At 41.0% G+C, this 142,742-nt stretch overlaps 8 protein-coding genes and 1 long non-coding RNA gene across 22 annotated transcripts in view; 3 read left to right on the top strand and 6 right to left on the bottom strand.

Annotated features, from left to right (window-relative positions):
- Positions 1 to 562, bottom strand: part of LOC134865271 (cdc42-interacting protein 4 homolog) — an 18,423-nt gene extending 17,861 nt beyond the window's left edge. Inside the window, exon 1 of one of the 2 annotated variants that reach the window (XM_063884761.1) lies at positions 262 to 562. In XM_063884761.1, the coding sequence (XP_063740831.1) occupies positions 262 to 285 (24 nt within the window). In that variant the 5' untranslated portion in view covers positions 286 to 562. The remainder of the gene's footprint in view (positions 1 to 261) is intronic. The other variant, XM_063884762.1, reaches the window with a different exon arrangement.
- A 2,590-nt stretch (positions 563 to 3,152) lies between these two features.
- On the bottom strand, positions 3,153 to 5,509 carry LOC134864853 (microfibril-associated glycoprotein 4-like). The gene is made up of 5 exons (XM_063884149.1): positions 5,448 to 5,509; positions 5,048 to 5,245; positions 4,830 to 4,926; positions 4,109 to 4,276; positions 3,153 to 3,727 (listed from the first exon to the last, which is right to left on the bottom strand). Exons 1-5 carry the CDS (start codon positions 5,454 to 5,456, stop codon positions 3,450 to 3,452), a joined length of 750 nt encoding a protein of 249 aa, XP_063740219.1. The 5' UTR covers positions 5,457 to 5,509; the 3' UTR covers positions 3,153 to 3,449.
- Positions 5,510 to 22,589: 17,080 nt separating this feature from the next.
- On the bottom strand, positions 22,590 to 48,570 carry LOC134864184 (noelin-2-like). Its single transcript, XM_063882982.1, has 8 exons — positions 48,026 to 48,570; positions 42,656 to 42,805; positions 40,048 to 40,203; positions 32,894 to 33,113; positions 31,718 to 31,824; positions 26,720 to 26,896; positions 25,219 to 25,392; positions 22,590 to 23,385 (listed from the first exon to the last, which is right to left on the bottom strand). The coding sequence occupies exons 1-8, from the start codon at positions 48,167 to 48,169 to the stop codon at positions 23,065 to 23,067; spliced, it is 1,449 nt and encodes a 482-aa protein (XP_063739052.1). The 5' UTR covers positions 48,170 to 48,570; the 3' UTR covers positions 22,590 to 23,064.
- A 7,346-nt stretch (positions 48,571 to 55,916) lies between these two features.
- LOC134863979 (collagen alpha-1(XI) chain-like) lies at positions 55,917 to 99,433 on the bottom strand. Of its 2 annotated transcripts, none has more exons than XM_063882681.1 (66): positions 99,083 to 99,433; positions 86,054 to 86,221; positions 85,863 to 85,954; positions 84,830 to 84,951; positions 84,542 to 84,704; positions 82,642 to 82,764; positions 80,894 to 81,013; positions 80,674 to 80,802; positions 80,502 to 80,549; positions 79,986 to 80,027; positions 79,468 to 79,530; positions 79,294 to 79,368; positions 78,566 to 78,649; positions 78,324 to 78,380; positions 77,705 to 77,758; positions 77,539 to 77,592; positions 76,462 to 76,515; positions 76,329 to 76,382; positions 76,125 to 76,178; positions 75,995 to 76,039; positions 75,136 to 75,189; positions 74,359 to 74,403; positions 74,219 to 74,272; positions 73,336 to 73,380; positions 73,210 to 73,263; positions 73,035 to 73,079; positions 72,750 to 72,803; positions 72,166 to 72,210; positions 71,871 to 72,032; positions 71,731 to 71,784; positions 71,588 to 71,641; positions 71,455 to 71,499; positions 69,226 to 69,279; positions 69,073 to 69,117; positions 68,941 to 68,994; positions 67,872 to 67,925; positions 67,326 to 67,379; positions 67,127 to 67,234; positions 66,657 to 66,746; positions 66,521 to 66,574; positions 66,184 to 66,291; positions 65,959 to 66,066; positions 65,812 to 65,865; positions 65,613 to 65,666; positions 65,144 to 65,251; positions 64,980 to 65,033; positions 64,830 to 64,883; positions 64,684 to 64,737; positions 64,547 to 64,600; positions 64,327 to 64,434; positions 63,426 to 63,479; positions 62,801 to 62,854; positions 62,629 to 62,682; positions 62,014 to 62,067; positions 61,822 to 61,929; positions 61,676 to 61,729; positions 61,203 to 61,256; positions 61,002 to 61,109; positions 60,181 to 60,234; positions 60,061 to 60,096; positions 59,926 to 59,979; positions 59,249 to 59,573; positions 58,670 to 58,782; positions 58,454 to 58,522; positions 57,829 to 58,062; positions 55,917 to 56,858 (listed from the first exon to the last, which is right to left on the bottom strand). In XM_063882681.1, the coding sequence occupies exons 2-66, from the start codon at positions 86,175 to 86,177 to the stop codon at positions 56,712 to 56,714; spliced, it is 5,109 nt and encodes a 1,702-aa protein (XP_063738751.1). In that variant the 5' UTR covers positions 86,178 to 86,221; positions 99,083 to 99,433; the 3' UTR covers positions 55,917 to 56,711. The 2 variants fall into 2 exon arrangements, with proteins under 2 accessions (XP_063738751.1, XP_063738753.1); XM_063882683.1 differs by lacking the exon at positions 99,083 to 99,433 and adding an exon at positions 90,132 to 90,158.
- A 2,741-nt stretch (positions 99,434 to 102,174) lies between these two features.
- On the top strand, positions 102,175 to 107,720 carry LOC134865193 (retinol dehydrogenase 8-like). The gene is made up of 6 exons (XM_063884654.1): positions 102,175 to 102,513; positions 105,917 to 106,078; positions 106,173 to 106,352; positions 106,569 to 106,662; positions 107,183 to 107,366; positions 107,458 to 107,720. The coding sequence occupies exons 1-6, from the start codon at positions 102,408 to 102,410 to the stop codon at positions 107,683 to 107,685; spliced, it is 954 nt and encodes a 317-aa protein (XP_063740724.1). The 5' UTR covers positions 102,175 to 102,407; the 3' UTR covers positions 107,686 to 107,720.
- LOC134865194 (uncharacterized) lies at positions 103,003 to 108,909 on the bottom strand. 3 transcript variants are annotated; one of them, XR_010165911.1, is made up of 5 exons: positions 108,849 to 108,907; positions 107,646 to 107,681; positions 106,170 to 106,289; positions 104,320 to 104,390; positions 103,003 to 103,428 (listed from the first exon to the last, which is right to left on the bottom strand). It is a non-coding gene; the product is annotated as an uncharacterized LOC134865194 (long non-coding RNA). The 3 variants fall into 3 exon arrangements; XR_010165910.1 differs by having other exon boundaries at positions 107,508 to 107,681; positions 108,849 to 108,894; XR_010165909.1 differs by lacking the exon at positions 107,646 to 107,681 and having other exon boundaries at positions 106,170 to 106,345; positions 108,849 to 108,909.
- A 36-nt stretch (positions 108,910 to 108,945) lies between these two features.
- On the top strand, positions 108,946 to 117,668 carry palb2 (partner and localizer of BRCA2). Of its 4 annotated transcripts, none has more exons than XM_063884651.1 (13): positions 108,946 to 108,993; positions 109,262 to 109,352; positions 109,902 to 109,961; positions 110,040 to 110,211; positions 110,382 to 111,845; positions 112,712 to 114,015; positions 114,118 to 114,270; positions 114,641 to 114,723; positions 114,896 to 115,045; positions 115,348 to 115,473; positions 116,220 to 116,307; positions 116,391 to 116,566; positions 116,837 to 117,668. In XM_063884651.1, the coding sequence occupies exons 1-13, from the start codon at positions 108,971 to 108,973 to the stop codon at positions 117,051 to 117,053; spliced, it is 4,107 nt and encodes a 1,368-aa protein (XP_063740721.1). In that variant the 5' UTR covers positions 108,946 to 108,970; the 3' UTR covers positions 117,054 to 117,668. The 4 variants fall into 4 exon arrangements, with proteins under 4 accessions (XP_063740721.1, XP_063740722.1, XP_063740719.1 ...); XM_063884652.1 differs by lacking the exon at positions 108,946 to 108,993 and adding an exon at positions 109,014 to 109,057 and having other exon boundaries at positions 110,391 to 111,845; XM_063884649.1 differs by lacking the exon at positions 108,946 to 108,993 and adding an exon at positions 109,014 to 109,057.
- A 1,107-nt stretch (positions 117,669 to 118,775) lies between these two features.
- On the bottom strand, positions 118,776 to 124,823 carry plk1 (polo-like kinase 1 (Drosophila)). The gene is given in 11 exon segments (XM_063882924.1): positions 118,776 to 119,621; positions 120,407 to 120,589; positions 121,029 to 121,183; positions 121,879 to 121,956; positions 122,079 to 122,176; positions 122,486 to 122,528; positions 122,626 to 122,851; positions 122,960 to 123,053; positions 123,145 to 123,289; positions 123,497 to 123,665; positions 124,074 to 124,823. Coding segments are annotated over 11 exon segments (1,752 nt in total). The 5' UTR covers positions 124,440 to 124,823; the 3' UTR covers positions 118,776 to 119,426.
- A 2,577-nt stretch (positions 124,824 to 127,400) lies between these two features.
- LOC134864073 (NLR family CARD domain-containing protein 3-like) lies at positions 127,401 to 141,622 on the top strand. 7 transcript variants are annotated; one of them, XM_063882836.1, is made up of 13 exons: positions 127,401 to 127,521; positions 128,885 to 129,019; positions 130,223 to 130,297; positions 130,628 to 130,732; positions 131,150 to 131,224; positions 132,905 to 133,089; positions 133,218 to 135,030; positions 135,842 to 136,009; positions 136,347 to 136,520; positions 136,917 to 137,090; positions 137,865 to 138,038; positions 138,249 to 138,275; positions 138,786 to 141,622. In XM_063882836.1, the coding sequence occupies exons 2-12, from the start codon at positions 128,895 to 128,897 to the stop codon at positions 138,262 to 138,264; spliced, it is 3,084 nt and encodes a 1,027-aa protein (XP_063738906.1). In that variant the 5' UTR covers positions 127,401 to 127,521; positions 128,885 to 128,894; the 3' UTR covers positions 138,265 to 138,275; positions 138,786 to 141,622. The 7 variants fall into 7 exon arrangements, with proteins under 7 accessions (XP_063738906.1, XP_063738904.1, XP_063738907.1 ...); XM_063882834.1 differs by having other exon boundaries at positions 133,215 to 135,030; XM_063882837.1 differs by lacking the exon at positions 130,223 to 130,297 and having other exon boundaries at positions 133,215 to 135,030.
- Positions 141,623 to 142,742: the final 1,120 nt, after the last annotated feature.

Raw genomic sequence — 142,742 nt, 5'->3', positions numbered from 1 at the left:
GTAGATAAGGTGGGCAGAAAGAGTAATAAAACACACTTCTTTCCCCTCTGTTTATGATAAGGTATGCAGGGAGCTAGGAGTTGCGAAATCATCTGGCTGAAGCCTTTTTTACACAGCAAGATCACTTAACCCAGGCCCGCCGTGGAAAAGTACATATTGTGTCGACGAAAGCAAACGCAGTAGTACTCTTAAGGGATGGTTTTTGTTTTAGTAGCGACTTCTCCCAGAGGGCTCTTATTCTTGTGTCAGCTGTCAACTTACCCAGAGATCTGTTCCCCAGTCCATGTCCGCACAATTCAAATGTTTGAGGAGAGGAAGCAGGAATCCGTGTAAGAAGAGAAACAACCAGGTGCTGTCGGAGGTGGAAAAACCAGACCATAAAAAAAACTCCTCTCGTTACAAACGATTCCACAAAAAGTCTCGAAAGCGGAGATGGCGAAGGAAATGTTTGGAGGAAGTTTACGCCTTCTCCTTTGGCACGGACACCGCCGTCCTGTTTCTTCAGAGAGAAAATATGTTCAGGCGCTTTTTCCTGAAACAAGTTTGGGTCCCAGAGAGAGAGAGAGAGAGAGAGAGAGAAAACCAGAGCGACAGAGAGGGGGAGGGAGGAGCGGTGGGAAAACCTACCAACAGCGCCTCTGTTTGCTCTAATCTTAAAGAAGCAGCTTGGTTGTATTTTCTGTTTCAAATATCGTTATAAAAAAGGCACATATATACAGCCATAGTGCAGATTTCTGTGGGGTGGTCATAGACAAAAAATAATAATACAAAATAACTGAAACATAGGTTAAGAGAAGAAAAGAAAACCCCTCATAATTATTTTTAAAAGTGTATAAACATATATAATAAAACAATTAACAAACTAAAACCTAAAGGTTGATGTTATATTCTATCATAAATGCTACTGAGATCATTTCAATAAACACACATTTTTATTGTCCTGCAGTAAAACACGAACACAAGATTGAACCTGGGATAATAAACTAATCTTTATATACTGGATAAATCAAACGCCTTGTAAAAAAATTACAGGCACTATAGTCTGTGTGTGTGTGTGTGTGTGTGTGTGTGTGTGTGTGTGTGTGTGTGTGTGTGTGTGTGTGTGTGTGTGTGTGTGTGTGTGTGTGTGTGTGTCTGTGTGTGTGTTGTGTCTGTGTGTTGTGTGTGTGCAGTGGTGGAAGAAGTATAGTACAGAAGTTGTACTTTAGTAAAAAATAATAATAGCATTAAACTATCAAAGTAAGAATTAAGCTAAATGGCCATTTTAAGCACGACATATTTCTTAATTATTTTTATGAAAATGATTGGTGCATTAATGTGTTCATCACTTCATTACTGCACTTAGTGAAGGTGGTGTTTAGTTAAATTATTTTATACACCACTAGCTTAAACTATCACAATATATAATAATAGGTGTTGATTTATGTTTCAGCAAAGAAACAAGTTACTTAATCTGTCAATTAAATGTAGTGGAGAAAAAAATGACAACCTTTGCCTACAAAATGTAGAGAAGTAAAAGTATAAAGTTGCAGGATATAAAAATACTAATTTACTTGAGTAAATGTACTTCAATACATTATACCACCTCATAAATGCTACTGAGGTCATTAAAACAAACACACATTTATTGTTCTGCAATAAAACACGAACACACTGGAGTAATGAGATATATTGAACCTGAGATAATAACGTCAAATGAATCATTATACACTGGATAAATGTGTGTTGTGTGTTGTGTGTGTGTGTGTGTGTGTGTGTGTGTGTGTGTGTGTGTGTGTGTGTGTGTGTGTGTGTGTGTGTGTGTGTGTGGCTCATATATTCCAATAAATACTGCCATACATTTTAATTGTTGACATTCATGGATACATCAAGTTTGTCAGCTAGCGCCACCAGCAGGTTAACCATCTCCTCTCATTAAGTGAAGTATCTTAATATACACAATATACATTTATAAATAACTATGAATTAAAACAAAGTGCAGCACCACCTGATGGTCACTCCCTGTAGGTGAGATGACGTCATCCTACCTGTGGAGACACACCTTTCCTCCCATGAAGTCTAATCAGATTGTGCAACACAAGGGCGCCACCGTGTGTTGAGTTGACGTGCATTCTGTTTGACATTTACCAGAACGCCCGAGAATTGCTTTTCTAGCCAAAAAATGAAAGCCGATTTTTTTTTTTTTTACTCACTTCAAATGTATTGGTTGCTCTACAAGTTAAGATTTCTAAACAAAATCATACAAAACAGAAAGACTAATCAAATAAGATGCTTTATCATAAATTGAATTGAAATTGAATGCATGAATGACTTCAGTGACAGGAAATCTAGTAACTGCAGGAAATACACCTACACAATTCATGTAATACTGCTAAATGAAACATTTGGTGACTCATAGCAGCTCATTTTATGCATCATACTCTTTGTGAAAGATGTCATGTTACACTCACACACATGCGCGCGCGTGCACACACACACACACACACACACACACACACACACACACACACACACACACACATTGTTAATTTGTGCTGTACTGTTCATTCAATTTCAATTCAATTTATGATAAAGCATCTTATTTGATTAGTCTTTCTGTTTTGTATGATTTTCTTTAGCAATCTTAACTTAGAGCAACCAATAAATGTCAAGTGAGTAAAAAAAAATCGTCTTCCATTTTTTGCTGTATTTGAGAAAAGCGATTCTCGGGCGTTCTGGTAAATGTCAAACAGGATGCACGTCAACTCAACACACGGTGGCGCCCTTGTGTTGCACAATCTGATTAGACTTCATGGGAGGAAAGGTGTGTCTCCCCAGGTAGGATGACGTCATCTCACCTACAGGGAGCGACCATCAGGTGGTGCTGCAGTTTGTTGTGTAAATGTATATTGTGTATATTAAGAAACTTCACTTAATGAGAGGAGATGGTTAACCTGCTGGTGGCGCTAGCTGACAAACTTGATGTATCCATCAATGTCAAACATTCAAATGTATGGCAGTAGTTATTGGAATATGAGCTACACACACACACACACACACACACACACACACACACACACACACACACACACACACACACACACATGTGTCTATATATATATATATATATATATACAGCCGCGGACGAAATTAAGGGACCACTCCAATTTCTTCTTAAATATTTATCTCTTCGTGTATGGCAGCCATTCCCATGTGTGTTGAATTCCAAAACAGAGAAAAATTCCCAGTAGTTAACAGAATTTAAAAAAAAAAAACCTTTTAAAAAACATTTAACTCAAAAGACGTACCTATAAAAAATATAACATATATATATATATATACATGTTGCATTGAAACAGTAATTTCATTGTTAGCCACAAAGGAAAATTATAGTTAGGTAAACAAGAATGATCAAGTTGTCAGACATTTTGTATAAACTTGTCAACAATAACAGCGTACAGCTAATCAGGTTATTGAATGCTTGCACATGCAGTGACTGATCTGATCTTCAAGGCAAGGGTCTTCAGGCATAACTTCCAGCCCTTCCACGTACTCCAGAGAGCTTGAACGTGTTCATATTCGTCGACAAGCCCTTGAGGTGCGGTGTACAAACCGGTGGGGTTAGCATGGTGGCATTGGTTGTACCAGAATCCACCGAGATAACTCTGAGCGCAGTTTTTCTCCCACTGGTCCTGATCGTTGTCAAATGTTGTGAACTTCATGTTGTTGTGTGATGTCAAACTATCCCCTTGAAGCAAAGAGAAAAACAATGAAGTTGATTCTTGAAACCCAGAAACCCTTATTTTAATGCTAATGTGTGTCAGTAGATAGTATCTTATTGTTTTTGTGCAATAAATACAGAAAGGAACAATAGGCACAGCACATGTGTGCCCCTTGAATAGTGGATAAAAAAAAGTTGTCTAGGATTACATTTGTCACATGTCCAAATTGCAACACGTAGTCCTCAGAAACACCCATCAAGTTTTAACCAACTACTCTCCTTTCCTCACGCAATTTTTTATAATATTTTTATCACACACATAACGAAGAGGGAAACCACCCGAAAAATAGAAATGTAGCCCCTTTAAACTTATATTTCCAAAAGTAATATCCACACTGTAATCCTTACCTGCGTCTCCACCAGTGAAGCTGCCCAGGTGAAGCTGACAACCGTCAGTCTCAGAATCAATGGATAAGAAGGAGTACTTGGCGTACGCCTTCCCGCCCTCCCAGTCCTCCATGTCGACCCTCAGCTCGTTTTCCTTCCTCTGAGTCAGCAGGAGGATGTTTTCCAGGCCTGAGAAGATGCAAAAAATCCATTTCACATAGGCTTTAACAATTCACTGGCTATAGCCCTTACTTTTGTGACCAGAGGCTGTTCCCTTTTTACTTCAGGTAAAATTCCAGCCTAGACGTTGGGAAACTAAAAATCACAGAAACTGCAGGATATTGTTGCTGTAATGTGAAAGAAGAGAAAACTTCACCTAGGATGTAGAGACCCAGTCAAGATAAAACGGTTCAGTGCCTTAAATTCAGTGTTGCAGCAAATACTGTTTATGTAATTTCATTTAATTTTAACTTAGTTACTAAAACAAGTACTGAAAAGGACAAAAACAAAACCTACTGAAACAAAGAACTGTAACTTACAGTTACTGAAATAATTACCTGTGCAGAATCACTTTTTTTAAACGTGTTAATTTTGCCCCTCTTATAAAATAACTGGCCCCAGCCTGGCCCCCCCAGTAAAATTAGTCTAGAAGCTCCGCTGCCAGCATTCAGCTGTGGATACCAATCATTATAATTTTCCATCCTCTGACAGCATTAACATTTATTTTTCCTTCAACACTCACCAAGCCAATATTCTCCTGACTGGTTCCCAAATCCGGCCATATAGTTACTCCAGTCCCTGTAGAAGTTTACACTCCCATCCATCCTCTTGAGGAATACCTGAGAGGAAGATTATGAAGAAGAGTGATAGAGGATAATGGGTTACCAATATGTTGTACTACAGAGAGCAGGTTTACAAGGTCTAAAAAATTAAAGAGACAGTAAAGTCTGATGTACAGACCGTCCATCTTCCCCCATCAGTGTTCATGTCACTGTAGACTTTAAGGGGAGTGTTGGGACCCCCGGGGAAGATGTCGTACACCCCACTGGGGCTCTTGTTATCATGGCAATAGATGTCATTGCAGTCGACGGGCAGAAAAGACTGCGAGCCAGAGGCCGCTGAGGCTGCAAACCCCAGCAGAGCCACGAATAATGTCAGCTGGATGCAAAAGAGAAGAGATTTTGAATATCTGCAGCACCTTTTGAAATGATATCCAACACAGTTTTTATTATTAGTTTATTCATGAATGTTCATTTGCTCAGACTACATCAACTTTGAGACAGCTCCAAGTACTGATTCTAGTATTGATCATCAGCATAGGACAGAGAAAATAAAAATACAAATATTTGTGTTTTCTTACCTGCATCATCTTGATCACGGAGAGGAAGGTCTACGCTGAGTTGGACTGTGTTGTTTGAGGTGTCTCTGGATCTGATCCACTATATTTAAACAGTCTGTGCATCACGTGGTTTTGGAAGTGCGTGACGAGGTGTGTTGTTAGTTATCTTTATATAATGATTATCTGTTGGCGTATCTCATAAACACATAGCAATGTTTTAAACAAACATAGAAAAGACAAAAACGAACTTGGCATTCATTACTGGTGAACTGGTTTGATAGGTTGATACAGGACAAAGGACAGAAACAATGTAATCAGGAAAATAAAGGGGGGCACACCTGGTTTGGCAAGGGTTGGAAGTCATTGGAAGTCTTAGGTTGGTGATTCCCATCCCTGGCCAGTGCACCGGATGTGCAAACACATTTTCATAATGGGCAAGCGGTGGTACTACGACTTCTCAGGGCCCAAATTAACTTTTTCCCATTGACTTACATTGGGAAAGAGACATCTGCAAATCAGCAGATAATTTATTGAATCTCAATATCCCAGTATCAATACTTTTATAGCCCTTATTTGAATCATTATGTCTTAAAAGTTGTGAAATGGGTTAGGGTTAGGACTGGGAACTCAGATATTCCCACCCCTCCTGATGGCTATTATCTCTCAATTACCCACATCCTAGTTCCTCTCAGTAGGAGGAAGCTTCCGGCAGAGGAAAACACACAATAAAAGCCTCACATAGCTAGGAGAGTATGGCACTAACCAGGAACAGTCACCAGAACCTTTAGTAAACATCTTTGGTCTGGAGCGTGTGGAGACAAGAAGGGAGCCTGAGATGACACTGGAGCAGTGATTGAGCCACTGTTGGACCTTAACCTTGTTGTTGTTGTTCCCTAATTTCACTTTGAAGTTCAATCATCTGAATTAAAATAATCCTCAGAATGAAACCTTGAAGTTTTGATCATTTCAATCAGATAAGTTTCAAGGGGGTTGAATATTTTTGAAAGTCATTTTATGTATTACAACTAATTACAAAAACAAAGCATCTCAATCCGTGGATCCAAGGACCACAAGCTGCTGTTCAATATGAATACAGTTTAAATGAACACAGAAATAACAATGGGAACTATCTGAGACGCTACTGTGAACAGAAAGAACTAAATTAAAAGCCTCACACAGGTGACTCTGAAACGGGCGGGGCAGGTTATCACAAAGAAGGGGAAACACACCAGGAAATAAAATGAAAGGATTGGACAAGGGCCCAGAATGTGAGAAAAAAAGCTTTCCTTACTCTGTCTTTGGAAGAAATGTTGTTACAATGCAGAAGCTTGTGTAAACGATGCCACAGCGCAGTGTGTGTGTGTATATATATATATAGACAGTGGAGGAAACAAGTATTTGACCCCCTGCCAATTTAGTTAGTTCCCCCACTGATAAAGACATGAACAGTCTGTAATTTGTATGGGAAGCTTATTTTACCAATGAGGGACATCATATCAACAAAATAAAATCCAGAAATGTACATAAAAAAAAAAAGATATTTATTAATTTGCATTTAATTGGGGGAAATAAGTATTTGATCCCCTTGCAAAACATGCCTTAGTTCTTGGTGGAGAAAGCCTTGTTGGACAGCACAGAGGTCAGATGTTTCTTGTAGCTGGTCACCAGGCTTGCTCACATCTCTGGAGGGATTTTGGTCCACTCCTCTCTGCAGATGCTCTTATAATCCTTAAGGTTTGGAGGCTGATGTGTCAGGGTTGGGGAAACAGAACCCAAGTGCAAACAAAAAGCAAACTTTATTTAAAAGCTGTTGATGAAAACACGAAGCAAGGGGAATACAGGACAACCAAAACACAACAGGCAGGTATCATGGACAAGATCAGGTGAGAAATGACGACCGAACAAGAGACAGAAGGGAAACAGGGACTAAATACACAAGGGTAATCACAAGACAAAACACAGCTGGAAGGGGGAGGAGAAACACAGGGACCACAGGTGAACACAATGACACAATCAGGCACAGGAGGGAAACGCAGACAGGAAGTGAAGCTAAACGTGACACAAGAGGGGAAAACATTTCAAAATAAAGCACAAAACAAGGACATGATATGATGTTTGGCAACTGGAAGCTTCAGCCCCCTCCACAGATTTTCTATGGGATGAAGTTCCGGAGGCTGGCTAGACCCCTCCATCACATTAATGGGCTTGTTCTGTAGCCACTCCTTAGTTGCCTTGGCCGTATGTTTTGGGTCATTGTCGTACCGGAAGACTTATCTCCTCCATCCTCCCCTCGATGCGGTGAATCGCCCTGTCCCCTTAGCAAAGAAACACCCACAAAGCATAATGTTTCAACCTCCGTGCTTGACGCTGGGGATGGTGTTCTTGGGGTCATAGCCAGCATTTCTCTTCCTCTAAACACGACATGTCGAATTGATGCCAAAGATCTTGATTTTGGTCTCATCAGACCACATCACCTTCTCATAAGCCTTCTCTGAATCATTCAGAGGTTCATTGGCAGATTTCAGAAGGCCTGTACATGTGCCTTCTTGAGCAGGGGACCTTGCGGGCACTGCAGGATTTTAATCTATTACAGCATAGTGTGTTACTAATAGTTTTCTTGGTGACTGTGGTCCCAGCTGCCTTCAGATCATTAACAAGTCCCTCCTGTGTAGTTATTAGCTGACCCCTCACTTTTCTCATGATCATTGATGCCCCAAGAGGCGAGATGTTAGATGGTGGAGACCCAGACCGGGGGCAGTTTTGTCTTTGTTTAATTGGAGGAAATTCTGACTCATCCAGTCATTGATTTGTTTAATGCACTTACTCAGTGTTTGAATTGGAGCAAGTCTCCTGGTGAAATGGTAATGTAAATGTGTCTATCATCTGCATAGCTATGGTAACTTGTTTTGTTGCTTTTCATTATCTGAGCCAGTGGAAGCATGTAGATATGAAAGAGAAGGGGCCCCAAGATGGAGCCTTGAGGAACCCCAGATGTCACATTTCTGAATTGAAATTCAGAGGCTACTGACACTGGGGGGTTTGTTAGTCTCTCAACCGTAGCAAAGGCACGTGAGGTGTTTTTGGCAATGATGTCAGAGAAGAAAGACTGGTGCATTTTTCAAGTCTTTCTTCATAGATTTCAAAGTGAACCTGGAGATTTGTTTTTCTCCACCCGCGGTCAGCTTTTCTAGACTCTCTTTTTTCTGTTCTCCCGCTCATGGCCTTTCTCCATGGAGATATTTTCTTGCCACACGCCTCCTTTACCTTAGTGGGAGCAATGGCATCTATAACATTTTTAATTTTTGAATTAAAATAATCGACTAGCTTATTTACTGAGATGTTAGCGAGGGGTAGTGTGGGAGAAAACTTCTGAATAAACGTTTCCCTTGTGTTTTCAGATAAATACCCTTTTGTGGTAATCTCTTTTTGAACATTTTTGTGAACAGAAATAGAGCTCTCAAAGAAAACACAGCAATGATCAGAGAGTGCAACATCAGTCCCTGCAACCTCAGAGATGTTCAGACCCTTTGAGTTGATTAAGCCTAGAGTGTGCCCCTGTTGTGCGTCAGAACCGTTACATGTTGAGTCAGTCCATAGTTATCAAGAACACAGAACGGTTCTTTAGCCCCCTCTGTCCTCGGGGTTGTCAACATGGATGTTAAAATCACCAACGATGACTAGATGGTCAAAGTCAATACACATTATAGATAGCAGTTCAGCAAAGTCATCAAAAAAGCTTGCAAAGTATTTGGGGGGTCTATAGATGTTTAGGAACATAGCTCGAGAGGAGCATTTCAGCTGAAGGGCCACATATTCAAAAGATGGGAAGGTTCCATAAGATGTCTGCTTGCATTGAAGGGAATCATTAAACAAAATAGCAACTCCACCCCCTTTCTTATGCATTCTTGTCTAACTCATAAAACTAAAGTTGGGAGGGGTTGATTGGATAAGAATAGCTGTGCTGTTTTGGTTTTTTGGTATATCCATTTATTGTCAAAAACATCAAATCCAGATTGTACTTGGTGATAAAATCATTGATTAAAAATGTCTTTCCTGCTATCGACCTGGCATTTAATAAAGCTAGTTTAAGCTCGTTGAATACACTCTCAGTCTGATTTTGTGTGACGAGCTGTGACTGACATGGAATCACAGCTAAATGTGATAAATGCACACTAACGGTTGATCGCTGTCTGTTTCCAAGCTGATTTACCGTTCTTAATCTATAACCTATCAACACAGATATCGGCAAAGCTATTGCAGGCCGGGTCCCGGCTTGTCCTGGACAGATTTGAGAGTGCCATAAGCCCTTGAGCCTGAACCCGGCATATATTTGTTAGAGCTTGTTGCATTTTCTACACACACATCCTTATCAGGCTCCGGAGACAGCGGATGCGGTCTCGAAGGGGGAGGAGGTGGTGCACGTTTTGGTTTGGATGATTGTGGTAGGCATTGTGATGAATATGGGGGAACTGGTGCAGGTGTCTGCTTCGGTGATTGTAGTAGGCACCGTTGATGGACGGGTGTCAGCTTGTGAATCTCCTGAATCACCTTCAGGCAGCAGAATAGGCGGTCACTGATCTGCTGGTTGGGGGAGTCTCGGCCCAGAGAGCTGGATGGCGGTTTGGGTGTTGAAGGGAGAATATCTTCAAAGGCGTTGATAAGGGGGATGGGTGGCAGTGGAGACTCATCCTTTTGTCTCATAGGTCTCCCATAATCACGACTCTCCTCAGGCAGGTGCAGTGATAGGTTTTCAGACAAAGTCCATCTGCCTTAAAAAGATGCCTGCGGTCCCAGAAAAAGTTAAAATTGTCAATAAAATGGACAGAATGTTCATTACAGGCAGTTGAGAGCCACGTGTTCAGCGCAAACAATCTGCTGAATCTCTCCACTCCTCTTCTGACTGGCGGCAGAGGGCCACTGATGAACACCTCAGCATTTAGAGAGCTGACAGTTTTCAACAGACATTTAAAATCTTCTTTCAGCAATTCTGACTGTTGTTTCACGACATCATTTGTTCCTATGTGCAGTACCACATTTTTCACAGTCGGGTGTTTAGCCCCAATAAGCAGGATCCTGTTAGCCAAGTCAGGGACCATATCTTTGGGAAAACGGAGTACTTTGGTGGTGTGTAGACTTTTTAAATCTCTTACAGCAGAGTCGCCCACAATCAGAGTTTCAGGCCTAGTCGTTAGCTTTCCCTGTAGCCTTTTACTTTCCGAGTAACTTTGGTCCTTACCCTTCTGTGTGAAGAACACAGGTTATCCAGGTCATCAGAAAAAGATCTTCGGTTCTGTGTCAGTGGAGCATATCTGTTCAGAAGTGGCACGCTTGGTTGATTAGGAGGATTGTTTGTAGTCCTCCCTTTAGCAGCAGTCCACGGCTGTTTCCTAGAAATGAACTGGGGTTGAGGAGACGCTTTGCCTGGGTGATATCAATGCAGGCCAGCCGGTCGCATCACAGACTTCAGAGCGCTGGGCTCTGCCGGTTATTCGTCCTTCCAAATCCCATGGAGATGATTTACTCTTAGGCTTTGCACCCAGAGAGTTCCAGGGAGGACTACCACTTGTAGATTTATCAACCAGCACAAAGCCCTCCTGTTCCTTGGAATCCTTATAGCTGCTAACTCGCTGTGAGTTAGCATGCCCTTGTCGATTCTTTTGGAAAACTAGTAGAGTGGTGTCGTTCCCACATAGTCCATTTACTTCCACGTTAACTTCCAACCGTTGAATTTTAGTTTCCAATACGGCGATCTTCTGTAGAAGTTTCTGGAAGTCATCTGTAGCGAGAGGAGGCATTTTGCTGCTAACTAGCTTAAGCTAAATAGCACGCAGAACCAGCAGTCTAGGCTTTAGCTGTTGCTAGGCCACGCTTCTATCAGCTGAGGTCGTCGTAAAACTATTGAAATATGGCCAAAGCCATCCGTCTATTTACGAAGAATAACTGTCCCAGTGACAACTCAATGTCCACGAGAAGCTGCTCGAAGTTTTCAGAAAAGAAAAATAGGAAAATCAGCATTAAAAAAAGTAAGCAAAAGCAGGAGCAAGCAGAAAAGCATCTGCACTGTACAGATATAAGGTGAATCTGACCAGGGCCCAGAATGTCACAAACAAGCTTTCATTATTCTTTCTTTGGAAGTTGAAAAAACTTAAAACCTTTTAAAAAGGTAGCATAAAAAAAAATATATATATATATATATATATATATATATATATATATATATATATATATATATATATATATATATATATTGGGGAGTTGCAATCTCGACCTCAGGACGTGAACTATAGAGGTCTTATATTTTCCAGTTATTATGATTTTATATCAAATGTTTTTGTCACACTGGACAACCACCGACATCTTCAAAAGCAGCCAACATAAATTACATTTTGTCCCTCCTTTGTTAGTCTATTGTGTGGCATCCTCTGTCTGTGCCAGTCTGTTCTCGAATTAGAACATACTGGCCATAAAGTGACTCTGAATCTGATATAATCATGAATTATAGAGCTAATCCCTTTCATGTTTCAGATCATAAAGGTGGAGCCAATTTTAACTACTTTTTCTATTTAACAATTGTAGACTACTTAACCATTGTATGGTGTTCGGGTCTGTGGGACCCGTTTTCATTTTTTAATCAAGCAAAAAATGATACGATTCATTATTTTTTCAAACTCAGACTCAATGACCTTGGCTCATTTACTATGAAGAACATATATCAGAACACATTTTCAATGACCACACACTGTACAGCCCCCTACACATTTACATTACATACAGGATGTCCGGGTCTAAAGTGGACCCGGGGCTAAAACAAATGTGGAAATTGTAGTGTTGTCCTGTGTACTTCACTCTGTCCTCCTCGTGTGTGTGTGTGTGTGTGTGTGTGTGTGTGTGTGTGTGTGTGTGTGTGTGTGTGTGTGTGTGTGTGTGTGTGTGTGTGTGTGTGTGTGTGTGTGTGTGTGTGTGTGTGTGTGTGTGTGTGTGGTTGTGTGCGCTCGTGCACCCTTGCTTTTCCAGCACAAGGTTGCAGCATTGTTGCAAAATTCAAGCACCGACACCCGTCTGCTCCCGCACATTTTATCCTGTCTTGCGGGAACCAATGTTTATTTTTTCATATTCTATCACAGTCACAAATTGGAGGACAGGACACAATAAATACACCTTTGCCAGTGTGGTTATATAAATGCCATGCAAGGCAGATTATATCCTTTCAAAGAACTAAAGTATACTTTTTTAAAAAGTTTGAACTGGTGATGGTCCTTGGTCCGTTTTCTAGAATCAGAATTGAACTTTATGAAATAAAAAAGGCACATATTTTTTACGTGAAAAATGTAACAAGTTAAAAACCCAACCACTGAGATTTTTTGAAATACTAACACTACACATTTGGGTACAAAAAAATAAATACATCTATTATTACCCGACATATTTAATAATATTTAATGCCATTTATCTTTTGTTACTTTGTACTGACAGCTGAAGCTGCTGCTCCTCACAGAGAGAAGGGGAAAGCTGTGTGAATTAATTTAAATTGTGGATAAGGGTAGATAGCCCCCATTGTAGTGTGGGTCAAAATGAAAGCCTACACATTTTTTTGTTATTATAAAAAAAAGAAACGTTAAATCACATGGATGTATAAAGAGTAGTTCTACTGCAAAATTATTCTCCATGGGGACTTGCAACAACATGCCGTAATCTTGGTCAAAACGGTTTGTGTTCTCCAACATTTCCAGTCAAATATGCTATTGCACGACCACCATTAGAAATTTCGGCCTTCAAAATAATGATTTTTTTCTCAACTTTTTTTTTTTCACTTGCGTATCCGCAACCCACTCTAAATGGGTCTCGACCCACCAGTTGAGACCCACTGGCCTAGAGGGCACTGACGGCTTGCCACTGGGTTTCCCCAATTTTGCACTGTGATTAGCAAACTAGTTCTGCTGTTTTAAAGTGGCCCTATTACGCTTCTCTCTGGTTTTCCCTTTCCTGTAGTGTGTTATATAGTTGTTTGTATGTAAATGGTCTGCAGAGGCAAAAATCCCAAAGTTCCCTCACTATCTGACACTAGCGCTTCTATTGGCTAGTGCTCAAAAACATTGTACATGATAGGCTAGGGGGCGGGACATCTGTAAGATTTTGACCAATCACAACAGAGCTGGTTTCAGACAGGGTGAAAAGAGGTGCTGCAGCACAGGCAATATGAGAACAATAAAGAGCTTTCTGAACATGAAAGCATGGAAACATGTCACAGTAGAGGAAGAAAATACAAATATGACCCTGAAAATGAGCTTAACATGTCCCAAAATAGTAAACTCAAGGTCAGAGTGTGTCACAGGGACCATATGTCCAATGTTTTCAGCTCTGATTCTTCTGCCTAAAAGCCTAAACAGGGCTGAAAGGACCTGATGGTTGTGCATTTGGCTCAATGTTTACAAATGAACAACTCATTTTGTTAACACACAACAAAGATGAGCACATGTGCACAGATGTTTATCAATAAAATACTAAGAGTGCTGCAGCATCTCTCTGCACCACAGGATGGCACTGCTCCTCCTCTCCCGCCTCTCACTCCAACACTCCCTCTCCTTTTTGCTATTCCTCGCCTTTTTTCCCTGCGTCTCCTCATCTCATGTAGGAGGAAGATTAAAATCGCAAGAGAGCACATTGAGGATTAACAGATCAATATCAGAGACAATCTCTTTCTCCCATGTCTTTTACATGGTGTATCCCTCCATTTCCCTCTCCTCTCTGCCTCTCTCTCTCTCTCTGTGGTTAATTTCTTTTCACCCTCATGCCCTTCAAGTCATTCATTGCTTCTGGGTATATCAGGGGAAAGCAGAGATAGAGGAAAGGGTGGATGGTGGATGTAGGAGAGAACAGATAAGCACATGCTGAAATATTGGTGGGAAAAAAGACAGATTCAGCTATGACTCGGAGACGGAGATTACAGATTTTGTTTCCTTTCACTCCACAGATACTATTGATTCAGCATGACCTGCTTGCACACACAGTCATAATAGGCAATGCTGTTAATTCATTACACAACGCCAAACAGGCTGAGTCGGGGCGGAGAGACGGCGTGACAAATTTCATACACGGACACAGATTTATAGCTGAGTGGCTGATCATAAAAACACCTCGAGATATTTTCAGTCCTCTCAGACAGACTGAGGCCTGAGGGGGGAGGAGAGGGGAAGATGGGAAGAGCATGGGAAAGATGGGAGGAGAGAAAAGGAGATGATAGGGGGGAAAGAGTGTAAGAGAGGAGATGAAATGAAAGGAAAGGGAGGGAGGGGAAAGGAGGAGAGGAGAGAAGAAAAAATGTGAGAGGAGAGGAGAGGAAAAGAGAGGGAACAACAGTAGATGCAAAAGGAAAATGAGAGGGGAGGAGAGAAGAGGTAACGAGAGGTGAAAAAGAGGAGGAGAATGAGAAAATATAAAGAGGAAAAGGGAGAAAAGGAAAGGGTAGGAGGGATGAGGGAATGAGAAAGGAAAGAGCAGAAGAGAGGAAAGGAAGGAAAAGGAGAGGGGAGAAAATGAAATGAAAGTAAAGAGAAGAGATAAGTAAAGGAATGAAGAGGGGAGTAGAGGAGGAATGGAAAGAAAAGGGGTGGAGGTAAAGACCAAAATAAACACAGATCCATTCAGCTTTAAAATAAGTGGAACCTTGTTTATCCAGGTCGCAGGTACAGAGAGAGGTGGTAAATAAAATCCTTCAAAAAGAAGATTAGTCAATAAACTCAGGTAAACACTTATATTATGATGGTGTGTGTGTGTGTGTGTGTGTGTGTGTGTGTGTGTGTGTGTGTGTGTGTGTGTGTGTGTGTGTGTGTGTGTGTGTGTGTGTGTGTGTGTGTGTGTGTGTAGGAACTCATCTTTAATGTATGAGTGTTTGTTTAGCTGCACTTGCAGCTGTGCCCGGGTTACTTCCCATCTCAGTCACACACAGCGGCCTAATAAACCCTCTCATCACATTTGAACACACCATTCCTTGCACACCCCACTAAAAACTGTCTGAATGTGACTTTGGTCACTACATAATGTGTCCATACGATTCAGAAACGTGAAGAAAACACGACATTTGTCAGTTTACACTTACAAAAACATTCAATGTTTTTTGAGTTATTCATATGAATTGCAATTTATTTGTTTGTACATGTTATTTGCAAGTGACTTTCAGTGTGTGTGTGTGTGTGTGTGTGTACCGGCCACCTCCTGTTACAGAGTTCTGCCTGGGATAGCGGTCCTCATAATCATCTGTTCCCGACCAATCACCTCCTTTCCTGTGTCCAACTGAGATCCAAGCTGGCGACACCACACACACACACACACCACGCCATGATTCCCAGCTCTGACAGCAGGGTAGGTCCTCAGTGTGTGTGTGTGTGTGTGTGTGTGTGTGTGTGTGTGTGTGTGTGAGTGTGTGTGTGTGTGTGTGTGTGTGTGTGTGTGCGCTTGATTCACCACGAGGAAAGCAGGTGTCCTGTGTGTGGTTATTAAGCTCTTTATCTTTCTTACTCTGCTTTACCTCCAACATGACTCCTGTGTGCACTTTGTCTTCACTCACTACAAGCTTCACCCATCTCTCCCCACACACACACACACACACACACACACACACACACACACACACACACACACACACACACACACACACACACACACACACACACACACACACACACACACACACACACACACACACACACACACACACACACACACACACACTCGCCCAAAGTAAAGTCTGCCAAAACTTGTGGTTGTATCAGCAAATGCAAATATCAAAAAGACTAATGTGAGGGACACAGGCACAGAAATGAAACATGGAGGTTCAGATGTGTGTGTGTGTGTGTGGGAACCTCATTGATATGCATGAGCGAAGGCGTGTTATTGGTTCCTACGGGCTCGTTTGGGGCTAATTAAGGAGAGTAATGAGATAAGAGGAGTGTGAGAGGGAGGCGATGCTCTGATGGATGTTGGGTAAGGGGACGGCATCTGAATGAAGAGAGACTCCGAGGGAGGAAGGGAGTGAGGTAGGGAGGGAGGGAGATCAAATTAAGAGGATGAAAGGGAACAAGAGTGAAGGTAGCGAGGATGGTGTAATGCAGAGAATCCATAATGTTTGTCAAAAGGGAACCTCTGGCTAAATGTTTCCAACAAAGTGGATGATCTGGACTCTGCAGCAGACATGTTTCTGCCCACTTAAACTTCAGTCGGGTGCATTATCACAATCAATTATTCATTTTCATGTTTGTCCCCGGTACTTAACACCTGGATCCATAAAGTGTGCTCTTCCCAGTCCGTCTGTGTCAGGGTTTGCTTTAGCAGATCAATAACAGTAACATTTATGTGAGGAAAACATTAAGGGAGTCAATTCAGGGGCAGCAGAGTGACATTTTCTGGCATCTAAAAAAAACACATTACAGCCAAAAATTGAAGGATTGGGATGTTTGAGAAATACACTTCTAATATTTTTGTTTTCTACCTGAAAGTTGGATGAGATTTTATGTCCGACGACTAAACATGAAGCTACATTTAGCAGCTTAGCTTAGCATCAACACTGATAAATGCCAGAGTAGAGCTACATCATTTAAAATAACACAGGCACTCTAACTCATACACGTGTGTCCGTGCATTTCTGTACAGGGGGTCCACTTACTGTTCATACTCTACATTTACAGCACACCTGGTGCAAGTGTCAAAATGTGCAGGATTAATTGAAGCTCAGTAAAAAAAAATGTGCCTCAACGGATCCTTAAGTGTTGGCCTTGACACATTAAATAACTAAGATGTAACATATTCAATTCAGAATGAATGATGTAGTTATGTGAGGCTAGGGATCTCTCAACCATTGCAATTAAATGACTGAGTTATGAAGTATTGGGATCATGGGAGTTGTTTTCTTCCTGCGTTAAAGGGGCCCTATTATGCTGTAATTGGTGGGATCTGCAGGCTATTTGTGTGCGAGACACAATTACAAACCGTCGTCATCATCAGTCATCTAAGTGGAGAATGACGCTGTCAGCTTTAAGTTTATGTTCCCCTGTGAATCTGCAATGCATTCTGGGAGAAGCATTTAGATCGTCATTCAAGGTTTTACTGCTTCTGAATTGCTGATGTAGCTCTTAGCTTTCATCCCAGGAAAACCAGTTATTTTTTTGTTGGGTTTATTTATTGCAATAAAATAAAGACACAAAATTACATAACTGGAGAAAACCTTGCGAAACTAAAACAATGTGTTTATATTTTATGTTAATTTGATGTAACCCAGGCAGCTTTAAGCATATAAGCTCAATTGTTCTAACGTCTATACTGAGTAATAATAAACTATATATGTATAGCGCTTTTCTGGGACTCAAGGTCGCCTTAAAATATAAGGGAGGGTTGGGGTGGGTGGAGTACATATAAATGAGAATAAACAAAGACTTTTACCGGGCATGGATGGGAGTGAGGCTTTAGAGAACAGATGAGGTTTGAGGCGGGACTGAAATACTGTGAGGGACTCAAAATTGTCAATCTGGCAAAAACAGATTGAGAAACACGTGAGCTGGACGCTATCAACATGAGGGAAATTCACTTGCACTGTCTTTAGCTGACAGCAAAAACTAGTAGCCTCAATGCTATGGTTAGTTTCCCGCCACAAAAGGCCTGCCTTCCTTTAATGTATGTCACTATAATGTTATTCTCATGCTCTTGTATAACTCCTAAGTGCATGAATGGAAAAAAAAAAGATCTGAAAGCAAAAAACATAGATGAATAGAATCGGAGGATGAAACCCTCTTTATTTGTCACATACATGCACACAGCAGAGCACACACAGTGAAATTGGTCCGCATTTAACCCATCCTAGTACTAGGAGCAGTGGGCAGCTATTGTGCAGCGCCTGGGGAGCAATTGGAGGGGGGGGGATTGGAGGTGTCCGGTGCCTTGCTCAAGGGCACCACAGCAGGGCTTAGGAGGTGAACTGGGACCTCTCCAAGTAGCAGTCCACTTTCAATATTTCATGTCTGTTCGGGGACTTGAACCGGTGACCCTACGATTCCCAGTCCAAGCCCCTACTGACTGAGCCACTGCTGGAAAACAATCTGAAAGCGAAAAAAAGTTAAACCTGACAAAACGAGATTTGAAACTGAAAAAAATTGTTTGGAATCTGAAACCGTAAAATCTGCAACTGAAAAAAATAAGGATTCAAATTTCAAAATATGTATAAAAGTGAAGTATGAAAATAAATATGTAATAAAATACTATTCAACCTAAACACATATTTAAATACTTATTTTTAGTTTGAATACATTATTGTATTCCTCAAAATTCAGGATAAAAATCTTCAAATAAATTGTATTTTTTTGAATGAACAAAACTTATGACCCTGATATAGCTCCATAATCTTTGGGGAGGGAATTTCAGAGCCTGGGAGCTGCAAAAGAGAAGGCTCTTAAAGAATAATGTCTATGGAGAGAATTTAAATGGACTTAGATCTCTTTTTGAATGTCCATTAAAAGTTTCCGTGGGTAGATGTCGGATGTTAGCAGGACGTCCAGATATTGAATCAACTTTGGCATGACGTGTGTTTGGACTTATCGGCAGGACGCAAACAGATTCTGCAACTTTGATCCAATGCCAGGTTTCTGCTGATTAAAGAACGCTGTCCCTTCACTGCAACAGCGGTAACTCAGAAAAAAAGCCATTTGTTTCTTAACTGCTGCAACACTGCTGATTTACATCACAGCTACCACACAACATTCCCCAACTGCATCATCACAGCCAGTCAGGCCCAGGTGAGAGGATTTCCACTTCTGCAGCACAGGTTCCTGCACACAACATGGCCGACCGAACGAACAAACATCGGCGAGGGTCTCCATTATCAGTGTGGTTGAATAATAACACCCACATACCCCAACAGAGGACCCTGTTAGGTTCCAACAGCAAGTGTGACAGGTTTGTGAGTGCATGTGTGACTGAGTGAGGCTTTACTGTCGCTGGTGCAGCTTTATTCTAATTGGCTGGTTTCCATTCCCCAATGTGCTCTGAAATCTATTTATAGAAACAGCAGCCCTGTTGGAACCTGATGCCTCTCTTTTCTCCCTCAGACCCCCACATCTTCTCTGTTTCTCGTTTACACACCTCTTTATTTCCCCCTACTTTCCACTCACTATGTGCCCTACCCTGACCTCCTCCCTGTCGTCCGTGTTTCCCTCCTCGTCTTTCAGCCGGTGTCCTCTTTTTTAATAGGCTGATCCCTCCATCATTAATTAAACATGATCACAGACCGTGTGTCTCTCCCTGCGCTCGGCTCTGCTTTTGGCTACGCTCCTTTCCCTCTCTTCCATATCCGGATTTTATTTCTCCACTAAAGGTCCTCCTCTCCCTCCCCATGCCCCCCCCCCCATCCCACCTCAGGTGGTCTCTTTTAACAGCAGTAAATTATTCATCAGGCTGATATCTGCCTGGGAGACCTATGCCAAAAGGATGGATGGAAAGATTGAGATGAATAAATGAAAAGGCAAAAATGATATATCAGGCAAGGTTTTGTTTCGTGTGTGTGTGTGTGTGTGTGTGTGTGTGTGTGTGTGTGGGCCTGCATATCCCTGTGTGGAATTCCGGTGGGTCTTTCCGGAGCAGCCCTCTCACTATGCAGAAAATCGGAGCCAATGACGGTGATGGATGGTTGAGCGAAGGAAGCCTTGCAGCAGGGACCGTGCCAAAGCGACTGGGGCTTTTGCCAAAGACAGCAGGAAGGTGGGCTAATAAAAAAAGAGAGGGATAAATAAAGCGGGAGAAGCACAAAACCATGCAGGGAAATCAAACCCTCAGTCTGTCAGGGCAAAATGAATCCAATAATGTGTTCAGAAAGCAGAGCTAAAATGTGCATTATGTAACATGTCCGCAAGGACGACATCACAAACTGGACTACTAGACAAGGACCGGTTGTTTAATGTGTGCATTAGGCTCCAATTAGACAATTAGAGGTGAGTAAGATGGACTAATATTGTGTAAAAACGCAGAGGTAAGCTGCAAATTGGGGCTAATTTGGTTAGTGGACTTTAAGATAATTTCCTAATGATTTCCTGTGAGGTTTCCTGGAAAGAGCGATGTGATTTTGTAATAATTACAGGGAAAATGGAGACAGTGTTTAATGTGTGCATTTAAGTGAGTGCACACCAGGTCTACTGAAAATGCTAAAATCTCCCTAAAAGCCAAGCGTACAATGGTAAATGATAATAATGTTATCTTGAATTTAAAAGGAGCGATGCCTGAAAGGAAACATTTATTGAACTAAACAAATAAAATGTCTCCATTTGTTCCCATAGTCATTACTAAATTATGTTTTCTCAAGCAAACTTTCTATAAAATCCATGCTAAAGTTTGGGGATAAAGAAGTCAGTAGTTTAGCAGTGCATCATCATGTATTTCCTGACATAAAGATAATATCACAACCATAGTTTAAACCTCAATACAACCTAAACATTTTTCTGTTATCTGATACCTGAGCTTGATGCAGTAACTCAGCTCTGTAAAATCCTTACAATATGACCTTGGTGCACCGAACAAACCTTAAGACGTTTATATAGGCGCTGTGATTATGTAAGCATCGCCTCGCTCTGGTTATAATCAACTCATTATTGTTGTTGAAGGGAAAATGAACAGGTGCTGCAGGCGCACACCTGTTCTCTCTCAGGGCTGTGCAGAAAATCACAGTCTGAAGAAGAAGTCAACGAAACAGGCTGAGAAAAGACGGGACACTAAAAAGGGGCCATATTAAGCACATTTCCAGGCTCATATTAATATTTAGTGTTTCTACTGGGACATGTCTCCGTGCTGCAGCACCTCTTTTCACCCTCTGTCTGAAACTAGAGGCCAGTCTGCTCTGATAGGTTAGCTGGCCGGCTCTGTTGTGATTGATCAACCGCTTAGAGACGTCCCGCCCCATAGCCTATCACTTACTATGTGTTGGAGCGCTAGCCAATAGAAGAGCCAGTGTATCATTGGGATGTCATTATGTTACAGAGGTAAACAAAGGAGACACATGGAGGAGTTTCAGGCAGTGGGGGGAGAGTGTGTCGGAGAGAAAATCCCTCTGGAGGGAATTTAGGGATTTCAGCCTTTGGAGACCATTTACATGCACACACACCTATATACCATGCTACAGGAAAGGGGAAACTTCACAGTGTCATAATAGATTGGATTTTTTTCCCTTTGGTGAACGTCCTGTATTACTGACGGTACTATGATGACTTTGATTCATTTGTGTGTGTAAATAAAATGTAAAAAGATCTTAAATAAAAAATTGAGTTGGAGGGAAAAGCCAGTGAAGGATGTGGAGTGTCTGAAGCAGTGACCCGAACAGTCACTATGGCAACAAAATGGCCGTTTGTGATGTTTCCACGGAAAGATCCAAATATAGCTGACCTGCGGGATCCACCATCTCTGTATCGATCCGGTGTTTTGTATTTCACAGAGGGATGTATGTATCTGTGACCATTTATGCTATCATACAGTATCATTGTGTTTGTGTGTGTGTGTGTGTGTGTGTGCGTGTGTGTGTGTGTGTGTTGGTCTCAGGCAACAGTATTGACTTATTTCAAGGGATGTTAAATTCCATTTTCAGCTTATAATAGCCACTCAGATAATAATGAGCAGGTTAACCTTTGCATCAGCACTTCAAGTTTAAAAGTCAAGTTCTCCTTAAAATCTTTCCAAACACAATTACTTATTACCCGTTTATAAAACGAGTCAGTAATGCAAGTCACACAATATCAAGTTATCATTATTTACTTTCTGACAAAAAGAAAAGCAGAAATTGTTTTGTATTTAAAGCAGAAAAGGAGACTCAGTGCAGTGCAAGCCCAGGACGAAATAAACCAATATAAATCAAATTGACCTAGTTGCAAATGTCCCGGTTTGTATTCTTTTTTTGCTGGAAACAAGGAGGGGTTCTCTCACTTCCTAAGAATAGTCTTGGTAGTTTTTGTGTTTTTCTGCAGTGTGTTGGCAATATTTGTGTTGCACGCTTCAGAATGTTGATCCTCGCTCGTGATCCGGCACGTAAATGTTGCACAGAAACCTCCCAAACACAGCAAGATACACTTCTAGAGGTTCATTCGTAATGGTTTGTTTCCCCCTTTAAGTGTTCCTGCTTTAAAATAAAGAGAAGACCACCGCTTTTAAAGTTTGACAGTAATGTTTATTGAATAAACAACCATGCTGACTGAACATGTCCACGATCACATCACAAACCCAGAATATCTCCATCCGGTCCGTCGTCAGATCTCAAGGTCTTGATTTTTTTTTTTCTCTCGACAACTTGACCTCAACGTCGCTTCTTGAGACACAAGTGGAATAAAACGCAACAGAATATGGATGAGTTTAACAGTCCTCTTCTCTTCAGCGTCCTCTGTAGCAGAAGCAGTTCATTTTCTCCTGATGAATAATCCCGGCTGTGACCTTTGGGCGTGTGTCTGAAACTGTGTTTTGTGTCTCGTTATTAGCTCAGTGAGCTCTCGCAGTCCAAGAGTCCTTCAAATTCAAACACGGATGGTACTCTTTTTCCTGTTGACATGAATGTGTGTGTGTGTGTGTGTGTCTGTGTGTCTGTGTGTGTGTTGAGAGTACCCTCTTTTTTCTCCACCATGCCGGTCTACCCGTCGCTCCTGATGACGTGAAACAGCGTGACGTTGTACAGCACCTGGTGTCCGTTGTTCCAGGTGTACAGCGCTCTCTCCCGGGGGTTGTAGTCCATCATGCTGATGTGGGAGTACTGGTTGTGGAACGGGATGTCGGTGTACTCGTACGAGGAGGTGTTGGTGTGGTAGGCGAAGTGAACCTTGGCCCCGGCCAGGTGGGAGTTGGTGACGTACAGCGTACCACATATCATGAAGGCCTCCCCTGCGCTGCGCTTAGGGAACCCCGTGTCCCAGCTCCGGAGGACTTCCAGGGAGTTAGAGTCCAGACGACTCACCTGCACACAGAGAGGAGGGTCAGATAAAGGATCATAAAACTGTGTTAAATTGTCAACATCCTATTGCAGACATGAGCTCTGAAACGTTTTCTGTCTTCACATTGAATTGAATGAGAAATGGCCCTTTGTGTGTCCAGCTATGTTTTGACTTCATCGATGGATGATAAGGTCCTTACCAGGGTGACATATACGCAACAAATATCTCATGTTGTATACCTCTTTTTGCACAAAAAGGCTATATGGTTGGTGATTGTGGTGCATAAATGCTAAGGATATGTTCAAAAAAAGTGGTATCATTTCACATTTTGTCAACCAGAGAGTACAAACAAACATAGTTATGTCAAATAAAAAGGCCTTATCATTTGCCTACCAAGGTTTGTGAGTGATGGTACTTTTTCCCCAGATGTCAACTTATTAGGGAGAAACCAGTTCCCAACAACGTTCAGTTAATTATTTGTATTTGATCAATATTAAACAAAAGAAGAAATCCTGCAAGCATTAGGCTAACGTTTGGAAGCATAAAAAGACACAAATCTGACTAAATCCTGTCTTGATGCAGGTAATTTTCACCCCAGCAAGGTTTCTGAAAGCTTAATATCTCCCTCACAAGTGCAGAAAGCAAAGACGTCTAAAAATACCCGAGTCTCTGGCTGACAATGTTTGCTGAAATGAAGTGTTGCATTAAATCGAGGAAGCATCCGAACCGCCTGGGTGTGCTCCTCTCCTCCTCCGCTAAGCTGTGAAGGTGCCTCGTCACTGCCTGATTGGTCGAGAGGGGAAATGCACCCAGCTGTTTTAATTGCTAATTAGAAGCCATCCCCCACACCCCGCACAACAGGTGATCTGAATAACCTCCAATTAGCTCCAGATAATTGAATTTGAAAAAGGGAGACATCCACAATGGATTAACAACGTGCTGTTTTCAAGCACATCTTGGAATTTCATCATAAAAAACAAGTAAAATAAAAACAATCGTCAAAAATATTGATTTAAATATTATAAAATTCAGCTAGGATGCAAAAGTTAGTGCGTTGGTAAATGTCAAAAAAACATAATGTGACTTAAATTTCCACTGATTTGCGTTTCCTATTGCTAAATTCTGAATTCTGGATGAAAGCTGATGACTGAGCAATGGGTGTTTAGAAGAGGAAGGCTTTAACGAGTGTCGGTCAGGTAATATAGCACCTGTAGATAGAAGTTCCATAGAGGTGGGCTGCATTTTTTACATTTAGGTGATGCTTTTATTCAAAGCGACTTAGTATAATCAACCAAGAGGATACAAATAAGCCAAACCTTCGCTGGCGCATCAGCTTCAAAGGGGGTTGGGTTTAGGGGGGTTCATCCCTCATGTTCCTCCTTCAGTTCATTATTTTTCTTTGGGGTGTGATTTGTTATTTGAAATGGATGAGTTGCATTTTGTTTATCATGCTGGTGAAACCAAGACGTTTCACTTCCTAGATTAATTGTTTGCATTTTTTATTTAAACCTTTCCATCAATCTTTTAGATTAAATCACTCACACACACGCACACGCACACGCACACGCACACACACACACACACACACACACACACACACACACACACACACACACACACACACACAAACATACCCTGGGTTTGTATCAAGTGCTCATTTATCGAGGAAAATAGCTGTATCATGTATATCCAAACCATGTCAGGCATAACTATAATACTCTTGAAAAGTAAAGCAAACCTGACGACACATCATGAGGTTTAGATTGTTTTTCAAATACGCTAATTATCCCTTTTTCCAAACAGAGTGAAAACATATCTTAATATTATCTGCTTGTGTGTGCACTGAGAGACCGTACCATGATGTTGCCGGCATTGGGGATGGAGGTGTAGACGGCCCACAGCCCCATCTCGTCGGCCATGAGGTCGATGTCGGAGGATCCCCCCCAGCTGTAGGGGAAGGTGTTGTTGTATCCCGCTCCACTTAGGCTGCGCTGGAGCAACACGCTGCGGGAACGGAAATGGTACTGAACCTGGGGAGAGAGACGCATCACTTTCGGTCATCCCATTATCAAACTGTCACTCCTTCTTTAAGATTCAGATTCAGATTTCCCCCTTTTTTTAAGTCTGACTTTATGATTCTGCTTTTCTTTCTTTCAAAACACCAGGAGGATCAAACAGAAAGTCTCATTGGTTGGACAGTTTTGGTTCTGCACCATCAGCACTGCTTGTATGAATCAGGATAACCTACAGCAGGACATGCAGACCATTCAGAAATCATATGCGTTCACCATTTCCCTGGGTTCACGAAGAAACTAAACAAGAGTTTAATTAGTTAAGACTGCAAAGACTTAAGACTTCCTAATGAGTATTTAATTGTACTGCATGTTTACAATAAAACATTACGTAACTTACATTCTCTCCTTAACTGCAACAGGACGTTCTCTGACTCAAACACATCTTAAAAACCTTAGGACAAATGAAAACGGACTGAAAATGAAATCGTTATCTAACATGTTGAACTTTGCCAGAAGAAAACAGCTGCAACATATGTGTTAAACAACACGTGATGTCATTTACTAACTGGGACATCACTGTCTCTGCTGCAGTATGTGTGGCAATTAACAACCATTGGGCACATGGTTTGTAAATTCAACCGGTACAAAAAAATCGTATTGAGGTCACTGATTGACTTGTGGCCAACTGATATCAAACCGACATTTACACCCCACCACTCCATTTGCACGTTCGCTTGGAGGGTCTGCCACAGTAAGTGTACAAAACCAACATACAGGGAGTGAAGGGTTATCGAGCCCTTCAACAGCAAGTCTATATCGTTCCTGACTTCACCACCTGACCGCCAGGAAACACGTTTTTACAAACTTATCCGTGCAAACATTAACTAGTAAAATCCACAGAACAAGATTGAATGTCATTTAAAATCGTCATACATATGTTAACAACTTCCCACTTCAACTCTTATATTTGTTTTTTGGATCATGTACCCGTGACTCGTCTCGAAAACAGAAAACGTGGGAAAATGTTGCATATTTACTGCAAAAACAGCTTATAAACATCAGATTTTAAAGCAAAAAGAGGTTTAGAATAAAAGAAACGCCACTAAAGATCTTATTGAATTTTATTTCAGTTATTAAATATTATTTTTTGTCCAAGAGATGCTGATTTGAAACTGCATTTCCCGTTTCTGCCGGGGAGAGGGGACTTCTTCCCAAAGCTAGTTGCTGTATTTACCCTCTCCACCTGAAAGGAGGGAGCCTCGTTGAGCTGTGAGTATGATTACAGCCGAAGATTGAAATTGGAACTACTTCTCCCATGTTTTTATTCCAGCCCCTCACGTACCAGGATGTTGCTCTGGTGTTTGTTGTAGTAGAGGGACCCGTTGTACACCACGTGTCCAGTTCCTGCCCAGGGGTGAGGCAACAGATGCTGCACAAAGTTCTGCCCCTTTGTGAAATCCCCCATGGTTCTGTACTCCAACACACGCCGGCCCTTATAGTAGCCGTCCATCGACCACACCTGATGGAGGAAGGAGGAGACGGTTTACTTCTGAGTGCAGGAAGCAAAACCAAGGTCTGTTAAATTTACGAATAGATCCATAATGTTCACCTGCCATTCTCTCAGAAAATGACTGCTGTTAGGCTGCTCCTTTAAGCACACACTTTAAAAATGACGGCAAAGGAAGGACATTTAAACGGCTGAACTTTTCACCTGAACAGCAGTTGTCTCATCATAGCTTAGAAACTGTTGCTAGGCACATCACGTATGTCAGGCTTTTGATTTCTACACACCCTGTGTACACACATGTGCATGGGACTGTAGTGAGGTGAGGTACGTTTAGATTTACATCACATTTTAAGCTTGAATGCATTTCAAAGTGCTTCACGTAAGCATTTACACAGAAAACAAGACGATTCATAAAGAACATCAACATTGGAAATACAGTAGATTTTATAAGAGGTGCAAAAGTGATGCTCAATTTCTGAACAGTTTAGAGCTCTGTGCTTTCTCAAATTGCTTTCTGTAAGCCAAAAATACGAAGAAAAGTGAGCTGCAAATGTTTTCATGTCCAGCTAACCAGCTCACGCCTATTCAGAGAAGTCATTTCACCGGCAGTGTTACTTCCAAAACTAAGAAACGCAGCATATTCATGTGATATTACGGACTGAATCAGAAGTACACACAACACATCCACTGTGTAGTGTTTCTAGGCCTGGACCTGAATATTTAACTACTTGTTTGTTGGGTAGCTATTCGGTTTTCAAATTAAATGTAAATTGATAACATTTGGTGAGTTTGTGGCATCGTAATGAACACTGCCTTCAGTTCTGTATGATTGTATATTTATATTGTGTATTCAGTAGATTTACTCTACTCTATAAGGACTGCAGATGGAAATGAGCTATTAGCTCAAATGTGGCATAAATCATCTCTTCTCTTTTCTGAGATTAATGTAATGTATGCATGGTCCCTGTTCAAATAAATACATCAGAAAAAAAGGAATATGTGTATATTTCCTTCACTTCCTTCACTGATTTGTTTATATTTAATCTAATCTTAATGACTTTGATATTCAGGGAGGGCAAAATGTAGGTAGGAGCCATATCACAGGTCTTTTTTTATTTATTATGGGGTATTCTTCACGTAGTATTGGTGTTGGGCGTGCACTGGAGCTCTGGGGTGGACCTGCTCACTTGTGGTTTTGTATGAACAGAGAGAGGGGAAGGGACATTTTCTGTTGAACGCTATTCCACTGCAACTTTTAACCACATTTTCTGACACATTTTCACCGTAATCACCATCACAAACGCCGTCTCACTTCAACTGCTGGTACTCTTTTTGTCCTTGTTTGTATTAAATACTCAAATTAACGGAAGGAGCGGAGCGGTTCTGTTTTTTTTGGACTTCATACATCAGCAACACTGCTTAACAAATGTTGTTAGCACATGCTTGTGTACTAAATTTAGATTTTCAACAGTGTTAAATGTGGAAATACTGTCTAAACTATCGTATCTTTAGCTCCAGACTCACTCAGAGCAGTGAACGTCCTATTTTAGCTTGGCCGTAGCAAATAAAAATCCTGGGACAAGCAGATATAGCCACAGTCTTGTAGCATATTATGTTAGCAGCCATCAAGTCAATAGTTCCTTTAAATGAGACAGTTATCAATAATATGGAGTCAACATTCACTAGCTAACACTTGTTTGCAAGAGCTTTTAAAATCTGCAATATGGAACTCGTTATTACCCTCCATAACCAACAAACTGGAAGACTGGAGGGGGAGTAGGGGGGGAGAAACAAGATGGGAGGGAAATTCGACAGCACGCTGGATTAATTACGCAAGACGGACAAGAGGTGAAAGAGATGAAAGGAAAGATCAGAGAGCGCTGTCAGGAGAGCATTGTGGGTAGTAAAAGCGCTCGTTATTTCCTCTGCAAACAGAGAAAAGTACATAGGTGGAAAACAGGGAGCAGATGAAAAGGATCTTTCTTTTTATTTCCTCATGTGTCAAAGAAGATCAAATCTGTCCTGCAGTGGCACTGGCACCATCATGTTTTGAATTACACTTAATTCGTAGCTGCAATATTTAAAATTCTCACCGAATGGGAGACGTTCAGACAAAGGCGACTGATTGCAGCGATTCTGAGAGCTTCGTGGACTCGGTGTTTAAGTGAGAGTTAGCTTGAGGTTTGACAATGAAGCACACTGATTGCTCTCTCTACTCTCTAAATTATTTTTTGTTCCATCCAATTCCCCCCCCTGTGCTTCACCAGCTCCTCTGATGAAGCGTTCTCTGGTTTTATTTCCTTTTTAAAATAATGTTTTCAAAGGAACTGGAGCCCTTTTGTTTCGTCTGGCAGCTGTAATCATCTCGCATTTGAATGCACCATTTGCTTTATATAAACAAACCCCAGACGATGATTATACAACGAACGATGCATGCTAAAAAGTGAGAAGATTTCCCGTTTCTTGAACTCACAGCTTAGTTTAAGAAATTGTCACACTTTTATCCCCCCCCCCCTTCCTCCACTTTGCATGCTCTCGTTAAGTACGCATATTTAGTCTCACACTCATCACGTAAAACAAAAGAGTGTATCATCGTCTGTTTCAGATATATACAGTGTTTTTCCCGTACAACAGGTCCATTTTAGCCGTGATCTTGTTTGTGTCCCAGCCTTTCCCCGAAAAAACAAAGTTGAAGTATCATTGCTTTGACACTTTTGGATCTGCAAGATCAGAACGATTTAGGATAAGATACTGTAGGATAACAGAAGGGCATGCAGCACATTTGTAAACCTTTGGTGTTTAACAATATATGATGAATACAAAAGGAAAATGTTTCTTCATTTGCATGTGTTTTGGCACATTTGTATTTTTGTGTGTATTTGCATCATTTCCAAAGATGCAGCACGTCTCTCCTGATGGAAATGTTGTGGGCCGCTGTAGCACCTTTTCCCAGTTTTCTTATTTCAAAATGGAAATGAGAACTTTGAATTGCCTTCATTTCTTCTGGTAATGTTAAGATAGGAAGGGATTGATTCACATCCATTAATGGAAGAAGAAAAAATGACTAGAGCAACCGAAGACCATAAAAAAACAAGCCGATCTTTAACGCCTACTGTGACCTCTTCTTCCCCTCTGTAGACTTGCTTTCTCTCCCCTGCGTCTCTCACAACATCTTGTCTGTCTTTACTCTTGCTCTTTTGATCAAGCCTCCCCCTCTTCCCCGCTCTCTGTTTATTCTTCTTTCTGTCTACCCCCTCTCTCATTTTCCTGTCTGCCGCCCCGGCTCCACACCTCCAGCAGGCCCTGATCTCTCACGCTTTCCAGCGCCTCTCTCTCTTCATCTTCCTCCCTCCCCAGCAGAGACATCCTGACAGATGAGTGGATATCCACACCTCAGCAGCTGTTCTCCAATACAGCGACAGGTGTGTGCATGTGTGAGTGTGAAGTACAACGCGCACACGCACACACACTCGCACACGTTCACACACTGATGAACTAATGAAGAATTCATAAATGCCAAACTGGGACCCAGTGCAGACACTGTAGTCATGGATACCAAAGGATGTATGAGAATGACTTTACTTACAGCGTGTGTGTGTGTGTGTGTGTGTGTGGCTCTAGTTTTACACAGCTTTAACCAATAAGATGAAGGTTTTCACACCTAGATCAATTAAAAGTTCAATTACTTTATCGTTTATTTAAAACAATCGTCTTTTCCCGTCCAATTCTTTTTTTGTCTCACCCCGATGCCCAATACCTTACAATCATGACCTTATGCAATATCAAAGGTCACCTGCTGGTATGAGCTAGAAGTGCTCACAGACATCACTGTTTGGATTCCTGTCTGTATTTCGTGAGGAAGAAAATCTGTTATAGTCGGGAAAATAAACGTGACGCTCGTAGAGACCTTTCAGTGTGCATTGAGCAACTTTCACACATAGACAAATGTTTGAAACAATGCAGGTTTGAAAATGAATTTCAAAGAACTGCTCATCAAAAGTTTTACGAGGAAGATGAAGAATCAAACAGATCTGCTCGGCCTTAAGGAGACACATTTTGGCCACGAACAGTATATGTAAAATAACAAGTCTGTTTACAGGAAAACTCCACAGGGGTCCTTAAAGCTTGAAGAAAATCAAGATGAAAGAGATTCCAGCAGCTTTTTTACCCTTTCACCGGCTCATTTGCAAGAAAGATCCAGGAAGAAAATGCACTGGTGTTTAAAAGGTTCCTGTTACGCTCGTTTTCAGGTTCATGTCTGTGTCTCTATTGTGTTTGCATACTTTAATGTTCAAAAAGAGCTTTACTTTTCTCATGCTACCTGTGCACCTCTTTTCAGGGACCAATATGCAAAGTGACACTGGGCCCAGGAACAAGCCCATTACAGTAACAGTGTCATGAGTAACTGGGAAACAGAAGGCAGTAACTGGGAAGCTACTGCTGTGTAGAGCTCCATCTCATCACAAGGGAGAAGCTCTAATAGGGAACAGGCAAGGGTCACCATGGCGATATAAATCACACCTGGCAACTGGGAGACAGTCGCCTTGACAACTAGCTTAATACGCGCCGGCTGAACTGAATGTGTGTGTGTGTGTGTGTGTGTGTGTGTGTGTGTGTGTGTGTGTGTGTGTGTGTGTGTGTGTGTGTGTGTGTGGGGAGAAGATGGGTGAAGCTTGTAGTGAGTGAAGACAAAGTGCACACAGGAGTCATGTTGGCGGTAAAGCAGAGTAAGAAAGATAAAGAGTTTAATAACCACACACAGGACACCTGCTTTCCTCGTGGTGAATCAAGCGCACACACACACACACACACACACACGCACTGAGGACCTACCCTGCTGTCAGAGCTGGGAATCATGGCATCAGTCATCCAGGAGCCAAAGCGGGACCCCGAGGCTCTCACGGTGATTGGGATACTAACTGCAGTCAGTCGACCACAACCTGTTAATGAAGGATCCACAGAACAGACAATAAGCTCCAAAAACATTTAATTCATTCACTAAAACACATGCAGAATATTAGTTCATTCTTTTTGGGGTTTTCCCTTTCCTGAAGTGTGTCATATAGGTTTTTAGTGCATGTAAACGGTGTGCAGATGCTAAAATCCACCAAGAATTTCTCTCCCACACACTCCCTGCCTGAAAAGCCTCCATCCGACTCATTGGATAGTCTAAGAGGTGGGACATCTCTTAGCAGTTGACCAATCACAACAGAGCCGGCCAGCTAACCAATCAGAGCAGACTGGGCTCTGGTTTCAGACAGAGGGTGAAAAGAGGTGCTGCAGCACAGGCAGTATGAGAACAATAAAGAGCTTTTTGATCATTAAAGTGTGGAGACATGTCCCAGTTGTTGTTAAATGCAGGGAAATGATCTAAAAGGTTAGGTAAAAATAAATGCTCAGATTATTAAAGTGCAGAACATTCCTGTGTTCATATTTTCTGAGAGTGATTTTGCTTTTTAAAGCCTCCTTGCCAGCTTGTTTAGAAGGCAGCCATCACCTGCCACCATTCTTAACTCAATTTACTTATAAAAGTCGGGTCTATTCAAATAAAATATGTATGCGCCGCAACTATAAACCGTGGAAGGAAATGTGTTCCCTTGCCCAAAAATCCCGAGAGGAAAAACATGACTGTAGAGAGGTAAAAGTTTGATGAAGAATGCGGCCTCTCGGAAAGAAAAAAAGGAACGGTAACAAGCATAGGCCGAGCTCTCCTGCCTGTTAACACATTTCAAACTTCACTGCCCTATTTCCGAACGCTGTTTTTCTGCCCTTTTTTTTTATTTTTAAAAAGCTCCAGAGCCCTGAGATGGATTATATAACTATTTGAACAGGCTGAGTACCACTTGGAAAAATAAGCTCATCGTCCAGCGTATTATCCATGGCGTGCCCCATTTAAATACCAGACATTTCACGTACCTGATTTAACAATCAGCCCTAATTTTGAAGGCAGAATAGGTGATACTTCTCTGTGCGCTATGGAGTATTCCCCACCCTTGTTACGGCACGTACCGAGTTTGTTCATGCAGCTGTGTAGCCTGGTCTCCAGCAGTAAAACCCTCTGCTGAAGCTCCTCGTAGTCGTACGCTCCGATCTCTTCCTGGATGGATGTCAGGATGATTGACAGGTTGAAAAGCTCCATCCGCAGGGTGACCAGCGTCTGCAGGTCCAGTCTGTACTGCTCCACCACAGACAGGAGGGGTCGTAGCTGAGACATCTGGCCCTTTAACTCCTGTGGGTGCATCGAACACAGCAAGAAAAATAAGTGAGGGGGATGATTGAGTCCATCCTAATGTGGTCAGATTTAATACAGGATCTATTCTTTTCACAAGATGGAAATCTATTTATTAAATCAATGGATATCTTCCTTTGAAGAGCATTAAAAAACTCTCATTTTCAGGTTCATATTTGTATTTTGTGCCTCTAATGGGACAAATTCACATGCTTTATGTTCAAAAAGCTCTTTATGTTTCTCATACTGTCTCTTAGAGAGGTCCCGCCCCTTAGCCGATCACGTACAATGAGTTGGAGCGCTAGCCAATAGAAGCGCTAGTGTTAAATAGTGACATCAGTATGTCACATATTATTCCATTTTACATATGTGAACAAAGAAGTCCAATGGAGGCGTTTCAGGCAGGGAACTTTGGGATGTTAACCTTTGCTGACCATTAACATGCACAAAAACCTATATATACACACAAAAGCATGCAAAAAGCATAATAGGGTCTGTTTAATAATGCATAGATCATAAGACTTTGCTAAAATAGGAACACTAGTCATTGTAAAGAGCTGTTTACCTGCTTATATCCTTCTTGTAAAATATGATCGTAGACTTTATGCAAGCCTTGATAGGTGGAAACATGACTAGGAGAATCATTGCATGTTAAAACGTGTGTGAATAGATTAACGTGTGAAACAGTATCTATAACTGTGTGTAAAGGCAAACGCTGTGGGATGGGGGAAGTTGAAGGGTGCGTCTTGATCTTATTTATTTTCCTGTATTTACATCTGTATGTGTATTTTTATTTCCTTTTGAGAAGAAAGCTTGAAAAAGGAATAAAAAGTTGGCACAAAACAGTCTTTTTCTCTCTCTTGGGTGCAGTGGCTCAGAGTAAAGCCACCGCTCCTTCACAGATAACACGCTTAGAGCGAGGACGCCCCCCCGATTGCCACTGCCTCTGTGTGGAAGAAAAGACTAATTATACTTTTTACTGTCTGCACTCCTGCAGTCACCTGGGGATCATCAGCGAGGAGAGAGGAGGCGTTTCATCTGGGAACACTGATGAAGGGAAACCTCTTCAATGACAATCTGTTTGTATGAATCAGCCGGTCTGAGGGACATTTGGACTGTTGTTGAATCAGCATTACTCTAAAATGAATGTGATATAAACATTGGAAACAGGACCGAAAAGCACCAAATGCAGCTCTACTGTTATGCATCATTCATCAGATGATTAGTCGTGTGATACATCTGAATGATGGATGAATCATAATATTCGATATTGCATCAATTAATATTTTGAATTCAATGTTTTATATGCTTCTTGTAAATTTAACTTTGGTTTTATTTTTTGGTGACGTAATGCTTGTATTTTACTGTGTCCCTCCCAGGGATCATATAAGCCATATTTCTACAAATCTGGCTCAATGGTTGTTTTGTGAAGGAACATGTTGAATAAACTAATCATCTTAACAAAAAAATCTCTTGCAACTTAATTTCCTTTTTCTACATCTGCCAATTTAATTTTTCCAGAGTGCATTTTTTGATGATTCAGGTCTGCCTTATAGAAGATAGATAGAATCGATAGAATCGGAGGATGAAACCCTCTTTATTAGTCACATGCATGCACACAGCAGAGCACACACAGTGAAATTGGTCCTCTGCATTTAACCCATCCTAGTACTAGGAGCAGTGGGCAGCTATTGTGCAGCGCCCGGGGAGCAATGGGGAGGGGGGATTGGAGGTGTCCGGTGCCTTGCTCAAGGGCACCACAGCAAGGCCTAGGAGGTGAACTGGGACCTCTCCAAGTAGCAGTCCACTTTCCATATTTCAAGTCTGTTCGGGGACTTGAACCGGCGACCCTACGATTCCCAGTCCAAGCCCCTACTGACTGAGCCACTGCTGGACAAATATATAAAGCAAATGCACTTTTCTTGATGTTCTGAGTTTGAATCTTGATGGTTTATGCACTTATTGTAAGTCACTTTGGATAAAATTGTCACTTAGTTACTGAATGTAATTCAGGAAAAATATACTGTCATAAATCTGCATTATGACAGTTATTCAGACTGGGATCTTCTACAGAAAGTCTACAGTTTTTTTTTCCTTTGCTGATACTCCATCACACATTGAGTTTGCAAGAGAATATAATCATGATTGAAGCTGCAGTCAAAGGTTTCTTTCTCAAAGATGTTCATGTAATGCCAGCTCAGCTTTCTTCAACGTGCTTCAGCCACATGTAGCACGGGTTTGTGATATGTTAATTGACACTTACTGTCTTAAAAAAAGACATGAAACAGAAGAACGATGGCACACAGAATAAAGCATCTGTGCATTTTCTTCCCTCTAAAGAACCCGTCGAATGATTTGGCTGTGCAAACCCTTTTTGCACCTTTTTTTTTCTTAACGTTTATAGCCTCGCCTCTCTCCCAGCACTATTTGTTATTCAAACAGAACGGAAGGAGGCTTTCACATTTTATATTGCTTTTAGACTTGATGTTGTGCTTTAATCTTGTAAATATTTGGTCCTTGGTTCGAGCCATACATTGTACCTGAGGCGTGGCAGAAAATGTAATTACTTTTAAACAACAAACTTTTTAATTGGCTTTTAATTGAATTGCATTGATTCTTGTTTGTTTCAGTCATGTCTTAATTGATTTCTGTTGGTTTTAAATGTTTTTTTTATTAATCACAAGGTTATTTGTTGCTACGTTCAGGAACTGGCTGGGAGGGTTGTTATTGTTTTAACTTTTGATAATTGTTTTTCAGTTTGAGAAGCAATGTGTGACCTTTTGTGTGTGAGAGGTGCTATATAAACACAGTCTAACTGAATTGATAAGGTACCTTTCTCCCATTTTTTTAAAAGCCGAGTAGCTTTCCATTTCTCTGGCTCTTTCCTTCCCTTATGTTATTATTATTCTGTACGCAGCTCATTTGATCAAAATCGTTAGGGGTTTTGTTTTGTTGTTTTGGGTAAAAAAAATCCAATAAAATCCATTTGAAAGAAGCTGGTGCTGGCTGTCATGAGTAATTGCCGTTGTCCTGGTGCCTCTTCCACACATTTCTCTCTCCAATATCCGCTGGAAGGAGCTAGCGTGAGGAAGGGATGTGAGTGCGGGAAGCGAGGAGGCATGTAAACTAAATGGAAAGCGCCCCCAGAAAATGCTGGAGGGGTGACATATCCCATCTGGCATGGGAAAGCCTGGCATTCCCACAGGAGGAGATGAAAGATGTGGCTGGAGGAAAAGTACATGTGGGCTACCCTGCGATGATAAGCAGCATAAAGTGGAGGGATGAGTCATTTTTGCATCTCATTTAAACCGCTCTTTTTCCCCTATTACTGACAATGCAGTCTTTTTAATTTCTCCTGTTAAATTAGGGCGAGTGTGGATGGAGAGAGGAGAACTGCAATCAGCCTGAACGAAGATCAATATTAGGCGTATGCAGCCTATGATTGACACAGGACTCTGTGGCAGCACACAGCTTTTTATTATCTCTGTCTTTTCACTTACAAATCCACCCCCATAAAACACAGTTTGCTGTGTATCCAAAGTAGTTGGATTTGATGCGAGGAAGAGAAGGATTAAAGGAAGTGTCAGAAGCGAAGAAAAAAACGCCACACCCCCGCACACAAACACAACCAGGAAACGAGGTTGGCAGTCAGTCAAACATATTCCCTGCTATCTTCAAATCAGGAACTAAATACTTTTCCAACATCCCTTATATAACAGCTTTTTTACAGGCCACAAGAGAATAGTGTGTTTATCTGTGGGTTAACCTTAAATGTGGCCACTTAATCCTCCCTGACTGCTGTTCGCGGCTTCATTATTTGCAACCTGTTGAGAGTACATTAATATGCATTACGATCTCTCGTGACAAAATGCTGCGAATGTCATGGCCTGGTAGATACAGTAGTTAGCGCTCTAGCTGGCTGATGCCTTCCCTGCCATGTGTCCTCTTTCATCTTAATCTCTCTAATCTCTCCTCTCCTGTTCCCCTCTTTTATCTCCCCTCTCTCTCTGTGTAACCTTTACCTCGCCTCTTACTTTACTTCCTCTCATCCCTCCCTCCCACAGGGGGGAAATGGTAATGTGCAATAAGCTATCTTTTACCCTCCACTTCCTCGTCCATTTTCCTGACGCCCTCCATCTATCAATCCGTCCTAATCTCTCTGTTTGACCTCCACTCCTCCGTCTCCCTCACTCCGTTCCTCCCGAGGGATAAAAATACTCTTAAGTTATTGATAAACTTACTGAAGCTAGCTGCACATAAATATTCACCAGTTCTGCCTCTCAGTGCGAAGGCAAAAGCTTATGACTGTAAAAAACCCCAAGGAGCAGCACACGCACACACACACACACACACACCCACACACACAAAACATAAACGCACACATAAGATAACTGCATGAAAACTTTAAAAACAGACCCCAGAGCCCCGTGATGTTGTTAAGGAGATGCTCGGGTAAAGATGAAAGGCAGAATGGATTATGGGAAGACGGAAATGCTCTCGATTTGAGGAGGTAAGGCGAAAGGCATGAGTGTGTGTGTGTGTGTGTGTGTGTGTGTGTGTGTGTGTGTGTGTGTGTGTGTGGGTGTGTGTGTGTGTGGGTGTGTGTGTGTGTGTATTTCCTGACCTCCTATGGAGCCTCTGCCAGTTATTTATGGCTCCTCGTGTTTTTTTTAAATGTTAGATATATTATTCTACAATGTTGGATTAATGAGCTTCTAATGACTTTAATAATAATAATGTTATGTGTGTTGTTTGGTATTTACAAAACAATAGTTTGACGTTTCATAAAGTACGCACATGTTGCAGAAAAGGCAGGAAGCGCCTGCATGGTAAATATTTAGCTAGTTTCTACGCAAAAAAACTGAGATTTCAGGAAGGCAGTGCTCCCAACCAATAAGCAATCTCACGCATCACCCCCCATGATAAAGTGAATTGGGTACCACTTTACAATACGACTACCCTCACAAAGCGTTTACAAATAGTTTGTAATTCATTTATTACTTAGGTTGTGCACACTTTATAAATCATAAGCTTTTATAAGACAAGAGATAAACAGGGCGACTGTGACTGGTTGCTTGCCAAATAGTGAGCCCACATTTATCTGTACTGCTAAGCCTTATATTGGCTACTTAGCTTACAGATGCCAAGAAACATCAAGATGGATGGGGGGAGAATCAACTCAGGGAACAACAGATACCAAGGATGCTGTCTGATGAGGAAGACGAAGTAAGCTAGGTCGCCAATACAACACTTAGTCATCTTGCCAAATAGTGAGCCTGGGTTGATGCATGAAAACTATGTTAGAACTGATTATAAATGGTTCTTAATGATTAATAAAGTGTTTACCACTGAATTAATGACCTAATTATAAACCATTTATGAATCCTTTATTAGGAATCCTTCCTTTTAGTCTTATTGTAAAGTGGTACTGTGAATTATAGATAATACACAAATCAAAGAGCTTTAGACCGTGCTTCAGGGATTTTGCACATCAAAAGACATACGTAGTTCGAATGCAGTCTGAATTTGGTTGAAAATGACTGCTTATATGTGTGGTGGAAACTTCTGAAGCAATGGAGAGGAAACTCAGAGAGACACTGGAGAGCAGGAACTTGATGGCAAAACACTGTTGGGTTTATTCGGAGTTACGGCCGGAGAATTGACAAGACATTTACTGTAGACACGAGTTGCCACAGCGGTTGCCAAACCAATTCTGAAGATCTCGACAATAGGAAGAGTTTTTAACTAGTTCCAAATGGATAATCAACATTCTTCAAACGCCAGACTAAACAAGCTCAGACAATACGTTTGACTTAAACTGTCATAGGTCTCAAATAAGGTGTTTACCGGAGCATCTGTGTCCAGATAAACTGGCGCTAGCTGTGCCTAAACAATAAAGCCAATCTTAGGTCAGCATGAGCTTGTACCCACTGTGGGAACAACAAGGCTTCGGAAGCCCAGGCTGCTCCTCCTTAATGAAGATAACAGCACCTGCAAGGCCGTAGAGCCAGGTCAGAGGAGGACAGAGAGGAAGGACACAACTGGCTAACTTGAAAACAGTCAGTACAAAAGCAGCTGTGAGGAGACCAATGGTCATGTGTGTGAAGAGGTCACAGGCCTGAGCGAAAGGTTACAAGCTTACACAAAATATTCCCTAACAATATGTCCTTACTAAGATTGAAATTTAGCCCACTTTCTACATTCAAAAGCAACAAGATGCCAAATCAATCCTTACTGCCAAACTTAGATGCAGGCGTAGACAGTTTACAGCATCAACGTCACAGCTAATTTAACTGTTTGGATCATTCGCTGCTCAGATCCACCCTTCTCTATAACTCTTGAGATAATCTTCCACTTGCCTGCTGGTTTGTTGTTGGCCCAGATGCCTGCCAGCGGCATCATGGGAGAAAACACACGCTGATGAGATAAGCACTCTTAATTTAGGAGGTGCAATAAATATCCCCTGTTTAAAGGCAAAACTTATCCAGCCAGGTAATCTCATCTACTCTCCTGAAAATGTAAAGCCGACATCAAGCTGAATGTCGAACATGAGATCATTTTGCTCTTGGGTGTGTAAATATTATGTAAATGTCATCATCAATAATTAAATGTGAGATTCAGTCCAGACAGATTGTCTTTTTTCTTTCATGTGTGCAGTGACGCTGCAGTTTTGCTGGCACCTTCTGCACAAAGCTGTGTGACTCTTTTACACAGCGAACAGGAAGCCAGCGGACTGACGGCTTCGAGACACACTTTGTGCCCTTCATGAAAGACGCTCGCGTGTCTGAGAGCGGGCAAGAAATTCCAGCCTGGCATGCGTGAAATCAATGTTTTCACACCAAAGGTTATGTGTTCCCCACAGCGCCCGTCTTACACTGTTTGTGTCTGGGTGTCTTTCTGTGTGTGTGTGTGTGTGTGTGTGTGTGTGTTTTACCTGCAGGCCCTTAGTCGTCAGAGTGCGTGGGTTGCCGACATATGTGTGTAAACGTCCGTCCACTCCTCTCAGCAGCGGCTCGGAGTCGCGGACATACTGCAGGTCTCGGGATGTCCGCAGGTCTACCACCTCCATGGACTGACTCACATTCTGAACCTAAAACACACACACACACACACACACACACACACACACACACACACACACACACACACACACACACACACACACACACACACACACACACACACACACACACACACACACACACACACACACACACACACAGGAGATGATTAATGATTGTTGGTATCCTGCATATTGCCAAAAGGGCTTCTGATCGCTTTTGGCAGTTGCTTGATTACTGCAACCTGCTTTTTGTTCCCAAACACCTGTTGTTAAATATGGCTGTGATGGGATATTTAAAGGGCTGTTCCACCAGAAAATGCACATGCTTTTTGGGGTTTCCCCTCTGCTGTAGTGTGTTGTATATATTTTTCTTGCATGTAAATGGTCTGCAACGATTGACACTCCTCCCCTGCCTGAAACAGCCTCTATTGGACTCCTTTGTTTACTTCCGTAACATGGTGACATCACTATGTCACAGGCTTGTATTGGCTAGTGCTCAAACACATTAGACACAAACACGTGAGGCTAAGGGGCGGGACATCCCTAAGCAGTTGACCAATCACAACAGAGCCGGCAAGCTTACCAATCAGAGCCGACTGGATCATTTCTACTAGGCTTTGTGTGTGCATGTAAGAAGAGAAGTATATTAAAGTGAGTTTGATTATGTTTTATGTGACAATATTGAAATATTATTTTAATAAACAAGATTAAGAGTCTTCAAGACACTATCTAGCACCTGTGTGGCAGTATTTTAAAACAGCAGTGAAGCTGAGTGCTAACAAGATGTTATTGCAAATGTGTGCATGCTCACATTTGACAGCTGAGGATGATGTCAATGTTATCAGTTTATCAGGTTTTTTTTGTCATAAAACAAAGTATTGTGCATTAAAATGGTAACCTGACGTTAGAGCTAGATGAAACTTGAAAAGATCATTGACGTTTTAACATTTTTCCACTATGTGCGGCAAGTATTTCACTTTGAACTGGAAATGTCAACCTCAAGAAGAAAGCAGAAAGGCACACATGTCTGTTTAAAATTTCATGGTAATCTGATTCTAGAGAGACACGCTGCTTCTGAATTTTGATGAAAGTTTGTGGAGCTGCACCACGGGCAAAATTCTTTCCATCTCAATTTCAGCGTGAAGGCAGCAGAAATCTGAGGGACAGATGGCTCAAAAATGAACAAATCAAACCAAGCTGATTCTTTAATATTCCGACCACCTTCACTCCACAACATGATGCAAAGTCACACGGATCATGTTTCTCTTTGAAGAAGCTGGATCCATTTGAACACCTCAAGTCTGTTCTGCTCTAGAGACAAACACACTCCCACGCCTTTTCTCATTAACCACCCTGAAAAGCTACCAGAGACTTCAACTCTCTTTTGGTACAGGATGGGGAAAAACAAACGTGAAAAAAAACCATTATCAGACTGACCCAGATATCCAGAAGTGATATGAAAACAAACAAACACTCAGGCAAAAAAAAAACACCCACACATGTCCCACTGTAACACATGCTAGGGAGGCCAGAGATACACAAACACACACATGCATACACACACACACATTAACACCCTCAACAGGATCTAGGTGTCACTTCCAGAGACACGCTGAGCTAATTAAGATTCATAAATACAGAAGCCTCCCAACAGGAACAGAGCGAGGGGAAATTAGTGTTCATCTTTTTTCATACTGAAAAGCAGCAGCAGTGAAGGAAAATAACCTGCTTTGAGTTATGGTTAGCGTGTTAGGAACGTTTTCACTTGCAAGAAAACAGGATGTATATATATCCTGATGTTCAAAGTAAGTGCATGCTTTAGAAAATGTTTGCTGGCCTGACGGTGTTCAATAATTCATCAACTTCTGTCACAAATCATTTTTATTTCTCTCTCAGGAAGCACATATACATTTAAAGGAATGTGCTTACGCAGCAGAATGCCTATCCTCACATAAACATGCCCTGTGTGAACACATTAACATTCATGCAAACCAATACAGAGCTGCAGCCTGCAAGACAGAACAAACTGTTTCTCTCCCACCCATCTGTCTGTATTTCCTTTGAGCTTAAACTCTTTTGGCATGTTGAATGACTGGGAGTCTTTAGAGGATACAGCTACTGATGTATCAGGGATACATCTGTCAGTGAAACTCAATTGTGAGTGTATGTGTGTGTGTGTGTGTGTGTGTGTGTGTGTGTGTGTGTGGGTGTTCATGTGTGTTTCTGCAAGTGTCAAAACAAAGAGACAGGCCAGTGAATATTTTATTCCGGTATGCTGACTTTCCCCTGTGCTGCATCGCAATGCTGACCACTGAAACATGCAGGGATGTGAGTGGGGAGACAAACACATACACACACACACACAACACACACACACACACACACACACACACACACACACACACACACACACACACACACACACACACACACACACACACACACACACACACACACACACACACACACACACACACACCTGTTCAGTCAGAAGGCGTAGTTGTCGACTCCGAGGGTCTCGTTTGCAGAGGTTTCGTGCCGGAGCGACCACCGTGCAAACACACCTGCCGTCAGGATCAGACGCCGTGCTGTACACCTGCCAGCCGTCCTCCGAGCCCGGGTACAAACCCTGCACACAAACAAGCTCCGTGTTAGCAGAGGCGCTGCAGGAAGAACAGCGGGGACCTTACAGAGGAAAAACTCAGCGAAACTCCATTTAAATACGGGATTTAATGGTTTGTTTACAATCAATAATAAACAACTTTCATTTTTCAGTGTGGCTTGATTCACCCTGACTTCAGTTTTCAGACTTTATAAACTCTACAATTCCTTCAGCATTTTCCTGTCAGATTGCGTACGGTCTTATGGTGGTAAAGCAATACATGGACATATCTGTAACCATTGTTAACAGTGTCAAAGTGAGCGTTTTAAAAAGCCAAACAGCTACCTCTGCTTATTCAAATACAAACAAATGACATGTCTAACGTGGCTCTACAGTATGCATACAGAACAATCTCCATCAACATTGCTAAGGATGTTATGGAATATTTCTCCTTTAACCAAATCCCTTATGGATGGCTTCCCTAGAGGCTGAATAAAACTCATACACGTGTTCATACATAGGATTACAGTAGGATTCATTAAAGAAATGTCTGCAGTTTCATAGGAAAATGACAATAAAGAGACAGAAATATAATGATAAAAAGGCAGTGAGTCATGCAGTGCTTCTTTAAAGCAAAACATAATCACTGCTCAAACTACGTGTCACAGACTTGAAGTGTTTTCATGTTTTTTTCATTTTTAATTTGTTTTGGTATAAAAATGTTTTTCAAAAACACAGTACGAGTCACACAACTGAATCAGTATCTTTTGTTCAAACACCCATTTGCTCAGCATGTTATTCACGTCGTTGTTAGAAAGTGGACAGATATTTTTATATTCAAAATGTCTCTGTCCTACCTTAGGTAAATCTCAGCAGGATTTCAGGAGCTCCTGACTGGACACATCTGTCCATTAATGTAAAAAAGAAAGGTGCTTTCTCTTTGCTCTTTATTCTACTTGACTCTACAGCTGTGTCTAGATTAGATATTTCTTGTGTGCAGCTAAAATCGTCTGTGACATCTCCCACATGCCCGTGTCCAGCAGAGCTAGCAGCAGAACTGGAGGGTTTCCACGCTCTGCTTCCACAGACGGAGCTGCTGTTCTCTCTGGCAAAAAGTCACCGGCTCCCCTGAGCTCCCACAAAAATTTGAAGATTTCTACCCCACTCACAGTCCAGACTGATGTCCGACATGGCTTTTACTTTTTCTTTTTAACGACACGACTTAAGCATATCATTTTGTCCCTTGAAAATACTTCAGTCATTACCAGATATGAAAGACAATTATAAAGATAGAAGGGCAGCAACTGAACATCTGATTGATTTGTTACATCATTATTATCTTATATTATTGACAATACAACCTTACGTTTGATTTATGTGCTGTGATTTACGCTGTTTCCCCTTGAATTATTATTTAAATGATACAGTTGGTCATTTAAAGTGGTGCGATTTATAACATTTGAGATTTAGTTGTGTTCTTGGGGTTCAGGTATTCATCTAAGAAACATTGACACTTTTTTATGAATTTATGAACCAAAACACCACCACACGCTGGTATAATGCTTATTTCAATACATCTAACATCACGTGACTACTTGTTTGTGAAAGAAGGGACCAAATCTTAAGACATTTACCACCTGACTTTGTTTATATAGCTTTGTTTTCTGCCTCAGGAGGCTCTAGAAATGGCAACACTAACAGGAAACAGAATCAGTAAGAGACTAACGATTGAACACGGGGGAGCATTTAGCCGCTGAATAGCCAAATAACCAAAACAGAGCTTAACAGAGTCTTTACAAATATTCATTCAGAATTCTTTCTCAATGTTCCTCTGCATCTCCTGTGTATCAAATGGGGCAAAGCCTGCGAGCTAGTTCAAGCAGTCAACTCGAGCACCAATGTTACATTCGCACATAACGCCCCTCGCACCTCTTGCAACCAACCAAACATAGTCTCCTAAATCTGGCGCTCTATTTAATCTGCCAGATCTGCCTTCCTAATGCTGCTGCGTTCACGTTGCCGATGCTCGCCTGCCCCACCACCACCCCAGCTTCCACTTGTAGGCTCGGGGGGTTAGTTATCTCATCATCACTCAATGTTCTGTGTTAATATGTGGAGTGATGAGGCCCGAGACTAGACACCAAACTCAAACTATATACTGCTTCTAATAAACATATTAATGAAACACGTGAGTTGTCTGACTGAACTTAGCCTACTTCTGTTTTTGCAGCTTTTAATTTGCTCCAGATTAGATAAAGTGCAGATTTATAATCACAAGTTTGAAAGTGCACCACTTTTTCACTGATAAAGACATGAATGCAATCCATTTAATTCTAGATATGTTGAATATAATATTTCAATGCATTAGAACAGTATTTTAATTGCACTATGAGGCATTCAGTAGCGCTGCCATTTCCCAATTAGGTTCACAGTATTTTAATGAGAGCAACGTAAATGTTTTAATGTGAGGTTCAAAGCTGCACTTCTTATCAATAGTTCAAACAACTCAGTCCCCAACTCAGGTAGTTATATAATGATGCATGCTTTATAAAATAAATGTGAGTTATTTCGGGACATCATTAGGTAGTGCTGAGGTGACAGCAAAGCTTCCCCTGCGGTCTGAAGCGTTGGACTCATTTCACAACAAACAAGTGGAATGATGAGCTCATTTAGGCGAGCTTTTACTGGGTCTCCAGTCTGACCTACTTACAGGAGAAGAGCTAATATTGAGGAACAATGTAAAAGCTGAGCTCAACCTGACACACACCAGCCTGTCGCACTGTTCTGGCTGAGAGGCTGCCCTACAAACCCTGAAGAAGAATAATGACAGAGGAGAGGAGGCTGGGTGCATGGAGACACCAGAAGTGTTTTTTTTTGGGGGGGGGGGAGGCCTGGAGGGAAACATCTGATAAATCAATCAGCAGGGTTTGCTGTGGTAACCTTGAAGTCCTATTTACAATAAAGCGGACAGGGGTAGGAGGGGTTTTAAACAGGAGGACGTGGCCGGGATGAGAATATAAGCACCGTTTGTGCCGACTGCTGGATGTAATTAAACAGAGGACGACATAAGGCAGCTAAGGGTTCATTTCACACGAGGGGAAAATGATAAAAATCTACTCAGGCAGCTAAGCTGATTGTGATCAGTGCAAAGAGAGAGAGAGTGTGTTGAGAGCTTAAATCCTGCGAGAATTAAAAAGATAAAGAGAGATGAGGTGCAGATACTGTAGTGTTATTCACACACAACACATCGACATGTTGTCCTCCACCTTTATTTGTACCCTAAGGTTGTTTACTGTCATAGGGGGTCTGTGTCAAGATTGTGGAATATTTCAAGTAATTTGAAAAGCAATTATAATTAAAAATGTTTCGGATCTGCGACTTTACACAACTCAACACTACGCATTGCAAATGTTAAAACCAGTAAGCAAACAGGCAAGACTTAACAGTTTGCTAGAATGAATGGATAAAGTTGAAAATACATAGATGAATGGTTCTATAAGATAAAGGTTCTGTAATAGATACATGGTTTCAATAAGAGAAAGTAAAGATACATGTTTATTATAGTTAAAGGGGATGTATAAATGGGTCAATTAGATTGCTTCAAGTAATAGATACATGGTTATATAAGCTAAAAGCAAATGGTTTTAATAGGTAAAGTAGAAGATAAATGTTTACAGTAGGTAAGTGGATGGATAGATGGTTTATATACAGCCTTGAGAAATGGATGAATAAAATAAATCCCCTAGTTAGCCAGTATAAATGCTTAACTACTGAGATATCTAAAAGTAATGGATACCTTTGACCAAACCAACCTAAACCAACAGTTGAACTGGATATAAACGGATGTCAATGAAGAAGTATTTGATCTCCTTTGACAGGACTGTTAGGTTGGGAAGAACGGAAATAGCTCACAATGCATTTTGAATGTAGATATTCTGTAGTTCACACACCGTCACACTGATTTACAGTCACACAAAAGCTGAAAATCTCAGAGATTTCTGTTTGTCGTCTGCTGACATGGCATGAAGTAGAAGCACTGTACATCTCCATCTGGTCCCAGCCACTTCTTGTGTGTGTGTGTGTGTGTGTGTGTGTGTGTGTGTGTGTGTGTGTGTGTGTGTGTGTGTGTGTGTGTGTGTGTGTGTGTGTGTATGTGTGTGTGTGTGTGTGTGTGTGTGTGTGTGTGTGTGTGTGTGTGTGTGTGTGTGTGTGTGTGTGTGTGGGCGTATAGTTGCATGAGACTGCGTGCACTTTGCTGAACTTGCAAAGTACCACCACACAGCAGCTGTGAGGTGCCTCTCCAGCCAGAAAGCTAAATCATGCAAAGCCAAGCCATGCACATAAACACACACACACACACACACACAGTTTATATACCGAATTAAAAGACCTGTATGTGCAGCGGTCCAGCATATACAAGGGTTGCCAGGTTGTTGCTAGGGCAACAAATCGCATGCTGTCCCATGGGTGAGTCAGCCTTCCCCAGGAGAAATATCACCCCAGTAAGTCAGAGAGAGAGCAATCCTATTACCCCTGTGTTTGTGTTTGTGTGTGTGTGTGTGTGTGTGTGTGTGTGTGTGTGTGTGTGTGTGTGTGTGTGTGTGTGTGTGTGTGTGTGTGTGTGTGTGTGTGTGTGTGTGTGTGGCACTGGATGCATACTGTACACGTGTGCTTTATGAGTCATATAAACTGAAAACATTATTTATTCAGTGCTATTTATTTTTCACAACGGCAACACACTGCTCTTTTTTTTCTTTCACAAATGCTGCTCTAAATCTGTTCCTCTGTTTTTCAATTATTTTGCTCCTTTGTTCTATTTTCTGCACCACTGAACAGATCAAAGCAGCATGAGGGCTAAATATTGCTGCATGTGTTGATCCCTTAACCTGACTCATTATCCCTGTCATTTAGAAAATTGTCCGGGTGTTTTGCGGCAATTAAAAGCAGCAATTGCTCTAATCAAATTTAGAGGATTTCATTTTAGAGAGCTAATGCAATCATTTGTACAGAGTGGGTGTTGATGTGTACAACTGATTGAAGTATGTGCTTGTACACTGAATGATCACAAGATAAACTTCAGCAGCTTTTCAATGAACACATCTGACTCCTACGTATTTTAGAAAATGTTAGAGAAAGCTGGATGTCTGGTGACAAAAGCAATTTCATACAGCGTGTGTGTGTGTGTGTGTGTGTGTGTGTGTGTGTGTGTGTGTGTGTGTACAAAGTGTGTTTTTACAGAATACATACACTGACGATCCGCTCATGTGTGCCCTCGGGGGAAATGATGGTTCCATTGAGTCCCACCAGCGACGGCAGAGTCTGGGACATCCAGTTAGTTACCATCGCCATGGTGCTGAGCACAGCGCCAATCTTCAACATGGGAACACTCATCCTGACACACACACATTAACACACAAACTAACAGGAACTCTGGCAGGCTCTCACACACAGTCCAAACTGTTGACAGGATTCATGTTAAAAACAGCCGGAGCACAACATGATGCTACAGGTAACACGAGGAATAAGCCCCCCGAAAAAGAAAAGAAACAGCCAGGATCGTCCCGCGGCTAAAGTCTCCTACACTGCCACAGGTTAGAGAATAAATCCTGGGGCACAAGCCTCTCCAGATGCCTCCATGTGAAGAAGAATCAAGAGGAAAAATCCAACGCTCCTCTGAGGCTGCAGGAGAAGCTCCTGAAAACAGCTGGTTAGGTCCTACTGATCTCTGTGTGTGTGTTTCCTGGACTCCTTCCTCCGCCTGGCAGAAAGATGCTGTGGCTGAGCCAGCGCTGCTCTCTCATTTATCCACTAACGCTCTGCCTCTCCCTCCCTCCACCGTCCCTCTCACAGACTCACTCCTCCATCTCTCCCTCTCACTCATGCTCTCATCTATTCTCTGAGCTTCTTCATCAAATTCCTCCTGCACAATGTCTCCCTAATGAACAAGCAGATAATATAAAATATGAAATGAGCTGACAACAAACAGCTGAATATTTATCTTTCTTTCGTTATCTCCTTTCCTAGACATTCATCCTATCCTCTTTATTTTCTTCTCCTCTGACTCCCCCCTTTTTTTTCTTTACTGCAGTCCATTTGTTTCCTATCTGCACGTTTTCCCTCATTTTCCTTTGTATTGATTAAACACAAACAGCTGCATGAAAGCACAATGCTCTAGATTGACCTGTGTGTGCGTGTGTGTGTGTGTGTGTGTGTGTGTGTGTGTGTGTGTGTGTGTGTGTGTGTGTGTGTGTGTGTGTGTGTGAGCTGTATGTGGACTGCATACTGATGCAACACTGTCCCCTTGTGGCAAGCAGTCCCCTGTCCCCAGCTCAGTATGCAAGCTGTTTCTCATTTTGAGCAAGACTTGAGTGGAGGAACAAGATGTTTAAAGGATGTTTTATTTGATCTGTGTCTGCAGCGTTTCGATGGAGGCATCAAACTCCCCGAATAAACTCAAGTCACCGCCACTACACCACGTTCTTGTGTTTGTGTCGACTTGCCGAAAGAATGCAGATGAAAAAGGAACTAGTAAATTTGCTACAGAGCGGAAGTATGTCTCAATTCCACACTACATGTACATGTATGGAGAGCCCGTTACGCTGCCTTAGTATGCTTTTTGTAAATATACTCAACGGTCAGGAAATGCATGCGTTATGTAACATAGTTATAAATTACCTATTTAAAACCAATGTTTAGACCAGACTTTTTTGGCTTGTGAGCTACTTTTGAAATGACCAGCTCACCAAGGTCTACCAACCAAAAATAAAATCCCTAATGGAAAGGGGCTGAACAACAACAGATTTAACACATTTCATTTGGACATGGAACAACGCAACAACTCTATTTGGGTTCTTGAACCGAAACAAATACGTAAAAGACAAATATAAATACAAGGAATACAATAAATGAGCAGAACACTCAACTTAGACACCAGACTGAAATGGGTCATATGAACAGCCTCTCAAAGTTATAATGAAATACATAAGTCCAATAAGCATGTTAACATATTTTGCTCTCTCTCTCTCTCTCTCTCTCTCTCCCTCCCTCTCTCCCTCTCTCTCCTTCTCTCTCTTTCTCTCTCTCTCCCTCTCTTGCTGACTATCCCTTCTTTTCCCTGTTAAGAAACACATAAAAACGGGCAGGCTAAGAAACCACTCTCCATGGTCCTGAAATAAATAGTCTAAACTGACTGATGAAATTAATATTTTAGACCATTAAGTCGTTAGGACAAGAGTAGGGTAGATTGTATGGGTTTTTGGTTAGTATTGGGGAAGGTTTTTGGCTTGTAATGTTTCTGTTTCATATAACAACTCTGTCAAACGCTAAGTATTGATCAAATGTAATGAAACACGTTATCGGGTGTCCTATTTCCAATGTCTCCATTATGTCCTATGATTGTCTCTATTTAAACTTGTGAGAAGAATAAATGGAATGAAATGAATTATATGTCATGCCATCAGTAGCCATTGGTTTGTGGTTATGCCTCTGAAGCCTCAAGCTTTTTATCTACGACTACAATGTTTCATTAACCGGAAAAGCGTTGTAAAAGAGTTTAAGATCTAATTCAATTCAACATGATTTTTTAAAGCAGATTCTGTTCATAATAAATGTGCAAGAAAAAATCCAGAACATACAAGTGACACAAAACAAGAGACAGTCACACACACACACACACACACACACACACACACACACACACACACACACACACACACACACACACACACACACACACACACACACACACACACACACACACAGTGTTCCATCTACTTGGGGAATAAATACAGATAGCAGTCTCTCCTGTTTCAGAGTAAGCTAGTTAGACGGTCTTGTTGGTTTGTGTCTAATAAGCACATTTTGTTTTTTTTGTACTTCGACTGTAAGAGCTTTTTTTAACAAGTAGCAAAACTAAATTCTAGTTTTAATGTGGAACCAATGCACAGATGTTACAGTTGATAAGCGCTCATTCATTTTATTTTTGAGAAGATACATGTCGAAGCATTTTGAATCAGCTGTAGTCGCTGCACTGCTGATTTTAAATGGGAGTGGGTGAATAAACCATAACAGCAGTCGAGTCTGGCTTCTTATTAATGCATCGAATCCTTTCTCAGAATCAGATTTTGAGAGAAAGAGCATTAGTTTTAATAGGTTTTTAAAATGGTACAAGGCTGCGATGATTAAAATTGCTCTTGAAATGTAGATGGCTCTCTATGATTACACTCATATTTCTAGCTTCAGTTTTGTTCTCCAGAAAGACACATTTCTAAAAGATGATCTGCCATTTTCTGTCTAAAAGCTTTAGCACCAACGATGAGATTTGTCTTTGTTAAATTAAAGACAGTTCTCTGACATCCGTTGATAAACATCATTCATACACTGCGTGAGGAATTTGAAGTGATCTCCATAGTTATGGTAATTATTTTTCTGTATAATACATTTCTTAGACGAAAACACAGCGACCACCAAGACCAAACAGCGCAGTGTAGGGACCTGTCAATCATAGGGTAGCCAAGCCATCTGGCACACCCTGCTTTTTGTATATTTTACTCTAAATGGAACCATCATTTACAAAGTGAAAAGCAAGCTGTGTTGAAGAAGATACAAAACTAGCCACTGAGACCATAAACTCTTTGGAAAACAATGTTAACTGAGGTCATAAACCCAGTGATAAGTCAGGTTATTGTCTCATAGACTTCTATACAGTCTGACTCTTTTCTGCCACCAGTGAACCCCCCCCCCCCCCCCCGCCCCTGCTGGATAATACTGAGAATGCAAGTTTAGGACAATTCCACATTGGCTTCATATTTTCAGACCCTGAGGTTTTTTATTGATGCATCATTCCCCTTGTAGTATCAAGCTGATGAAACAGGTTTGTATGTCTTCTGAGCTGTGAAAGAATGCCTGAGGTCTCCAGATCCCGCTACAGTGCATTAGTGTTAATAGCTGTGTGTGAGAGTGTTTCTCATGGTACTACACGATGAACATCTCCTAAATGCAACTCAACTACAGAAGAACATCGCTGATCTGTGGTTACCGCCTGGAGCGATTGTATGTCGGCAATTTAACTAACCTATGCTAAATGTTTTATTGTGCCTTTGTTCTCATCAGCAGCTACATGCTCTAGCTTTCTTGTCTCGGTAAAGAAGCCCCAGGATACACATGGATTATACATTAGAAGCCCTTCAGCGAATACACAGAACTAACATGAATATTTCAATCAGCAGCACTTAGGAGTAACATGGTCGTCAGGAGATGGAGGGCCACAATAGAGTAGACATCACAACTGAGCAGTTTGAAACACCTGCAGGGTATTTATGGTCACCAAGGCAGCTCTCGCTGTGCCTTTCTAGGAAATATATCACATCAATATGTTTATATGGTGCAACAGACCAAAGCAAAGTTTAAAAATGGGACTGAAAGCAAAAACTAATTGGGCCAAGAGAAGGCATACCAAAAAAAACAAGAAGACTGAATTTATCCATGTGCGATTAATAGAGCTGCTTCTTCTCCTACTTCTGAAACAAAGATTTTTTTCTCTGAATACAAAACTCTGAGGAATAAATTCTTAATAATTAGACTGTAGATGCTAGCAACAACTTGTCTGGCAGGATATTTATCTAGTCCTTTTTATGCTGCATAAAACATTTTTATTTATTTTTGAAACAGTGTAGAAAATACTCCAGGGTGAAAGCAATTGATATTTAATTTCAAAGTGTGTAAAACTACATCTGATTTCATGTTGAAAATATGCAAACATTTTTGGCTTGTGATGTTGTAACACAGAGAAGAGGAGTATGAGGTCAGGGCATCTTCTTACCTCACATGAGTTGAAAGCAAACAGCAGCTGCAGCACCAAAAAGGCAGCAGGTGGATCCATCTCCATCCTCTTCACTCCTTCAGGTCTCTCGAGTCTTGACCAAAAGTTTGTCTCACCGCAGGCATAAGGATCACAACTTAACTCTCAGGAAAGACTCCACGCCTATGTCAGAGTACCACCGGGGACTGTACACTTTCCTTGGTTAGCCTCAGGATTATGGATTACTTGACTGAATCCCTGCTGGCTGTTGAAGAAGAGCACAGTCCTGGTGTTGGCTGCATGCTGTAGAGAGCCATTCAGAGAACAACTGTCTTTAGAGAAGGTGATAGAGGGGGTGTGAGGAAGGAGGAGTTGGAAAAAAGGATGATTATCTGGTAGGATGACACAGGGGGTGGATTTACAGTTAGTCAATTGGTGTGTGGGTGCACAATGTGAGTTAGCACTGTCGGTCCTGGCCTCATTAAGCTACACTATTGATAAATGATACCAGTTTAGTTTTAAAGTCCGTGTTGTACCATAAAGATATGGCTGGCTGGTGTCATTCAAAAATGTTGTATAAAAATGTACTACTTGGCAGGTGTACAGATAAACTAGAATATTGTTTTTGGTCTGTCCTTCAATTATTAGGTTTTTCTGCTTCTCTTTATTGTGTGTGAACATAATGATATATTGTTTTTTTGGAACTCTTTGGAGCTATTTAAGAAATGTCTTGACTTTAGGCATTAAGGGGAATCGTTACAACCCTATTTTCTGTCAGGTAACTTTTTCAGGTCAGGTCATTTTGAACCCTGTATGCCTCATTTCATCAATTTGCATAAATACAATATTTTTCTAGCAAAAATATCTGTAACTGATCAAATAAGCGTATGAATCTTCTTTAAGTAGACGATCTGTATATTTAACCTTAATAAACATGTATTAAAAATCATCATCAATTGATTATAGCACGGTAATTATAATACCAGAGCACTTCAATCATTGCAGTTATATGCGTTAAGGAAATTGCTATTGCGCCGATGTTCTTGGAACGTAACGGAAGCTAACGTTAGCTAGTTAGCTAGTTTAGCTGCTAATGCTGTTAACATGAACGTTTCTCTAACTGTTGGCGCAAGAGAATCACAAACTCGACGAATTTGTTAATTAAATCTGACGACCCAAAGTTTCTGCAGCATATTACCTATCATTGTTGACATATTTCACATCTTCACCAAATGATTTGCCTTACTAATATTACTGTCATCGATGCGGTTGCTATCTTTAGCCACAAAACGCTAGCAGTTTAAAAACAAACCATGACTTGACTTCCATATCATATCTGTTGGGACTGGATACCTTCAGTACACAAATTGAAGAGGAATAAAAATATTAAACTGTGTTTGACCTTCTCTGAAAAGGTTGGGTTGAAGCTCAAAGAGTTATAAAATATATTCTCATGCTGCTGTCTCCCACTGTGGGTGTAGGTTAACTCTGATGTTACTGACTTCCATGTCACACCATCTATATTTAATTGTTTGAAAATTAGTGGGAAAACATTCCAAGTGTTCATGTGCCTCTTCCTCTCATCAATGTTTCAGCATCATTGTTTTCAATGTAGCCTACTGCAGATGTGGAAGACTAAAAGAAAATATAACATTCTATGGAAAATACATTTATCCTCAACTAAATACCATCGGTGTTTGTCTCATTTATAGGTAGAGGTGTTATAAGTATTCAGAGTATAAGTACAAATACTATACTGTAAAAAAAACCTCAGTTACAAGTAAAAGTACAGCATTCAAAACCATACTTAGGTAAAAGTACAAAAGTATTAGCATTATAATATTATTCAAGCACCAAGAAAGTATTTGTTATGCAGAATGGCTAATTTAAACATCATACGCTTTCAATTATAGTAAATTATTCATGCATTAATCATTAGCTCAATGTTGCATTTGGTTAACGTGGTTTATTCGAATCACTTTATTCAAAACTGGGTAAATTAACCTATTATAATATATGATCATTTACAAGGATATTGATATTTTGTATTAATGAGCTTAATCTGCAAAGTAACTAAATATATCAACTGAATGTAGTGGAGTGAAAAGTACAACATTTGCGCAGTTTAAGTATAAAGTAGCATAAAATTAAAATACCCAAGTAAAGCAGAAGTAACCCAAGTTTTGCTTACATTCCATCTCTGCTTATAGGCCAGACAATAAAAGTATTACTAAGGCTATTGTGGAGTTAAAGTACAAAAGTATAAATAGGACATGAAAAACCTGACTTCATCCCAACTCACCTCCCTCAAGGCCCAACATTTTGAAATTGACTGACTGAAATTAGAAAGGCAACTACAAAAGCTACTTCTGACCTAAAGAAAAATATTTTATGCTTTAGGAGTTCGTTCAAAACAGCAGTTGCTGGGCTTTTAGGTGTAACTCAGTTAGACCGTAAATGCAGTCATGCCTCCACCGGTTGCTTTAACATTAAGTTAAGCTTTTACTGATGAAATATGAGGCAATTAAAGGTCATCAGAATAAGTTGAAGTCAATCCATTAAGTGCTTAAGCGAGTATTTAGTGCATTGCTATAGCACTCCATGTACTTCTTTTAATTTATGTGTGCACCATAACAATCTTAAAACTTGATATGGTAGGACTAATAGATCAAATCCTGATCTAACAAAACACATAGTGGCTCTTTGTGGCTCTACTCGAGCAAAGCTGAGCAGCCTTAGGTGGAAAATTACCAAACTTTGTGTCATCTAGCAAAAATATGTACTATAATGTACTATTCGTATTGAGTATACTGCGTTCCAGCTGCATAGAACGTTTACCAAAATAATTAACTTTTTAAATGTTTATTAAGTAGGCAGTATTCAGTACATACTGAATAGGTATGTAGGAGACAGTATGTGACAGAGTTGTACTTAAACAATCTCCCTGTTTGTGGTCAGGGGAAGACATTAGGATGAACCCTGTCTGCAGCTGAATTTTAGTATCAAAGTCAATGACAAGTCATGCAATAGTTGACGAGACATTTAACTAAAAATTATGCATTTTGAGGAGGGTCATCCTCTGGGGTCATGAATGTTGCTGAGATATTTCACTAAAGTGGTAAAAACATGAGGCTTTTAATTGATATGCATTATACCGAAGCACTCATCAGGACCCCTGTATTGATGGGAAGAGAATTGCAGGGTGAATATTATGAAAAACAGATCAAAGTGCAGACATAAAAGAGACACTGAAGGGAATTTCAAGCTGTAGAGCAGTGGATGTGTTCTTTGCTTTTCTCTGCTTAACTAACATATTCAACAAAACTAAATCTCAATATCTTAACTTAAATGTACATTATGTACTTTTATTAAAATATGTTACTCCGTCATTTCCCCCACACAACTATGCATAGAAAGACCTCGAGGCAATAATATACCACAGTTTGGTTTGTTGTGTTGAAAAAATACAAAACACACTTCACAATATAAAAAAAATGCACTGCCCCAGTTCCCCTTTACAAAGAAATGTACTCCGCTAGGAGTCACATAATAGCACCATGATGATAAACACTCCAATATACATCTGATAACAGAAAATCATAACAACAAAATGACATCAACATACAAAAAACAACACAGCAAATTGAGGTTTGATGATACAACAGAAAAACAAGGTGGGTGAATGTTGCTGAAATGTGGTGTGTTTGTATCTTCAGGATAATTCAGTAATAATACGTTTGGTGAAAGATCTTTTATGGATGGGAATGAGTGCATAGATCAATAAATGTATAAACAGACAAGGATAAAACTGAGAGCACCACTTCTTGAAAGAGGAATGAAATGTGTGTAACTGAGGATGTGATTGACATTCAACACATCTACGCTTCACTGCTCTGGAAAACAAGATATGCAAGTCAGTTGTGAGAACGCATGAGATGAATAAGATGGATTATGGAGGGTGAATAAATGTCCGTATGACAGAACGTTAACACGAAGGAACACTGTTGTAGGTAAATCAACGTATAAATATGTGGCACCAGGTAAGTCTTGAATGTAGTTTTCTCCCTGCATGTAAAAAGTGTCCATGGCTCTTTTCACTGTTAAATTACTCCTGTTGTGATCTCCCCCGGCTTGTTAACCGTTGTAGCAGACTGGCCCGACCTGGAAACCAAATTTCTGGTTCCCCTTCCCAAAATCAGGCACGGCCACGTCGATGATTGGGAGCGTAGTGGACAGCGGAGCGTCAAATTCAAACACTGTCCTCTCCTGCCCCGAGCGCGTCTACAGCAGAGAAACACAATGAACAAATAAAATCAATCAATACATCGAGGCTTAAAGAAGACATATTGTGCTCATTTTAAGGTTCATATTTGTATGTCGTGCCTCTACTGCGACATGCGTCCATGCTTTAATGTTCAAAAGCTCTTTATTTTTCTCAAATTGCCTGTGCTGCAGCACCTCTTTTCACCCTCTGTCTGAAACCAGTCCACTCTGATTGGTTAGCTGGCTGGCTCTGTTGTGATTGGTCAACTGATTGGAGATGTCCCGCCCCTTAGCATATCATGCACAATGTGTTGGAGCACTAACAAATTGAATATTATGTAGTGATGTCACTTAGTTATGAAAGTAAACACAGGAGAAAAGTGGAGGTGTTTCAGTGGAGGTCATTAAAGACCATTTCCACGCACAAAAAACTAAATAATACACTACAGGAAAGAAACATTTCTGTTTACCTCTGCTTCTCCTGAGGTCATTCAGAGGTTATATTCTGAAAGTTGTGCAGCTGTTGAATCCTTTAAATCGACTGAATTTCCAATGTTTATTTTCAGTTATTCTTTTTCTCATTAAACATTTTTCTGGTATCTCAATACTTTTGAAAGTACTTTGAATTGCCTTTGTGTTTGAATTGAGCTGTATGAATAAACCTACCTTACCTTGACTTACTAAGGGTAGAATAGTTTAGAATTTTCAATTAGTTTTTATATTATTTCTGTGTTCATTCATTTTCGAATGTGTTCGCTAGTTTTATTTTAGTTTCAGTTATTCAGAAGTTTTAGTTTATATGCATTTAATTGAATGTAAAGGAACTTGGAATAAACTGTTCATAATGCTAATGCTTAAAGGTTCTTTGTTTTGTTTGTTTAAGTTGAAGAAAATTCATGCTGTTTATAGGATATACTTTATTGAGTTTCATTTTACGAACAATATCTTCAACTACTTTTTCATTATTATGTATTTCTGTGCAGCTCACCTGACACCCGTCGTACAGCGCACTGATGTAATGTGTGTTCTCGTGCGTCAGCTCCTCCCCGTTGACGCCTCTGAAGCGCAGTGCGTGTTCGTGGTTGAAGGTGGCGGCGTGCAGCCAGGCGGCGGAGTTGAGGCAATGGTAGGTGAACGTCTGCTTGGCTGTGGCGCTCAGCAGCTGCAGGAAGGTCATCTGGACCACGTGGACCGGGACGTCGTCCGCCCCCGAGTAGGAAATCTGGAGGGAGAACACCAGAGTCACACCTAGGTGTTAACAGCACTGATTGGGTATTTGTTTTCATTTTATTTTAGACTTTTCAATTCTGTTGCAGATTGAAAGAGAGCCTTTTCTGGATGATCCATTGCTGATGATGGATTGCTGCCAAAATGTCTTCAATTGATGTAATATTTTTGACACAATAATAGATAATGAGAGGCAATGTTGACACTATAAATGACATCTGCCAAACGTTGTGAATGCCCCTTCAAATAACCACTTATTATATTTCAGAGTGCAGCTGACAAGTGCTGCTAAATGTCCCACATTTGCAGCATGGATGAAACGGTTTCCTATTTGAAATCCTTTTTTCCATGAAGTCATGTACAAAAACAAGATCACAACACTTTACCTGTTTTCCTTTCCTGAATTTACTGTACCAGGTGTTGGACTTCTCCCCTTTCCAGGCTGCTAACTTTACCTGACGGCAAACAAAACAAACAAAGGATCAGCTTCAACTTCACTAAGCCCAACGATGCCATGAACAGGCAAGTGTGAGTGTGTGTGTGTGTGTGTGTGTGTGTGTGTGTGTGTGTGTGTGTGTGTGTTTGTGTGTGTGAGAACTAACCGACTGGAACTTCTTGTCAGGGTAAAGACACGTCTCTCCCTCTGCGGTGAAGTTACAAAACACCTTGAAAGAGTCTCTATGGCAACCCTGGTTTGGATCTATCCAGTAGTCACCTGGAGCGATGGACAAAAATAGACAATAGGGCGGACGGGTCAGAAAACTCAAGGCCTATACTACCATCAACAACAGTAACATCAACCGGAGAGAAATCAAACGGATGATATCAGTTGGAGAAGCAGGACACACAGCGTAGTAGAATAAAATAGGACTGGCATAATAAGAATAAAATAAACTGAAAGAGGATATTAGGAGCATGTCACTGTGACCCTGATTGCAATAGATACCATATTAAGAAACAGGACAGGAATAGAAGCTAATGTGAGGCTTTCTTGTACTGAGTGAAAGTATTACATGAATCCTGTTTGGCTGCACCTGAATCCATCTGATTGGCTTCTTCTTGGTCTTAGAGAAGAGTTTTTCTACACACCATATAGGCGTTGTGGGTAGGAAATACATATGGAATGGATTTGACTATCAGCTATAATAAAGCATGTCCAGATACACAGTGTGAGGAGGTACCGTTGGGGAGCTCGGGGTGGAGGAGCCAGAGCTCCTTGCAGGTCCGGGCCGGGCTGTGGAACGTCCCCTGAGGGTTTCTCAGACCATCCACCTCCACCTTCATGGAGGACAGAGACGCAAACACCTCCTCCATGCCTTTGCCCTCCGTCTCCTTCATCCAGGCATCCGGCTCTGCCTGGTCCCCCTGCATCCATTCGTCCTCTCCTCCATGTTTTGTTTCCTCCTCGTCCTCGTCCTCTTCAAGTGCAGCGCCGTCCACCAAGGAGTTGGTTCTCCTTCTCCGTCCCCGCTCTGGTAGAGACAGTATGCTGGCTGCTGGCTTTCCCTGAGGAGAGGAGAGGAAATGGGAGGTGGAAAGGAGGAGAGAGAGGAAGATATCAGATGGAAATAATTAGGAGAAGAAAGGATGAGAGAAAAGTGGAAAATAAAGTGAGAGACGAAAAGATTTAAGGAGTTGATAGGAAAGTAGGAGAGAGGAGAAAGAAGAAGAAAGGAAGGAGAGAAAAGGAGAAGAGGGAAAGGAGTTGAGAGGGAGAAAAAAGGAGAGAAGAGAGGAAAGTTTGAGAGAGGGGAGGAGAGACAGGAAGTCCAGAGAAGAGAGAAAAAGGGAAAGAAGAAGAAGTTTTCTGTTAATTGTAAGTTCATGTTTGTTTAACATTCCTTTAAGCAGAACTCACTGGTGGTCCTGGAGGTCCGGCTGGCCCGAGGTCTCCTCTGGGACCGATTGGACCCTAAACACAGAGCAAAGGGATCATTTCAGGGTGGATATGAAGCTGAAATCAATTCAATACAACGATGAGCAACACGGTTACCTGGTTTCCTTTAGAGCCCTTCGTACCAATAGCACCCTGTGAGAGAATAAAGAGTTACGTTAACATCGCACAGAGGTAAGATGAATCATGCACCGGTTATTGAGTACAGTGTTTACTCACAGACAGACCCGTGGGGCCGGGGGGGCCAGTGGGACCTGCTATACCAACTCCACCCTGATATTAAACACACAGAAAGAAACAAAACTGTCAGAAAAAGTGAGCCAGATGTGCAGGAGGAAACACTATAAAATTCATGTTTTTGTGATGACAGTTAGAATGTATATCTATCTGGGGGTCCTGATGAAAAAAATCTACTCAAAAGTTAACTTCCTGTAAAGCTCGAGAAAAGTAAATCTTAAACCTTAAATGGGATATGACTATAGCAGGGTCATTAAAGATCAAATAAATGGTTGCATGCATTAAATAAAGATGTCTTGAAAAAAGGATCCATGTACCTGTTTTCTAATAAAAGTGCATTTCAAAAGTTTCAACCACAACTTTTGACAACGCCTCAACTGTTTTATGTTAGCACAATATGTTAGTCAGGCTAGCCGAGTTTATATACTGTAGTCAGATTTGCAACAGAAACTGAGCGGACATTGTTGAACCAGCGGAAGACAACAGTATGTCTGGAAACATCTACATGATATGCTAACTATACATTCTCCATGATTTTTTAAATAATTAAGTCATATTTCATTAAGTTCATGAACACATGTAATGTTTGAATGCCTTGATATTTACAGAAAGAATGATAGTTCATATATGAGTTTAGTTTTAAAGTCTTTCTGTACATTTAGTGTAACTAAAAATCGATTTGATGAGATTCTTTCTTGACAAGAATAAACGTTATGAATCAAACATACAGTTTCATTCATTAATAATCCTTTTCCTGGCTGGTCTTGTGTGTACTTGTGTTTGTTTGTGTATATTTTCAGCACCTCATCTCCTTTTGTCCCCGTCAGTCCCTGGTTTCCTGGCAGTCCTCGGTCCCCCTTCTCTCCGATGTCTCCCGGTGGCCCAATCAGACCTATTAAACCCCCGTGACCCTGCACAGACGTCACAAATGAACTCAAAGTCAAAATCAGGTTAAGTTCAGAGTGAGTATTTGTGTGTGGTAGGGTGAGGGTTAATCATGGCACCTTGTCTCCCTTCTTGCCGTGGTCTCCCTTAAACCCTGGTAATCCTGATGGACCCTGAGGAGACGAAGTTATCATGAGGTCAAGTTTATCCTAATGCTCCATTTAATCACACTTGCAAATAATTATGAATCATTAATAACTTTTTACTTAAACAACTTATGCTCATTTATTTCCGGAGCTCAAAATACAAACAACATTTAAAAAAATCTTATACTTTTGGTTGCTTGATCTATTATCTCACCATGCTCTAATTCACAGGACATTTGAACTGGATTTCTTAGTAGAACGCGCATATAAAAGCTCATTAATGTACCACTAACAAAAGTAAATGGTTTGGTAAAGGGTCCTGTTACACCTCTAGTTTAGCAGAATGGATGTGATGTCAGTGTTTGTATCACGCTGTCCTGTACTGTCAATAAAATGTTGTATTTTCTTTTCCTGAACTTTATTCTAGATCTGATGAGTCTTTTTACCATGGGGCCCGGGGGTCCTGTTTGTCCAGGTGGTCCATTTAAACCCTGTTCACCCTGAAAGAAAAACACAAGAACAGAAATAATTGAGCTTCCATCTTTTTTCGACGCTCCACTTAAACGCCTTCATTCTTCACTGTCTGACTCACTCCTGGGCCGGGGATCCCTCTTAAACCTTGAGGGCCAGGCCTTCCGGAGTTTCCCTGGGCTCCTACAGGCCCTGTCTTTCCTACGGGGCCCTCAAAACCAACTTCCCCCTGAAACAGACGGAGAACAAGGTGACTTTCAGGTGCTGTTAGCATTCAGCTGTTACTATTCAAAGAGATGTTTCAGACTCTCACCTTGGTTCCCTTCAGGCCGGCCTTTCCTTCCTTTCCTGGTTTTCCCAAGTGGCCCTGAAGGAGAACAATTTAAAAACATTTCAACCTGAATCTGTCAGATGCATCGTTGCACACACACTCTCCCACACACTAACACACAGTGAGATGTAGGAAAATACCACCAACCTCCTAACCATGCTAACAGGAGGAAAGAGTTGAATCTTTAACTAAAGAGACTCTGGTCTCCCAATCAAAGCAGTGAATAAATACTGAGTTTGTGGACATTGTGGAATCAATCTGGGTTAAGTTGTTGTCTTCAAACTATGAATAAAAGCAGTTTGATGTACGAAATCAATGCTTTCTTGATGCTGATTAGCTGCTCAGTTAGCGGTAGCTCACTTGCCAAAGATTGTTAACGTTTCCTCTTGTTAAAATATAAGGTTTAAAAAGTCCAAGATCTAAAATGTGTATCATAATGTGAAACCGACCATAACAGTGACAAATGCGCTAGTTCTCTAGGATTTAAATTGTTGAAACATTTGGGATAATGTTCTCAACAACGTTTCTAGCACATATCTAATTCTTTAAGACTTTTATTTGTGAAAATGGATTCTGAGTGAACATAAAAACACGAACCCTTCGCCCAGGAGATCCAGACGGTCCTTGTTCTCCTGCCGCTCCTGGTGGTCCCTGATGGATATAAGAAAGTATGTATATGGCCAGGTGGATGATATCAGCATCTTTCAGGTCGATTGAATACAGAACAACATGGATGATATGCTGTATGATGACAAAGCGAGGAGCTCACAGATTTCCCGTTGTCTCCTATGTCTCCTTTAGTCCCCGACAGACCATCCACTCCCTGAGGAGGAAACAAATATAGAGTTAGCAGGTGAAAACTACACTCCTATAGCTTTACATGTAGAAAACCTGAGTTTATAGGGACAAGCTAAATGATAATATGATGAAGGATATTAAAGAAGAGTATCTAAAGCAGAAGCAGGGGATCGGTGATTGAAAAATTCAAAAAGGAAATGTTCAAAAAGATCCAATTAAAAGAAGAACATCCTGTCCTGAGGGAACTCAGTCTGTGCTGCCAAGACCTTCCTGTTAATGTTTCCAAAATAAAATTCTACTCAATATCTTCAGACAAGAAAAACCAATCAGGATTCAGAAAAATATTTTATATTATACTATTTTCGATCCTTGATTTAAATGTAATTTATTCCATACTTCACTCTTAAGTCATTGTTTCCTAATTTTGTAAAATATTTTTGGGGCATTTATATCTCAACCTGATTCAAGAAAATATATTTTTTATCCAAGAAAGATCTTTTTGGTCAGCCTTTGCTCTGGCAGTTATACAAGAAGTTTCCATAAACAAAATTTAGATGAGGGAAAAGAGCTAGAGGCATAGAAAATTCAGCTCTCACGTTGGGTCCAGCTTCTCCCTGCTGTCCGATGTCCCCGGTGAGACCCGGAGGACCCTGAGAAGAGGAAGAGCAAACATAACATCATATTTTAAAGCATTCATTGGTTTTCAATCATCTAATGCCAACAAAGACAGAGAGCAGTACTACAGAAGCAGGGAAGTTGAGTTAAACCTGACAGAAAATGTTGTAATGGGCTTATTATTAGTTAGAATATAAACAAATATTGCCCTGAAGCCTACGTAATATCTAAAGTAGATACAGCACTCTGCCCTAGGATAATATTCATGAAATCGAAGAGGGAAATAGAGTCCATAGGTCCTTCCACTATCATAAATATTTATATTGAAAAATAAGTTGTGAAATAACTAATTGCGTGCCAAATCAGCTCAGATGTCAGTTACTGGTCTATTTCCTCAATCATTGTTGGATTCAGCCATAACCCCATTCAGTTGTGTAATACAGAGATGAAAGTTCATTGTAGAAGATATCTTTCTCTTACAGATAACAGGAAAAATAAGTTGTTTTAGATTTAATTAAGGCTTTTTCTACAGCTAGTTTTACCCGAAGCTCACTCAGCTTTATACAGAATGTTTCTTTTTGGAGAGCGCAGCTTTTAGAGTCCAAAGATGACCAAATTCAGAATTTAGAAACTGTAGTTTGCTTTGGTTCTGTTTTAAAAAAACCTTTACACAAATAAGGCCTTTTTTATATTGTAAAATCTGATGTCAGATACCACATTAAGGTCTGACTGTTTCTTCCATCGGGCAAAGAGTAAAGTATATAATGGATGAACTCCATTGACGTGTGCATCATAGTGTAGGTTCAAAGTGTATCCCAGAGCTGTGTGTAGCATTATAATCTACAGTTCATGGCAGTGCAGATTTAGAGGATGGTTTCTCACAGAGTTGCCCTTGGCTCCATCCTCCCCTGTTGGGCCCCTGGCTCCTGGAGGACCCGCGGCTCCTGACAGGCCGGTATCTCCCTTCTCCCCCTGGTCTCCTTTTCCTCCCTAAAAAAACAAAGGAGTGAGTGATAAGAGAGCTGGAGCAGATGAGAAGCGCACGAGGAGCTTTAAAGATAAAGGCGATGGAAGCAAGTTTGAAGAAATCAAACCAACCCACCATCCTTCCTGGCAGACCTGTTGCTCCGGGGTCTCCCGCCTCACCGTCCTCACCCTGAGAGAGGAGGAAATTATGTGTGAGAAACCATGGACGAGATTATTTCTTGTGGAAGGAACGTCGTCATACAATTCCTTTACCTTCTCTCCAACAATACCCGGCGTTCCTATCATCCCCAGCCTACCAGTCGGACCCTGAACAACACAGAAGAAATCACAGTGTTCGTCAGAATTCAAAACAAGTTTACGACTAAATGAGGATGCATGAACACTGCAGTGAGACCTACCTGTCCTCCAACAGGTCCTTGAGGACCAGAGGGGCCTTGTTGACCAGGTGGACCCTAAAACCAGGAGGGAGACATAACATCTGTTTAATAATTTGTAAGGAAAACTGTGATATGAACCGGGACAGATTGTAAAAGAGGATATCAGCTTACCATTAATCCCCCGTGTCCGCTCTCACCCTTCTCTCCTGGGAGGCCGGGCATTCCCTAAAGAAACACTCACAGGTTAGAGGATTAAGCAAAAAGCTCCCCTTGCACTTTCTCTACTCTAGAAGAAATCACTTCAATGATCTGCAGCCCTGATGGACAAATCTCACCTGTAATCCTATCGGTCCTCTGGAGCCCTTAAAGCCGCGGAGTCCCTCGTCTCCTTTCGGACCGTACATGCCCTGCTGACCCCGGGGGCCCAGCAGTCCATCTATACCCTGATAAAAAAAAGGACAGTGAGGAGTGAGCGTCTTTATGTATTACTAAATGGTCCCATTAACAGAGGTTTAAGAGAATCAGAAATGAAAATAGCTGTCTAGACTTTGTTACATCTAAATTTGGTGTTATTTAAAAGCTGATGAGAGAGATATTGATCCTCTCTTTGAAGGCTCATCAAGAAGCTGAAAAATGTCATTACTCATTTTATAATTAATGCATTATGAGTGCAACATACATTTTCAAACCCAAGGTATAAAAGCCAGAACTTAACTCTCAATTTTCTATGTAAGAAATGACGTTTGGGATCCCTAAACTTTCTTTCACTTTTCAAGACACCAATGTACAACAAAATGTACTCACTGGAAGTCCTGACTGACCCACTACACCTTGAATGCCGATGGGACCTGAAGGGCCCTGTGGATGGAGAGAGAGAGAGACAGAGAGAGAGAGAGACAGAGAAAGACAGAGAGAGACAGAGAGAGACATTCAGACATGGTCAGATCTGTTTTAATAATTGAGTTCAGTCCATGTTGATATTCTTCTCCCGCTCCACACTCACAGATTCTCCTTTGTCTCCTTTGCTTCCTTTCTGCCCGGACTCCCCCTGCTCTCCCTGCACACACATACACACACACACAGGTTATCATCACAATACAACACACACATCTGTTTTTGCCTTTTTGACTTCCTGACACACACATCTCACCTTATCCCCATCGTCTCCTGGAGGTCCTCCTGGGCCCACAGCCCCGACCATCCCCAGAGTTCCCTGTTCTCCATCGTGACCGGCGGGACCTATCGGGCCCTTCTCTCCCTGCAACACACACACGACAACACGTGGTATTCTTCATACGAGCAGAAAACACACACAGACTTGAACTTATGATCACATCTTTTAAATACAGTTACAATCGTTTTAAGTTGTAATTACAGGCTCGCCCTTCTCTCCCATCGGGCCAGGTCCTCCGATGGCTCCGCCCCGTCCCGGCTGTCCGATTGCCCCTGCTGCACCCGGAGGGCCCCTCTCACCCGATGCCCCCTGCAGACAGGACCAGATGGTCCTTTAAAGCCTTTGCACTTAAATAAATAATGAGTCAATGAAGGCTAATCATTATGGATGGATAAAAACAGATGGAGTCAATATTGTGTTTGACACCGTTTTCAATTATAAAACAAAATAGTTCACTGGAATTTGTTCAGTGGAAAACACATGCAACTGAAGAAATATGCATCATTTTGAGAAACAAAAAACATGTACTGTTACTCACTACTCCTCCTGATGATCCAGTCGGTCCGGACCCTCCTTTCAGACCAGGCGGTCCCTGGAAGGATCACACATCATTGTATCATATATGGTATAATAAAAAGTGATTTGTGTGGTGTATTTGTTTCTGAATGGCTTACTATGAGTCCGGTGGCTCCTCTGCTCCCCCTGAACCCTTTCAGTCCTGCAGGACCGTTCTTCCCAGAAGTCCCAGGTAGACCCGGATCGCCCTGAGACACAAACAAACAAAAAATGTGCGGTCTGCATGAAAGACGGGCCCATTTTGAGAGGCCTCGCAAAGGAGATACATGTGAGCCTATGTGTGTTATCCCTGTCTGAATATCAACACTGTTTACTGGAAATCATAACCCTGGAAAGAGCTTCAAAAAAATCAGTTTTTATTAACCATCTACACTGTCTGCATGAAGAGAAAAGAAAAACAATTGATATATTTCAACAATAAATTATACAATGTGTGTGTGTGTGTGTGTGTGTGTGTGTGTGTGTGTGTGTGTGTGTGTGTGTGTGTGTGTGTGTGAACTAGGGCTTAATAATTCAGAATGTATATTTGTGTGTGTCTGAATGTGTGCCTGTGTGTGTGCAGACCCACCTTTCCACCTTCCTTCCCGGCAGCCCCAGGTAGACCATGCTCTCCGGGAACGCCTGGGGACCCTGGGTGCCCTCGGTCCCCTGTTGGACCAGATTCACCTGATTTGCCCTGAAACAGAAACCCGCGATCGGGTCAGAAACACCGACACAAGGCAGGAGGAACATTTCATAACAGAGCTGAGTCACTGTTTCAATCTCACCTGTGGCCCCACAACACCCGAGGGTCCTGGAGGCCCCGTCTTCCCTTGGAATCCCTGCAGTCACAGAAAAAAGATGAGAAAGAATTATATTCTGACAATGTGTTTTTTACCTGTCCAAAGGAAGACCCCTTATAGTGTAGCATTATACAGAATAAGTGACTAAATTTGGGACCAAAAATACTTTTATTTGCGATAAACTTTGGGTTTTTACATTCAGAACCACAATTGTGAAACACAAAACCTGTTATCTGAGTACAACTGCTAGAAACGTTTTTTAAGAAATAGCTTAGACAGCTCGACTGTGGAGAAATGGTAAGATATAATTTATGAAATCTTTGTAAAAGAAACACCTTCTTCATGTGACAAATTTGAGGACATTTGGGAGAGTTGGAAAACTAAAGTTAACTCTGTGAGGAAAACACCTAAAAAAACAAACATATATTGGTGTGTGTTTATGTGGGCGTGTGTGGAAAGCTATTCCTCCAAGACAAAGTGTATCCACCGAAAAACTTTTTAAACTCTTTGAGATTTTGAGAGATCACTCACCGGCTCTCCTCTTTGACCTGGATGACCTGGAAGTCCGTCTTTCCCTGAAGGACCCTGCACACACACACACACACACACACACACACACACACACACACACACACACACACACACACACACACACACACACACACACACACACACACACACGCACACACACACACACACACACACACGATAGGCGATACATTTTTGGGGGCTCAGGATAAAAACGCGCCTCCACCCTGCTGGCATTTTGTTCATTGAGCTGCCAGATATTCAAATCTAGCTCCTGAAATTGTCCCGTGCAGGCCACTGTAGCCGATTCACGCAGCACATGAGAAGGATTTCTTTCAGCGTCTTCTCAGTCAGAATTATTTTGTCAGAGAATGACAAAGTGCACCACCTGAAGCTGTATGAAAAACTAGCAGCATTCAGCATGCACCTCCATGAAGTACCACCTGCCATTCCTGCTGTGATATTAGAAAATCTGATTCCAGCTTGGAGGTCACTCTGTTTGCCCAGCTTTAACACCTTTTGTACTTTTGGAAGATTGTGTTTTCTCTGTCAAGGCTTAAAGGCGAATTTTCTTTCTGTAGAGTGTAACATGAAAATGTCAGACTGTACAAAATGTCTTTCATTTTCCTTTTATCTGTAGTGTTATAACATGTCTTGCTTTAATTAATATTTCGTTTGGGTTAAAGCAATAGTATATTTGGAAAAAGCATCTCTATAGCCAATCGTTGCAACTCAAACTAAAGCAATCTAGATAAATAGGATTATGGATAAGAGGAAATATGCTTTTTGAACTTGGCATGAACTGTCCCTTCAACTCTTGAAATGATTTATAAAGAAACCATGAAAATGATCTGGAAAAAAATAGCTTTTAACAATGGGAAAGAGGAATACCTACTAACTACTATTAACCTGATATTGTAACTGTACAAAAGGCCAGTGTATTTGCCAGTATGCTATGCAAGCGTATAGTTTCTAAGTGCCCTTAAAATAGAAGACTGGGTGGAGGACACACACACACATTTGCTTTGATCAATGACTGAATTTGAAATGACTTTGATTAGACACCACTCACGCTGGTGCCTTTCGGTCCTGGCTCTCCATTCCTTCCTTGCGGCCCTTGAGGTCCCTATAAAACATAACCAGGCATTACAACAGGCAATCAATCAACTCAATAAATAACGTATATTACGAGCGTTTCTCGCACCCTGTCTCCAGTGGATCCTGGGGGTCCATCATTCCCAGAGATGCCCTATAAAAATGAGACAGGTAAAAAGTGGTGAATCACAGCTGAGTGTGTGAGTATTTGCACCCATGACAGACAGACTGTTATTATTGGCTGAGAGGAGAGTCAGCTGACCTTTTCTCCTGATTTCCCCGTGGGTCCTCTCGCCCCTCTGGCACCTCGTGCACCCTGAAGGAGAATAAAACATTTGAGAGACCGAACCCAACAGAGGACTGACCGGAGACAGAAGGTAAGGTTCAACCAGATCTCCAGGTAGAGAGTTTCAGGTGAGTTGAGCTACTGATTCAGTGAAAACAGGGATGATTCAGGGATCATTTGGACATCAGGGTGACAAAAGGTTGAAGGCTTACATTTAATATACATTTAAGGAATACTGTAATATATTTCGGAAAGTATAAAATGTAGATATTTTCCTCCTGTAGTGTGTTATATAGTTTTTTGTGCAAGTAAATGGTCTGCAAAGGCTAAAATCCCAAAGTTCCCTCCAGAGACACCCTCCCCCCCTGCCTGAAACGCCTCCATTGGACTCCTTATTGACTTCAGTAACATAATAACATCACTATTTGTACTTCTATTGGCTAGCACTCAAACACATTGTACATGATAGTCTAAGGGGCGGGACATCTCTAAGCAGTTGACCAATCACAACAGAGCCGGCCAGCTAACCAATCAGAGCAGCCTGGGCTCAGGTTTCAGACAGAGGGTGAAAAGAGGTGCTGCAGCACAGGCAGTATGAGAAAAATAAAGAGCTTTTTGAACATTAAAGCATGGAGACATGTCCCAGTAGAGGAACAGAATACAAATATGACCCTGAGAATTTGTATAATTGGGCCCCTTTAACCCTTCCGCTTATGACTTGTTCATCAATAAGCTGCTGCTTCTCTTTGTCTAATTAATAACGGTGGAATATAATTACCATCTGAAGTTTCATTGTGTTTAGAATTGAATATGAGAACTGACCTTCTCTTTGCCCGTGTTTGAGCACCATGTAGAATTATTTTCAAACACTTCAGGGAAAATGCTTATAGTCTGTTTTTCCAGGAATCACAGACTGCTCCTTTGTGTTTCCCTTTGTGCAATGTTCCCTCCGTACAATGTGGAACGACCTTGAGCCTCACACTCATTTCACAGCAGGCTTGTTCTGAAGTGAATTCGAGTCCCTTTGCAAAGGTGTATTATTTTCAAAACATTATTATTTTGTTGTTGAGTTTATTGCAGTTTGCCACATTCCTGCTATGAGTGCTTTTTATTTGTCCTTTTCTGAGCGGCATTAACAACAGAACAGAAAATCTCCCAATGGGAAAACTGATTTGCAAACATCTAACAGATCATCATTAAAAGGCGATTTGTGTCATTTCATTTTAGTCTGCCTTCATAGACATGCCACTCGCCTCACAGAAAAAGCTCGGGGGGGGAGTGTGTAGAGTCGGCATATTTCACATCACTAGGGGTTTATTTTAAGCCAACGGTGGAAAGACTAATCGAGACCATTTTGGTGAGATTTATGTCGTTTAGTGAGTTTAAATTGAGTGGCACACATAAATCGGAGATGGTTGATGGTGGCCAGTTGGAAACACATTGCCTTTTACCAACTAGTTTTCATTTTGAGCTATGTTTCAAACCATCTGACCAATGTGAGTCAGCTTTTCACTCTCTTTTACTCGGATTTTAGTCTCCACAAACTCCTAGAATTAGTTTTTTTGCTGCTAGATTTTCCACTATGTTCACTGGATAATCACTTCCTAATTATCTGTTTCTGGGCAGGTCGTTTAAAAAATGTTTTCAAAACATTAAAACTTGAAAACTTGGTTGCAAAGCACGATGCAATGGAGACCATTAAAGCGTTTTAGAAGTGTAACGATGTGAATTCATATCCTCCAATCCAATCATACCAATTCTAAATGTCTGTCTACTGATGTTCCGCGTGGTACATTTGAACACTGTGTGATTTTAACCAAGAAAAAGTAAAAATGACAATTCAAATTCAAATTCACTTCAAGGTGAAACACCACTTGAGTCTTTAGCACACAGTCAAAGCCTCATAGTGGCAGAAGTTTGACACTAAATAAATGTTTGAACAAGGTGTGTATATTTGAAGAGCCAGGACCGTGCAACAGCAATGTAGCTCAAAAAGGTTTCAGCTTTTCAGAAATACTGATGAAAGGTACCGTCCACAACAAAATGCATCCGACTCACCGGGTTTTAAAAGAACATTATTATCATTTTCTAAAAAGTTAACCTTGATTTGTTTACAGGAGATTTATTATACACTATGTTTGAAGATCAGCACTGCAATTTCCTTCTAGTCTATTTAGTGGGTATGTTTTGGGACACAGCACTTACGTTTGGACCCCTCTGGCCTGCGCCTCCTGGTTGTCCTGCAGGACCCTGTGTAGCACAACAGAAGACAGGACATTAATGGGAAATGAATAATTCACTGATAAAATATCCTCCTGATTTGAAAGCCTCCACTCACTTTCTTCCCTTTCTCTCCTGCAGCTCCAATTGAACCAGGGAATCCGTCAGAGCCCTGGAGAGGAAGGCACACACATTTAGTTAGTATGCATTTTATATTTACTGCATTATTTCTGTTGCTTCTGCTTCTGTTTTTACTCTTACCTTCGGCCCCAGGCGTCCTGGATATCCCGGAAGTCCAGGAACTCCCAGTTTACCCTAAAAAAGATTCACAATAAGTCTGATACCTGGCTCTGTACACTTTTTATGACATGTTCAAATGTGACAATAGATGTGCTCTGTACCTTCTCTCCAGAAGTACCAGATTGGCCGGCTTCTCCCAGAGGGCCCGTCTGTCCTTTGGGCCCCTCAGGTCCATCTTCTCCTCGGCCTCCTACGACTCCATTATCTCCAACGTCCCCCTTTGGTCCATACTCCCCTTTGGATCCTGGGAAACCATCTTCCCCCTGCGGACAGACGGAGAGACAGAAAGTCAGAGCTGGGAGAGACAAATCAGCATGCACACTGATTTGTAGGTAAATGTGTGTTTTCGGGGCAATAAAACACCCTGAATGGGCGCAGACTGCACCAGCATCTCACCTTTTCACCTTTGCTTCCCTTTAATCCTCGGATTCCATCAGCTCCCTGTCAAACAGGACGGACACAACAAACAGGAAGTCAACACAAACACATGATGACATCAAATCACCAGCTGTTTATAACACTTTACTATCAAAAAGCACATTTCAACATTAACTGTGACTGTTGGAAATGAAAATCATATCATGTTTAATCCTTTAAGCCAAGAGATTGTGAGGAAATTAGTTTGCTTTTCAAAATAAAATACAGCTTCATATTTACACGGACAAAAACCCTATTGATTGGATTTAATAAAAAGAGTTAAATCAGATTTCTTCAAACAATAAGAGGCTATGAAATCCACTAGGTTATTTTAAAGCCAGATAATTCAAACAATCAATCAATGAATCAATGAATCAATGAATCAATCAATCAATGAATCAATCAATCAATCAATCAATCAAATCAATTAATCAATCAATCAGCTTTATTGAAGAGACTCAAGGTCCATTTTCTCAAAAAGACATACAGCACTCAAATATAAATTGTCAGTGAGTCTGTTTTATTTTTTAAAATAACAAATATTTCTCTTTTGCATGTCTTACCTTGACTCCTCGTTGTCCAGGGTATCCGACGGGCCCCTGCACTCCTAAAGGACCCTACAAGAGAACACGTTTTGTGTAATATGCTTTTAGTTTAGAGAGTTAATTGAATATAAGGGAACAACCAGCAGTCTGTGAGCGAAAGGACTGGAAACAGCTAGCCTAGATTTGTTAAATAAATAAGAAACAGCTCCTCTAAATCTCACTTATCAACACCTTATATGTTGTTGTTTAATCCCTCTGGTTATCTGTAACTACAGTAGCACGACATGTTCCTGACAGACTTACCGGCAGTCCCTTTTCCCCGGGAGTCCCTTCTCGTCCGGGGTGACCCTGTTGACAAGAGGACGTGTTAACATCTGTAGTTGTGATTTTAGGGTTAGGATTAAGTACTGGGGAATGCACTGTGTCAATAACAGTCCTCCTGTGCATCCCACATGAGTTCAAACACGCGTGAACTCACTGAGGGCCCGTCGTTTCCAGGTAAGCCCTGCATCCCTTTCTTCCCTTGAGGTCCCTGTGAAACAAAGATCAGCCGATCAATAACGGCTCCTTCTCCTTAAAGTGAATCAGAGGAAAAGCTTCTTACCTTCTCTCCTGGCAGCCCTACTAACCCCTGAGGACCAGGAAAGCCCTGCAGGAGAGATGGAGCATTAGTCAATTATCCATTTACCGTCCTGATATTCAAAACTAAACACAGAGAAGCAGTTATTATGCTCCTTATATCTGGAACAAACACTGAGAAACTGAAGTCTTTTATTAAACAAAATAACTATTCATATTTTAAACTGCACTGTAAGTTATTGTTCTTGAATTTAAAACCCTATTCTTAGTCTTATGCTAGTACAGCTGGTTCTATATTTAATCTCTTGGCCTGGAAATGACTTTCTTTAAATGTATTCAAATGTACTTTAATAAAGGTTTTTGTTGTTGTCCAGATGCTTTAAAAAAAAAAGTGTAAAGCCCGTTGTTTTGACCTGTTGTTGTGCTGTACAAATTGCCTTTATTTCGGACAGATAGACGGACAGATAGACGGACAGATAGGTCCATATCAGTAAACATGTAATAAAATAAAGACAATAACAGAACAACACAGAGATACAACCAGTTCAGTTCAAAAAACATACTTTTATTCTCTAGCGTTCGACTCCTTATCTGGTTGATGTATTTGTTTATTTGTACACATCAGCTGTGTGTATTATTGTTTACGTCGGTGCTTCTTTTATTTATTTATTCTATGAAAGGTTGTGTTGGCTCCCTGCTCTGTTCTGTTCAGCACTTTGGTCAACGTTGGTTGTTTTTACATGTGTTTCATAAATGAATCTGAGTGATTGATACAACTAAGGAATGAAAACACATGATAATTAATTAACTCATACAGTTCAAATATTTCCACACTTCACACATGGTGCATCTTACTGATCACAAACATAGGACGTTATATTTGGAGGGTATTTGTTCACTGTTCCTACCACAATGCCAGGGTTGCCTTGCTGTCCGTTTGCTCCGACCTCTCCGGCGGCTCCCTGTTACAAACAGGAAATGAAGTCACGGGAAGAAGACATTTCTTATCAGGCCATACTGTCTTTGCTGCTACGCATATGATACTCACGATGTTTCCCTTTGAACCCTGAACCCCGTCAATCCCTCGAATGCCCTGTGAGGAGAGAAGGGAGGACTTCATGCTTCTGGGCTTTTGAGTAAAAGCATGTGAGGTTTTTTATAAAAAAATATTGTGAGACTGAAGGTAAATGTATGTGTTTTTAAAGAAGATGGTGAGTATTAACTCCCCTGTTTTAGTTTATGTAATGTACCCTGTTTTCTCATCAAACTTTGCTTAATGTGTAAAGAAAAGAAAGAAATAGGCTGCATTTAACAGATTTGTGTTTCCCGAGGCTCATTACTGAAGCCTCCTTGGACAAAAACTCAATTAAAGTAAGAACGATGAGCCTCCCCGATGGTTTAAGCTATACCGCCTCCTTGCTTGAGGCACTTAAAAGTTAAATGAATCAGCATCGAGCACAAATATGTACTTTAATCAAGTATAAAACGCGCGCTGTGTGTGTGTTATCAGATGCATACAAGTGCTAACCCGTGTTCCTACGGATGCAAATTAGAAAGGATGTTGTGTTTGGAAGAGAGACTTTTTATCAGATGAGAAACGGATTACATAACACGATGTTAACAGATGGAAAACCACAGGAACCTATCGCCATCAAACCACAGATTTATGTTGGTGGTGAGGAAAGCCCCGCAGGAGTCACAGCGGGATAATGACGGGTTTCTTGTGTCTATTTATGTGTCGAGGGTAGAGATTAATGTGTGTGTGACAGTATTGTGGTGTGTGTATGTATGCAGAGGTGGGATGTAGAGGAAATGTCTCACTCACAGGTTGGCCTTGGGGACCAGCTCGACCTCGGGGGCCATTAAGACCCCTGGAGCCCTGAAAACACATCACAGTTACATTTAATTACATATAAAGGCATGTTATGGAGTGTGTGTTTCTTTAGACTTCTATCTGTGGGAGCACCTATTTAAATATTAGTAGTAAGAATTGGAAGATGTGTGATAAGTCTGAATAATGTCGCTAGTTCTAATTTCTAGTTTCAGTATCAAGACTTGAATTAAGGGATAAGTTAAGGTACTTTTCATGTTGATATTCAAGTTCAGAAATGCAGTGCATAGGGCTTAATATAACAGAGATGAAAATGTGTTTTATCGTATTTATCAGAGAGTTAACATTATTCTGATCAACTCAAGAAAGCAACAAACCAATAAAGCAAAAAATGTGTTCTTAGATTTCAAACGTTTCCTTTAATATTGAGATTCAGGGAAAGAATTGGGTTTGGCGTTTAGTTTAAGGAAGAGTTTCAATATTTTTCCCATCACTTGTAGTGCTATTTGTCATTCTAAATATTGTTGGAGATGTTGATTGTAGAGTTGAATACAATGGAAGTAGAAGGGACTTGGGACTTTGCCAAGAAAAACGATAAATAACAATGAGAAAAGGTAAGAGGACAAATATGTTTTCAGTTTTTGGGGGAGATGTTCCTCTGAGGTTAGGGGTAGACATGCCTCGGATAAAGTAGTAAGTAAGTAAATAAATACACAGTGTCCGTATTGCTGTGGTAGAATTACAGGCATCATTACATGTATTTGTACTTGTGTTTAGGACTATTAATTGTAGTGGATTTTAAATGACCAATTCTATTGTTTATATTGTGTTTGTTTTTTTCATTTTTTCTTACAGCATCTCCTGGTTGTCCTCTTGGCCCGTGCGGCCCCTCGGAGCCCTGAGAAAAACACAGCAATTTTTACATCTTGTCCTCAACACAAACCTGCTTAAAGATGAATACACACAAACACACAACCTCTCACCTTTTCTCCAGGCTCTCCAGAAGAACCTACAAGACCTGGCTTACCCCTGTCCCCCTGAGAAAACACACACACACACACACACACACACACACACACACACACACACACACACACACACACACACACACACACACACACACACACACACACACGTTGATATTCAGTGTGTTATGAATGATCTGCTGATTCAGCCAGGTAACTTACTTTATGTCCTTTATTTCCCGGGAGACCTGGTAACCCATCAAACCCTCGATCCCCCTGAGATAAACAGACATACTAGTTAATATTAAGAAAGACAGAGCAGGAAGTAAACAGTGTGACATCAGGTCTTCTTCACCTTTGTCCCGGTCTCCCCGATCGCACCTCGGCCGCCGTCCGTACCCGCTCGCCCCTAATGAACACACACAATTTAGACATGCTGTATTCGTGGCTTAGAGACAACTGGATCTGTTTGAGCGACTGAGCCTGTTTGATAGTTATTCTGTAGAAGGACAATATGTCTCTCTTATATTTGCATATTGTTCAGGATCCAGGGCATAATCTCTGGTATTTGTGTGTCTCTTGTATTGATGATTGCCATATTTAATGTCTGTGTCTGGATCGGTAGGTGCAGCTGTATGGCTTTTTCTCTCCAGGATACACTTCTTTTTTTTATGTCACTTCTGCGATTTATCTTCGTGAATTTTTTTCATTACTTACTTCTCATTTTTTATACTTTATTATTATTTGTATATTTCTTTTATTTATTGCACTTTCCATCCTGGGAGAGGGATCCCTCCTCAGCTGCTTTCCCTGAGATTACTTCCACATTTCCCTGGTGTAGTATGATTTACTCGTTGTGAAGCACCCTGAGGCAAATGTGCTAGTTTTCATATTCATTAAAAAAAGAAAACTGGATTGATTGATATATTTATGTATAAATGAATGTAAAAGATATCGCTGATTGTAAAAATTCAAATTTGAAAAGTTTATTCTAAGAAGACTGAAATGTGCTTTTCATCGGTTTTCAAAAAACACATCCATTGATAATCTGCAATAATTAAAAACGCTGCTGCCAGTTTCTTTTGGGATTGATTTGTTTGCAAAGCATTTATTGGTTTAGGATCGTCTTACATTACTAATTCTTTGTTGGTTTAAAATGTGGCAGCTTAGCCCTTTTGAATATCCACCAAATCGATGTATTTCTTACACAATGCTAAAAGACAGGCAGGCAACTGCATTTAACGAGCTGTCACTTTCACTGAGTTCATACTTATCTGATAATTATAAGTATTTGCATATCTGTCTGTTTGAATTCTATTACTTTCTTCACTTAGTTGTAAATCACTCCGTACTGTTTGAACGGTGCTCTATAAATGTTTAATTGATTATCGTTTTTATAATAATTAGAAAAGCCTCCACCCATCAGCCTCACCCTCTTCCCCGGCCGTCCGTTCAGACCTGTGATACCTGGCTGTCCGGCGGGACCCTAGGAAGGAGGAGGAAAAAAAGGAAGACAGACGGTTCTCAAATGAATCCAAGTCTTTCACAAAGGCAGTGAGGTGCTGAGTTTGTTGCTATGACAACAGGCTCAAACTCACCATTGGCCCAGATTCTCCACTGGCACCTTTCAGCCCCGAGGGACCTGGTCCACCCTGAGGAAGAAAAAAGAGGGATCCATTGTCTGCTGAACTGTATGTGTGTGTGTGTGTGTGTGTGTGTGTGTGTGTGTGTGTGTGTGTGTGTGTGTGTGTGTGTGTGTGTGTGTGTGTGTGTGTGTGTGTGTGTGTGTGTGTGTGTGTGTGTGTGTGTGCATTGTATGAGTCTATATAATAGCTTCAGTCCCTTTAATGACCTGTAACTCAACATACATCCATTTGAATTGCTTTTTCCTTTGTTTCCACTCCTCTGCGTTTGCTTTGAGGTGGTTTCTTAACTTACATTTTGGCTCTTATTTTAGGTCGTAAGTTTAAAAGTATTTTGCAATCACCATTAATACGGAGGGACCTATGACACGGCCAATAAGTGTTTAATTAAATTACATTATCTTACAAAACGTGTAAATTGACGTGTCGTAGTAGTGTGATTGAACGACACATCCCTTTACGATCATGTAAAATAAATGATGCTCTCTGTTCTATAACTGATTATTCATCCTTCACCTTGAGCTCCCCATCTTCTGATTCAGGAGAAAGTCTCTACCGGGCATAAATCACTCACCAGTGGTCCAGGTCTTCCCCTGAGGCCGAGCGGCCCTGGAGGTCCCTTCATAGCCATCTAGAAGAAGAGGAGGAGGTTAAATGTCAGACACACACACACACACACACACACACACACACACACACACACACACACACACACACACACACACACACACACACACACACACACACACAGAAGTTCTACATCAGCTCTGTGTGTGTTTTCAAGATGTAGCAGGAATATTTCAAAAGTTTATGTACCTTGGTCTGCTGCAAAATGGCTTGAGCCTGAGCCTCCTGCGCAGAAACCCCGGTACCTTGCTTTGGATCTCCACCTGATTGAAACTGCACACACACACACACACACACACACACACACACACACACACACACACACACACACACACACACACACACACACACACACACACACACACACACACACACACACACACACACACACACACACACACACACACACACAATATGCTTTCAAGTCAAACTTAATACTCCACCTAGTGGCCGATATATAGCATTGCTATGTTGCCTGTATTTGGTGCAGACTGTATAACTTACAGCATGCATTAAACTTTTATACCGGACAAGACAAAATCCCTAAAGTATAAAAAAAGTATGAAAATGAATTAAGTATCACATTCAAAGTCACTTAAAATGAAATGGAGGATCATGCTTCTGACTACAGCTGTATGATGTGACACTATTGGACCAAACTAATAAATGCAGTTACACATTAAAGCGAACTCTTCAAACGTTAACTGGACCCCTGTATAGCGTGTATGTTTCATATGGGTTCTGCAGAGCTGAGCGAGGTGATGTAACCATCCCCAGGCTGCACATTTCTCAGTAATGACGTTCAGGTGTTCCCATTTGTCCCGGGGCTACGTTAAGGGTTGACAGGACCAAATATCTTTCGTAGCTACATCAGCGCGGAGCTGCGAGGCCTCAGGGCTGAGCAGAGGAGCTCTTACCGGTATGAGCATGATGTTTCCTGGGGGACCGGGTATCCCATCGGCTCCGTTGAGGCCTGGCCGTCCTGGAGGGCCCTGAGAGGAGACAGAGGAGGAACGTTATGGAGGCCAACATGACGGGTATTCACTCACACACACGCACACACACACACACACACGGCGAAAAGTCCTCACCAGCTCCCCGGGGTCTCCTCGAGGTCCTACTGGTCCTGTGACTCCAAAGGGCCCGGTCTCTCCCTGCACAGAAAGAAAACAGCAGAGTTAGATTGAATAGAATATATATTTATATATCTACCTCCTGGCCTTAAAGTGTTAAATCAAAAAACTATAACAACTTTGCACACTTGTAAAATCCACATTATACCCTACGATTGTATTTGATTAGCAGTAGATAAGTCTATAACAGCGTTTTGTTTGAACTCTATTGAAATACAGTATATATTTATACTAGGTATATATGAACTGGTTTTCTTTATTTCATTTTAGTTTTAACTCGTGTGTTAATCTGATGCTGTTGTAACCAAATCATTTTCCAATTTGGGATCAATAAAGCACAACTCATTTAAATGAGTATTTATTTAAGAGCAAGCTTCAACTTCTTCATTAACAGTCACCGCAGACAGGTTTTCTCCCTGAAGACTGAAAAGAAATGTGTTTAAAAAGGCACATGTGAGGCAGCAGGATTCACTAACCTCTGGTCCTGGAGGCCCGGGGGGTCCTGTGATCTGCGTCCCCTGCAGGAATGTCACAGAAAGGTGTTTGGTTAAGGTTTAGGATCCAGACTGGATGAGGGAATTACTCATATTTGAGAAGTTAACCGACTAAGAAGGTGGCATTTGAATGGATATGACAATGAATTCCTTCCTTAAACTCTCTATAAAATCAATTAGCTAAATGTTGATGGATAAAATAACACATCAGGATCAAATATGATATTCTTTATTATCCCACGAGAAGTGTATCATGAACAATAGTCAGCTTAGAAATATCCATAGCTAACAAGACAGTACAGTAATACACCAAAGGAGCACCATGTAAGATATGACCTCTGCCCTGTTACGTGACGTGTAAACGAATGACCTACAAATGATCCCTTTAGTCTTCCATGTAATATCAGCAAATATCTGGTCCACCCTGCACAGGATGCTGGGCTCAAACCCTCGCCCTGTGTGTTTGTGTGTTTTCATGCCAGTGTGTGTTTTTCTCACCGCTCCCAAAAAGCTCGGCTCTCCTTTCTCTCCTTTCTCCGGTAAATTCTAAAGAGAGGAGACGAATATAAACGTTACTGTCTCTGAATAAAGCACAGAGGGGTAGACGTCTAAATCTGCACAGGAAGCCTTTCTGTGTAACTGCACCAACTCTAGGTGTGTGATACGGTACCTTTGTGTTGAGAGAAAGCTCCCGCTCCCTCTCGGCGGGTCCGTAGCGGTCATCGTACTCCTCCTCGTACTCGTACTCGTTCACGTGCTCGTACTCTGTTGTGTTGTCGTAGTCTTCGTACTCCACGATCTGTCCGACAAAACAGAGACAAATAATGAGGGTCAGAGAAAGACAGGGGGAATAATAAACACTAGGACAATGTTTGTGCTAAGAGCCTCACCTCGTACTCAGTGACATTAGGACCCGCGGTCACCGTGGAAACAGAGAGGTCTTCATACAGGTCGCTGTAGTCAAACTCCTCAAACTCCTCCAGCACATGTTTCTTAGGCTTCCTCTCCACCTGAAGACCAGGGGAAATCAAAACAGAGACGGTGCATGATGTAAGCATGTGTTAGGTCTTGAATTGGATTCATAAAATGTAATAACATGAGCAGCAGAAAATGGCGGTGCTTGATAGAATATTTGTATTACCTTCAAACACTTCCCCCTTAATAGCAAAGGAATATTATTCATGTATTTAGTATTTGTATTTACTCTTATGCAATGTTCCTTCAATTTATTTATTATTTATATATTTTAATACATTATTTCCTTATATTTATTTGACTATTATTATGGGTTTTTTATTCACACATGGGTTTAAAATAAAATGTAAAAATAATAAAAATAATAATAATAATAATAATAATAATCAATGTTTATTTCTTTAAAATGTTAACACTTCCACTATAACACTGCATGATTTTATCTGTCCTTCATTAAAAACATATGAATATATATAAAACTCAAATTTAAATAAAATAAATGTAAGTTTGAGGACATAGAAGTTGCTCAATATGATTCCTGAAGAAGCGCTATCTGGTGGAGTTACATTAAATATATATATATATTTTTAAAACATGGCAAAGGCCGCACATGGCACGACTACAGCTCAGTCTTTACTTTAAATCCTTCAAGAAAGACTTTTATAGATGCTAGTACAGTCTCTAAACTCCATGACTGCTGTTGCATAGTTCCATTTCTGGTGGTGAAACAATCAAACAACTGAACACAATGAAACCAGGAAATCCTGCAGTGTGTCGAGCTGTTAGCCAGATGATACATCAAACAGCGGAAGAGGATTTGAAACCTTTCCGGGAGTTTGGAGCCCTGTCACAAAGACCCTGGCAAAGTCTACTGGTCCACAAACCCATGTATGAAGAGCGGAGGATAAAGAGAGACATAAAGAGAGGGGGAGAGCTCATTGGATGCCAGTACCCTTGTAGGATTTATATCGTTATTTGAATTGGATGTATCGTATCGAGAGGAAATAAATAAACAGCTGGAGGCGTCAATCTCAAACTAAGATATTTGTGTGTAAAGAGAAGGAGAAACACTGCTTCAATAGCATTACTTTATCTGTCAGTCAATAAAAAAAGACATCAAGAGATCTGAATATAGACCCTCGTGTCATGTATGCTTACTTTATTGATTAGAGCAAAAGACTTAATCGTGCTCTTCTAAATTAGAAGACGATGAGTTTACATGTCTTGAATCTAATTCCCATAACACAAATATATATTGATGAGTGTTGACGTTGTGACGATGTGTAAATGCAAAGGTATAAACTATATTAGCAACCAAATAGTGGAGAGTGGAATACCTGATGTAGTCTCTATGCAGCAAATGCTTCACAGCCTAAAGGGATCTTTTCATTTATGTTTTAGTGTTTTGTCCTGTGAATATAAGACAAAAGAATAATGAAACCGTTCGTCTTTGTGTCATATCTGCCCTCCAAACTGTCCATAAATACCTGTAATGGTTTCTCCTCTTTAAAATGAAACCTTGGGGCTCCTTCAGAAGGACAGTCAGGATTAACAACACTCACCTGAGCTGCCTCACTGCGTCTGCTATGTGTGTGGAATGGGTCGGGTAGCAAGACCTTAAAGGGGTCCTGTTTCTCTTTGTGTGTCAAAAGAGGGGGCTTACCTCCTCGGCCTCAGATAGTATGCTGTTGTAGGGCAGCGCTGCGTCACAGTCTGGGATGTAATCCTGACAGTAGGTCTCTGCTGCTCTGGGGTCATCGACCATCAGCAGCTGCTGGATGTCTCCCTGAGTCACAAACACAGAAAAATAAATCTGTGAATTTCTGTAGACATGGGACGATATGATAAGAGCTTCAGGTCATGATGCTAAATGATTTCGCTTCACAATAGTATCCTAACATGCTGATAAATTAAAATATAATTTATTTACCTTACAGTATATTAAGTAACAAACTCTTTTTATTACATCAAAAATAGGACAAGTGGTGGAAAAAGTACATATTCTTTACTTGAGTATAGTAGTACTAATACTAGACTGTGAAAATACTACATTTCAAGTTAAAGGACTGCATTAGGAATGGTACTTAGGTAAAAGTATTTAAGTATGATTAGGAAAATGTACTTAAAGTAAAAGTAGTAAAAGTCCTATTGGAGAAAAAAAGCAACATTTCTGCCAATTAATTTTCTTTTAACCAGCTCATGGTTTTGGTTAATTAATACACTATGATGTCGGATGGTTTAATTTATACTAAATAATCATATTTTTAATGTTTTTTGTGTCAAAATCTGAATTCAAAAAGTAAAAAAATATGTAAAATTAATATTGGAGAGTAAAAAGTAAAAAGAATCCTTCCAAAATGGGTAGAATTATAAAGTAGTATGAAGTGAAAATACTTGGGTAAAGTAAAAGTACCTCAAATGAGTACTTATGTATAGTGCTTGAGTAAATGTACTTTCCACCACTGCATATCACACATCATTTAATATTTGTACCATAATCATAAAAAAGTCCATCCAAGTTAATCAGGGTCCTTTTCTTTTCTTCTACCATGATAACGAGCCAGTCAGCTTCTTCAAGTAACTCTTGTGAGAATATTTACAATTTTCTAAATATCAAAACACACCAAGCTCCACTTATTGTGCCCGATCCACCATTACATCTACGATAGTGAAACCATATCAGGAATGCAGATTATGTAACGGCTCCTCATTGACCATTGATTAAATTGCTGACATGTCCAAAGCATCTGTCTGCCGTGTCTTTATCTCTGACTGTACGTGTTCATTTGGTCAGATCAAAGCGACTAAAAGGGCCGCTTTTATCCTCGCTCTGCAGTTAATCGTCTCCAGAGCTTCAGCTTGAGTGCTGCTAGAGCAGAGAGATGGCAGACAGCATTACACATCCACACACACATGGGAGGGAAGTCAGGCCAAACATGAGCTGAAGGCTGGTTCAGTTAAACAGATGGACCACCTGACACTAAAAACCCAGGTCGGGGTTCACACTCCTGGCAAAATGACCTCACACTGCTGAGGACACAATAAAAACAAGGCTCATAAAAGTCAGAAAAGGTTTAACACAGCTACAGATTTGGAGAGCTTTTCCAGAGTGCATTAGCTAATGCTTTTATCCAAAGCGACTTACAACAAGTGCATGAAACCATGAAGGAACAAACTCAAAAGAAAGACACCTACAGGAACCTGATGAACCAGGACTAAACATATATGATAGAGCATCTACAAGCAACCTTATCTGCCATATATCTGACCTCTGCATACATTTATTCTGCAGCCTTATAAAGTGATGATTTGTAGCAGGGGTACAGGTGCAGTACATGCTCACAGCCACTGGAGGGCAGTAAAGGAGACCAGCCTTACGTTTATTAATTTTATGGACAAATGAAACAAGCCGTGACAAGCAGAGACGCTTCCTTACCAAACAAAGAGATCTTATCTTTGATTTTTTTGCCACGTTTTTTTCAGTTTTTCCCAAAGTCATATGAGTTTCACCTCCATCTTTTTCCCCTCCAGGTCTTCTTACAAAAAAAAACACAGGCACACACCTCAAACACGTCCTCGTCCAGCAGTCGTGTACCGAACACAGTGACCCCCTCCGTGCTGACTTGGGGGTCGCGACCTCTGAGCAGCTCCAGGGTGTCGAGTCTGACGCAGTCCAGATAGAGGGTGACTGACTCGCCCTCCACACTGTAGGCCACTCTGTGCCACCTGGAGGAGAAATGAAGTTTATTTCCCCCTTTCTTTTGCTGAGAATGTCTCTTGTGTTTGAAGTTTACGTCGAAAGATGGAGGCAAAAAGTGTGTGTATGGATGCATGTGTGTGTAGTTACCCACTTGCCATCAGCCAGGTTGATCTTTCTGAAGGTGGGGTAGAGCTCTGGGGGGGGCTGACCCTCATGGTTCTCATACAGGAAGACGGGAGAACGGCCGATCTCCACACCCAGCTGCTGCGTGCCCTGAGAGACGGAAAGAAGGACGTTGTTTTTATGCAAAATTAATAGAATGCGTCAGTATTTCCAGCGACTGTCCTTTGGTTCTTCGTATCTGGAATGTACTTTATGTTGATCAGTGTAAAAGAGATATTGCATTGACATAATATATTTAAATAAAATGTAAAAATGTTTTTTTCTGTGCTATTGTATTTTTTCTTCAAATGCCATCTATTTGTCAGAGACTGCAGATGAAAATGGGCCCTTATGACTAAATTTGGCACATTTACAAGATGGATTCATGTTAATTAATGTGCATTGTCCCTTCTTAAATAAATGAAAAGGACAATCGGTGACAATCGAGTGCATGGTGGGAACGGATTGTCAGCCTAGCATGTGTGAGTACGATGAATTATCTGATTAAAGTTAATGTTAAATGGACTGCATTTATATAGCGCTTTTGGAGTCTTTGTCAGCATTCACACACATTCGTACAGAGGCAGAAGCTGCCATCCTCTCTCCTCGATTACGTAACCCGGAAAACGATCAACACAAGCATCGTTAAAGGACCAATCCAGGAGAGAGGAGGGAGGAGGCTTTCAGAGGACACGGGGACAAGGAGGAAGTGAGGGAAGAGAGGAGGCCAAATAATGTTTTGGGACGAACCTAAGGAGTCACCTGCTCGGGGGAGACTCACATATTCACCCACAACATTACACAAGGACACTTAACATGCTGCCTGCAGGGGTCAGGGATCAAACCACCAACCCTCTAACTCCTCAGCAACATGCCAGCACGTAAAGAATTAAATAAATCAACAGTTTTAGTTTAACACATTCAAAAGAGCTAACATGCCAATATATTAAACATTTAACATGATGAAGGCTTGGGGGAAAGTTTGGCTTCAACGTCCTGATGTGGCGCTTCCTGATGCGTACCTGTGGGTCGTACAGGGAGAGGAGGAAGACCTGAGAGCCTTTCACAGCTCTCACTGTCGTCATCACTGAGAAATTCATCGGGAACGGAGAATCTGAAAAGAATGCACACGCAGTAATTAGGACACAGGCTCTTGATGATCAGATACATTAATATTTACAGCATGAAACAAGCCCTCACAGAGCTATATTACCAGGGAACAGCTGATTGGTGGGCGCGCTCAGTTGAATCTTCTTGTCAATCTTATAGGAGAGGTCCGTCTCCTCTCCCCCCTGCCGGCTGGTGCACAGCCCCGACTCCAGCGACACGCCCTCCATGTCCTCTGACAGCTCCAGCACCTTCAGGACATCAATGGGCTTTGCTGCATAAAGAGACAGGAAGCAGTAGGGATGGTGAGTTCAAACTGCTGTTTCTCATCAGGGTTGTCATCTGTGAGGGTATCCATGCCTCTGATAACACATTCCAGGTTTAAGCTACTGAAGGAAAAATAAATGTATTGTCTTTGTCACTCCAGCATAGCAAACACAACCTGCTCTGCTTCGATCGTCGAGTACCAGACGTTAGACAAGGTCGAACTTAAGCTGCACCAGAAAAAACATATGTATCTGTGGTTGGTAATGTGTAGGACAACTAAACCCTCCCATGTTCTATTCTGACAGGAGCTTTAGTTAATGATGCCTTGCTTTCTCACACCAGCTCCGGCATGTGACCACATCAGGACCCTTTGTTTTGAAAGAAAAATCCCCCAACAAACTCATCTTCAAACTTCAAACAAGAAATAAGACGCTGTTGAAGCCAGATATGTTTCAGTGTCTTCTTTAAGATATTGTTGAATTAAATAATTTGACAGAAATGGGGAGAGAGTTCTCCACATGAACTTTACTGTAAAGGGAAGATTCAGGAGGGGTACTTAAGCATATCATATAGATACAAGCTAAGGTGATAACTTTCTGGGCTGGGAGCCTTATATTTTATTTGAATGTAAGCCTAAAGATAAAAATAATAGTGTACTAGTCAAAGTATTATATATTTCATGGTGTGGGAGAGAAACTCCCTCTGGAGGTAACAGGGATTTTAGTCTTTACATCCACATCTATTCTAAATTAGGGGCCTTTTTGAAAACTCTTCAGCCTTTGTTCAAGTTATTTATGTTGCACTTTATATTATCGCTAACCGAAAACAGAAGTTCTGTTGCTTTGGTTAACTTTTCATTTGCTCATTGATTTAAAACAGCTCTTATTAACCTCTTTCCGCCCGAGCAGAAAAGCTCTAATTAAAAGACAATGCATTTCCAAACAGCAGACTGAGTAACTGACTGCTTCCTGAAGTTACCTCTGAGAAATGTGTGTGAGCATGGCCTTATTATTAGGCTTTATCAGTCAGAGCCTGTGCAGAAGCTTGGTATAATCACATATTACCGCCCTCCTTGGCTTGTGCATTACACAAAAAGACAAATACCAGAGGGCAATCACACACACACACACACACACACACACACACACACACACACACACACACACACACACACACACACACACACACACACACACACACACACACACACACACACACACACACACACACACACACACACACACACACACACACACACACACACAGAAAGGCAACAAAGCCAATTAGAATTACTTGAGGCACTTCTACAGATGTGGCCAGAGTTGAAGCGTGAGCACAAATGCATATCATCTGCTGGCACGCATTCCTCTGAAACACCGTGGACACAAAGCCTTCAGAGATCTGCGAGACGGACTAAGCAGAGAAAGATGGAATGTAAAGAGACGAGACGGAAGAGAAACGAGCAACACATTGACAGTGAAAAAGGGAGAGAAGGGGGTAAAGAGGGGGAGAATCAGAGAGAGACGAGATGGCAGCGGAGAGGAGGGCATGCCTCTACTGGTGTGGCTTCTTTTCACACGTATTTCTGGGGCTTACGTAAACCCTACATCTGCTTTGCACCTTTCAACACACACACACACACACACACACACACACACACACACACACACACACACACACACACACACACACACACACACACACACACACACACACACACACACACACACACACACACACACACACACACACACACACACACACACACACTGTTGGCATAACATCTGAGTCTGAGCGCCAGATGTATTTGTCACCCATTTCTGTTGTTGGTCTGCTGGTCCATTTGTTGTTCTGATAGCTGTCAGCTGGTAATTCTATCTGATGTGTGTGCAGGGCATCACCATGTTTACTGACACAGCTGCTTATTAAAACCTGCTAAAAACTCATTTTTGTCTCGTTTCTGGCTGAGAAAAGAGATAATTTGCTTTCGGGGATTTGTGCTCTGATTGCTCACTGCAGCTCCAACACAAAAACATAAACTAAGGGACCCTGAAAATAGAAACACATGTGCAAAGCAATACAATCGTTCCACAGTGTAAACGGTTTGGATTAATAATGGAGCTGTTTTAGATTTGATCTTGAAGAATACTTTGAAGCTACGTTTTGTGACAGTGATATATCGCCCTACATGTCACAAATGGAAGAGCAAAGAGTATTTAAAACCTTTGGATGTTTTGAAATCCAATACGACATCATACACAACCACAAATATGACTGCAAATAGAGGGAAGCAGCTAGATGGGCTTTCGTTTTGAGGTTAAGTTTTTTGAGGAAGCGTTTTTTTTTCCTGAGCAGACATCTATGAGGTCAATTTGGACTGTGGATGAAAAGGTGAAATAGCAAACTATCAAACAAAAAAGTGCAGCACAACATAACATTTCTATACAACTTTGACAGAAAGAAGCGTCAGTGCAACTGTAATGCCAGCCCTTTGGTTTCCTTTTCTAAATGTTTGGTTTTGTAATCAATATTCTTTGTGCTTCTCAGTGCTGACATTACGGTAATTCAAGGACAAGGTAATGTGTTTCCTGTCAGTCATATCTTTCTCATTAACTCTCTGCAAGATGACAAATAAGCTGTCAAACTATTCCTTTAAAATCCTTTTTTATTCTCAATATCAAAGATCTAAAGTACATTTTACGCCTGTTTCCTTGCAACCATGCAGGATTGTATTCACAGCATAAGCGGCTGTATTTTTCTTATAATTTTCCAGCTAACTTCCTCAAAGCCGTCCACAGGTTAATAGGTAGCTGCTGGTGTTCAGACATGTTCGAGCCGCGGTTATAGTTAAGGTGACTCTGCTCCTGACACTCATCAGTTGTGTTTAAGAAGAGGGGTTTCAGCCATACATACCAAGAACTGATCTGACACATGAATGCAGCCGAGGACAAGACGAGACACGGAAACTCTCTGCCCTCACTCTAAAAGCACTTAAACATATCGGGTGATGTTCCTCGATGCTGCTGATCCAAGTGTGCACGATGCATGGGCTGTATAGCAAAGGTGCAAGCAGATTAATGCATCCACATCACATTAGTGTACTGGGCTGCACACACACCGGGGGGGTTCTGGTCTGCATCAGTGGCTGCTGTTGTCCCGAGGCTTTAAACTGTGGTGTGAGGTGCACCGAGATCAACATGCACACACACGCCGCAGAGCATGTCAAACGTAAGCCTTCGAACATATAGCAGAGCAACAGAACAGGAAAACAGATATATAGGAAGATAGATGTTTCCAATGAGATGTAACTGCCTGGGATTATCCTTTGAAGTGCAGGACTTTCCTCCTCACATTAAGGGCTTTGAGTGTGTTTACATTCCTACTGATGTGTACAATGTATGTTCATATGAAGTCCCCAATTTTAGGCTTCAGTACAGCATGAAAAACAGCATCAGCAGGGAACCTATACCTGTTATCCCTCATGAGTGGGAGGGATGTGAGCGGCTAGTCAACATCTTCCAATTAAAGGCAAAACTCAATGCTGATCCATAATAATGTTTTTCATATCCAGAGTGCTGAAGTAGAGAAGCAAAACAAACACAAATGTTTCATTTCCAATCTTTTTGACTTTTTCTGACTTTCCTTCAATGGATCCTGATACAGCTCCTTCCTCTTCAGCCCTGGTTACACCTGGCCTTTATATTTGTCTCGTGATCCGATCAAACCGGACAGCTCTCAGTTCACACCTGCCCTCCACAGGTGTCTTCCCAGCTGCCTCGAGTGACCATCTGATCCCACTTCACTGGTCCATGGGGGGGGGGGGGGGGGGCAGCAATTATTTTCTGTGCCTCTTCTTCCGCAAATTACCAGAAGAAGGAATCTAAACAACACACACGTTGTAGACAAAGCCATCTTACCGGATCTGAGAAGTGTCTGAAGTTGAGAAAATTGAGGATTAAAAAGGAGAAAAAGGAGAGACTGGTGACTTATTTCCTGTTCTGTTTTTGTCCAGGAAGCCTTAGCGCTGTGTTAAGCACTCTAAACTTGTGATGTGTAAACATGGGGCTGGATTTCACATTAGAGACCAGTGCATCAAATACGAAACCTGTACTGCACACTTTGTCAAACGTAGTGGGTTAATCCAAAGTAAGTGATAGCAGAAACACTGAATTCCACAAAGACATTGACAGAAAGTATTTAATGTAAATGGAAGTTTGAAACCAAACAGATGTGTTGCTGGGCTGGCTGAACAAAACAGTGAAGTGTAAAGTGGATTTTTACATACAGTTGGAGAAGAGAAGCAGACGCACAGACACAAACAACACACACACACGCACGCACGCACACACACAGACAACTGAACAGGCACCATGTTTGGACTATGCATTTTCTGGAAACCAGATGTGTGTGTATACGTGTAAGAATGAAGACTGGGTAAGTGTTCTTGGTGTATGTGTGTGTTTGTATTTAGTGTGTCATTAACTTAGTAACAAAGAAGAATGCAATAACACGCCATTTACAGAAAACAGAACTTCTACACGACACACACACGCCGTGATTCAGATCCCCCACAGAGAACTCGCCTCAGGATACTGTCATTGCAGTCCTTCACCTCTTTTACTCTCTGTCCAGCTAACTCAAACATCTGACACCGCTCTCCTCTGAGACTAAACCAGGAGAAAGATTTAAAAAAACAAAACCAGGGGGATGAAAACCAGAGAGAAAAAGAGAAGTAGAAAGAGAGCAGAGGGAAGAATCGGACGGAGGAACCATATGTTTTCTTTCCCCATAGTTCAACTGGCTCTGATCAAAGAAACCCACTGGATAGTCTCTTCTGCTGCATGACACACACTCGCACACCAGTCTGTGTATCACAATAAACACACACACCTCCTATCCTTAAAAATCAGAGAGACAGAATAATATGCTAGTATACAGACACATCTCCTTCTAGGAATCTGAGGCACTCTGGTTTTAATCACACATCATCCCAAGCCTCTCGTTTGTAACCTCCTCTCCTTCCAAATGATTTCTCACACACTCATCCCGACAGCACTTCCTTTCACACACAGATCAAACACCGCATCAATATTTGTCAGACACAGGCCTCCTCACAGGCAGTTACACGTTGCTTTTTGTGGCCCTGAGCTCTATTGTTGTTGGAGTTTGCATCATACAGGGACTTTGATTCCTGCAGAACAAAGAGGGAGACTCCATTCTCAAACAGGACGGAAATTTATAGCAAACAGACCTACAGTGCAAAGTCATCCAAGTTACATTTAAGTTCAAGTTCTCTTTCTATATATATAACACTCTCAATAACTCTCCTCGTCTGTGTCTCATCGGTATTTGAACTATGAAGCTTTTCTGAACATTTTTGTGTACTCCCTGACAGGTTGAACATAAATATAAGTTAAAAGCCAAGCCTGAATCACATCAGCTTTCCTTTATCAAATACAATGATTTATAGAGTCGAGTTTATTTCATGCAGCAGTGGATTTCAACATCTGTGCAAAAGGTTTGAACTGACAGTGAGTTGGCATTGAGCAGAAGACAGAATACACTGCCTGGCCAAAAAAAAGGTCACAAGCCTGTGGGGGCAGTGCTGTGATCTGGGGTTGCTGCAGTTGGTCTGGTCTAGGTTCAGCAATGTGCCCAAAGAATGAGATCAGCTGACTGCCTGAATATACTGAAGGACCAGGTTATTCCATCAATGGATTTTCTCTTCCCTGATGGCACGGGCATGTTCCAAGATGACAATGCCAGGATCCATCGGGCTCAAATGGTGAAAGAGTGGTTCAGGGAGCATGAGACATCAGTTTCACACATGGATTGGCCCCCACAGAGTCCAGACCTGAACCTGATTGAGAATCTTTGGGATGTGCTGGAGAAGACTTTGCGCAGTGGTCCGAATCTCCCGTCATCAATACAAGATCTTGGCGAAAAATGAAAGCAAGACAGAAATAAATGTTGTGACGTTGCAGAAGCTTGTGGAAACGATGCCACAGCGAATGCGTGCCGTAATCAAAGCTAAAGGCGGAAGGCGGTCCAGCAATATTAGAGTGTGTGACCTTTTTTTTGGCCAAGCAGTGTATCATGTAATCATACATCAAAATAAAAGCCTGGCGATTGGGGTAAGAATGTCTAACAATCACCATGTGAAACAATGAGCCTCACCACTGATTATATAACTTTTCTTGACACCAAGTCTGAGCAGAATCAAGGAAAGCAATAACCAAGTTATCAACTGAAAAGCCAAACCAGTTCACAAGTAGTCAGTGTGAATAAATGACTTTCTCTGCACACATTATGACGACTTTTGCTGTTCCACTTTAAAAAACAAAATAACATTTCGGTCAATTTGCGGTAATACATTTTGTTCTCTGGTTATCATATATTGGCTCCAATCACCCTATTCTCACTGCTGGATCTTGTTTTTGCTTTTAGGATATATTTAGAATCGAGGCTGAATAGAGACCTTACATCAGAGTCGTCTGTATCTGCTGTGAACCAGGACAAACCTGACTTCAATGATGGTAGGGGACAATGCATAGGCAGCGTGTGAGGCTCAGGTTTGGGCGCACAGAGGTGAGTTAAGCTAAATGCTAACGTCAGCATGCTACAAATATTCTGATGTCCCGAAAAGATCAGACAAGGATAGTTTACTATGTTCACCATCTCAGTTTAGTGAGTTGCAACCAATTGTTCTTTAGCTCTCAACTCAAAGTAGAGCTGAGGCTCACAAAAACTTCCTGTCCAATTTGATATGCTTTTTAAGTCTGGTCAGAATGAGTGAACCCACTAAGTGGCAGATCAGCCTTTTCCCATCCAGAGAATGTATACTGAATGTTGTAAAGACTTCAAAGAGAGTCTATTATAAAGATGCTCCAGCAGCATTTCCATGTTAAAGATGATTTTCCATCCTCGCAACTTAAAATTGCACAATGAAACATTAATGACGAAGCAATCAATTGCACAAACACATGTTTAGAGCTTAAATCTCCTGCCTTCACTGTTATATAATGTCTGTTTCCTTTGACTGAAGACACAAACACTGCTTTAACTGACTGTAAAACCTTACAGAACAACTCTTCTAAAAGTGTCATTTACAAAGACCAACGTTTCTTTGAGAAGGCAACTCGTCTTGTTGTTTGATAAAAGGGACGATAATCCCCGTCTGCTACAGTGAAACCTGTCAAACAATCAACCATAGCTGGTAGACTCTTACATTTTACACAATACACATTCATAATGTAATAATAGAGAAAACAACTATTCATAATTCAATCATTCATATTGGTGTAAATCTTAATTCTGATAGATTGAGGTCTTCATGTCTTTGTTTCATCTTAATACCTCTTATCAGAATCACCATTTCCCTTTCTAATCTGCACTTATTGCCCTTGTAGTTATTTCAACCTATCTGGGAAAGGAATCAAGGTTATGTCACAGCTTGTTGGAAAATAGTAAAAGGACCAACTCCTTTCAAAAACATACGCACCATTAACACTTCACTAATATTTATCTTAAGGGGAGCGAGGACTACACACTTGAACAACACCACTTCAAGGACCAGAGTTACAAGCCAGTTGGAGAGGCATTCGTTGGACTGGTTCATTTTAATAATGCAGAAAGAGGTGTGTTAGTGTGTAGATGTGCATATGCTGTGCTAATGCTACATATTTGTCAAGCCTCTATGTAAACACATGAACCTCTCTACACATTATGACCTTAAGGTTACACTCGGAGAGGTGAGATGACACTCAAATTTTAAGTAACCGAAAGTATGGCAGAAAAGAGTGATTTACCTTATTAGAAAAGTGCTAAAGATGTTGAAACACGATCTGAAAATCACACTTCAACTGTTTCAGCATGTTCCTACGTATGATCACCTGTTGAATTCACTTCACTTCGCCTCCCTCTGCACTCCTACAAGAATCCTTTGTCTTTGTCTGTCTTGGCTGAAAATCTTGGTTCAGCGTGCTAATATTTGATGATTAACTGCAAACAACTGTAGGAATGTGGATGCCATTTGTCCTGTCAGATATTCAAAAAACGGATTATTTAACACACATCAAACACTTTTGACCCGGTTACCAATAGTGCACGATTCAAGGTTTAGGTATTACCAAATATAGTTCAAATCATCTTGCAGAGAACCTCAATGATTGTACAAAATCCATGGTAATACTGAATCTGGACCAAAGTGGACCTAACGTTACAACAAATACAATAAAAAAGTGAATGAGTGAATGACATGTGATAGAAAACCACTACTGTTGCGCCTCTGGCCACATCCCATTCAGTGATGTCACAGCAGGTGTTTCCCACCATCTGACAAATCAAACGCACCTGCTGTAATATCAGCGATTGGGCCCAGAAGGGCACCATCTAAATAATGTTCATCCGAGGAGAGAGAGCCATGCAGCAACTGATCCTTTTCACTTTAAATATTGCTAGGGTTCAGATTGAAAGCTTAGTTGCTGATGCCAAACAACAGAATATTTACAACACAAGCTGGGAAGGAGCGGCAGATATTTCCTGCTGAGTAACATGTGTCTACTTGGCTGAGAGCCCTCCCCAGATAGAGGCTTAAGATCTTGAACTGGCTCTGGTTGAAACGTGTATCAATACTTTCTATCTTAACTTCCTTAGCATAGAATCATGGATGCATAAAGATGTATAAAAACCTGGATTCAGTAGGAGGTGGGACCTCGTTAGTTTCTATGAAAGTTGGTTAGTGTTGCATGAAGCCAAAATGGCCTGACTCTCGAGAGAAAACGTAGCCTTATCTGAGCCAACAGAGCGCGGCCACTTGTGTTTCGCTAAATCCCCGCATCTAACCCGCAGCGTCACGGTCAACCTCAGCTCAGTCAAGTGTATGGAGAGAGTAAATAACTCTGAATGCTTCTTAGCACTACTTTTAGACCCTCGTGATTCGAAATAAAACAGCTATCAGACTGGGTGGTTGATTTAGTTTTTAAAACAATGATTAGCTGATTTACAGACATCTCTTTCCCAATGTAAGTCAATGGGAAAAAGTAGTTTTAGGCCCAGTGATGTCACAGACTGACACGGAAGTTGTAGTACCACCGTTTGGCCACAACAAAATTTGCTTCCCACTTCCTGGGGGCTCGCGTAGAACACATAGGCCATCCACAAGAACGGATAATGCCATCCCATTATCCCTTGCAGCAGAAAGATGTAAAGAAAATGTTAAATGTCTATTCCTAATGCACTGTGGATACATTAAAACATCTTTCCTAGTCGTAGTAATTTTGTCTTAGCAGGAATAGCATCATTTAATTACACAGTAGGCTATTTATGACGTCACTCTAGCCATGTAATGTGTTCTTAGCCGTTTTGAAAGCAGTAAGAAAAAAGGAAAGAAAGGATACAGAGACATTTATGTTTTGTCTATTTGAGATAATACCAAGCCTGATTATCTCAGGAAACAAAAAGGTTTTATTCTTTAACTTCACCTGCATGATACAAAGATATTTCTACTCCACACTGGGTATCTTTTCCTAATTGCAACTGGAGTTTTGTAAGCAAATAGCTCTGGATGTAGCAGGAGGACTTAAAACTAAACATAATTGGATTCAGCCACATAACCCTGCCAACCAGATGATTTTACTGAATACTTTGAGAGCAATAAATAGCGAGGGACAGGCTCATAGATACCTGAACGCACAAGTCGCTTACAGCCAGGCCTGAAACACCTGAGGCAACACTAGACAACAATTGACCGTAACTTGACCACATTGCTCAGATAACTGTGATCATAATTCACACCCTACCTGTTGACAGCCAGGTGTGTGTTAGCATTTGACAGTAAGCCAAAAAATGGATTGACTTGTAACTGCAGACAGTTAAATTACGGGTGTTTTGAAGACGTTGTGCATTAGCTGAGGAGGAATGTAAAAGCAAAAAGGAATTACATGTTATACCGTGTGTTTGGATGTGGGTTTGTTTTTCTGTGTGTGTGTGTGTATCTGTGTTTCTCTTTACTAATAACTTCTTATTTACAAGGGTGAGTTCCCCGTCCTCCAGGTGTGGGACACTACAGGGTTCACACCCTAACCTAGTTTGACCTCTCATGACCCTGAAGGTCCAGAGGCATTAGTCACCTCGGTAATGACCTTCGCAGACAGAGTGAGGTTTGATGCGTGATAAATACTGCAAAAATAACTTTCTCTTTACTGAGTTCTCACTTTTTTAAAGCTCTATATACCATTGAGACTTGATCAAATAAACCACAGCAAAGTTTCCCCGCAAGCACTTTTTAAAATCTTTGATACAAAGCCAGATTGTTATAAATTCTTGAAAGGCTTTTGGGACATAACATCAATATTTTTTTAGATTTCTCTCTACATTTTTTCATGGCCGCACGTGGAGGCAACATGGTGGAGTCTTTGCCAAATCACCTGCTTGCTTTCACTGTGGATTGATGATGTAATCCTAAATAAAACAGATGGTGCTGACTTGCAAAACACTAGACTTTGAATTAGGGAAACAACAGATGTGATGAAGTTCAGATGAAGGAAGTTTTTAATGACTTTGTCTTGTTTTTTTGTTGCTGAGAGCCGGTTGATAACTCTACATGTTTTGAACGGTAAATTAGCAAATGAGGTGTCACTGACTAAACAACCTAATGTCAAGGTCCTTTAAGAAGCTGTTCGGGACCTTACTAAAATGTACAATGACAAACTTGTTTCCAAGGCCTTACATACGTTGAAGCTTAACTGTTAAAGAGGTATGAGGTAGTTTTTCAATGGTTTTCTTTGAGGAATACACTAAACCACTTTAGTGCCAAGAGTTAGCCTTCGCTAGTTGGCTAACAACCTCACAGTGATGGAAACACTCCAGGAATTCACGGCCCCCCAGCAACAAATAGTCTGGTACATCAACCTTCTGACAGAGTAGTTTCCACTGTAGAAAGGATTAACAGAATCAATACGATCTGGTTTATTGCCATGCAGGTTTTCACTTTGAATTTGGCTAGGTGTGTGGGTGCATTACACAATAGTAGTTTTGCAGAAAATAAATGTGCAAAGGTTCACAGTATAAATGAGATTCAACATGTCAATAGGTGGACCTAACAGTGCCAGTAAGAACATTGTGTTACCTTTGGAAAGGGTCATGATAGCTGTTTAGATCTTTATGCACATTTTACTCACAATTTGGATTTACTGAACGAACATCTACAATTTATGACAAATTATAAACAACATCTGCCTACACAGTTTGATTGAAAGCTCCTGAAAGGCTTCCAAACGGACCATGAGGTGAAAGAAGTTGACTGTTATCTTTGGTGCCACCTATAGCAATAACTGAATGTGTTTTTGGTTCTTACATCCACTTGTTTTTTAAGCATCCCTTTCTGTACTGATTGCTTTTTTATTTGTTTGTTTGGCTTAAGTATTTGTTTACTTTCAGCGCCAGCAGAGAACGATAGGTTGTTTAACACACAGCTTGTTGCAATAGACATCCTCACCACTAGATGTCACTAAATCATACACTACTCTTTTACATTTTTTCAAAATTGTTACTTTAATTATAATATTAACTATAATGTATGTTTGGAAGTTGATTGAAAAGTTGAGAATAAATGGACTCATTTGAACTGACCTGATGCACAAGGTCCAATTCATGCGGTTACAGGAAGTTAAAACAGACGGTAAGCACATATGGCTTTAGTTAGTGTCATTGTAAGGACTTCTTTGCAGTTTTATATACTTTTTGAGTCTCCATGTCTTGCATTAAAGGATTAAATACCTAAGTCATCCCTAAAACCTGCCTTTTCAAATACATTAACGCAAACTTGAACTCATCCTGATGGGCATCAGTGACACCAGGCTCTAAAAGCCCGTTAAGAGCAAAGTCCTCCTCCTGTTTCCAGTAAGGCTTGGGGGTCTGCTAGACTCCCTGTTATAGTTCAGCACAGCTCACTTTAATTTGCCTCGGTCTGTTCCCCATTACCCAGCTGTACAGGTTCAATCTCCTGCATGCTGCTGTATGAGAGCACAGACTGCTGGGCAGGTATGGCAAAACAAGTCTCGACATATAGGCTGATGTCTTTCGACTGTCTAGCAAATGTGCAGAGGGCTCAAGGAGCCCAGAAATATTCAGTTCAATAAGCTTCATGCCTGCATGACCTGGCATGACAAAAGCATCCGTCAAAAAAGACCATTTAGTAGAAGTTAGGTGGAAAATTACTTTTTCAGTGGGCGAGAGGGAGGTGTTTTTGGGAGTTCACCCATCCTTGACAAATTAAATTGAAACAACAAAAAAAGACATTTTGCGAATCGCTGATGTTTAGTTTGTTTCCTAGAAAGGATTAAAAATGATCTTAAGGATGACATTGAATCTTTGATCAGCTCATCAGGGCTTGGAGGGCAGGTGATGTCACACAAGAGAGGAAGACGTGAGGAAAGAGTAATAAACTACTAATAAAACCTGAACTTTTTATAAAAGGTGAATATATATATATATATATATATATATATATATATATATATATTTATTTTAAGTAACAGTCACCACACAGGTTAGTTTTAGGAAACCAGTGACTTTTATTGTGTACGTTCCTCTTTGCTGTCATTACTGCTTTCATCACTACTTGTCTTTACTTGTTTAACTGCATCAAGGGAAGCCTTCGAAATTTCGTTGTATCTGAGTAAAATAACAATTGATACTGATGGCTGGCGACTCATGTACTGCGGATCAGTCCAAGTTCAAATCCGGCCTGCGGTCCCTTTATTCGTCTTTCCCCTTTTAAGAGTGCCACTCTCCGATTAAGGCTAAACTGGTCCCCAAACACTTAAAACAACATGAAAGCAAAAAGTCCTTAATATTTTCAGCCTACCTGCCCTTGAGGTGTAAAACACGGAGAGGAAGCATCAACAGCAGCCATGTCTCTCGCACTGGACTCCATCGATCCATCATTTCTCATTTGAAGCTATCGATGCGTCGCCAATAATTCCCTCGTGGCTCCCTTTCGCGAGACACCTAACGACCGTGAAGATTCTGGCTCTGCACGAGAGTCTAGGAACTGCTGGCTCGCGCACCCCACCAGCTGCCAATTAAGAGCGCGCACGCAAAAGTGCTGATACCATTGATGGAAAAAGGTATTCAGCAGCAAATACTCTCCCGTGTTTCTTCTGGATGAATGGGAGAAGGGAAAGCAGCGGGGCGAAAAAAATCACTTAATCTCGGACGGTTTTCCCTCTTCACCCGCTGACAACTTTCCTCACTTTCTCTCCTCTCCTCCCTCCCCCTCACCCCCTCTCTCTCCTCCGGGGTGACCCCTCCCTCCCAGGAGACACAGGAGAAGTGCTCTTTACTTCAGTAATAGTAATACCAGTGTAGAAAGATTCTGTTACGATAAAAAGCCCTGCATTCAATAAGAGCGTTATGTCACTGAATTATAATTAGTGAATCAGTGACTCAATTTAATTTGACAGCCAGTAGAGGTGGAGCTACTGTATTAATTTGTAACACTGCCTGATAGCTTAATCCATCATAATTCATTAGTCAATTACATTTTGTATTAGTAATTTGAACGTGCATGAGACATTTTGTCGGATAAGCGATGATTAAAGTAGTTCCCCCGAAGTGGAGTATAAGTGGGAAGTAGTAAGGTAAAGTACAAGAATCTCAAAAATGTACTTAAGTAAAGGAACTGGAGTAAAAGTATTTAGTTACTCTCCACAAATGGGCTGTACAGAAACATAATTACTGAGTCTATCTCTATTTATTTCTCGTGCACATATTGGCACACATGCACCTGCATCGATGTTACTGACACACACATTCAATAGGCTTCATGACGTTTTTCATACATTACATTACATGTTATTAAGCTAATGCCTTTTACCCAAAGCAACTTCCAAACACTTCACCTGTGGGAGAAATGAAGGTATCTTGCCAAAGATCACTTTGATATTTGTTCTGCAAATGTGGGATTGAACCACTTAATCCTTTAATAAATATACCCTTATTCCCTCCCTGAGCCACACAAGCTTCAATGTTTAAATAAAAACCTGCTCGTAAAGCTGCTCTCAATAGGACTAAGTATGGAGAATCCAATATGAACAATACACGCTTGTGCCACTTTAAATGCAATGATCTCTCTCACCACAGACACAGACACAGACACACAGACACACACACAGCGTGCTAGGACAGGACAACGTTGCTGCCCAACTAATAAAAATATGCTGCCGCAGATTCCAAATTCCAGTGCCTGTCTGTCTTTGCCCACCCCACTCTCTCTTCAAACACATATATTCCTCCTATAGGCACAATAATACTCATAAACGAAAAGAGAAATGTTACTTCCTGCCTTCTACTTGAGGGGGTTTGTTATTCTTTATCTGTGGTGTTTAAGAGTCCAAAGTAACCAGCAGCTCATTTGGGAGGTGTCAGAAAGTGTATAGGAGTTTATAGGGAGCTGTTTATAAGGTGAAAAAAGAGAGGCTACGATCCGAGCATGCACACACATGCATACGTGCACATGCCATACCTATATGGGCCTCAAGTCTCTCCTGTCCTGCTTCTGCTCCCATTTTCATTAGTGTGTATTGTCTCAGGAGACGTGTTTATGTAGATCACATGTAGGCGACACCATGCTCAAACTTAAAAGGATGAGCAGGTGAATCAGGATTAAATATATTGTATAATCAAATATACATGTGTTTATGTACAGTAGCATATTGCTCTGTCCTCCATTTGTTACATTGCACTGTTTGTGTGAACAAGCACCCGTTTGGCCCTTTGTTTATTAGACAGCTGCTGTTTGGATGCCCTTTAACTTGAGTCTTTCATTAAAACAACTTTAATTCTACTATTTCATCTGGTTTTCTTTTGCTTCCCTTTTTTCCCACGTAACAACACATGATAAACATTAAAACATAACAAGAATGCACTTGACATTGGGCAAATTGTAAGAATGAACTCAGTTGTAAACAGGAATGACGAAAAACAAACAAAATATAAGTTGAACTATAGAAATGTGTCAGAAATAGTGTTAATATTAAACCGTTTTTGGCTTCAAAGTGTATATTTTAGTTAATATAATGAAGGAATAACTACTTTTTGGCGCAAATTGGTGTCATTTTGAAGGAGCTTTGTGCAAAAAAAGCATGTATATATTGCATAGTTGTGCAGGTCAGACCAAAATTGCTCTGCAGCCTTATACCATTAAACACGTTGTACCGTGTGTTTGTGAATGTACTGGAATTTAAAAGACATTTGGGATATTCGTCAGGTGTCAGCATTTAAAAGATATGCTTAGAAAGAAGGATACTGTAAATAAAGTATACAATTATAACTATAGATCCATGTTTGGTAACAGGAGTAGATTGCATGCAGACACACACACACACACACACACACACACACACACACACACACACACACACACACACACACACACACACACACACACACACACACACACACACACACACACACACACACACACACACACACACACACACACACACACACACACACAGGAAAAAGAAGAAGAAATAGATTCCAGGCATATTTCCAAATGCCCTTCCTCCTGCTTCAGGTAGCTGGTGTTTACCGTATGACTGTCAGCGACGCTTTAATGTTCAAGTGTGTGTGTGTGTGTAAGTGGGGCAAAAGAAAGGGAGAGAGAGATGTAGAGACATTTTTTGCATGTGTTTTTGTAGTTTACTTTTCATAATTATTACTTTTCTAGCACTTTGGTAAAGCCGCCTTCAGGCATCCTCACTTATAATGGAGCCAGATGTGTGTTGCCTTTGATGAATATAGGAAATGTAATTCCATTCATAGAGTTAGGTGGGTGGATTCAAACAATAACCATGTTGACCACTGGGCAGCGCTAACTTTACAGATATGCGACTCTAAAGTGGTGCTTATCAATTTATCCAGCACATTCCTGGTCAGAAAAAGAGTGTCAGATGGTGTGCAGCACCGTCATGGAAAAAAAAAAGTAGATTGTCATTACTCCCACAGGGGGATTGACCGGTGCAACCAGTCCAGTGTTAGTCAGATAATCTCACTGTTGTAACGCTGTGTCCATGTGACTCTCTCGCTGACTCTCTTATCCTCTTACAGCGGCTCTCACCTCAAATCGCAGCTCATCCTGCAGAGCTGCAGCCGACAGAGTGACAGCAGAGCGGAGAGGCAGCAGAGACATGGCGAGTCCCGGGCAGAAAGTGGTGCTGATCACCGGCTGCTCCTCCGGCATCGGCCTGAGGATGGCCGTGATGCTGGCCAAGGATGAACAGAAGCGCTATCATGGTGGGTGACCTGTGTGTGTGTGTGTGTGTGTGTATGTGTGTGTGTGTGTGTGTGTGTGTGTGTGTTTAAGAGAGAGAGAGAGAGAGAGAGAGAGAGAGAGAGAGATATTGTTTATTATGTTCAGATTCTTTCCTTGATTTTAAATGTCATACATCTGTTAACATGGTTGTTTATTTACTGTTTACCAGCCTGTACAACATGCTTTAGCAATACTGTGTTTTGATATTGACATACCAATAAAGCGTGTTTGAATTTGAGAGAGAAATTTATGATTTTATTCATGATTTTAAAAAAGCAGACCGGTTATATACACTTTATTCTATACATATACACGACAGCAAATCATAATTGGCTAAATGCTTTGTATATCATTAAGGTTATGCAAATAAAGGAATTTGAATTTGGTATCTCCAAGATATTAAATATTTCATTTCATTTGCTGACAGTGTCGGTAAATAGGCTACATTAATGCTGCCAAAGATGTCTTACAGAAACTCGTATACATAGTAATAACTTTGTCTGAATTGTAACCTGATTTGTTAATGAGTTCCCTGTTACTACCGATCCTCGACTAGAACTGTGTACACATAAGATGCTCACACATGATGATGCAGATTCAAGCCACTGTTGCATCTGGATCCACAGCAGTGATTCCCTCTAAAGCTGACTGAGCAGATGTTTGTAGTGTTTTGATTATTTAACAAAAAAAACTGAACCACAGGAGGGTGAATGAGGATCCCATTCAGACATAACAACTGAGAATCAAAAACACAACTGTTTCATGAAAGGAAATACACCGATTAGCAAATGTGAGGATGTGTTTTCAAAATGAAGAGGAAACTGTGCAGCTTCCAGTATTTCCTCTCCTCACATGGGGGTCAGAGGTCACAGTTCAGTCGCAGATGATTTAGGGACCTGATGGTAGAGGCCACATACTTATGAATTACTTAGGCTGCCAAAAAAATCCATCATGATGTGTCTGTTAACATCAGATAATTGATATATGTCCTTTTTCGCTCTCAAGACTTTAAAGGGGCCGTATTGCGCTCGTTTTGAGGTTCATATTTATACTTTGTGTCTCTACTGTGACATGTCTCCAAGTTTAATGTTCAAAAAGCTCTTTATTGTTCTCATACTGCAGCACCTCTTTTCCCCCTCTGTCTGAAACCAAAACCAGAGCTGCTCTGATTGGTTAGCTGGCAGACTCTGTTGTGATTGGTCGAGAAAGGTGTAGCCTAAAGCCCTATCTTTTTAATGAATTATTAGAATACTATAATTTCTGATGGTACGAATAAGTAAAATAAATCAATTATTTGTTATGCTCTATTGAATTCAATGGAAATCATATACAATATACAAACTGGGAGTGCCTTGTTAACGCTGCATCCCGGGTTCAAGTCCAACACACACAGTGATGTCTCTAACTTCAAGAACCTAACCTTAAGACACTCTTAGGACTGTTATAACAGCAGACAATAACTAAAGCCCCACTACAGCCGTGCTTAGGCTAATTATGGCTCTGACGGGCTATTCCTGGGGGAGGCAGGTGATAACACGACGAGACTCTAATGCTCATACTAACTGGCTGCTAAACAGGAGCACAGTGGCTCTATATTAAGGCTTCTTAAGGTTTCTTTGTTGCATAACAATCTTTAGCTATAGCTTTTTCCATTCTTGTGGCATTTCTGTTATTCAGAATGTGAAAAAACACAGGTTGAGTCAGGAAAGGGATGTTTGTGAACATAGTTTCCGTGTGTGTGTGCGTGTGTGTGTGTGTGTGTGAGATACTTTACCCTCCATTCTGACCTATAATCTCTTGTCTCAGACAGTATTCTCCCATTCCTTCATGACCTTTACTCCTTTCTTTCCGCTCACTCCTGTGACAGGAAACATACACAAAGACAGGATCAGTCAGGGCAGAAATTCTCTTCTAAAAACATACATGTACACACACACACACACCATGTATCGCTGCATTTTTTACTTGACAACGTGTAACACACACACACACACACACACACACACACACGTATCGCTGTATTTTTTACTTGACAACGTGTAACACATATGGAAACACTGGAGTCTGGCTAACGAAACACAATGTTTGTATTTGTGTGTTTTCTGCGTGGGCCTGCATTTAGCCTAAGCCAATAAACTCAGTTTGACTCTCAGGATGGTAAAACTGGGTTTTTTTGTTACGGCATTTACCTGGGCAGGTTGCCTAATCACATTACAACAGCAGCCTAAAGGCGTAGTGCTGTGGGAGAGTTCCATCCATTCACAAACACTTGGAAGCTGCCCATAGGGATAAAATAGTTTAATTATACGCTCTTGCCGAACAGAAATGATTGAGATAAGAGCGGCAAAAGCCCTAAGCTGTGGCAAAGCAAAAAAAACGTTTTAAAATGGGTCAAATTTTACTTAAGGACAACGGGAAGGTTAAAAATGCTATTATTCTTCCTGTTTTCTCAGGATCATACAGTCTTACCACCGTAGACTGTATATATACAGTGCCTGGCCAAAAAAAAGGTCACACACTCTAATATTCGTTGGACCGCCTTTAGCTTTGATTACGGCACGCATTCGCTGTGGCATCGTTTCCACGAGCTTCTGCAACGTCACAACATTTATTTCTGTCCAGAGTTGCATACATTTTGTTTTAATCTTGTATTAATGACGAGAGATTCGGACCACTGCGCAAAGTCTTCTCCAGCACATCCCAAGATTCTCAATCGAGTTCAGGTCTGGACTCTGTGGGGACCAATCCATGTGTGAAAATGATGTCTCATGCTCCCTGAACCACTCTTTCACAATTTGAGCCCTGATGGATCCTGGCATTGTTCATCTTGGAACATGCCCGTGCCATCAGGGAAGAAAAAAATCCATTGATGAATAACCTGGTCATTCATGGAGTCAGCTGACCTCATTCTTTGGGCACATTGCTGAACTTAGACCAGACCAACTGCAGCAACCCCAGATCACAGCACTGCCCCCACAGGCTTGTGACCCTTTTTTTGTTTTGCCGGGCAGTGTATACAACAAATATTTCCCAAATACTGCATTGCTCCATATGTGATTTGAATATTGCACTAGTATTGCTTTTTCAACATAATTTTGAATACGATCTATAAAGGATCATGAAATCTGTTCAGAATAAAAAACGGTATGTGCATTCTGGGGGCACATAGTACATACCAGAATGTGATAATAAAATGTAAAAAATGCAGGAATATATTATAAAAAAGATCCCAGTGAAACAAACTATAGTCTTCTTTACACCTTATTGAAATACATTTACATGGCTGATTATTACATTTAGGGATTTTCTAAAAGCCAAAACATTCCTTAGCATTCTCTTCTACATTCAACTTCCTGTCTTTCCTTCTCTTCCGCCTATTCACAGTCATAGCAACGATGCGTGACCTGAAGCGTAAGGATAAGCTGGTGGAAGCTGCCGGGGACGCTTACGGGAAAACTCTATCTCTCGCTGTGCTGGACGTCTGCACCGATGAGTCGGTCAAACAGTGTATCAACGGCATCAAAGACAGACATGTGGACGTCCTCAGTGAGTAAATGCACCATGCTTTCCTACCCTGTCCTAAAGGGATGTTTCCACTCAATCCTCATCCTCTTTGTTTTGTTGTTTTTCTCCTCACCAGTCAATAATGCCGGTATCGGCCTCGTGGGTCCAATAGAAAGCATCCCCATCGACGAGATGAAGAAAGTGTTTGAGACCAATTTCTTCGGGGTGATCCGGATGATCAAGGAGGTGATGCCTGACATGAAGAAAAGGAAAGGAGGACACATCATCGTGGTCAGCAGTGTGATGGGCCTGCAAGGTAAGCAGACAGGATGAATGATGAAGAGGAGGCGGAGGGAGGCGTTACATGGTACAGGGAGACATGACAGTAAGTCTGATGTGTGCAAAGTGTTGATGACGGACAGAGTGGGAGGGTTGAAGAAAGGCTAATGGAGTACAGATGCATGCCTTTACAGAACAGATCTATCTAACTGGTCGTGTTGTTTGTCCTTAAATATTCTCGGTCTTTCTACAGGTGTGGTGTTTAATGACGTGTATGCAGCTTCCAAGTTTGCCATGGAGGGCTTCTGTGAGTGTTTGGCTGTGCAGCTTTTGAAGTTCAATGTCACGTGAGTTCCACTTGAGCTATTTCTTCATTAGAAAACAATCAAAAGATTGTCCTTATAATAATCTATATCAGAGAAAGTCTTGTATGGTTGTTTGGTTAGGCATTGAAGTCGTCGTTCAGTGAGTCTTGAAAGAGATTTTGCAACGTTTTGCTAATCGATGACCTTTTATACACAACCAACATAGATATAAATCATCTGACAGTAACTAAAAAACTCTAATGATGTTTCATTGTTGTTAATGCATTGATTATCTTCTGATTTATTGTTTAGATAGTTGCAGTCTGAGAGTATGAGTATCTATCTGTAGATTAAACTCACAGTTAAATGTAAAGTTAAACGAGGGTCTAACAGCCTAAAGATAGTCAATTTGTTTAAATTTAAGCAGACTACACCCACATTTTAACAGCGTTCATCAACTAATCTGCCCATAGAGATCTTCTTCTATCTATTAATGCTGTATCAATGAGTCGCAATCCTTGTATGTTACTATCCCCCATTTGTTGTGTGTCTCTCTTCTCAGAATGTCAATGATTGAGCCGGGACCGGTGCACACAGAATTTGAGGCAAAAATGATTCAGGATGTGAAGCAGAAGGAGTTTCCCGGAGCCGATGCTGATACGGTGAACTACTTCAAGAACGTTTATCTTCCTTCGTCTGTGGACATCTTTGAGACACTGGGACAAACGCCTGACGACATCGCCAGAGTAAGTCGCAGTAAGCGGTCTGCTTCTGAGATTAATCCTGTAACGCTGACGGCTGATCTTTATTTTTTCTCCATCCTTTTAATCTCTGCAGTGTACCAAGAAAGTGATAGAAGCAAGCAACCCGCGTTTCCGTAATCTCACCAACCCTCTGTACACGCCCATCGTTGCGTTGAAATACGCCGATGAAACTGGAGGCCTGTCTGTCCATTCCTTCTACCACATGCTCTTCAACCTGGGTCCACTAATGCACGTCAGCATGACCGCCATGAAGTACCTCACCTGTGGGTGTCTGAGGAGCAGGACCATTTCACCAAACTGAAAATATATTATGTTACTATAGAACACAGTAAAGACCACGACTTCCAATGGCACATGTTATCAGTGTAAAAAAACAAATACATACACAAACGTTTATCTTACTTGACCTGCCATATTTCACTCTGCATACATGTAGTCTGTTTTGTTATGAAGTCTTGTTTATCCTCTCTTTTTTGTATAATATTGTAGCTTATGTATGTATAGATACCACACCTGAGTTCAATTCAATTGAAATACTTCAACAGTTTAAAATGGATTTAGTCAAAACGGAGTGCCAAATGAGTAGATAAAACATAATATACTGTATAGCCTAATTTCATCATTTTACCTCAACCAGTCCCAAAGGAATTCACATTGCAATTGGTTCAAAAAAATTGTCTACACACCTTGTTTATTTGTTGTGTATGTGTTTGCCTCTATGTATATTTTTCGAAATCTCTGAATGTATTTGAGCTACTGTTTGGCATTAAAATATTTAAGAGAATGAATGACAACATCTGCTCATTCAACTTGACAACTTTACCAAATCTTCATCCATGTGATGTTTGGATACCACAGAGACTTGTCCCCTTTTTCTAAATAAAAATCTAATATTTAAACTGGGTTTTCCTTAAAAGAGTTCAAAAAGAAATCATAAATGAAGATGTGTATAATCTGTAGGCCTATAAGACATCTAAATAGTTGTACTTATTATTGTGATTAATCATGGTGACTTCAAGAGAGTTGTAACTTGATGATTTCTTGTTTAAAACGAGGTGTTTTTGCCTATTTGCTATGCTTAAACTAACCTGACATTATTGCTTGTGTTCAGACATATAATGTAGGCACACTATAGGTATGTTTACCTTTAAGGTGGCCATTTGGGATCTTGTATCGTGCTTTGAAAAATGCTTGGTACTTGTGTAAGGTAAATTCATTTTCGTAAAAGTTAAATCTAGTTATCTCTGGGTAAAAAAAAACAAACTAGTTTGTTTGGGAGGGAATTTATGTGCACGTTTTAAATTAGCTTGAACAAGTTAGTAGTCAAATATTATCCACTAATAATAGCAATTTCCACATGTATGGCTGAACAATGTACGTTTCACATGAAAGTAACATACTACTGTTGTGAATATATATAGACTCTGACTTTAGGTATTTTAATGAGTAAACATTTCCATTTACCTGACGCTTCCTCTGAGGCGTTCGAGTCGTCGGAGCTCAACTGCTCGAGTCTGTTTGAGACAGTCGCGGGAAATTGAAATTGAATCAATCCCCGAATGATCGAACATCAAAATAAACTTCCCATGGACGCAGCGGCGGTGCCTCTGTAAGTCTGCCCCGAATATTAATCGATCTAAATTTATGGACAAGTTGTCATTTCAACGAACTGGGTGCGTTTGTGTGTTGAAAACAAAGCCGTCAACTCTATAGATTTATGTCTTACTTTTTTTAACGAAAGTAAAGTTTAACGTTCAAACTGCTACCGTTAGCTTAGCTGTGTTAAGCTAACACTTTCTAGCACAAATTCAACAATATTAGCCCTGGCTTATTACTTAGTCGTGTGTGTGTGTGTATGTGTTGACTGTGTGATTAAGGTCGAGTGAGCAGAATGCAGAGCTGTGTGGAGATATCATGCCTTTTGATGAGCAGCTAAGGACCACACTGCACTGCGATGACAAGGAAAAGGTACTGTATATATCAGTCTGCTACCTAAGCTTCATAGAGTGTCACAATTAAGCTTTAATTAAAGGTGATTTATAAGTATAAAAGGCACAACGATATAAGGTAAGTGATAGATCAATGTGTGATCAGTGATGTTCAGTAGTTTTTGTTTTGATTCTATTTTAAATGCCCCAGTTCCTTTATTGTTCAGTACAGTACATTACATAAAACACCAACAAGGGATGTGTTTCTTACATACACATTTATGGAGAAGTAACGAAATTAAATATGAAAAATGTATGTGGGTATATTTTCCTCCACTCCAGATTTCTACCGTTCTATAATTTCAAGTACAATGGGAGAGAGAAAATATGTAATAGTTACTTTTATAGTCAATGTTGAGGATTTGCCTAAAGAGTGGTCCTGAAGGATATATAAATAAAAACATTGAAGTGAACCTATTGCTTTTTGAGGTAAAGATAAATCTAAGTGTATACGTAATTCCTTTAGGTTAGGCGGACAAAAGCTATAACAAGCAGCTTCTGACAAATATTGAACATCTTTCCCACTCAGCTTCGTAGGAAGTTGGAGCTGCTACAAAGGGAGTACCTCAAGACAGCTGAGAGACTACAGGTAAGAGTCTTTTTCTTTTCTTCTATAAGCCCCGTCTAGAAATGATCTTTCTCGCACTCGTATTTTATCTGCTCACAGCGTGCTGAGCATTTTGACGCAGTGCGCAAACATGTGAGGAGGAGAATCAGTCAGCAGAACCAGAGAGACCAAGATGTGACATCTAACCCCCGTGTCAGCCCATCTCCGTTGATACTGCACGCCACCAATGGGGCAGCCACAAGTGAAGCTCAGTGCGAGGGGCTCACTGGAGGTGAGTCTGTCCGTATTAGCTGTCTATCTGTCTGTCTCTGTCTTTCCGTCCGTCCGTTCTATCTATCTATCTATCTGCATTTTGACACACAAATTGCTTCCTTCCATCTTTCATCACTCTGAGAATCATCCAATGTTTTTTCGGTACAACAGTAGTATCATTTTTTTTAGTTTTCCCAGGTCCGGTGGATTCTGACATCTCCAGGAAAAGCCAGGTGATCAGGTTCCTGCTCCCTTCTGAAGACCCTTGCACTGAAACCCTGATTCCCAGCCATGGCGCAGCTCGAGGTCACAGATCGAGCCCCACTCTGCGCCTCAGGTCTCGACGCAGCCGCTTGCGGTGGGAGAGGAGGAGCGCTGAGGCTGGCAGGAGCACAGACGACAACAGTGAGGAAGGACAGGAGCACAGTGAAAGGATGGAGATTGGAGGTGAAGGGAGAGACCAATCAGAGGGAACACAGGTTGTGAATGAAAGTGAAGAGTTCATTTCTGGTACAGACTCCGAGTCTCCGTCTCTGCTGCTGACACACTGGAACACTTGTGGGCAAAATGAAACAGGAGATATTGAGGGAAGCCAAATACAAGGACAACAAGAGCAAAGGGAAAATGAGACCGAGTTAAGATCAGAAGGGGAAAAAAAATCCAAGTCAACTTCTTTGGTGCTTAGGTATTGGGACCCTGCAGACAGGGAACTGAAGGGCACTCAAAATGGAAACAGAAAGGAGGGAGAAGAAGACGTTGAGAACTGTACAGAGCAGAGGCTGTGTGGAAACAGCAGTGATAAAGACAATGAACAAAATTCAGCAGAGGAAACAGAAAAGGAAAAACGTCCTGAAAATCCAGCTGAATTAAAAAAAGATAAAAGTGAGATGGTTGGATTTGGCAATGATGTGAAGGCCGTGAGTCTCCTGGACTCCTGTACGCTCGTGGAAGGACTCATTTTCCCCGCAGAGTATTACGTCCGGACCACAAGGCGTATGTCATCATCCCAGAGCCAGCCGAACATGCAGGCTATCATTCTCTCCCAGCTGAGCCCTGGGCGGCGTTGCAGCCGCCGGGGCCGCGGTAGAAGATCCAACAGGCACACACAAAATTCTGAACGTTCAGATCAACACACCAATATAAGTTTATCTCCACCGACCACTGCGTCTGTAGCTCCTTACCTGGACTCACAGCCCGCTGAGCAGAACACTCAGAGCTCCAGCGAGCTTTCAGATCGATTCTCAGGTTGTCAGATCGACATGGGTGTTTGTTTTTCTCCTATTGTCCCCACTGCTCGTCCAGCAAGAGGGAGGAGGAAGAAGAGAGGTAGAGGAAGAGGGAGGCCTCAAACCCCACGATGCTCTCTAAGTTTAGACTCCAATCAGGTAGTTCTTTCACAAAAAACCTCAGAGGATCCCCCGCCAAAAAGCTCCCCGGTCAATACCTCCCCGCCTCTTCATGGAGCTGCTGGACCAAAGCCCTTCATCTCTACAGTGCCGGATGTCCCACAGCCTGCGTGCACAAACAGCACAGACACACCGCCTCCTCCTGGAGTTATTGCTGCTCAGTCTGCCTCTGGACCTCTGGGGAAGGTCTTTCCCATCTTTCACAAGAGCGGTGAAAAGAGTAACAGATCCACACCGATCAGTAGAGGTAAGCATTGTGACTCTGTATGTTAGGGATGCCTGCTCTACTCATGGATTTCTTTAGCTCAGGGGTGTCCAAACTACGGCCTGTTGTCCATATGGAATCGGTCCTCAGCAAATTCAAAAACTATAAAGCATATGGCCCCAACCTGAAACTTGTGCTTTTCTTAAATTGTACTTCTTAAATATATACTGTATGTAAACATATATTGCAAGGTAGTTTTCATGTTTAAATAAACCCACTTTCCAGATGTTAGCTGAATGAGCAGCCATCGCCTTTTGTAATTAAATGGAGGGCTGTGATAGGATAGGTAGGATGTTATTTTTCCTTAAAGCATATTCAAGAATCAAGCATAATGTGCCTTCATTTAATTGATTTACTAACTTATGACTTATCTTACGAGGCAAAATATCTCACCTCGAGCCCTTGGTACATTTTTCTGTATGTGGCTCACAGTGAAAAAAGTTTGGACCATGCTTTAGCTGATTTGTGATGTTGAAGGACCTAGGTTCACCAAACTAATCGGCACATCTTGGGAAACATCAGATTTATAGGTGTGCTGTACAGATCTGACGATTAAATCAGCTAAATGCTTAGTTTGACCCATTTCTCTGGCCAGCCCTGTTATGATTGGTAAACCACTTAGAGATGTCCCGCCCCTTAGCCTATCACGTTCAATCTGTTGGAGCGCTATACCATAGACCATTGTGATGTCATTATGTTCCAGAAGTAAACAAAAGGAGTCCAATGGAGGCGTTTGAGGCTCCCCCTGGAGGATTTTAGCCTTTCTGTAGTTGATTAAAAGCTGAATGCATCTTTATCTCTAAATTATTTCCTTCCATTAAACTTCTCTTTCTCTTTGTGTCTTGCAGACGCAGCGAGCTGGCAGTCCCTCCTCCTGCCCTCCTCTCCACTGGCCCAAACCTCTCTGCTTCCTCTCCCCTCTCTCTCTAACGGCTCGCTGTTCAACAACCTGATGAACTTTGACATTATCCAGGACTTCCATCTCCCTGATGAGCAGTTTGCTCTCCTTAAGCTGCACAAGCTACGCCAAGTCTCCGTGGCTTCAGGAGTCGAACCTTTGTCAACGCCGTCTTACATCACGCGCAGAAGCAGCCGCCGTTTTGTCGGCAGTGACGCAGAGAGGCTCCTTCCACTACCGCTCAGCCTCACACCCACCATCACAAACTCCCCCCTTACCACTGAAGCTGCTTCACATTCTGACCTGCAAAATGTGTCGATGAAATACAGCCGGTCCGTAACGGAAGATCCTGGACGAGTTATTAAGGAAACCCTCGGAGAGCAGCAGACTGGAAACCTTCAGATAGAGAGTCAGACTAAATCCCCCCGAACCGGATCTGTGCCAGTGGTTCAAGATGTTGGCGTCGATCAATATCAAGAGAGGATGATTCTGAATGCTGACCACACTGTCGAACCACAGCCTCACATCAACTTAGCAGACATCCCTGCAGGAAGGGCAAATAATTATGACCATGAACTTCCGATTAAAGAGTCTCTCATTTTATCAGAGGAACAAACAGTTAGTCACGCTGTTATCCATCCTTTGGAGGAACATGTGTCCACAAACAACCAAACAGATACCATCAGGACTCTTTCCTTTGATAGCTCTCTACAGGAAACCCCAGAGGAGCCTCCTGAAAGCCGCTGTGCTGATCAGTTATGTAATATCAGCAAAGCTTCACCCTTGCAGATTCTGCATGAGAAATCTCCCGCTTTAGACTCAAGGGAACCCCCTGCACGGCCTGCAAGACGCACGCCTGGAGACAGACCGCAGCCCCACAGCTCTCAGCTCCTGTTGAGCCCCGCTCTGGCTTCAGCACCCTTCATAACCCAGCACCCGCCCCCTGCCTCTGCTCTCCTCTCCAGCCCCACTCTGCCATCACTAGGACTCACCCCCCATCTCCTACCCTCCTGTCCCTCTGCCCCACCTCTCACCCTGCCTCCCCCTCACAGCCCGTCCACCCAGGCCCTGTCCCCTCCAGCTCTCTCTCAGTGTCGATCCCAGATCCGGGCTTCATCTGAGCCGCCACGTACAGACGGCCAATCCCAGAGGATTGAAGCTCCGCCCTGCAGGACCGTTCCCGGCATCCTGTCCCAGGGTGGGAAGGGGGAGACAGCAGAGGAACACATGATGAGATGCACACACACACTTAAGGTATGAGGTTGTAATTAGATGTATAATTAAAGGGCAACATCAAAGAAATTAAGATAGAGATGTGTGTATGTGTTCAACATCTATAACCTGTTGTGTTTTCAGGCCCCAGCAGGAGGCTGTCTGGTGGATGCTTGCCTCCTGCGTGGATCCTCGGGGGGTTTGTGTGTCGCAGCAGCAGGAAAGTGGGCCTTGTGTCTCTGGAGTCAGTCTCAAGCTTCCGACTGGAGCCTCACACACACCTGGGCCTTCAATGAGGTCAGTGTGTCTGTGCAAATACACTGCAAAGTTATTAAAAAATAATGTACGACATTTTTAAACAAGCGCCACACATTCTGTGGTTTGTCTTAAATCAATGTAAATACAATATCTGTTGGTATTACACTGTTGGTCAGACATCATTATCAACTTTGTGACTCTGGGGGCTTCTAAGAAACACTTCACAATTGTTTGAGTGTTTTTAAATTGGAACAGTCGATCTCAAATAAATGGGACATGATCATGTTTAAAGACACATAAAGGACAAAAGCAATTGTTTCAAGGACTAAATAAGGACCAATTCTAATACGGCACATTTTCTTCCGTATTGTCTGTTCACATGATGGATTTCTATGTTTGTTTCTCACAGCCAGTGATCGATGTGTTTCCTGTCCCGGATGCTGCAGGGCTGATGTGTGTGACTCTGGGTCAGTTAGAAATCCGAGAAATTAGGTGACTACAGCACACTCAGTCTGTCCTTTAACATTGATTTACCTAGTTTTCTGTGCAATAACTAACTCTAAAGCTAAAGTGAGGATATTTCTCCCTGTCAATCTCCAAATGTGTGCCTGTGTTTTGTTTTCGAGCTTGTCTAAACGTACCTGTGTGTCTCCCACGTGCACAGGATGCTGTCGTGCCGCAGCCTCTCCCAGCTGCTGCTCTGTGACAGCGTTGTTCAGGCGGTTGTGTGTGTGTCCGGGTCCAGAGTGGTGACCTCCTCCCACTCAGCGTCCGGCTCCAGCCTGCAGGTGTTCACGCTCTCAGACAGCGGCAGGTAACACAGAGAGTCAAATTAAATCCATGTTTATTTATATAGCAACCTAATATCACCAAAACACGTTTGTCTCAGTGTACTTTACAGATCAAACATGAAAATAATTTTTAAAAACCGGATAGAGATGGAATGAAACTAAAGTACAATAGGATAAAATACCATAAAGTGTAGTCTGTTTTAGCGACATGCTTCTTTAAAAAGGAAACTCTTTAGCACACTGTTGTTTGGACACTGTCTGCTTTTGTGTTTTTATTTTCCTCTCTTAGTTTTTTCCTCGTTGCTCAGATATCTCTTTGTCTCAGCTCTTTCAGCACACCGGCCCCTCAGCTTCTGGTGTCTCCTGGTGTTTGTGTCGGGGCCCTCGCTGCGGTGGACGGACTTTCAGACGCTCTGGTCGGCTCTGATGAAAGCGGCCACCTCTTCGTCTGGTAAGTAGCGCTGTAACGCTCTGTTAAAGTTTCGGTGACACCTAGCTTTTGTTCTCTCAGGGTGTAACGCACTTGGTGCGAGTCGATCTGGACTAAATCATGCACCGGTTGGATGTAATGTTTAGAAAATGCAAAGACTGAAATACCATTGGTTCAGACGTCTATCTGATCACTTCCTATGTCACGACTGCTTCATTTAAATCATTGTATGAGTTTCCTGTACATTTACTCTATAGAATATAAGAAAGGCTAATAATCATTTGAGAGACTGTGTGCAAAAATAGATAAACTCAAATAAACGATTCTTCCTGTTGGACATTAAAAGTAATTTGACATTTGAACACTAAAATGAACTCGACACTCACAATTGTTTAAGAAATGAAAGCTGCTTTTTCAGAGATTTTAGTATGCAATAGAAATGTTGATCATGGTATTAAATATCTGGTTTTTTTGTCACTTAACTGACTTTGAAGCGCTAACACTTAAAAAGGGAATCATGTGTATTAGCTAATTGTGAGGTATGTGTGCAAATACACGGCTTTGACTGATCGTGATTGCTCTCAGTGTGCTTAGACAGGAAATAAAAGAAAGCTAACAGCACTATAGTACCTGAGAATTTGAAAGAAATGAAAAAATGTATAAACAAGTCACATGCTATAAAGTCTTAGAATAACATCTATATTTGGCTCTCATGTGTGACGCTGCTGTTTGCAGTTGAACTAAATGTCTGAGTTTGCATGTTATAGGAACTTACAGACGGGTCAGCTGCTGCAGAGAATCATCCTGGAAGAAGATTTATCCCACATGGCCTGTCTCAGAGGATACTCCTACTGTGTACGTCTATCTGCTTTGCATATTCCTGTTGTCTCACCCTTCAGAGGGTTTGACATGTTCATGTTCTTTGTGTTGCTGCACAGGGAGTGTTGTTTGTCCTGCTGCAGCATCAGCTGCTCAGCTCTCTGGAGGAAGAAGTCAAAGAGAGGGAAGATGAGAGTAGGAACATGGCTCTGTTCTCCTTGGTCGCCATTAACCCTCTGAGTGGGAAATCTGCCCTCGCTACTCGACTGTATCCGCCCAAAGCCTGGTCCGGCAGGTGAGAGGAGGACTGATGTGTTTGTGTGTGTCATATATATATATATACAGTATACACACTTTTGTTTACACACTCTAAGAGGGCACTGGCACTGTAGAACAAACTGCCTGAAGAAATTGCAAATTAGTCTTTAAATCCCTTTAAAAACACGCTTTTATAGACCAGCTTTTAAATATATGCCCCCTATAAATCCAGTAAAGTGAAAAATGTTCCTAATTGCATATTTTTATTTAGTTATTGGTTCTGCCTTTGTGTGTGTGTGTTCTGCAGGCTGTGTGAAGCCGACGTCAGCAGCTCCAGCGTGGTGGGCCTTAGTCAGAGCGGCTGTGTGTGTGTGTGGGAGCTCGGGCCCCGGGGGGCACCGAGGATGGTGTCGGCCCCTGAGAGTGAGGGCTGGCAGCTGGCTCGATGGGGGGGAGAGGGAACGCTGGTGACTGGACATCACAACGGAGACGTCACCCTGCACTACAGTCAGACATCTCTCTGAAACCAAGGAGACGATCGGAAGAGCTGATCCCTTTTATCAAAATAACAATGTCCAGCCATCGCCGTACGAATGTTTACATGAAGATTTTAACCTTTTAAAATACTTACATTTCACATTTGGTTCCGTGGCTTTTCGTAAAGGGGCCCTGTATTTGTATTTTGTGACATGTTTGCATGCTGTTAAATGCACAAAAACCTACACAACATGCTACAGGGAAGGGAAACCCTCAGAAGCGTAAAGGTTCCCCTAAAGTCATTCCTGCTAAGATACTGTAAAGTGAACACATTGGACTGCTGCTATTCAGACAACAAGAACCGTAACAAGACTGAATTATTAAGGTAAAAGTATTTCCTATTGGTTTTCCTTCAGCGTCTCTACACTGTTTTTAGATCCGCAGTATCACACACTGAACCTGTCTGTGGGAAAGTTGACTTCATGGTTGATTTCCACTTCATAGACCACTGTAACCCTAAAGCCATCTTTGTGTTTTTTGCTGCTGCTGTTATGACTGTTCCTTGCTGTTGTTACTTGAATATATTGGTATATGTAAAAAAAGAAAAGAAGTGTTGCCAAAGTTTGTTCTTATCATGTGCATTAAACCTTAAGTATGTTGTATTTTTGTCTCCTTTCTTTATTGATATAGTTTATTCTATGTGTAACCATTCTCAATGCTAAAATAACTTCAGTCAGAAGTTAATTTTGGATGTTAAGAACTACCTCGAAAGTAAAATATTTGAGGAATGTATATAACCTTAATAGCAGATAATTGTCAAATCCTAAAAAATATGAAGCTGTTTGGAAATCTCTGTCAGCCAGGGGGAGCCACACTGATTCACTCTACATCAGTGTCCAAACTTTTACACTGAGGGCCACATACAGAAAACATAACAAGGGCTGGGCCCCTCACTAGAGGTGAGGTACATAGCCTCATAAGTTAAGTTATAAGTTAGCAAAATCAATCAAATGTTCAACAAATGATGATTGATGTTGAATATGCTTTTGAGAGAAAGAAAACAGCTCTCCACAGGGGTTCATTTATTTGGTTTGCAGCCGATCCCTCAAAGCCGAAGCCTCAGATTGCTAAAAGATTTTTAACAACTTAGATTTGCTAGAAAATGTTCAACTTTATTTGAAAATTGGGCTTATCATCATATGTTTAGATATATTTAAGAAGTACAATATAAAGCAAGTACGAGTTTCAGGTGTGGGCCGTGTTACATTTTACTTTTGGAATTAGCTGCGGGCCAAATAAAAATGGACCACGGGCTGCATTTGGATTTTGGACACCCCTGCGCTAGATGGATTTGTTACACAGCTTTCAGACTGCTTTATTCCCCGTTGACATTAACACAGCTCAGCCTGGCACGTGGATAATGACCACTTGTATTCTTACAGTGAAAGTGAGTGTGCAAATATTCAGTGTAATTGGATTCATCCCTTTTTAAAGACTGGATTTAGCACGAGTTTGCTTATGGTGTTTCTTGACGCTTCGGTGTGCATAAGAATGTTAAAATAAAGCCGAAAAATAAAAAGCTACATCTTTATAAACACCTCGTTAAGTAGATTTCTGGAGATTTAGCAGAAGGTTCAATTTTGCATTTAAAAAGTAAGGACTTTTCTGATTGTCAAGAATGAAATCCAGTGGTTTTTGTGCAGCCAATAATATATAAATATATATATATATATTAAAGCAGCACATGTGACTGAAACAGACTCAGGTAATTTGTCAAGTTCAAGAGAATCTTTATTTAAACTTGGGTAAAATCCATTTGTCTTTACAACAGGTATGCACACTCAGCAGTATGTACACGTTTGCACATCTTGTTGAAAAGGACAAGATGTCTAAAATAGACTTGTAAAAAGAGTAAAAAGTAACTACAGGAAGAATATGCATGATGAAGAAATATTGACATGGGGTATTTCTCTACATACACAGATAAAAAGCAGACTGGAGAAGCCTTTTCCATCCACACAGCCATCTGAGACTCAACCCGCACCACGTGATTTAAAAAGCACGACTGCGCAAACCCAACCAAACAAGCAGAGAAATCTGGGAGGAATGTTTCACTTTCAACATCCATCTTTCTCTGCAAGGCTTGTTTGATCGGTCGGGTCACCTGCAGCCATCTTTGATTTTACGACACCAAGCTTCACCAAGATCAGAGTTTCTTTACACAGTAGGAAGTAAAAGTGGTTGAAATACTGAAATCCATCTATCATGTACAACATACAGAACACACATCTTCAATGTACAGCCCGACGGGGTCGTTACAGAGCGACCCGTGAATAAAAATACAGGAGAATGTAAGGGCCTGCTGCGTCACCAGGAAGAAAGTGTCGCTTATTACATACAGACAGATATTGAAGGTGTGTCTAAAGTGCGGCGGGGGAAGGCTTGCTGTCAAGTAGCTTGTCCACCATGAGTTTAGCGTAGCGCAGGCGACTGGCCAGCTCCTTGCTGCAGCCGAACTCCTCGAGCAGCGACAGCTTGTACGTTCGGAACTCGCGCTTCTCGTCGATGTAGGTGACAGCGTTCATAAGTGGACACAGGATCAGCTTGGTGTGGTCCTGCAGAGAGGGGAACAGGAACACAAGTTCAGAATACAGGTGTGATTAAGGATTATACATTAGAAAGGTTATGTTTTCGTTATTTGAACACTAGATGGCGTAATGGGCAAACTACATAATAAATGATCTCCCTGGCACAGGTGCAATTGATTGTGACTGGAGGGCAATAGTTTTGACCGTGTCTGTGAACACGCTGTTTTGCTTTGAAAATAAACGATACTGAAACCTAAAAACCTCGTCGTGAATAGATATTACACACGTCCAACTAGCTAACCCAGTTTAGTCAATCCCAGGGTGATATTGAGTAGCAATAGCCACCACACTGACCTTTATTTTCTAAATGAATAGTCTATAAATGTAAAGGTCTTCAGATGAATCAAATATGATACAGGCGAGCAGGAATCCTCTGAGGTAAAATGCTCTACTTCTAAAATGGTATAAGACTATAAATATTGCAATATTGTTAGTGTTTTCTGGTTTTAAATGCTGGATGACAGTACAAATATTTCATTTACTAGACTGCTCTATCATTTGCCTTTACCGGTCTAAAAATGTAATCCACATTACTGATGATCATTAATCAAAATTCTCATAGAGTTCATGTTTTGGGGAAGAAAGTCAACCTACAATAAAACTACAGTAGCGGTACAAAAATCGATAAGCTATGTCATCTTACAATGACTTAACACTAGTAATAGTTGCAACTCTAGTTTAGAATCTGTGGGCAAAAACAAATAAGCGAATGTAGGAGTTACAGAGAAACTGATGGGAGATGTTTGTCTCACCTGGAAGAAGTTGATCTGAACGGTGCCGTTGCTGAGGTGCAGGACGATGGCGCTCTTGGTTCTGAACCACAGGGAGAGGTAGGGCAGCCGTGCCAACTCGTCTCCGTCCCGCCGGGCCATGTTGGCGCCGGCCTTCAGCAGGTGCTCGCTCATGTAGTTGCGGAAATATTTCAGCAGCGTTATCTAGCAGGGGGGGAAGGAACAATTATGTGTGTTTGAAACATAAAATTCCAACCTGAAAAGTGTAGCCTACTTATTGCTGTTAAACTAGACTAAAGCTGTTAACTATTAGGACGAAGACTCCTTCCCTGAAATACTGCCTCTCTTCAACATTGATTACATTTAATATTCACATTCTGTTTAACACAGTCTATATTTACACACAGTGCTACTGCGACTTTAACTTAAGTAAATCCTTTAAAAACCTTTGTCCGTAAAGCACGAACCATTAAACAACCTGTGCGCGGCGGCTGTTTGAAATCCCAATGAGTGGGAAGATACTTTTGTACATTTCCCCACTGTGGGACTAATAAAGTTATTCTGATTAAATAAAAGGGATACATTATTGCAACACATTTCAATTGAAACACAGGGAAAAATAGATGTACTGTTGGCCCCTCACCTTCTTGTTGAGAGCCGAGGGGAACGAGCGCACGCTGAGATAGGACTCTGCCGCCGTCTTGTCGATGTACTGCAGGCTGTCTCCGTCGGTGTACATCATGAGCCGTGTGTAATCGTTGAACAGCACACCCACGCTGTTGTCGCAGAGCTGGTAGCCTGAAATAAACACCAACAAAACAATACCTTTAATTAAATATGCCAATTGACAAATGTTCACCAGACTTAAAGTCCAAAAGTAAACACGTCAGGGGAAAGCTACACATCCTCAACACCATTTCAAACCTACCTAAAATCATATCCAACTAGCCATTTCTGTGCAGCCATTTGTTGTTAATTGGAGACACAGGTGTAATTAGAAACATTAATGATGCCTACATTTTTCTGAAGCAGTTTCACAGCCCTGGTGTTGTCCACTCTGGCCTTCACCAAGTTGTGTTTTCTTGTGCATCAAACAGGGATTTAAACTTCATTTTAGTTTTGCAAAGATGCGTTGCACGGTCACGCTAAAATAATCTGGCTTTCTGTGATACGTCAATGAATCAGAGCCATTGTTAGTGTCATTAGTTACACTTGAGCCTGCCCTGCCTGTCCTGCCATTCCAGACAACCTGTCGGATGAGGAAAAAGGTCTATTTGTTAACAGGTTGAGTCTCCATGTGACATCTGATGCATCCGGAACAAACAATAGGCCTCATATGAGCTGTGAAGCATTTGTTTGTACGTTGTTATAAAGTCATTTACAGTAGTCAAGTCTACAATGTCGCTAACCCAGCCCTACTTGGTAAATACAAGATGATTTAGATCACGTTCATTTGCCTGGTAGATGGATGTAAATCAGAGGCTAATTATTACCTAATCCATATTTGTCAGAGTAGTCGACCCATTTGCTGATCCAAAAGATGGGAATACATGCAGGATCCTCTGCCTCTTCTGGAAACACAAAAAAAAGGAACAATCTTTTCAGAAAGGTCCACAGCGGCAAAAACAATATCCAAACTTTTGAAACGTGCAAAATTGAAGCTCATTAGAAAATGGTTCAAGTCTGCACCCACCTTGGCAGATGACTGCCTTCTCAGAGGGCTTGGCAGCGATAATGGTGTTGAGCTGCTGCAGCATGTCTTTAATGTGGCACACTGCCGGCTGAGGCTCCCTACACAGAGAACACAACGGTTAGACACACATAAAAAGATGACTTTGTTCAAATAAATGCAACAAATCCATTTTACATTGTCACACACTGGCTTTCTCTACACTGTAGTAACTTCCATTTAGGTTATTTATTTGTACCCGTAGGTAGATTTGGTTTGCAGATAAAAAAAAGGGATCAATTATGACACACATTCCTAAACACAACAGAGAAATCTCAACAAGAAAAAAGTACCCCCTGCTCCGTCAGATCTAATAAACACAAGTACAATCATGAGCAATCCACAAAGTTAAAATCTCAAACATCTCTCACCTTTGCAAAGGCTCGTCTTTCACATCCATCTTCTCTGTCCCTGCTGAGAAAGTTGAGAAAACACCATGAACACTTTATCCAATCAAACATTCTAATAATATAACTTCTGCAGTGAGTTGGAAGTCATTTTCTGCTGTTACCTTTGTTGTTGATAGCAGTGAGTGGGCGTCTCTGGCTGAGCTCTGTAGCTGTGGAGGGGGCCATGGAGAACCGGGGGGGCAGCGTGAGGCACGTGGTGGGCAGACGTACGGGGATGTAGCCGGTAGTGAAGTACTCGTCCACTTCCAGTTCAGCGATGGTCGGCCTCTGGGCGGGGTCGGCATGCAGCATGCGCTTGATGAGGTTTGAAGCCAGCGGGTTGATGTGCTGCGGAAAGAATTGGAAATGCAGGTTAATAAATTAGAAAAGTAAAACAAAACATGCAGAAAAATGTTCCTTCAAAATAAAGTCGAGTGGCACTTCAGCACCGCTTACCCAGGGGATGGTGTAGTTGTTCTTCTTGATGCGGTTGTAGGTCTCCTTCAGACAGGAGGTCTCAAATGGGGGTTTACCCACCAGCAGAGTGTACCTGAGAGGATACAGACAGTGAGGAGGTTAAGCTGGCTGAATCTTCTGCAAAAGTGACTTTCATTTTTATATTTGGTCCAACTGTGACTTACAAAATGCACCCAAGCGACCAGATGTCCACTTCATAACTGTGGCCTTTCTTACAAAGCACTTCAGGGGCAATGTAGTTGGGCGTTCCACACAGCGTCTTCTTTCTCTCACCATCAAACTCGATCTTAGTGGCCAAACCAAAGTCCCCTGGAGTAGAAATACAGAAAAGATTTTGTAAAGGCGATGACTAAACAGGATATTCACACAGACTTTTCAGAACTATCTTTGACCACATTTCTGTGTGGGAAGTGATGAGGGCTTTCCTTTATCACAGGACTAACAGGTTCATTTCTGAATCTTGCTAAATGTTACTTATATGTATGAAATCATTTGCAATCTAATGGAGAAAATTACCTATTTTAAGCTCCATGTCATCATTAAGGAAGATGTTGCCCAGTTTCAGGTCTCTGTGGATGACTCGGTTGTTGTGCAGGTAGTGGACACCCTTCAGCAACTGGGTCATGTAGTAGCGAGCCTCAGGCTCTGTCACAGCCTTACGACGCTTATGCAGCTCCAACAAGGACTGAAATGGAGAAGATCATCATTCAATTCAATGTGATAATTAAATAAAATGAAACACCAAATCTGTAAGAGATATAATACAGTAATGCAGCAGTCAAAGGGGGTTTAATGAGAAATAGTTTCATGATTAGTGGATGGATCGGACAATGGCTCCAAAGCAAATATTGAGGAGGTGACCATGGCAGCACAAAAGGGGGGGAAAAAGTTGATATCCACGAATTACGTTTGACGTAATGACTTATTTGACGATGTATAAATCAGATACTTTAAGCGACCGCGTTCAAAATCTCCCTTGACTTTTCCTACAATTGAACCACTAGGACTGGGAGGAGACCGAAAGAGACCGCCTCGGTAACCGTTGGCCCTGTGAAGGGTGAACATTAGAGAGCATGAATTATTAGTATAGAACTCACCCTTCTCTGCAGATTTCCAGTACCACAAAGACAAAGTCGTCATCTTCGAAAAACCCGTGGAAACCCACGACATTAGCATGGTTCAGACTCTTGTGAATGGCGATTTCAGAGGTCATTTTCTCCCTCTGGTGCTGCTTCAGGATCAGGGATTTGGGTACAATTTTTCCAGCGAACACCTGCTTCGTCTCCATGTCTGTGATTTCGTAGCATTTGGCAAAACCACCTTTTCCGAGGAATCTCCCCCTCGTATATCTCTTCATGGTGCGTGGATCAACCAGGACTTCTGGGATTTCTTTGAGGGGAGCTGATTTTGGGTCGACGTGTGCCGACGGAATCGCCGGTTTTGCGATACCTGCACTCATTTTGAATGAAAGTGCTCCTCTGCCTCTTTTAAAAAGGAAATATTTAAAACTATCAAGCAGAGGTTTTGTTAAATTATGAAAAGGTTCAATCGATGGTAACCGACGTTACTGGAGAGCACTGGAAGCTAGCTTGCGCCCATGCACTTGTGAATTCAAATCAAAACTAATGTTAACCCAGCTTAAACACGAACGTTATTCCAAATATTGATTTAGCAGTAAAAAATGAAGTGCATGAGAACCTCAAGATTTAAAAACCCGTGACTAACCATGTAACTAATTGCCAGACGCGTCTCTCCGTGCTGCAGCGTTACTCCGTCCTGCCTTTTGAAAACAGACTCTGGTACAAATTTAAAAAGCTGCCTCGTTGTTACGGCGCTCTCTGATTGGTCCACTCGATTTGAATTCCAAGGCGGTGCAGCAAAGCATCATGGGAAGATGAGTGCAATAATAGCCAATCACATAAGACCAAAGCATATCCTGCGTTATGATTGGCTGAAAGCTGTTCGCTAATCGTTCGTCATTTCCTAAACACAGTGCTTGACGGGATATGTAGTTGGATTGGGATTTAAAACTGTTGTTGAGCACAGGTTGTGTTTTTGGTTCATGCTCTACGAGGAAACGCTTTTAAAAGATTTCCTTAAATTAAAGTCGCAAAAGCACGGTGTATATGGTATATATACTGTGCTATAACTTACATCATTTGACTATTAAATGTAATCAACGGTCAAAAGTGAAAGTATTCTAAAGAATTTGTATTCAGTGTGAGGGTTACCATAGCTAGTCAATCCCTGAAGTGTTGCAATTTTCGACTATTTCCAATTTCTGCTAGTGATTAAAACTATTTCTCCAAGTCGAGTGTTTTGCTTTTATTTGACAGCTATGAGTGCATTACAAGTTGCTTTTTTAGGTTAGTATTGTATGTTACAAAACCTATGAAGAGTTTATGAAATGGGATCAGTTGCAGTTTATAGGAGTTAGATTAGCTGGAACTCAACCAACAACATGTGTTTCATGTGGTTTCATCCTCCGATTCTATCTATCTATAAATGACACCATTTCATGTATTTTTTTCTAATGTCTTCCTGTCTGTTATTTTTGTGTTACTATGTGTGACTGTTTGTCAGTTGGTCACGTGAGCACGTGCTTGCGCGTGCGGCTTTTGTGCAGTGGTGGGTAGTAACGCGTTACAAGTAACGCAAATGAGTAAAAAAGTTCCTGAACAGGAGACGTGTTTGTTTTTAGACTGTATGTAAGTGGATTTGGCATAGAACATTATGGAAATAAATGATGACACGTAAAGCGCTTAATTTATCAACATTTTAACATAATTAAAAACTAAACTCCTTTACATCAACTTGAAATGAGGCTATCATTTGGAGTCCGTTTTGTTAAAAATACACACATGTACTATGTGGTTTTTTACATTATCTGAAATATGATATAGTGTTAAGTACTGTGGTAGATTTCACCTAAAAGAAAATAATAAAAGGTTGTTTCATTTCAACTGGCCTTACGTTAGAAATCATTGAACATTAGGCTGTGTGTTAATTTCTATCTTCATCAGTAAGGGGCAGTATTTCACAAAATACAGGGAGAAGACACAAGTTGTGCTGCAACTGCACCCATCACATCTATTCATTTACTGGTGTTGTGTCTACAGTGTGCCCTCTGTTAATACTTCAATAACTTGTAGGCCTTTAATTAGTAGAATGCACCATGACCTTTATAATGATAAACTCCCTGACAAGGTGCCTACACAAAAGCTTAGCTATGGTAATTGAAGTCAAACTGAAACAGATAATGAGACCTGTGCTGAGCCAACACATGTCTTAGTCACATGTTACTGTGTGCAATAAATACTGTCGATGCATTTCATCGGAACCACAATCTGGAGAACCTAAAGGCATCCAACATAATCAACAAAAAGTCCAACGGAGGAGGAACTTCCTTAAAATGGATCTGCTGATCCAGTTCTACAATGCAGTCATCTTGTATGTTCTCGGCTCATCCATATCAGTGTGTTCAGGACTTTGCCTATGCATGTACAGTGCAAACATTTCACCCGACCTAAGAAATCAAAAGAAAACTAATTAAAATGCGACTTTGTAGAGATACGATGTTCTTAGAGGACTGTGACAATGCTACACATTTGAAGATTGATTAAATTAGCAAACATAAAGGGGTTCAAAACATGTGAAGTGCAACATACACATTCATGCAGCAGTGACATACTACATATATATAGTGGTGTAAAATAACTAAGTACATTTACACAATTACTGTACTTATTATTGTACTTGTACTTTACTTTCCATTTTGTTTTACTCTTTAATTATACACAATGCAGAGGTAAATGATTCACTTCTACTCCACTACATTTATTGAATACATTTATTTACTTTACAGATTTGGATTGATGATGGTAAATATAATCAAACCTTGAATCAGACTTTAGTCCACCTGCAGTAAATTCAGCATCTACCCTGCAGTATACAAACCATTCAAACTAGCTGCACCTTTACCAGCTTTGAGAACACTTTAATGATCAATAATTATAAAACATACCAGATATATTATTCTGAAATGAGCTGGTCTGCATAATGAGTAGTTCTACTTTTGGTACTTTAAGTATATTTTGATGCCAGTACCTTTCTACTTTTACTTGAGTAACATTTTGATTGCAAGACTTTTACTCGCAACAGAGTATTCCTACACTCTGGTACAAGTGGTACAAGTAAATATATATGTACATAGTATAACAATTAAAACTGACATGGGACATATTACTACACAATAAACACTTTTTAAAGAACATTTTACATATATTTCTAACACTATTTTAATTTTTGAATTTACAAATCTAAAAAAAAGAAACCTTTAAAGTTTTTACATTTGAAGGTTTACTTGTATTGGGTTATTTTCACACTGTTGGAGTTATTCAATAACTTTGTAGGGCTTGTTTGGGGTAAATATGTTTACGTCTACCCTTTTCAGTTGCTGCTGCTGACGTATGTGACAACGAAAGTGAAAGTAAGCCACGAAGTGCCGCAGCCCATTTTCCACCTAAAAACAGGAGAACAGGGTGAGTTTTAAAATACAAAATACGTGTTGAGTCGGTTATGTTGCACGTCATAAAAGTACTGTTTCGATCAAAATAACTACAAATGAACGTCGTGGAGACGAATGTGAAAACTGCAGATGTTGTGAAGCGTTTTTATCTGTTGGTTTCAGCTCCATCGTGAATACGTAGCATTTTACAGCAAGTCAAAATGGAAGGCAGCCTTTGGTCTGAACTTACGTGTTGTTTTTAAACCAGTATTTGTAAGGACAGCTGGGAAATAGACATGGCTTTGGAAATTGTAATTGCATCGCATAGGGTTTGTATGTGTTTCAAGGTTTTATGGGTTTTGATCTCCCCTGTCCAGCCCTGACACTGTAATAAAGCAACACTTTTTTTCGCCTCCGCTCGCGTTTTAGCTCCGCCCCCGTAATACGCGGGCGGAGGAGACATAAAGTTCATCCCGATGTGCTTATCTATCGAGACACGTCTTGTTGAGAAGTCCCAATCGCTTAAATCCACACGGTGAAATCGAGGAGGGAGGAGCGAGGAGGCTTCCAGAAGAGACGAGAGGGAGGATTACATGACTAGTGTAGACTATGCGGAAGTGTTATCGCTACTCGCTCATCAAAGCTTCTCAGTCGTCTTCTCGCTGCTGCAGTTCTGACGGTTAAAGGGAGATCAGTCAATGTTTAAAGTGCTTCAATACGAGTAAAATATATAAATCTCTTGAATGAATCATGAGATCCTACTCTATATAAACATTGTTGTGTTAGTGTGTGAAATATACTTACAAATTCAATAATAATAGTTTGATTATAAAAGAATAACTTACAGTTCTTTCTCTTGGTCTTTGTTGGATGTGTGGATAAAACCCACAGAACATTTAGGATATACATAAATACAAGTCAGATATCCACCGGATCTTTTTTGTGATTGTGTCTCTCTGGGAGAAATGAAGGAGGAACATCCAATACAAAAGTAAATCTGACACAAGCTCAAATACCATAATGACATTAATCCACCAATTATTATTATTATTATTATTATGACTGAAATGTTATACCTGGTAAAACAAATAAAGGACCAAAAATAATCAATTTAAACTATAATAAAAGAGATGGATGTGAAAACTAAATCACAGGTTTCAAAGGATTTATTTTAACTGAAGTCGGCTGACAGGTGATAGACTGAGCACACGGTAACAGTAAAGGGCGTCGTTTAAAGGACTCGGACTCTTCTGTCCTCATGTCTCTTCCTTGCATCTCTTCTCCTTGCAGGACTTTCTCCCTTCACTTCCTGCAAAAAAAAATACTCTGCTTTCTTAAAGCTAAAGGCTTCATTACTCTGCATTACCTTACTAGTTTTACACTGGTTTATCTTCCAGACTGGAGAAGATGAGTGATTTAAAAGATGATGGGGAGGACACATCTTCTGTCTTCAGCTGTCTGTCCATGAAGAGTGACAGGTCTATAGATGTACCTATAATCTTCAAGAATGAACCTGGACCCTCAGACACAAAGTAAGAGTCTGTTTCTGCTGAAAACTGACCTGAAGCGGATTCCGTTTTTTGCTTCTGGATTATCGAAACTGTTGTTTTATAATTACATGAGCCCAGAACAGTACAATAACACAGCATGTACAGTAAAGAAATGCATTGAAAGACAGTAAAACTCAGAGAGACACTGGAGAGCAGGAACTTGATGGCAAAACACTGTTGGGTTTATTCAGAGTTACGGCCGGAGAATTGACAAGACATTTACTGTAGACATGAGTTGCCACAGCGGTTGCCAAACTAATTCTGAAGATCTCGACAATAGGAATAGGTTTTAACTAGTTCCAAATGGATAATCAACATTCTTCAAATGCCAGACTAAACAAGCTCGGACAAAAGGTCAGAGATAAGGTGTTTACCAGAGCATAGTGGGCCAGATAAACTGGAGCTAGCTGTCCCTAAACAATAAAACCAATCTTAGGTCAGCGTGAGCTTGTACCCACTGTGGGAACAACAAGGCTTCGAAAGCCCATGGTCAGAGGAGGACAGAGAGAAGAGAAGCAAATGAGCTAAAGATTTACAAGCTTACACAAAATATTCCCGAACCAGTATCTTACAGTAAAAATTATAATAATTAAACTGTCACTGTGCTCCTTGTCATCATAAGCAGCAATAGGAAATAAAATACTATAGTTAAAGAATTCTTACACTCTACATGTTGGACTTTGTGTTAGGTATCTGTCTCTGAAGAGTGACAGGTCTATAGATGTACCTATAATCTTCAAGAATGAACCTGGACCCTCAGGCACAAAGTAAGAGTCTGTTTCTGCTGCAAACTGACCTAAAGAGGATTCTGTTTTTCGGCTATTTGTTTATCTAACTGTTCCTTTATAATTACTTGAGCCCAGTACAGTACATGAACACAGCAGAGCACAGTAAAGTACCTAAAATATGCAGTGGAGTACAGTCAAGATATGCAGTACAGTAGAATTAAGAAACACAGGAGATTACAGTGAAGACATCAGTGTACTACAGTAAGATACTATATTGAAACAAACATGTTGGACTTGTGATAGGTTAAGTTGATAATCTACAAATGTAAAAACAACTTTCGCTCTATCAAATACATTTACCGCCATAAACAAATACATATACAGCACATTTAGAACAAGTCCATAAATCTTTTCGAGACCTAATGAAATGTATAAAACATTTGTTTTTTCCACACAGTCTGTCTCTGAAGAGTGACAGGTCTATAGATGTACCTATAATCTTCAAGAATGAACCTGGACCCTCAGGCACAAAGTAAGAGTCTGTTTCTGCTGCAAACTGACCTAAAGAGGATTCTGTTTTTCGGCTATTTGTTTATCTAACTGTTCCTTTATAATTACTTGAGCCCAGTACAGCACATGAACACAGCAGAGCACAGTAAAGTACCTAAAATATGCAGTGGAGTACAGTCAAGATATGCAGTACAGTAGAATTAAAAAACACAGGAGATTACAGTGAAGACATCAGTATACTACAGTAAGATACTATATTGAAACATACATGTTGGACTTTGTGTTAGGTTAAGTTAATAAACTACAAACGTAAAAGAAAATGTCATGTATAAAACCTCTTTTTTTCCCACAGACAGAGAGCAGAGTCCCCAGGTTCCAGCTTTCTTTCTCTGAAGAGTGACAGGTCTATAGATGTACCTATAATCTTCAAGAATGAACCTCGACCCTCAGGCACAAAGTAAGAGTCTGTTTCTGCTGCAAACTGACCTAAAAGGATTCTATTTTTCGGCTATTTGTTTATCTAACTGTTCCTTTATAATTACTTGAGCCCAGTACAGTACATGAACACAGCAGAGCACAGTAAAGTACCTAAAATATGCAGTGGAGTACAGTCAAGATATGCAGTACAGTAGAATTAAGAAACACAGGAGATTACAGTGAAGACATCAGTATACTACAGTAAGATACTATATTGAAACATACATGTTGGACTTGTGTTAGGTTAAGTTGATAATCTACAAATGTAAAAACAACTTTCGCTCTATCAAATACATTTACCGCCATAAACAAATACATATACAGCACATTTAGAACAAGTCCATAAATCTTTTCGAGACCTAATGAAATGTATAAAACATTTGTTTTTTCCACACAGTCTGTCTCTGAAGAGTGACAGGTCTATAGATGTACCTATAATCTTCAAGAATGAACCTGGACCCTCAGGCACAAAGTAAGAGTCTGTTTCTGCTGCAAACTGACCCAAAAAGGATTCTGTTTTTCGGCTATTTGTTTATCTAACTGTTCCTTTATAATTACTTGAGCCCAGTACAGTACATGAACACAGCAGAGCACAGTAAAGTACCTAAAATATGCAGTGGAGTACAGTCAAGATATGCAGTACAGTAGAATTACAGAAACACAGGAGATTACAGTGAAGACATCCGTACTACAGTAAGATACTCGATGAAACATACATGTTGGACTTGTGTAGGTTCAGGTTAACTAACTACAAACGTAAAGAAAATGTCATGTATAAAACTCTTTTTTTCCACCAGACAGAGAGCAGAGTCCCAGGTTCCAGCTTCTTTTCTCATGAAGAGTGACAGGTCAATAGATTGTACCTATAATCTTCAAGACTGACCTCGACCCTCAGGCCCACAAGTAAGAGTCTGTTTCTGCTGCAAACTGACCTAAAGAGGAATTTGTTTTTCGGCTATTTTTGTTGTATCTAACTGTTCCTTTATAATTACTTGAAGCCCAGTACAGAACATGACACAGCAGCGCACAAGTAAGTACCTAAAATATGCAGTGGAGTACAGACAAGCAGTATGCAGTACAGTAGAATTAACAACACAGGAGATTACAGTGAAGACATCAGTATACTACAGTAAGATATATATTGAAACAACATGTTGGACTTGTGATCGGTTAAGTTGATAAACTACAAATGTACCAAACAACTTATCGCTCTATCAACTACATTTACGCCATAAACCAAATACATATACAGGACATTTGGAACAAGTCCATAAATCATTTCCCGAGACCTAATGAAATGTATAAAAACCATTTGTTTTTTCCACACAGTCTGTCTATGAAGAGTGACAGGTCTAAGATAGTACCTATAATCTTCAAGAATGAACCTGGACCTCAGGCACAAAGTAAGAGTCTGTTTCTGCTGCAAACTGACCTGAAGAGGATTCCATTTTCTGATTACTGAAACTGTTGTTTTATTATTATATGAGCCCAGTAAAGAGTGGCAGAAACTAAACGAAGTACAGAAATGAAATGCAGTAGCGTAGAGGACAGTACATTATCCAGTGGTATTTCTCTATTTCTTTCCGTCTCTTTGGTTTGATGTATAATGGTAAATACATAAACACAGTAAGGGGAATGAAGTGGATAAAAGCAGCCAATATAGAACTATTATTAAAGAAAAACATTTGGAGAACTATTATACATTTAATTAAAAAGAAGTAATGTTTACAAGAAATATGAAAATACCAAAAATATAAAACAGGATGTGACAAGTTATTCTGAAAAATAAAACATGTGCAGTACTGTATATCAACATTTTATATAATAAAGTTGTTCAGTTACAGAATAGGTATCATTATGCAGAAATGTGCAATATATACAGAGGACATTCTTTATTCATACGGCTCTAGTAAACCAGATTAATTCAGCTAACACGTGACTTGCACACTTGCTGTGTGCCCCTCTGGAGGAGGTATTGAATCGTGACACAAGGCGTTTGGTTTCATAATAATATGAATAACAATCTACCACTTGGGAATGCTTATCATGATCAAATATAATCTAGAGATATAAACCCTTTTAAAATATCAAACTACAATTTGCCACCTTGGGTTGTACCAGTACCACTATTGTAATGTGTTTATCTCCACAGAAGGAAGAGGGAAAGTCATGTTTCTGTGGAGGAAGAGACGCACAGACAGTTGTTATGCAGACAGTGCAGCACCTCATACTGGGAGCAGCGACCTCCATCAGGAAACCCCTCCTGTCCCCAGTGTGGAAAAGGTTCCAGAACCAGTGCTGGACTGCAGACAGCCAGTCAGACCAGCACTGTACCAAGTAAGTCTGTAAATCTGTCTGCTTGTGGTTGCAGGATTCTTGAAAGTGTACTTGTTGTGTTGTACAGCATAGACATTAATTTTAAACCTTTAAAAAACATATTAACATGTTTTCTTCTCTTTCAGCAGATAGTGGTCTGCAGGAGCTTTTAGATGAATATCGAATCAGTCTGAGGAGGATATGTGAAAGTGTGACTGAAGGAACTGATGGAAGTGAAACCCTCTTTAAAAGGATCTACACTGAGCTGTACATCACACAAGGCCAGAGTGAAGAGGTTAATACCCAACATGAGGTGAGGCAGCTTGAGGTAGCTGTGAAGAAAAAGACCCCTCATGACACTCCAATCAAGTGCCACAACATCTTTAAATCCTTACCTAACAAATCGAGACACATCAGAGTGGTTCTGACGAACGGCATCGCTGGCATTGGAAAAACCTTCTCAGTGCATAAGTTCACTTTGGACTGGGCAGAGGGTTTGGAAAACCAAGATGTCAGTCTGGTGATTCAACTTTCATTCAGGGAGCTGAACCTGATCAAAGCTGAGCAGTACAGTCTTCTCAGGCTGCTTCATGTTTTCTATCCAACCTTAAAGAAGGTCACAGCAGAGCAGCTCACTGTCTGTAAAGTGCTGTTCATCCTTGACGGCCTGGATGAAAGCAGATTTCCACTGAATTTTCCCAACCGTGAGGTTGTGTCCGATCCCACACAGCGGTCCTCAGTCAATGTGCTGCTGACAAACCTCATCAGGGGGAATCTGCTTCCCTCGGCTCTGGTCTGGATAACTTCCCGACCTGCAGCGGCCAGTCAGATCCCTCCCCAGTGTATTGATTTGGTAACAGAAGTACGAGGCTTCACCGACGCCCAGAAGGAGGAGTACTTCAGGAGGAGATCGAATGATGAAGAACTGTCCAGCAGAATCATCTCTCACATCAAGAGCTCCAGGAGCCTCCACATCATGTGTCTGATCCCAGTCTTCTGCTGGATCACTGCTGCAGTTCTGGACTACATTTTGACTACAGACCAGAGAGGAGAGCTTCCACAGACCCTTACTGACATGTACTCACGCTTCTTGCTGGTCCAGACAAAGAGGAAGAAGCAGAAGTATGATCAAGGACATGAGACGAGTCAACAGCATCTGACGGAGGCCGACGAGGAAGTTCTTTTGAAGCTGGGGCGGCTGGCGTTTGAACATCTGGAGAAAGGAGACATCGTGTTCTACAAAGAAGACCTGGAGCAGTGTGGTCTTGATGTTACGGAGGCCTTGGTGCACTCAGGAGTTTGTACAGAGATCATCAAAAGAGAGCGTGTGATCTTCCAGAAAACTGTCTACTGCTTTGTTCATCTGAGCCTTCAGGAGTTTCTGGCTGCAGTCTACATGTACCACTGTTACACCAACAGGAACACAGAGGTACTTAACCACTTCCTGCATGGAGACTGCAAATATTACAACATTGATAGCAATGATGATAGTTATCCATCCCTGGATGTCTTCCTGGAGTTTGCCACGTTGAAATCCCTAGAAAGTAGAAATGGGCATCTGGATCTGTTTGTGCGCTTTCTCCATGGCCTCTCGCTGGAGTCCAACCAGAGACTCTTAGGAAGCTTGCTTGGACAGACAGATAACAGTCCAGAAGTCATTCAGAGAGCCATCCACAACCTAAAGAGGATAAGAGCTGAAAATATCTCTCCTGATAGGATCATCAACATCTTCCACTGTCTGACAGAGATTAAGGACCACTCAGTACATCAGGAGATCACAGAGTTCCTGAAGTCAGGGAACGGATCAGAGAAGAAGCTCTCTGCGATCCACTGCTCAGCTCTGGCCTACATGCTACAGATGTCAGAGGGGGTTCTGGATGAGTTGGACCTGAGGAAGTACAACACAACCGAGGAGGGACGACGGAGACTGATTCCAGCTGTGAGGAACTGCAGAAAGGCTGTGTAGGTCCACATGTGATTAACTAGAAAATTAGGTCAGATGTTTGGATGAAATAATAAACACAAAAACATTTTGCTGGTACTGTGAGAGCAAAATGAAATACCCACAGTTATTCTCTTAATTGTTTATATTATTTATATTTTACACTAATTTCCCCTTCATAGTCTAGTTGCCATTGGTCGCAATCCTACTCATGTTAAAATCAGCCCACAGAGAGGACAAAAAGGACCACTATATAAACTGCCATTTTTGATCCTGAAAATTTCAGAAATGGATTCAGTGTCCTCAATAACCCCGAAAACCCACTCAAAAATTGGTCAAATCAGCTATGTAGTTTTTTGACTCTTGTTTACATCTAGGCTGTAATGCCATTCATCTTAAATGAAAGAGTGGTTCAGGGAGCATGAGACATCATTTTCACACATGGATTGGCCCCCACAGAGTCCAGACCTGAACCCGATTGAGAATCTTTGGGATGTGCTGGAGAACACGTTGCGCAGTGGTCCGAATCTCCCGTCATCAATAAAAGATCTTGGCGAAAAATGAAAGCAAGACACAAATAAATGTTGTGACGTTGCAGAAGCTCGTGGAAACGATGCCACAGCGAATGCGTGCCGTAATCAAAGCTAAAGGCGGTCCAACGAATATTAGAGTGTGTGACCTTTTTTTTGGCCGGGCAGTGTATAATACATATTTTAAAGTTATCAGTGAATGTTAATCAAAACATTGTATGTGAAAAATCGAACCCTAACCCTAAATATAATGTTTCTCTTTTATATAATACCTCATTTTGTAAAATATGTGTCCTGACAGGTTTTCATACTGTGGAATCTCAGACTGGGAAATCGTGGTCTCAGCGCTGAAGTCCAACCCCTCCCACCTGAGAGAGCTGGAGTTGAAGGACAACGATTTGACAGATTCATATGTAAAGCAGCTGTGTTCTGGACTGGAGAATCCAAACTGCAGACTGGAGATGCTGAGGTCTGTTCACTGGCTAGTCCGCAAACATGTCATTGTTTGTATTTATAATTTTCAGAATTTAGATTATTTCCTTTTTCCCGTTTTTCTTAATTGCTCAATGAAAAGTAGAGAAAGTGCAACACCAGTGATACCAATGTCAGTCAGACGTCTGATGAGTAGTGGGTGGGAGATGGTGCCCAAGGCAGCTGTGAGGTTGAGGAGGACCAGGATGATGAGCAACTCAGAGTCAGCAGCACGGAGGAGGGCGATTTCAACCAGGGCTGTTTTACTGCTGTGTTTGGGCCTGAAACCAGATCAGAGGGGTCATGGTGGTTGTTTGTCTATATTCGTTATCCAGAATGAGGAGCTGCATGTTGACAGAGATCAGCTGTGCATCTCTGGCCTCAGCTCTGAAGACCAACCCCTCCCTACTGAGAGAGCTGGACCTCAGTCGCAACAAGCTGCAGGATTCAGGAGTGAAGCGGCTCTGTGATTTGCTGGAAATTCCACACTGCAGACTGCAGACTCTCAGGTCAGTTTACTGACTCAATGCTACTATTGTTGATCACATATGTTAAGGCTGTCAGTTAACGATTCAAATCAAATGTGTTTTCATAAATGACTAAAATCATACCTGTCCACTGTTGGTTGTTGAATTAAATTCATGTTTGAAGAACAGTAGAAAATGGTCACAGCTGTAAAAAGAAAGGGATCTGAACTAATATTAGTCTTACATTAATAAAGTTCACTTTATAAAGTACAAATATTTCATAAATAAGAAATAGAAAGCTGATGTTATAATGATCCTTAATAACATAATTACAAAGCCACTCTATCCGGGAAAAGGTCCTTGATAAGCTACATGTTTAAAACATATCTGATTGGATTATGAATTGACTTTTATCTACATCATTTATTCTTCATTCAGACTGAGGGACTGCTGGTTGACAGAGATCAGCTGTGCCTACCTGGCCTCAGCTCTGAAGAACAACCCCTCCCATCTGAGAGAGCTGGAGTTGTGTGAAAACAAGCTGCAGGATTCAGGAGTGAAGCAGCTGTGTGATTTTCTGGAGAGTCCACTCTGCAGACTGCAGACTCTCGGGTGAGTTTACTGACTGTGTGCTACTATTGTTGATCTCACAGGTTAATGTTGATAAATAACAATTGAACCAAATGTATCGACATCAGTGGTTTTCAAACTTTCTTTGGCCAAGGCACACCAAAGACCAAACCAAAATCTCAAGGCACACCTACTGTATATTCATATGCGGGCTAAATTCCCTATACAACACAGAGTCACTGTTATCACTAATATTATTACTAATGCCAAACACAATTTCAGAGACAAGTATATTATTTCATTAATCCTTTATTAGCAAAATAATTTAAGAATCCATTTCATAGCCTTTTGTACAGTCAAATGCACTAGGCCTAATTGTATAAAAATCCCAAGGCACCCCAGGATTTGTCTCACGGCACACCAGTGTGGCACGGGACAACGTTTGGAAACCACTGATCTACATACACACCTTATCCATTAAGTTGTAAATATCCTTTTGTCCATTTTTAAATTTAGTGTGCATTCACAAAAGATGACTGTTTCGGGAACTGTATAAGATGTCTGCGCTTAATTGTTGAAGTAAATCCATGTTTTTAATGTTTAATAAATGGTCATATCCATATAACAAACTTCATCTGAACTTATAATAGTTTTACATTAGTTTTACTTTCTGAAATAGAAATAATTCTTAACAGTCAGATAATAAATAGAACGCTGATTATGACAAAGTCACTCATTAAGGAAAACAGTTTGAACCTGAAAACATCGGTTGGATTATGAATTGACTTTTATCTACATCCTTTATTCTTTATTCAGACTGAGGGACTGCTGGTTGACAGAGATCAGCTGTGCCTATCTGGCCACAGCTCTGAAGACCAACCCCTCTCATCTGAGAGAGCTGGAGCTGAGATACAACAATCTGCAGGATTCAGAAGTGAAGCAGCTGCGTGATTTGCTGGAAAGTCCACACTGCACACTGCAGACTCTCAGGTCAGTAGCGGGCCAACTCAGTTCCTGATGGTTCAGCTGTATTTTTATTGAACACTGTGAAGTAGATGCTTTGCTTACATTGGGGAATTCCTTTAATTCCAATTTCCAGACGTAGCCTAGCTTAGCACAAGAAATCATTGATGTTACCCTCAATTGACAGCTTTTCTCATTCTTTCACAAACAATATGATGTGTGTGTTCATATCAACAGGATCAACAGCAAATAAGCAGTAACAATGTGAGTATTGAAACCAGATCCTAAATTTATCAAGCCGCTGTTCATTAAAAGTTACAACATGTACAACAGGCTCCAGTATCCTCCTCACCTGAACACAGGACTGAAGATAATCAAACATGTATGATTATCTGTAGTTAGTTGGTTGTTTCTTTTCACAATTAGGAACTACATGCAATTCATTTTTCACAAACATATATAATTCCTACATAATTACTCATCAAAATTGCAAATTATATATCTATAACTCGTGTACAGTAAACTAGCATATCACAGACAAGGCATGCTTAAAGGGAAGCAACTCTGTTACAGGAGACCCCATTAAATGTATAAATTACATTGATTAAAATCACACACTTCTCTGTTTATACTTTTTTTATGACTTAGCATATCTGTAGCAGATCAAAAATGACACTTCATTTCTTTCTCTAACTTTACAATTAATTTAAAAGCGATCTCTGTGTAAAGTGACTGTTGGTTATATTACGAAAGTCTCTTGTCTTTATCTTCCAGGTCCCAAGAGGGGGAATTCTAAAGAGGAATGTCCCGGCACAGAACAGAATCCCTGAAGACAGGAAGTTGCTTTCAGCTCTGACTCATTGTCAGTCTGAAGGGGAGTGTGATGATGACAAATGTCTATAACAGTCATCTGTTGTAAAATAGCGAGCATCGGCAAGGTGAACGCAGCGTTAGCGAGGCAGAGGTAGGCAGATCTGGCAGATTAAATAGAGCGGCAGATCTAGGAAATTTGTTTGGTTGGTTGCAAGAGTGGCGAGGGGCTTTATGTGCGATTGTATCGTTAGTGCTCGAGTTGACTGCCTGAACTAGCTTGCAGGCTGTGTCCCATTTAAAAGAAATAATTAATCTTCTCAATTAACACAGTTCAGTCAGACAACTCACGTGTTTCAATAATATGTTTATTAGAAGCAGTATATAGTTTGAGTTTGGCATCTAGGCTCGGGCCTCATCACTCCACATATTAACACGGAACATTGAGCGATGATGAGATAACTAACCCCCCGAGCCTACAAGTGGAAGCTGGGGTGGTGATGGGGCAGGCGAGCATCGCCAACGTGAACGCAGCAGCGAGGGAGAGGTAGGCAGAGGTAGGCAGGTCTGGCAGATTAAATAGAGCGGCAGGTTTAGGAGAATGTGTTTGGTTGGTTGCAAGAGTGGCGAGGGGCGTTATGTGGGAACGTATCATTGGTGGTCGAGTTGACTGCCTGAACTTGCTTCCTGGCTTCCTCCCATTTGTCAAAAAGTGGAAAACAACTCATGAGTATATATAAGAATTGGATGGAAAGTGTGGATGTTTTTATAGATTGGGGTAATTGACATGTTGACTACAGGGTTCTCTGGATAATTTGTCCCGAGCCACACCCATTTTACATTGAAAAGCACATCTGTTGGGATGGTGAGTAAGCATGGGTGCCTTTGGTCGACAGCACAGGGGTCTGTGTGAAGATAAAGAACTGACCCTGAGTCAGCAGGTCGTACATTTCTTAGATTCCCTGCAGTGAACATGTTTTAGACTTCCTGCTCGTGTAGGGGCACCTTGTTTGGAAATGGTTTTTTAACATTTCCTTCTTTGTACTACTTAATAAGGCTAACAGTGTGGTTCTATTTTATGTTAGTTTGTGCTGTGACTCAATTAAGTTACAAAAGTCAAATATTGTGTTTCTAAATGCATGTAACAATTGCAAGTGTACTTTAACCATTTCTGCTTAAGCAAGTATGATAAGGTAGAATGGTAAGAGCCTTCAAATCTGGTATTGACGTACGTAACCTGCTTAAGAACACTTCAAAAGTCACCTGTAAATAATAGGCACAGGGAGCATTTTGGAAACATGATGAAAGTAACTTCTTTGAATATCTATTTCAACGAATCCCTGGACACCAAAAACTTTATTGTGCTCCTTTTAGCTTAGACAAAAGAGGATCTCTTGATAACTTTTACTCCACTACATTTATTTAATACCTTTATTTTCAAGCGACCCTGCATTATACACTCATTCAAACTGGCTGCACCTTTACCAGCTTTAATGATCAATACTTATAATCAAAACATTATCTTACTCTACTCTCCTTGTACACTAGTTAGCTGATATTTGATTGCCACCTAGTGGAAACACATATGCAGTCTAGCCTACAGTCACATCACCAACACTAGAGAGCAGCAGTAGATCCATTATGCCAACATTACAGTTCAACGTGATCTTAATAGATGTAGGAAATGTAATATTTAGCACTTGAATCCCAACTGTTTAGCCCACTTATTACATATTTGGTATTGCATATCCTAAAGGCCTTTATTGTAATCCAAGCCACAATTTGGCACAGACATTCATGGTCACAGTTTATATAGGAGATTTTTAAGTGGTTGAATCTGAATCTCCTCTAGCATGCAGATATGCAGGGACATAATTCAGCTCAGCATCTCACATGCAGCAATAACCCTTTTATTGCTCATCTTCTCTTTTCATCTTCCACCCGATTTATTTCCTGCTTATTATTCTTCCTGTTTTCTACTCGAGTGCCATATTCGCTATCAGGTTTAGGGAGTAACAGATTACGTGTGACAGGATTACATAAACAGGATCAGATAAGGAAAAAGGTAACCGTATTCCTTACAGTTACATAAACAAGAGGAAATCAGACAACTCTTACATTTCTTAAAATTGAGGATTACTACAATGATTACAATGTTACTAAAAGTCGAAAAAAGACCATTTTGTGTTTGTTTGTAAAAGGATCATATTTAATTTCTTCCTTCAACTGTTCTTCCCTGAAGGCTAATACTACAAGTGTGAATCTATACACCTGAACTGCTGATACTACTGATTTTCACTTTGGGTTCTTCATTTTCAAATGATTATGTACGTGATATCTTTTATATAAATACTTGTATCTTTTAATCCTCTGGATTGTGGAAAACAGAATGTTGATCTCTCTGTAAACAAAAACTTAAAGATTGGCAATAATGTTGACTGACATAAGTTGTTCTTTTTTTATTTCAGTACATGAACCTATATGTTCTTAAAATATACTTGTATACTTTAATATACCAAATACTTATTTTCCACAATAATTTGAAAGTAAATTCTTTAAAAATCCTACAATGTGATTTCCTGGATTTCTTTTCTCATTCTGTCTCTCATAGTTGAGGTATACCTATGATGAAAATGACAGGCCTCTCTCATCTTTTGAAATGGGAGAACTTGCACAATTGGTGGCTGACTAAATACTTTTTGGCCCCACTGTATGTGAAACATGTTTTAACATAACTATCTTGGTTTCTTTTTTTCTAAGGTCAGGTATTGCTGCTGTCTTATAAAATGCACTAAGCTAAAGATTGTTATTTCTTTTCTTTTGTATTTGTTAGCATTGCATTTGATATGTAGTTTATCCAAAAGCCACACAAGTAATCAGGTTTTGTGCATTTTTGATTACATTGTTTTTTATTTTAACCCTGCCATTCAACCCTGTTAATCTAGGAAGCTGATTTATCAAGCATCTGCCATGTGTTTCCTCCTACAGATCACTGCACACACAGCAAATAAACACATCCACTTAAAGAAGTTGGCAATAGGAGTATAATTACATTAGTGTGAGCACAGTGGAAGCTCCACTTTATTATGGACTATCACATGTCTCTGCTTATCTTGAGGATTTCATTTACTCAGTTTGTGTCTGAAGTGCCTCAGAAACTATTTCTGTAGGGTTTGACTTACGGGGATTTAGTACGATTATTGATGTTCCTGTGTCTGTTACATCTTCAAATATTCAACCTCCCTGCCATTACATGTTACCATGGCAACACGCAGAGATCCTGCACTGGAGAGATGAGGATGCTTTTGATATCTTTCTGTCTGTATCTCTAATAAAGCGCTGCAGAAATGAATCCTAAAACCAGGAATTGAGATAGCAATTTAGCCCTTCTGGTTCCCTTGAGTATGAACTTGCCTTGTCTCAAAGTCAATGAGTTTTTTGAATGTGTTTTTGATTAAAAGCCTGGAATAAAGTCTCTGGATCTCTTTTGTGAATTTCTGAGGCTTCTTTAACAAGTCTAAACAAGGCAAGTCTGACTTTGGATCAGTGTTAGTGACCTTAAAGGGGCCCTATTATGCTTTTTCAGATTTGTGTCTTTCCTATGGTGTGTTAGTATATGTGTTTTTGTGCATGTAAATGGTTTGAAAAGGCTAAAATCCTAAAGTTCCCTATATTGGGAGTTTCTCTCCCACACTCCCCATCCCCGCCGTCTGGAACGCCTTTACTGGACTCCCTTGTTTACTTCTGTAACAGAGTGACATCACTATGTAACACTTAAGCTTCTATTGGCTAGTGCTCCGACACATTGTACACAATAATCTAAGGGCGGGATATCTCTAAGCGGTTGACCAATTTCAACAGAGTCAACCAGCTAACCAATCAGAGCAGCCTGGGCTCTGGTTTCAGACAGAGGGTGAAAAG

This window comes from Eleginops maclovinus, chromosome 5 (genome assembly GCF_036324505.1).
Source record: "Eleginops maclovinus isolate JMC-PN-2008 ecotype Puerto Natales chromosome 5, JC_Emac_rtc_rv5, whole genome shotgun sequence".
NCBI lineage: Eukaryota > Metazoa > Chordata > Actinopteri > Perciformes > Eleginopidae > Eleginops > Eleginops maclovinus.
Note: the sequence above shows the minus strand (reverse complement) of the source record. Positions and strands in the feature narration are given on the sequence as shown.

What these genes read in the sequence shown, in the direction of transcription:
- LOC134864853 (XM_063884149.1), bottom strand. An exon ending in CTGATGGGGGAAGATGGACG is followed by an intron (nt 4,927 to 5,047) that starts GTCTGTACATCA and finishes TCTTCCTCTCAG; the next exon opens with GTATTCCTCAAGAGGATGGA. An exon ending in GTCAGGAGAATATTGGCTTG is followed by an intron (nt 4,277 to 4,829) that starts GTGAGTGTTGAA and finishes GCATCTTCTCAG; the next exon opens with GCCTGGAAAACATCCTCCTG.
- LOC134864184 (XM_063882982.1), bottom strand. Translation starts at nt 48,169, where the DNA reads ATGAGTGTTCCCATGTTGAAGATTGGCGCTGTGCTCAGCACCATGGCG. An exon ending in CACATGAGCGGATCGTCAGT is followed by an intron (nt 42,806 to 48,025) that starts GTATGTATTCTG and finishes GTTTGTGTGCAG; the next exon opens with GGTTTGTACCCGGGCTCGGA. An exon ending in TACGCCTTCTGACTGAACAG is followed by an intron (nt 40,204 to 42,655) that starts GTGTGTGTGTGT and finishes TGTGTGTTTTAG; the next exon opens with GTTCAGAATGTGAGTCAGTC.
- LOC134863979 (XM_063882681.1), bottom strand. Translation starts at nt 86,177, where the DNA reads ATGGAGGGCGTGTCGCTGGAGTCGGGGCTGTGCACCAGCCGGCAGGGG. An exon ending in CCGGGAAGGAAGGTGGAAAG is followed by an intron (nt 66,747 to 67,126) that starts GTGGGTCTGCAC and finishes TTTGTGTCTCAG; the next exon opens with GGCGATCCGGGTCTACCTGG. An exon ending in AATTCAGGAAAGGAAAACAG is followed by an intron (nt 58,063 to 58,453) that starts GTAAAGTGTTGT and finishes TTCTCCCTCCAG; the next exon opens with ATTTCCTACTCGGGGGCGGA.
- LOC134865193 (XM_063884654.1), top strand. Translation starts at nt 102,408, where the DNA reads ATGGCGAGTCCCGGGCAGAAAGTGGTGCTGATCACCGGCTGCTCCTCC. An exon ending in TGAACAGAAGCGCTATCATG is followed by an intron (nt 102,514 to 105,916) that starts GTGGGTGACCTG and finishes GCCTATTCACAG; the next exon opens with TCATAGCAACGATGCGTGAC. An exon ending in CAGACATGTGGACGTCCTCA is followed by an intron (nt 106,079 to 106,172) that starts GTGAGTAAATGC and finishes TCTCCTCACCAG; the next exon opens with TCAATAATGCCGGTATCGGC.
- palb2 (XM_063884649.1), top strand. Translation starts at nt 109,029, where the DNA reads ATGGACAAGTTGTCATTTCAACGAACTGG. An exon ending in ATCCACACCGATCAGTAGAG is followed by an intron (nt 111,846 to 112,711) that starts GTAAGCATTGTG and finishes TGTGTCTTGCAG; the next exon opens with ACGCAGCGAGCTGGCAGTCC. An exon ending in ACGCTCTCAGACAGCGGCAG is followed by an intron (nt 115,046 to 115,347) that starts GTAACACAGAGA and finishes TCTTTGTCTCAG; the next exon opens with CTCTTTCAGCACACCGGCCC.
- LOC134864073 (XM_063882834.1), top strand. Translation starts at nt 128,895, where the DNA reads ATGAGTGATTTAAAAGATGATGGGGAGGACACATCTTCTGTCTTCAGC. An exon ending in CCTGGACCCTCAGGCACAAA is followed by an intron (nt 130,298 to 130,627) that starts GTAAGAGTCTGT and finishes TTTTTCCCACAG; the next exon opens with ACAGAGAGCAGAGTCCCCAG. An exon ending in TGCAGACTGCAGACTCTCGG is followed by an intron (nt 137,091 to 137,864) that starts GTGAGTTTACTG and finishes TTCTTTATTCAG; the next exon opens with ACTGAGGGACTGCTGGTTGA.